Source organism: Vipera ursinii, assembly GCF_947247035.1.
Source record: "Vipera ursinii genome assembly, chromosome: 11".
In the NCBI taxonomy this organism is placed as follows: Eukaryota; Metazoa; Chordata; class Lepidosauria; order Squamata; family Viperidae; genus Vipera; species Vipera ursinii.
The window spans coordinates 19,309,204-19,416,997 of record NC_139524.1 but is presented as its reverse complement, the minus strand read 5'-3'; the positions used below and the strand labels follow the sequence as shown (position 1 = coordinate 19,416,997).

Here is a 107,794-nt window from a genome sequence, read left to right as displayed (position 1 = left end):
GAGAGGGAGAGAGGAAGGGGAGGGGAGGGGAGGGGAGGGGAGGGGAGGGGAAGAGAAGAGAAGAGAAGAGAAGAGAAGAGAAGAGAAGAGAAGAGAAGAGAAGAGAAGAGAAGAGAAGAGAAGGGCACATGGGGGGTTGTTTGTAAGTTAGAAAGATGCCTGTTGCCAATTCTTGGTTAAAATCCTGCTTGGTGTGACAGTTTCTGCCTTTGTTCTAAAAAGACAACACAGAAGGAAAAACCATGATGATTTGGGATGTTGGGAAAGCCCTCTTCCCAATGTAGAAGGAGAACATTTTTCACATGTCCATCCTATCCCTGTACTCAAATACAAAGGGTTCAAGAAAGTAAACAACCTATGGTCAAGCCTTTAAAAAAGGGTCCCCTTTGTGTCCAGCTTGACTTTGAGTGATTTATGGACACATTATCCATGTTCATGCAAAATCTGTTCACCTCTGCCTTTCACTACCTTCCTTCAAATTAGAACACAGCACTCAATTCAAGCAAACTTTGGCCAAATTCAGGCCAACTTTTAGTCAACTGCGATGCTAGGGCAAAGACACTTGGATCTTTGCAGACACTTGGAAGATGGACTTCACACTCCATCCAGGCAAGGTTTTTCAATTAGGAGACCTTACTCAGCCCTGGTTTACACCTGACTGCTCGGGCAACTGGATTAGAGACATCCTCCGCCACCCTTGGCCACCCATTGGAGGATGACTTCTTAAGACCAAGCTTGGGCAGTGGGTGAATGACAGCATCAACAAAAATGTTCTGAAAATAGAGGCTGCTATATAGTACAACCAGGAAGAAAATTGGCTGGCTTCTTACTCCAGTGTTTTATTGAAGCAATTCACTCTACGTTCCATTTCAGCTTGGGCGAATTACACCCATTGCAATAAGTAATTATTTTTCCACATCAGATGTCCAACCTCATCTTTGCCCACTCCTTCTCTTCCTCTGCCCTTTTTAAATGCTCCTTTTTTCCACCTTCCGGTAGAGAAAGAACCAGGAACTCCAGCTTCCAAATGCCAACACAGAAGAGGTGGATTTGAAGAAGATGTCAAAACGTGGCAAAAGGCAGCTGGTGGGCTTGGGGTTGGGGGTGGTTTTTGGTCCGTGCAAACTTTGGGGATGGGCCAGGGACCCACATTCTTCTTTGATTAGGCCTCCCACCCACACACCCAGGATAAGGAATGTGTGTGGGAAGCCTATTGACTTAAGCTGCCGCTAGAACCCTCCGGTGAAGGAAAGGTCAGGAGAAGAGAAAGGAAAGCTGACTAACCAACAGAAGACTGGAAAGGAGATATGCAAGCAACATGCAAGGCTTCCCAGGAAGGGTTCAAGTCCTCCCTTTCCTTCAGCAGGAGGAGATGGTTTGCTGCTGCGGGCAGTTGCTCCCAGCTGTGCTGCTCCACAACCACCAGCAAAACCAGATTCACATTCTACCTTCGCCCCCTCCCTAAAGTGGACCATAGGTTGTGCACCGATGAACTGAATAAACACAACCCTGGTCTTTGTGGGCTGAAGCGGGTCTTTTTCTAAAAGAGGCAATGGGGCAGATGTGGGAAAAGCCACAGCTGTTGTCCTGCTCAAGCAACACGCATCTAAGCCAAGAGGACTAATCAAAAAGAGGGAAATTAGCTCCCCTTTCACCCTGCCGCCCTCTGAGCTGCGACTATCTAGATCAGGGCGAGGCAACCATGGCTCTTTTGTGACTGGTGGACTTCAACTCCCAGAATTCCTGAGCCAGCCGTGCTGAGGGGAAAGGGAGAGGTTTCCAAGCTGAGCCATGCTGGCTGAGGAATTCTGGGAGTTGAAGTCCACCAGTCATAAAAGAGCCAAGGTTGCCTACCCCTGGTCTAGAAAGAGGCTTTTGGGATTGAACCGGATCTGGGTGTCCTGCAGTGGCCGATTCCATGCATCTGAGAAGCTTCCAAGCTGAGAAAGAGAACTGTTACCGGTTTCAGGTCCTGGTCTATTCGCAGGTACGGAGATTTGGTATAAATAGTAACTCCCTGGTTTAGCCCCTTTTGTGCATTTGTCTAGTTCTCTATTGAAGCAACGGAATGCAGAAACCAATACACCCTCTGGGCAAGCAGCAATCCTGAGCTCTTAGCTTTTATTCAAGACAAAGGCAACTTGGCATGTATCTTCTCAGATTAAGTCCTCGGACAGAAGCCCCTGCAGCCATTCCTGCCCTGATCTTTCAGAGCTAAGATCCTTTTCTCCACTTCTGAGTTTCTCTTTTCCATAGGAAGAGCAGCAGATTCAGGGCTGCTTGTCCAGTCCTGGTGCATCCAAAAATCCAGTGACTTCACTGTCCAGGCTGCTTTCTTAACCTGAACCCAATGGAAATATATTGATAATTTGCCTAGCCCTTGTTCTACGTTACGTTCTTTAAAAAAACCCAAAAATCACGATTGATGCTCCCAATTCATAAGATGACCGGAGAAATCGACAAACAAGATACTTTGCAGATACTTTGGGCAAATTCTCTGACAAAATAGACATTCTAGATAGGGGAACAGAAATGCACATTCCTCATAAACAGACTCAGTTACAAAATCGGAGGCCATGCAAATGTTTTGAATAAAGTAAATAAAAATAAATACCAAGCACCAGTTGCCACACCGGGAACTTGATCAGAGCTGATTTAGAGTTGGGGTGGATAGCAAAAAATTGCCACACCGGGAACTTGATCAGAGCTGATTTAGAGTTGGGGTGGATAGCAAAAAATTGCCACACCGGGAACTTGATCAGAGCTGATTTAGAGTTGGGGTGGATAGCAAAAAAATGGCCAAACTTGTATTTCTTTTGTATTCACGAGCTAGGAACATCAGACTTAGGTCTGCACTCCCAACAAAAAATTATATATATTTACAGCAATACTAATTTTAAAGCCTGATCACTGAAGATAACCAGTTTCTCAACCCATAGGCAAGCGAAGCAGAAAAACCAAAAGCCTGCACTCAATTCTAGACAGGAAAAGACAGTCCATGGCTGTAAAATTGTACTGGGATGGTGGACAATGGAAGTGAAAAGCCACAGGTATAGAACCCTTCAGGCGAGGTGATGAGACAGCAGAGCTAACCAGGTGGCAGGGACCCATGTGAGCAGCAAGGCTTCAGGACCCTGGAGAGCTCCAGAGGTGCAACAGAGTTGCTCTAACCCAGGGGTAGGGAACCTTGGCTCTTTTATGACGTGTGGACTTCAATGCCCAGAATTCCTGAACCAGACCCAGAGTTGAAGTCCACACGTCATAAAAGAGCCAAGGTTCCCTACCCCTGCTCTAACCCCTCCTTTTTATAGCAGCATCTTTCCAGATGTTTTGGACCACAATTCTCAATATGTTTCTAAATACTGGCCAGTCTGGCAGTGGATTGATTGACTGATGTCATTTATACATCTGTCCAACTCACAAGATTAAGAACAAGCTTAACTCCCTGTAATGGTAGGTGGGAATGACCTTGTGAGATGGGGGGGGAATGCCACAAAAGCGAAACGCTGGGATAAGAGGCAGCTGAGCCCACAGAAGGAATGTGGGCATGGCAACAAGGGACCCTGTCTAGTTTCCTTGACTGTATAGGCGAGGGGGGGGGACAAATTCTTTCAAGCTTGCAAGATTCGGTTAATCTAAGCTTATCTAAGCTTACACTAAACTAGAATTAGTTCATCTCAACCTGCTTATTATCTGGATTACCTTGAGGCTGACACCCCCTACGTCTAGCCCTCCCCAATGAAAGACAGAGCATCAAATCTGTCTGTTCCATCCATCTTGGGAGAACAATGGCCATTTGTCCGCCTGGCTCCCCTGACAGATGGGTGGTGTGTGTCATCCCAGCCTTCTATTGTTTTAAGAATGACTCATTTTCTAAGAGAGATTTTATTCCGGCCATCCTCCCCTCCCCTCGCTCATCTCTCTTTTTCCTGAGGACTCATCAGATTCCCTGAGACAGTGCTTAAGGCTAACCTTTTCAGGATGTTTTACATTGTTCTTTGTTGTGCAACACACACACACACACACAGAGAGAGACAAGTGCCTCATTTATTTCTGCATCTTTTTAAGCCTGCCTGTTTTTGTCAAAACCAAAACAGCTATTTTCAGACCACCCCACTTAGCTGCTAGCAAAGCCGTGGGCCGGTCCTAGTGGGCCTTGCGGGTGAGGGGGGACGTGTCTGGGCTACTATGGCAGGTCCTTTTGAGTCCCTTCAGAGCTGGAGGAGGGCAGGGGGGAGAATGCAAACAAACCCAGAAAGGGCCCCCAAGGGATCCTGCATGATTTACCCCCTCTGGCCTCTGGGTAAAAGAGCTTGTGTCCCACCCTAATTTGCTGGGCAGCGTGTTTTAGATCTCTGCAGGAGCTTTGCGGAAGTCAGAACTTGCTTCCCCTCTTCCTGGCCTGGATCTCAACCTGACATACTTCTTCCTGCAACAGCGCCCGAAGCAGGAACAGCCCTGGGCTCTGGATTGAAGGACTGACTCTCGGGTGCCAACAGCCCCAGCCTACAATTCCTATCCCCCACCCCAATTCCATACACTAGCGAAGGGTGACACTCTCCCTTGCAGCAGCCAAAGAGCCAGCTTTTCCCCGCCCCCAAGAAAGCAGATCAAGATTAATGGGGTGTCAACCTCAAGGAAGATGCTATATGTTAGCAAACACACTGCGGTGTCAGCATAATCCGTGATTTATTACACCTTGCATCTCTAGGAGTTTGGGGTTTTGCAAAATATCAGCTTGGATATGGTGGTGTGCGTTTGTGTGTGAGTGAGTGAGTGTAGGGGAAAATGTTGCACCACACAATAAAAGTATTGGTCAACTTATGACCACGGCTGAGCCCAAAATTGTCATCGTTAAGTCATGCCAGTTGCTAAGATGGGTCACCACGGGATCCTGCCTGATTGTATGCCCTTTTTTCTGGCAGACGTTAAGTGAAAGTTGCAGTCATTAAGTGAACCGACTGAAGCAAGCAAGAGGACTAAATCCTAGGAGGGGTGGCTGGGGGGGAGGACAGTTTCTCCTGAAGGATCTTTGCTTCGTCTTCTAATTACCCAAAGCACTGCCAATCTAATTATTTCCTTCTTGCAACGACGCCTCCCTTCCCAGCAAGAGACAGGATGCCGATACATCTTCATCCAAGGCAGCATTTTAAGAAGCAATTTAAAAACGGGCTTTGCTCATCAAGCTCCAGGCCACCCCGAGTCAGTGGGCAGGGCAGGACTGAGCAGGACCACTTGGGAGAAGAAGCCCACCAGAGGACCGAGGGTGAAGGGAAAGCCGGACGGAGCCTGTGGCACCCACCGTCCTGCAGACAGGATGTGTTGGAGTCCTTCCTCTCTGCCCTCCTGCCCCGGGTTCGATTCTTGACTCCCACCCGAGGCATTCCGGAGAGGCTTTGCAAAGGAACAATATTCAGGAAGCTGTTTTGGGCTACTATTGTTTGGCTGCAGTTGACCAAAGGCAAGAGGAAGGAAGTCCCTGCTTTTTGAAAAAAATGAGACCCAGGCAAATGTCCAGCTACAGACAGCTGCATGGCTTGGCTTTGTGGGGGAGCCTACATTGGCCTCCTAAATCCCTCCCTTCCTTGGCCCTCCAACTTCTCTTTACAAACTGCACAACTAAAGTATTATTATTATTATTATTATTATTATTATTATTATTATTATTATTATTATTATTATTATTATTATTATCGCAAAGAATTGCAAAGAGAGCCATTTTGGCCTAGCGGTTAAGACATCAGACTAGAAAGAAGAAGGCTGTGAGTTCTAGTCCCATGAAAGCCAGCTGAGTGACTTTGGGCCAATCACCAGGAGAATGTGAGTTCTAGTCCCACCTTGGGCATGAAAGCCATTTGGGTATTTTGGGCCAGTCCCTCTCTCTCAATCCAACCCACCTCACAGGGTTGTTGTTGTGGGGAAAAGAAGGTGAGGAAGGAGTCTTGTGTGTATTCACTGCCTCGAGTTATTTGTAAAAATAATTTAAGGCGGGATACTAAATAATAAATACATAATAAATACAAATTATCACTTGCTCTCTCTTCTTCCACTTTGCTCCCTAACCCACCGTCTCTGTTGGGAAGCTCCCTCCTGGCTAAATGGCGCCGGAGCTATTCTTTATTTTCACCTCTTTCTCTTTTTTAATAAGAGTTTTTATTAAATTTTATAGGGTTAGGAAGAGGATATAACCAGGGTAAGGATCAGGATTTGGGATTTTCTCTTAATGCCTCTGGGGAACCCGAGAACAGGAGCCAGCAATGCCCCATCACTCTCCTGATCGGAGGAGGAAACTTCACACCTGGGGTAACTTTCAGCCACGTTTCCTCCTCGCTTGGGAGGAACGGATGCTCTGCTTTGCAACCCCCTCCCCATAAAACGCCAGGCTGTTTCTTTTCTTCGTGTTGCCTGATGCTTCCTTGAAGCCAATGGACTACCACTAGTTTACGCATTGCAAAACAACAACAGCAACAACAACAACCACCCCTTATTCTATTGAGCAGCTACCACACTGAGCAAACAGAATTTGCTTTCTCTTGGGTTTTGCATCGCTCGCTTGTTTCCTATCCGGAGCAGACCAAGCCAGAGTCCGAAGCGTCTTGCTGCCCCCAGGCGTACCGAGATGGCAACTCTACAACTCCTGCGCCAGGTCCTGCAGCAGTGTGCCTCTGTGCGTGTGTGTGTGTGTGTGTGTGTGTGTGTGTGTGTGTGTGTGTGTGTGCAGGCACGGCAAGCATCCGCTCTGCAATGGGGGTTTCCCTGATGGGGGAGGATGCCAATCACCCCACATTCACCCCAAATTTAACAATTTGGAGGTGCAACGGAAGGAGAGGAATCCCTATCACCTTTGTGGTTCAGCTCACCGCAAGCAAAATGAATAATCAGATGGGGGGGAGGGGGAAGGATCTTGGGAAATTAAGAAAGGGCTACAACTCCTAGTGAATGCAAAGATTCTCCTGAGTTTTCCCTTTGTTGGAGAGTTCCTGTTTTCTGTGGGGCAGGGCAGGGGGTAACCTGACTTTCCCAGGGCTGTGACTACTAACACACACACTCATCCCACAGTAGATAATTTGGCTGAAAACAGACAGGATCTCTTGTCAGCTGCTAAAAGTACAAAGAATGCTTAAGCACATGAGCTTAAGGGGGGGGGGGAAACAACACAAAAAACGTATGACTTAATCAAAACCGGTGCCCTGGAATGAGAGAGAGAGAGAGAGAGAGAGAGAGAGAGAGAGAGAAGGAGGAGGAGGAGGAGGAGGAGGAGGAGGAGGAGGAGGAGGAGGAGGAGGAAGGGGATCTTTCTGGATATCCACATATTTCACCCAAAAGCAAGCAATAAGCAGCATTCATATTTACTATAACCTGATGTTTGCTGCAGTGTTAAGAGTCAGTTTTCTAGTGCGCTTGACTTCAGGGAGGAGATGACACCTGGCAGCTATTGAAATCAAGCACGGGCCTATTTTATTTTCTTGCAAGCTGATTTTCCTTTAATATCGGAAGCACTACGGGTTATGCTCTTGAATTCAGAGGAAGAGAGAGTTATGACAGAAACCTTGTTGCTCCAGAAAGAGAGCCAGGTGCAAGAGCTGTTGGGTTACTGAACTTGAGGGAAGTTGAAGCCCTTCTCAACCGCAACATCTCCCTTGGTTGAGCTTGGACCGGTCACCCAATTTCAGCCCAGCTGTTTCTGGCTGGGATAACCTGAAGGAGGAACCTCCCTCTTCAGGAAAAGACAGTCGACGAATTTTAAAAATACCAAAACCCAGAGCTTCTAAGAAGGAAGTGCACCCAGATGGATATAAGGTGGGCGAAGATTTATATACTTCTCACGAGGTGTTGATTCTAAACCGAAAATTCTGCGAGCTTTATGGGTGCTGCTTCCTTGCAACCTTGTGTCTTTGTAGACCCAATTGACTGCAGTGCACATCTTGTACAATTCCAGCCCATTGTGGCTTATTCAATAAGCCAGAGTTAAGCAGATTGTGGCTTAACTCCAGAGGGGAAGCCAGCGATTAGGGACGAATGGATAACTACTACCTTATGCTTATCCTGCAGGTTTTCCTTAAGACTCCTGTGGATTAAGTCACCGGTTTGCTCTTGGTGGCCAAGATCTTGGTTAGAATTTAAATGCAATAAACACAAACAATGTTGGCATCCTAGGCTGCTAGCGAAAGAGGCCCATTTCAGTGCTGGCGAAAGGAAGCATAAGAGATTCGGAGAAAAAGCCTGCAAGCCTTGGCTTCCTCCCCCTGTGGCTCCCCTGTGCAAACAGTCTTGTGCTGGAAGTATCTCAAAGTTACCTTCACGAGGCTGTCCCACCCAGAACTTAGCAGCAGGTCTGGAATGTTTTCCTGGCCAACTGGCAGGGTGCTAAAACACACACACACACACACGGCTGTATTTCCCAGCACTGATCTGGCCCGCCTCCCGTTCTCCAACTTTCTAAATATTTGTCCAATGCTTGCATGTGCATATATGTGTGTGTATGCATGTTGTATGTGTGTGTTTCAAAAACACAAACTTTCTCTCTCTTTTTTTTCCCAGTGGGGAGGACTGTACAAACAAGCCACCCTTATTTTTTCCCCCAGCACAGTTTGGAAATAGAACCAACCAGTATTAAAATCCCTCACAACAGAACTTAGCTACTTACAGAGGTTTTTAGACACTCCAGACCAGGCTCTAACCCATGTACAAAGGAAGCCTGAAACCCAACAGTTGTTGAGAAAGACCTTCCATTTAGTCCACCATGATAGGAAGCTATATCTCAATTATATATTTTTTGGTCTGGCAACCTTTTTTCAGTTCACTCCCTTTGCTGTGCAGTTGGTCCGGCCAACACTGCCTACTAACTGGTTGCACAACGTGTGTGTGAGTGTGTGTGTGTGTGTGTGTGTGTGTGTGTGAGAGAGAGAGAGAGAGAGAGAGAGAGAGAGAGAGAGAGAGAGAGAGAGAAAAGATCCACTCCACCCCTCCAAATTCACATATAGACATATAATAGGATGGAGATTTGGGAATGTTCCTAAGAAAACTGTAAGAGCAGGAAATCTAAGGCCTGTGCATGTTCATGTCCCCATGAAATGGAAGAAGGATCTCAAAAGGATTGAACAGCCACAGGTAGCAAGATCTTCCTACCAATCGGGAAGGAATCCCAGAGCTCCCTCTGCAGGTGCAACGTGTTGGAAGACAGATCTGCGCCAGACCTAGGACCTCTCCTTCCAACGTTGAAGAAGCCATAACAAAATATCTTGGAAGAGGACAATGGCCTCTTTGAGGTCAGTGCCAGGAACGCTGCACAGATGCGGCACCTGGGAAGTGCATTCATCTCGAGGTCTTTAGCTTTGAGTACCAAATGAGTGCAGAAACAGAAACCAAGGTGAAAGGGAGAGGAGCTTCCATCTCCTTGTTGAGATGTTCACAGTGGGCACAAAACCAAGAGGAAACAATGATGGGAACCATTTTGCACCCCAGCCAAAGAAGTCACGGGTCGAAGCCACAAACCACACCCAGGTCAAGGAACTATCAACTCAGACAACCAAACAGTAAACAACAGCCTAATCAAGGAACGACTAAGAGCACTTCCACCAACATTGACAGGGCAAGCTACTTGTATATCAACAGAGGGCAAACCCCACTTCCTTCTAGCACTGATGATGTCACCTAGTTGGGTAATGAAACGTCTGCAAAAAACAAACAAACAAGCAAGCTCAGAGAGCACCAAGGACTCTGAAGTCCAAAATTGCTGGCCTTAGGGGTACATCTGTCAGGCACAAAGAATCAGGACCACATTAAGTTCCAGTTAAGATGGTTCATTGAACATGCCTATTCACAAGAATCTAGTCAACTAATGCTCAGCACTAAGTTGGTGCTAGAGAAGAGTCAATGGAATTCAAAAGGGGTTGGACAGACCATGTGTGGGAACGTGATGACTCTAGGCTGATAACTCTCTTGGCTCCACCCTCAGGCTCTGCCTGCTCTTCTCCTACAACATGTATGTAATATGGGCCCTCCTCAGTTAAAAAGCTGAAAGCTGAAACCATAGGTTCTGGATTCAGATGTCGCTACCCAACCTAGAAGTCCTGATTAGTGCAAAATGCTTCTTTCTTTTCCGTCACAGAATCATTTTTCCTTCGTCTGATCCCTGGACACCCTTTGGCAACCAGGAACGTTCCTGGCCCAGCCTCTGCCTGCTTGTCATTTTTGATGTAATGCTTTTTAAACCCAGGTGATTATTTCACAGTTAGAAGAAAGGATGTTACAGTTTAGGATTTAACACACACCTTTTAATTAACACACAGGGTGTTCTGAAGATACCCCTGGGATCTTCTCGCAGGGCCAAGATCACGGAAGACCTCCGTACTTAGAGCGAACGTGAACGTGAAAAGCTCCACAGTCCTCTTTTTAAACGGCCTCAATGGATCGAAGGAGAAGAGGTGGGAAAAAACAGCTCCAGTCCCGCTGAACGAGGCACTCTGTTATTTTCAAACAAGCTCAGCGATTCACAGATGTGATGTCCTCATTAATACCAGGGTTAGCATTTTTGAGCCCTGTTAAAATACAGGGAGGAATTGTCTGGTTCCACACAGCTCACTAAGAGATGTGGCTTAAGTGCAGGTGGTTCTCGATTTACGAACACAATTGAGCCCAAAATTTCTGATGCTAAGCAGGACATTTTTGGGGTGAGTTTTGCCCCATTTTACAACCTTTCTTGCCACAAGTCGTTAAGCGGATCGCTGCATGTGTTGTTACATGTGTTGCATGTCTGACGGGATGGGGTTGGGTTTTTAAAATTAGTTTTTAACTTAATATGTATTGATTTTATGGGCATGATGTTTAATGGTTTTTTAATGGTTTTTTAATTTTTGTATCTGATTTTTATTGTGTATTGCCCTGTTCACCGCCCTGAGTCCTTCGGGAGAAGGGCGGTATAGAAATCAAATTATTAAATTAAATTAAATTAAATTACTTCTCCACTGACTCTGCTTATCAGAAGGTCTCAAGTGGCGAATCACTTGACCAGGGGACGCTGCAACCGTCATAAATCAGAGCCGGTTGCCAAGCATCCGAAATTTGAACACGTGATCGTGGGATACTGCAACGGCTGTAAGTGTGAAAAACAGCCTTAAGTCACATTTTCCAGTGCTGTTGTAACCTCAAACAGTCACAAAATGAACTGTTAAGATTCGAGGACTATCTGTACTTTGTGTCCTTTTGAAGCCCACCACAGCTGCTACTGAAGAGACGGTGGCTACAATATTGGGATGGACAACCCTAGCAGTGACAGGAATTTCCCTCCCCCTCTTGATTCGGTCTTCTGAATTCATTTGAAGAAGCAAAGCATCCCCCCCCCCCACCACCACCATGGGATGTTCCCTTGTTGAAGTTGTTTCTTCTACAACAAAGATATGCACATTGTACCTTCTGGCTGTTTCAAGACAATGTCTTTTGGGATCCCCATCATTGGTGCAAGTTCTTTCAGTATGTCTGAAAGAACTTCAGGTTCAGGCCAACTGGTGTTCCTTGGTCTATGTCACCTTCACCTATGGAGAGGGTGAGTTGATTTTAGATTTCACACTGGACCTGATTCTCCATTCCAAAAATATGACCAATTAAGGCAGAATCTGTCTTCATGGGTAGATAATTCTATCCAGAGCAGGCTTAAATGTGTTCTTCAAACCTTCCTTGAGCAAAAAAAGTTTCTGGTCAGCTCCATCAGAAAATGCATTACTAACTTCTACAACTATTGCAGAAATATCAGTAGGCCCCTTCTCAGCTGGATAATCTCAAAATCCATTAAGCTTTGGCTGTTAACAGAAAGCTCAGCCAAAGGTTGAAGATGATGGACGTTCAAGCAAGTTTTGGAAGGTCATGCTGCAAAATGACTTTATCAGGGCCAAAAAATAGGACCCCTCCTCCCGAAACCCCCAAACCAGAATTTCATTTCCTCCGTTACATTCAGATGGCCAACCTAAAAACAACATATTTTCTTTTTTTTTTTTGAAAAAAAAATCTGCATGATTTCTGGTTAATAATGGACGTTAAATGCTTCTGACATTCCTTAAATTTCTGCCCATCTATATTTCATGTTCCTTCACGTACTCTGTCACCCTTTGAGTCTACTTCCTAGACTTGCATAACAGACCGGCATTGTGCCATCTTTGCCTGACTGAACAATGGAAATGGCAGGTTGGAGAATTGAGCGGTGCAGGATTTTCTGCAAGATGCAGAAAAGGCACCCAAGTTTTAAAACCACTCTTGCAAATTTAAGCAACAACGGCCCGCCACAATCAAGGGCCTTGAATAGGCTCAAGCAGCTTGCCAACAGCCATGTGCTTCCCATTAAGTTACGTTTCCAATTTTTAATCAGGTGTTCTTCCTCCTTTGTCAGGAATTTAGGTCCTGCCTGTCTCTGGCTGATGAAGACATGACTCAACGTATTGCTAGAAGAGGCGAAGAATATAAATACAGATAAAAGCAGAGGTAGAGATGACCAGCGTCTAACATCCTAGGTAGACTTTTCTGCTTGATTGCTTAGAAAGAAGTCTTGTTGGAATAAAAATTAATGCCTGTATGTTTATGTAGGTGCTACAACCAAAGGAAATCTTCCCAAAACTCTATTTTAGAATAAGAATTTCCTCAATTCCTCAGCTAGCTAATGGGACCTGGCTCCAAAAATCAAGGGACGCCTGTTTCATTGTCACCATCTTTTCAAGCGCTGAGCATGTCGTTCAGCCTTAGAACCTGGTTGTATTGTCACCAACATACTGATGTTTAAAGGAATCTGATGCAGAGGTTAGACAATGTCTGGTTCTCCTAACTCAGAAACAAATTCCAGAAGTGTTTTTAACCCGAAAAGACAATTGTGGTTTCATGAACCGATAGATTCAGTCATGATGTTTACTGCTTGGCAAGAGATTGCCTAACAGTCCAGGAATAGCAAAAGAAGCTTGTCGAGTCCTTCTGCCCCTCCAGGTATCACCGGTGGATATTCCTCTTGGTTTTTCCCCCCAGAATTCATCCAGGCCTTTTATAGAGATGAGAGATCCAGGCTGTTCTCATTGCCTGCCTTGATGACTAATTTGAGATGTTTATGATCGCAGAGCCAAAGTTCAGAAGAGAACATGGCGGCCTTGTAGGCATCACATCAGCTACTGGGCTTCCGGCTACGAGGGCCAGCAGCGAGCCTGAAGAAGGCAAAACACTACAGTAGATGGACTCGAGGGACGGGACTTGCCCAGCAGAAGAGGAGACGGACAGGGTTGCTGTGTTGTTGATTTGTTCAAGTCAGTGAATTTCATCACAGTTGACAGCATGGCAAAGTTTGAGAGGCATCTCTCTTCCGAAGGACAACAATCAGGAAGCATCAACATCAACGTTTTTAGAAAAGAGGACAAGAACTGCATGCGTCACATGGAGGAGATCCTGGGGTTGGGGAAAGCAGAAGAGGCTGGAAGAGGATGATGGGCTGCTCTTCTCTCTCACCCCGATGCTGAGAAACTGCAAGAGCTGGTGGGATTCCTTGCAACGGTTGATGGATTCAATGTTCTCTATAGCTCCTCCCTCCCTCCCTCCTTCTTCTTTCTATTGCTCCTTCCTTCCTTCCTTCCTTCCTTCCTTCCTTCCTTCCTTCCTGCCTCCCTCCTTCCTTCTTCTTTCTATTGCTCCTTCCTTCCTTCCTTCCTTCCTTCCTTCCTTCCTTCCTTCCTTCCTTCCTTCCTTCCTTCCTTCTTCTTTCTTTCTTTCTATTGCTCCTTCCTTCCTTCCTTCCTTCCTTCCTTCCTTCCTTCCTTCCTTCCTTCCTTCCTTCCTGTTTCTATTGCTTCTTCCTTCCTTAGCCTTAGGAAGAAAGCTATAAAGTTGTCTTTTTAAAGAAGCCCAGAACCAATGACGTAACTACGGGTCCATCTCTTTGGGTTCAGCTCCTCCTGTTTTTGAAAGCCACGTCAAAAAGCAAGTTTTGTTGATGTGTCCAGTCTTCGTGTGACCAATACACACACCCATTCACATCCCTACAGAAACCTAGAATTGAGATGGGCTACATCTAAAGATCTTCCCCTAGTTTGAAGCACCTCAACGACCCTGGCTGATCTCAAAAACAAATTCACCACAGGAAAACCTAGCACCCAGGAAAAACCAGAGTTACAGCATAGACTGGGAGGCCGAGAGAACATATTCTTAAAAAAATGGGGTTGCAAATCCCTTTCGGGTTGATGTCAAGAAAACTACAAGGAGACATCCGTGAAATTGCTGGAACGGAGCTCAACAGAAACAATTCCTTTCTCAAGAGGGTAGAAACTAAGCCAACAGGTGCCCCGTTGAACCTGGCTTTTCTGCAACACGCTACCATCTAGCCAAGGTCATTCCAGGACAGACGAACGTATGCATACTTTCTGCACGCGTCTGGTAAAAATATGATCTGTCTCTCTTCTTCACTTGTAATCTTACTTACACCATCAGCCAGAAGGGACAGAAAAGGGCACAACAAGAAACTCAACCTTGGCTTAGTTGGTGTGTCACAATTTCACACTGGCCTCAGCTCCTGATTTGCAACGCGTCGCTTGGAGAGACCTGGAGGAGAGATTTCAATTGGGATGCTGGTGGATTCCTGTTGAAGTGAAGGCAACTGGCCAGGACCACTTCAGGAGGACAGGATGAGATCCTAAATAGGTCTCAGGGTAGGGTGGGGAGACCCAGATGACCAGCTGTTCAAGCAGCCAAGCCTAGCAGGTTTCCCTAGAAATGTTTGGTCACCCAAAATACAGAAATGAAGCCAAAACAACTAAATCCATGTGCTTTAGCAAACAGATCAGAAGCCAAGCCATTTGAAAAGCCTCAAGACAGTGTTCCTAAAACTCTCCAATCCTGGCACACGAGGTTGCATCCCCATTTTTAGTTCCTACTTTGGGACCGTTTTATTTCCCTAGAAGCCTCAGTGAGGTCTGGATGGTTTGCAGGCTCTTTTTTTTTTCTGGCAGAGGGAGAGAAATGGTTGGCTTTTTTGCTGGAATACCGAAAACAACGATGCCCAGATTTCAAATTCTGGAACGGGCTTGGTGGAAGATTTCCAAAAAACACAATTTGGCATCCTGCAGCCTAAAAGGAGAGCTTAGCTTTCATTTTCTTCTTCCTAGAATTATTCCAATGCAGATTTTTTTTGTTTTGTTTTAATTTCCTTGGAGGAGGTAGAAAATTCCACTGCTGGAAATTGCACAGGTATCCCATGTTGCATTGCTTCTTTTTTAAAGAGAAAAAAAGGATCCTATAGGGGTGCCCAACTACGACCTCTTTACGACCTTTGGACGTCAACTCCCAGAATTCTTGAGCCAGCCATGGCTGACTGGGGAATTCTGGGAGTTGAAGTCCACAAGTTGTAAATTCGCCGTAGTTGCTCCCCCCTGCAGCAGAGCATTCATTTCTGCACAGTTCAAAGAAACGGTGAAGATATTTATAGATAAATTTACAGAGGTTGTTCAGTTCACCAGTTTCTCCTTAAGTCTTGACACAAGGATCAGCTTACAGCATGCAGCTTTTAGATACCCACATTTCCTGGATCTCAAAAATGCTGTAGCTGCTATTTCTTAGTTCAGGAACCGCAAGAAAGAAATAGACATTTTAACCAGTGTGATGAATCTCTGGATTTGCACAACTTTGTGTCCATCGCCCAATGGCTTAATATAGATTCTATTAAAGCCTGAATGAGTTTTTATTTCAATAGCTCTTTGATCTCGAGGGACTCTGCTAGGGATACAAGCGACTTTTGAAGAAAAGGTGTTCTTTTGCAAGAAAACCAAAACATAGAAATCTGTAAAGACATAACTCAAAGCAGGAAGGAATTTATTACTGCACACATTTTCTGGCTCTCCTGCTGAATCCAAACATTTTGCCTAGGCAAGGAAGAGATAAAAGAGCATAAACCCCCGCCCACCCACCCCCCAAGAAAACAAGAAAAGCCATTTATGACGGGCACAACCCAGGACCACACGTAAGCACTTTCTCCGCGGTGCCAGGAAAGTCCCACAGCCTTCTCTTCTTTTAAATAACATTTGCTCTCTTTCTTAGTCAAGTAATGTCTGAACCAGCATTCCTGATCCACATAAAAGAGATTAAGTTGTATTTTTAGCCACTTGGTCATGAAAACTGAAATTTGATTTATTGATCTTTATACCTAAACTCCAGGGAGTGAGCAGAGAGAGAGAACAGATCCATCACTTAAACAAACAAGTGGGGATATTGCCACTCCATTAGGACAAATAAATACTTCTGCTTTTATAGACCACTTAATTTTAGAGCTCCCAAACAGCTTGCACACACAAAACTCTTCTTTTAAAAGACAACTGTGTCTTTTGATTCTTATTTCTTATTTTGTAGTTCTCTCTTGTTCTCAGACATGCAACTGTAGCCCGTTCTGCACGTTTCCTCTTCCCCAGCCCCACCCCCACCATCAACCTGCCAGGATGCATGAAAATAAATTCTAATTTGCTCTTTCTAATAAAACAGAGAAGCAGTGATTCACTTCCCATCCAGGGAAGGAGGCACGGGAGAAAAGGAGAGAAGTACAAGGAATACGGTGAGATTTCAAGGACTCAGCAGAGCCTCTTTCAGGAAATACTAACACAAGATGCTGTGAAGTCTGAATGAATTTTCTGCTCCATTTCCTCAGCTAAGACCCTCCTTGCCCTGTCGGTATTTCCTGCTTGGATCCCACATTCATTCAACCTTCTCCATCTGGGATCCTGGCTGTTCCAGCTTTTGGAGGGGAACGGGGGAGCTGTCCAGCAATGTCATCAGGACTAACATCTGGAAGGTCAACCCTTGGAAATACATCAGCAGTTTCCAAGAAGTAATTGAGGTTGTCAGCCTGTCTCTACCTCCAGCAGTTTAGCCTCGGATCCTTATCAACCTGGATCTTCTCCTGCCTAAGGATGGTGGAAGCTATGTGGCTTTGCCTCTGGAGGACATCAAACTGGACCAAACATACGTATGAATCACGATGTTTTCCTCCAAGAAAGAAGCTTTATCTCCTTCCCATTTCTCATCTTAATCTCCCCCCCCCAACTCTCTTTAGTTACTAACGGGTGGGACAGCAGTCTCAGAAGTCATGACTCTTGACAACTGGCTGCTTCATCATTCAGAACCAGGACGGAGTCAACAAGATTGAGTTTAATGGAGGAGAAAATGTAAAGAGCGAGCTGCCAGTTTCAAAGGAGCATCTCACGTCAGAAATTTACGAAGATGAGCATTATATAGTAAGCCACAAAGCTTAGGTGGATGCTGCAATGTTGACAAAGAAAAGCGAGGAGGAGGAGGAGGAGGAGGAGGAGGAGGAGGAGGAGGAGGAGGAGGAGGAGGAGGAATGAATGAACGAACAAACGAATGAATGCGAAGATTAAAAAAATCAGAGTTTTGTGCTGTTCCAACAAATTTTCCAGACTGGAAATGGCATAAAACTAGGATAGAAAAAGTTCGCCTTTTCCATTCCAGCAGTTGTGTGATTTTGCCCTATAGGACTTGTGACCCACTTTCAGAGCTAGGGGTGGTAAGCACCCCAAGACTTGGTTTGGTTTCCCCATAATTCAGTCTGCTCTAGGAAGGGTCATTATCTAGGGCCAGGTGAGACCTGATTGGCTGAGCAGCTGGTCCCAACTAGACTAAGGAAAATACCCATGAATTTCTGACACACTGATGTGCCCTTGTGGACTTCAACTCCCAGAATTCCCCAGCCAGCATTGGACACCTCTGATCTAAACCATCGTGTTTGCTTTTATTGTACATGACACAAAGCAATTGGAATCCCCTCTGCATTCATGCTGCAATTTGGGCCTTGCTTATTAATGCAAAGCTCCGACATTTTTTTCTTTGGAAAGGACCCCTGTTTGAAGAGTAATCAAGGGACTTAAAACAGCTGCTGTTCTTGGATTTTATTTTATTTTTACAAAAAGGCGCAATCTGGCTAGTAATGTCTAAAGAGAGTCCACCTTCAGGAAGTCACTGACCAAGGGGATTTAGAGGTCCTAGTTCCACTTTATGCCTAAGCCTCGAATTAAGACACCTCACTGAATTCTGGGTAGTCCATACTTCCTCACTTGGGCCTGTTCTGATGGCTTGACACCCTGCCCAGGTCTTCCAGGATGGCAGAGAACCATCAAAACAGACTGGTCCAGCCATCAGCTCTTGGCTAAGATAAGATTCATCCAGGACAGACATGTCAAACACAAGGCCTGGAGGGTGGATCCGGCCCGCGAAGTGGTTTCATGCGGCCTGCGAAGCCATCCTGGAAACAGTGAGGGAACGGCCCCCACTGCCTTGGCCCCGGCCCAGAGACCCTCCTTCTGCCAGAGACCCTCAGATCTGTCCCACTCCTGCCCAGGTCCCCCCACAGGCACCCTTGATGCCAACGATGTAGAGCTGGCCACGCCCACCCAGTAGGCCATATGCACTCTAGCCACGCCTACCCAGTAGGCCACGCCTACCCAGGCCACACCCACCCGGCCCCCTGAGGGCAACCGCAAATGCAATTGAGTTTGACACCCCTGATCCAGGACCTGCAACACAGAGAAAGTACCAGCTTTGCAATCCTTAGCCTGGTGCAATCAAACTACATTCTCCGGAACCTGAAATGGACCTATAACTTTAAGCAAAATTATTTGTTCATGGATTTCACCAATAACTAGCCAAATTAACTGTGAAGCCCCGAGAGTTTGCAATGGCAGAACCATCCTACAGGAAAAAAACAAAAAAACAAAACTCATTTCTGTCATTCCACGAGCGATAAAACAAACGGGGCCAGCAGGAGGCTACCGCCCTTCATTAAATCAGGTTCGTAAGTTTAATCAGAGGCAGGTGGAGCTGAAAATAAACTATCCAGGTTTATAATTCACAGTAACATATTTGTCCACGCAGTTGCCAAGGGGGGGGAAAAATCTCTCTCCCCCTTTCTAACAGCGAGATTGTATTTTTAGACTTTTAAAATGTGCCACTGAATTCTAATTAACGGCAAAGCACCAAATACCTGTAGTTAAAGCATGTGCTTATTTAAAACTTGAAGAATTAAAAAAAAGCGAGATTGCTTTGTCTGAATCTTTAAGGTCCTTTGAAATTTATTAACCCTTAACAATGTTTCCCTTGGTTTTCGGGAGGGGCCAATGTTTCCCACTGAAAGAAAGTCCAATTCATTAACCGTCACCTGCCAGATAACCTGTAAGCAGCAGAGATCAGGTAGGCGACTGGAGAAAATCTGATTAGTCTGGAAATCTAAAATCATCATCATCATCGCTCGCATCTCAGAAATGAGCAACATCCACACTTGTGCTGCTGCTGCGAAGACCAGCCGGAGGTGTCCACAGATTCCAGGAGTGGCATTTAATTCAAACAATCTGAGCGAGTGACGTGATTCGATATTCAACCTCTACATTAGCAGCCAAGTCTCAGCTGAAGTGACCCCCTCTGTTCCCCCAAAGTCCACCAGCCACCACTCCACCAAACAAGGCCACCCCGCAGTCTCCACCAGACCAGGAAGCCTTCAAAGACCAACTCAGAAGACAACACCCGGACGGCGGCAGCCCCAGTCCCGCCAGCTTGGACCACCCAACGGGCTCTGCTGACCTAAAGAAACCTTTCCAAAACAGGAGCTCGGCTGCCCAGTTCCACCACACCGACATGCCGAGGCACCAGTGCAGCTCACCAGAAACCCAACCGCAAAACTTGCAAGCAAAAACTCTCTCCCAAAATTGCTGCCGTTTGGGCCCATTTGGCAGGAACCGTCAGTCTTTCAAAAAAAAAACCGAGCCAGAGCATAAAAACATCCCCCGCACATCATCCAAAAACCGAGTGAGCTTTTCCTGAGAAGCCACTTTTGAACTCTGAGATCAGCATCACATTCTGGTTCACATTTCCCCAATTTTGTTTTATTTAAATGTACCCTTATGTGGGAAGGCGGGGGGGGGGGAGAGGAACCCCCAGGTACCGTTTCCTTTTGCCAATTTCCCAAAGAGTATAAACTCCGAGATTAAACTTCTTTGGATCCAAGCTCATTCTCACTTCCCAAATGAACTTGAAATGCAAAATCTTTCAGTTAAGGCCCTTCTCTGATCAAAAAATAAATGCGCATTGGGGAAATGTATCCGTTCCTTTGTTTTGTGTGTGTGTGTGTGGGGGGGGGTGTTGTATGGTTACCTGGTTTTTCAATGCTTCTAGCAATTTGTAAACCAGCCAGAGTCATCGGGAGTCGGCATATATTATTAGTAGGGTTGGTAGCAAAATCAGCCAGATGTTCAGGCTGGATGTGGCAGTTTTGTCCCCCTCCCAAGTCCTTCCTAAGGGCCTGAGAGAAGCAGATGTTGCTTCATAGGGTTAAAGATACTGTCGCAGGATAGAAGCTGCTGCAAGTCAAGCTGCCTTTTGCAACTGATTGATGGTGATTTTTTCCTCTTTTCACTGGACTTGATCTTAATAGCAAATCATTCAGGCTTTGTATATTTGCAATGGGTAAGTGACTTTTCATCCTGTCGTCCCGCAGCTGCTGGGCCCAGATGCTCTGTCAACCGTGGTCCTGTGGTCCACTACTCAGTCCAACACCTAGTCTGGTCCTTGTTGATGCAGGTGACAACCAACCCAGTGTGCGCTTCTGGAAGTTACGTCTCACCATATTGTTTGTGTGGGATAAATGCTCTTTCTCTTTCTCTTCAGAGTCACGCACCAGTATAGAAGAGCACACAAAGTCCCACAACCGCATCAAAGTAGTGCGTTATTATTATTGTGAGTTTGCAAAACGTATGTTTGGAGCTGGGTATGGTTTTCAGGCATGTGAACACAAAGAATGGCTAGATATATTTTAGGTGCTCCTTGAAAAAAAGGAAATGAAACAGAAACGTTTTGCCTATCCTGAAGCAACTATTTTATGATTTGGCAGAAGTTCTTTTAAAAGGCAACATAGAACTTGGTCATACAGTTATTACTGTATGTTTCATAAAGCAAAGCTCCTGACAATATTGCACCTTCCTAAGGATTTCAGATAATCGGTCAGCAGCAGTGATTCTGTAAGAAAAGAAGATTATTTCTATTTCACTAGTTATTATTTATTTATTAAATTTATTGGCCGTCCATCTTACCACAGGTTAACTCCGGATGGCTTACAATACTATTATGAGTCCACTAGAGCTAGGCAGCCAATAAATTGATAATAATAATAATAATAATAATAATAATAATAATAATAATAATAATAATAATAATAATAATAATAATAATATAATCCCAAAACATTCAGAGCATCGGCGTTGACAAACCATCAGTCAATTGCAAAAGGCAGCTTCACTTGCAAGAACTTACTTCCTACGACGAGGCTCTTTATCCCCATCAAACAACAATGTCTGCCTATCCCAGGACCTCAGGAAGGACTCAAGAGGTGCATAAAAATGCCAAATCCATTCTAAACATCAGGTGAGACTGTGCAATATACCATAATAATAATAATACATTTGGAGCACTGCCATCGGCATTGACAAAATCACCATTAGTCAATTGCAAAAGGCAGCTTGATTTGGAACAGTTCACACCCTGCAATGGTAGCTATAACACCATCAAGCCACAACATCTGCCTATCCCAGGTCCCTGCGAAGGACTAAACAGCTGGACAAAAAGGCCAAATCAGGTTTAAACATCTGTCTGATTGGGCGACCAACAACAACATGTTCAAATCAAAAGGGTCTGGAAATGTCTAAATGCTCAGGTTTGCACATAAAGACATACCAATTATCCTAGCCACCTCCTGCAAGTAGAAAAGTAAACCCTCAAGAAAGCCATGCTAATTTTCCATATGCAGTGATCACTTTTCCCTTCTTTCTCTCCCTAGCCCCGACTTTCTCTTCCTGCAAGCAGGAAGGATAATCCAGAAATAGCTTTCGCACCTCATTTGGAGGATGTCGCCTTGCCGGGTGTGCAGGCACATCAGGAACGCCAGGCTGCCCCCCCCCCCCCATTCAGCCGGGCTGCCCCAGGCACCTGTGCGGTTCCCCACCTCGCCCGACTGAGATCCAGCTGTTGCTCTGCACAAATCCGTCCCCGGAGGGGAGAAAGAAACAGAACTAACCAGATACTTACATTGAATTCACAGAAGTCAAGGCTATCCAAACTTCTGCTCCGATGGACCCGGCCTTTTATCCTTCTTAAGGAAGGCTTCCCCTGGCTGATGCTACAATTCGAACCAGTGGGGTTTTCGGAAGAGGGGCTGACCCTGGAAAGAGAGAAGGAGGGGGGGGGGGAAACTGCACTTTAGGCTTTCTTTCTTTCTTTCTTTCTTTCTTTCTTTCTTTCTTTCTTTCTTTCTTTCTTTCTTTCTTTCTTTCTTTCTTTCTTTTTTAAAAGCAGAAACCTCCATGCCCTGCGAGGACTGGAAAAGGACTAAAGGCTTTTGCATCTGGGCAGAAATTGAGCCCAAATCCCAGAAACAAATGAATTTATTTATGAATAAATAAATAAATTCACCACCACCCCGCCCCTTTATCCTGTTGGATTAGACCTGCCCTACCTCTTGTGCACTCACTTCTGCTGGGTTTTGGAGTAGGCCCCCAAATGACAATAGGATGAAATCGCTCACTCAATAATGTCAAGAAATATGGCAAGAACAACAAATAGTGCAAATATTGCCAATCTAACACATATAGAAACCAGCAGTCTGCCTCTTTTTTGGCTTTTTTTTGTGTGAAATGTAAGAAAAATGATACGATGATATATGGGTTTGATGCTTAGGAAAAATAATAATTAGACATAGAAAAATGGAAGATGTAACCTTAGAGTAAGAGATTAGTTTACATTTGCAAAGATTCTAACAGAAAATCGGAACTCTTCCTCTTCCTCTTCCTCTTCCCCTTTTCCTTCCTTCCTTCCTTCCTTCCTTCCTTCCTTCCTTCCTTCCTTCCTTCCTTCCTTTTTGCTTTGAGTACCACGCAATCCTGTTGGGTAGCTACCTTTTTTATACCGCATGCAAAACACATAGTCCACTGACTGATACCTCCAGTTAAGCTTATGATTCACACTCATCCATAATACATGTAATCTGTTCTGCATTATTGAGCTTTATTACGTACTAATCATTGTCTGCAATAAAGATTTTCCTCCTTATCACTTGCCTATTACAAAACTCTGCTGGATGCAAATCTCTTTCCTTACATAAAGGCAGGAGGTTTTTCCCTCTCTTCCCCACCCATGGATAGTCATCATATAATCATGTATAGAAATATATGGTTTAAAAGAAGTAAGTGAAAGCTTCAACAATGCATTCAGGGGGCTCATGAAAATATGGTGAGACAAGATAGAATAGAGCAAGTAGGACACGCAACCCTTGATGAAGATGCCATCTGTAGGAGAAATGGCAGAACCTGGGAATGGAGTCAAAAGAGGGTTCAGCCTAGAATCCCTACGTAGCCACAAGCAAACTAAATCCAGCCTCTCTTGAATTCCATTGACCATTAAATAACTCCAAGCAGCTGCTAACCATTCGTTGAGAAGATTCCTGTGCAGTGGCTTTTAGCAATAAATCAGTTTAATTGAACCTTCAACTGTAGATCTGATCTTTTGTGTCTGACACCATCAAAGCTTGTGAAGTTCCACCAGGCCCATTTTACACATCCATAAGCATAAACTGCTTGTACAAAGCCCAGATCTACAACCTCTCTGAAAGAAATTTATGCTGGGTCCCAACGGCCAAAGAATTCTAATGCCACCCTAGGGGGAAGTTAATAGGGTGATTGATATGCTTTACATACATTTCTTCCCTTCATAAAGAGTCTCGCATTATTTATGCCAACATTCTGGCAAGGAACAAGGGAAATAAAAAAAGGCCACACAAATTATAGGAGGATGGAGGGGGAGGACATAGCTAAGCTTCACTTGAACGTTCAGCATTCAGTTAAAAGAGGGAAACCCAATTCTTTCCTAGAAATCAAGATGCCTGGTTTCTAGTCTAGGTTGACAACAAAAGACTGGGGAAAACCTGAAGGCCATAGGGTATGCCTTCATTGCCCGTCACTTCTTGTTACATTCCCAGGATGGTAGATGGAAAGTTGTGTGCCCTGCTTTTTATCTTCTTAAAAGCCACCAGGGTGATGGAGAACCCGGTTTAGCAGATATGATTTTACAGTTCTACCTCCCAAAGCACCAAGAGAGAAGGAGGATGCTATCACTTTTGCACCTTCTGGCCCTCAATGCACTCTGAGAACTAAAAATGATGGACAGTTATTTGCAAGCAATGTTGGGTCTTTCAGAGCCAACAGAGGTCAAACCAGGTCATTGCAGCGAAAGGCATGATGCATTTGTCTCTGCTACAGAGCAAAGTCATCTTGAGTTGTCTCGGGAGACCTCTGGATCATAAAACCAAAGGAGAATCCTACTGGATCAGCCACAAGGTTGCTGATAGTCACAGTGTGTCATCCCAATATGGCTTTGGAAAGCCTACAGACAAGGCATGATGAATGACCATCTCGAACTCTCACTTGCCCTTTCAACTGGAGGCAGTCAATAGCCATCTTGACTAATGGCCTTCTTGACCAACAGTCTACTTCCTCTTGGAAAGCCAACTAAGCTAGGAGATGTTGAATCACTTTCTAGCAGAGAATTCCAGGTTTGTTTGGGGACACCAAGCAGCTTAGTCTCATAGAATCATAGAATCCTAGGGCTGGAAGGGACCTTTCAGGTCTTCTAGTCCAACCCTCTGCCCAAGCCAGGAGATCTTATTGCAACTCAGACAAATGACTGTCCAGTGATGATAATGATCCCACCAGCGCAAAGTCCTGCTCACAACTTCTGGCCAACCATCTGCACAGAACACAAAGCTGCTCCCCTCTTGATTTAAATGCAACACTCAATATATTTAAGAGCTTTCTTCCAAACCAACTATTGACAAAGCAGTTAACCTAACAACAAGACAAGGAAGTGAACACACATTAATTACACAAATCAGATGTCCCTCCCCTCTCCAAAACTCAAAGCAATTAAAAAAACCAATTTTTTTTTTAAAAAAGAGGGAATATTGACTGTTTACAGCAAAGTTTCCAATAACACCCAAGGGCTATTTCAGTAAGGAAAGGATAAAAACAAATGTTTCTTATAAAATCTTGCTTTTAAAATTAGATGGAAAAAGGAACAGTTTTGTTGGATTCACACTACATTGGAGATATATCATAGAGTCATAGAATTATAGGGCTGGAGGTCTTCTCGTTCAACCCTCTGCTCAAGGCAGGAGACTTTATACATCCTAGATGTCAAGGTGTAATCCTGTAGACCAGTGTTGGTCAATGTTAGCAACTTGAAGATGGATGGACTTCAACTCCCAGAATTCCCCAGCTGCTGTAGACCCTAGGAGGCTGTCCCAGGTTCAACAGAAACTACGTATTCCTCTCTCCTCAGAGAAAGGAAAGGTCCTCCACCAATGGTGGAAAGGTCCTCCACCTTCACCAATGGTGGAATGTTCTACCACGTGATGCTCCTACCTTGGAGCATCAATGCCTAGGAGAAGAGAAGGTGGATAGATTGGCCAAGCTTTTTTCAATCTATCTCTCTAAAATCTTGGGTTCCGCCAATGTACCCCAGACTAAGGGACCTCTAACACATTTTTCCCACATGTCACTCTTACCTCATTCAAGTGACATAAAGTGGGAATTTCAAAGATGTCAAAGGCAAGGAAGCAGCAGTTTTGGCACCATCTCAGGAGGCTTCAGAACTGTGGTGTCTTCCATCCCAGATATCCCCTCCCCAAATGGTTCTGTCTCTGGCACAATGCAGAATTCAGAATGTGGAAGTCTCATAGAGCTAAATTATAAAATGTATTAGTTGAAATAACACTTCGAATTCAGATGTCAGCAGGCTATTTGACAATTGTGGGATCCTTGATGCTCTCTGAGCTGGGTGGCTTTCTTGCAGACGTTTCATCACCAAACTAGGTAACATCATCAGTGCTGTTTGACAATTGGGTCTGACCATTAGAAGAGCAGAAGATGCAGTGCCAAACATCATCTCATTGATCAGAATTGATCCTTTTTCTCAACAAGAGAAACCAAGGCCCAGTTTCTTATCTTGCTTTATCTCCATTTCTCTGCAGGTCTAAAAAAAAGATAAATCTTGTCATCGGTGTCTGTGGGGGGATGAAACACATACATTGTGTTGTCATTCCACAATGGACCTGACATATATTTGCACAGGATGTCATGTCAGGGCCGTGGCAAATGATAAAAGCATGATAGTCACAAAATGACAACCTAGCACACGTGTTCTAATTGGGACAGCCTATCAGAGCTTGTAATAGCCTCCTATGGTGGGGTTGTGTTTTGTTTTTGTTTTTCGCACAAAAAACAATTGTACAACCCTACAAATTGTAACTGGACACAAAGTAGAAAATAATCAAATAAAGTTCATCCTCTCTGTGAGGTTTAAGAAGAGAACTTCTTGGAAAGGTCCAAAATTTGAAGAGGCAACCTTAATGAAGCCTCTTAGTAGGGAAATAATGCAATAAACGTTAGGGAAGTTTGGTTTTGGTCTTTGTTAGGAAAACTACAGATTACTTGTGCAGGTAATGTGTCTTCGTAAAACTGTGCTGCTTTCTGAGATGTTCTGAACAGCTCACAAAAAAGGGAATCTAGAGCTTTGTAGAGAGAAACATAAATGGTGAAGTTTGCAAGCCAGCTGACCTTGAAAACCTCATTTTGTGCTACTCCTGTCTACAATTTGGTTCCATGGCTGGATTCCAGCCGCTTCTTCACTGACTGTCTTTCCTGCGTCTCCCACTGAGATGTGGGACACTGGGACACCCAACGTCACCAGAGAACGGAGAGTTGTGCTTAAAGAACGTCAACTACAAAATGCCAGGAAGTGTCACAGCAAGGACATAGGCTGTGGGAATCTACCACTCCTCCCAATCCTTCAGCCACAGGACCAAGGAGATGACATCCAGCCTCCACTTCTGTTTCAGCTGCAGGCAGATGCTCACAGTCAGAAGTAAAAAAAAAATTTAGGTGCGGAGCCAACAAGGATAATTATGCCTCTCACATTACCCCAGCCTACTGCTGTTGTTATTCAGATCTGACCTCCACATCTGTTTAACCTTTTCTTTTTCTTTGTCTTCTTCTTCGCTCATCTTTATCCCCCAGCCATCCCCAACTCACAACACATCAAACATCAGATTTTTTTTCACTGATGGAGCCAAGAGGATCAAGTCAAGAAGACTCAGCCACGATTGGGGTCCTTCACTCTGATTCCCTCAAGAAAAAGATGATGGATTCTGGAGAAGGTTCCGTAATTGCTTTTCATTATCATGAGAACACGGTGGTGCTCATGTCACAAAGAAAAGGGACAACATTCTCATGCATTCCCATGGCAGATCTGGTAGATATTGACGTTCTGGCTATGTAGAAGCAGGACTTTTCTTCAGCATGGTGGAGATTGAGAAAGAGACAGTAGCCAGGATGATGTCCTGGGTGGTCATCTGTCTAAATGTCTCCAGTACAGTGTTTCTTTCAACCTTCACCATATGAAGCTGGGTGGACTTCAACTCCCAGAATTCCCCAGTCCACACTTCTTCAAACATGCTGGCTGAGGAATTCTGGGAGTTGGACTTCACCCATTTTCAAGTGTCCAAGAATGAGAAACACTGCTCTAGTGAATCCTTCAGTGTGTGTGTGTGTGTGTGTGTGTGTGTGTGTGTGTGTGTGTGTGTGTGTGGAATTAGATGACTTCTCAGTTTCCTTACAGCTGTCCTGTATGTTTCTATGATTTTCTGGCTAATCACACAGCTGCCTGGAGGGATTCCTCTACTCTAGCTAGCCTCTGCGGTCAACCAGGACACAATCTTTCCCCAGCAAGACGGGCTCGCTAAGGCCGGGAGAATTCTTATTGGATCACTTTGCCTGTCCAATAGTCTAATTTTAGTGTTTTGCTTCTATAATCCTCTCTGTTTAATCCCCTCTATTTCCACTGTACAGTCTGTAGAGGTGTCACTTCTACAGCTTGGAGCAAAAGAGAAGAGTCATCAGAGATTTGCACAAATCCTTAAAATCTTTGGAAAAACAATGTACCAGAGCAGGAAACCTCTGAAAGACATGCAGTGGACTGCTGCAGCCTGAGTACTGGGGAATAATATTGGGGAAATGGCTAGGAAAACTGAACGTCCCGTTCAGGAAAGAAAAATAGCTGGATGAAAAATAGCATCTTCCCACCTTTTCTTAGAGGTCAATCAATCGATCAGAATAGAGATGGAAGGGACCTTGGAGGTCTTCCAGTCTAACCCACTGCTCAAGCAGGAGACCCTAGACCATTTCAGAGGCTGCCCAGTCTCGTCTTAAAAACTTCCAGTGTTGGAGCACTCACAACTTCTGGAGGGAAACTGTTCCACTGGTTAATTCTTCTCACTGTTAGGAGGTTTCTGCTTAATTCCAGGTTGCTTCTTCCTTGATTAGTTTCCATCCGTTGTTTCTTGTCCTGCCTTCCGGTGCTTTGGAAAATAAGATGACCCCCTCTTCTTTGTGGCAGCCCCTCAAAAACTGGAAGACTGCTATCATGTCCTCCCTAGTCCTGTTCTGTAGACTAGCCATACACAATTCCTGCAACATTCTTCATAGGTTTTAGCCTCCAGGCCTTTAATCATCTTAGGTCCACCCTCTCTTTCTTACTGCAAAGTGGGGGGGGGGCTCAGAAGAAGAGTATCATTAACAAGTTTGTTCCCTCTGCCAAGAATTAATACTATCGTTCGGTCTCCAACCATTCAAGGTCGAACTGAAGAGGGAAGCCCAAATTAAAAGACTAATTGCTTGGTAAATAGAATGACTGAGCTGGGAGAAGCTTAAACTGCGTATCGCAGATGGCATTTATTGAAATCTCAAGCTGAACGTTCCATAATGGAGGTGCAATTAATGGAACGTGTGTGCCAAGCATATCACATTTCACTCAGAGATAACACACTTTCAGGGACATACGGACCGGTTTGGGGAAAGGTGGCAGAAGAACAATTAGACCAGCATCTCTCAACCTTGGCAAGTTGAAGATGTCTGGACTTCAACGCTTGCATTAGACCCATTTGGACAAAACTACCCCTCATCAATGGGCAGTGTGGTCTCCGAGCAAAGCCAGGTCAGCTGGAGTTGCCATTCAACCACAGCTGGAGGACACCAAGCTGGAGAACAAGATTTCTAAGGTTTGTATCGGTGTGATAGGAAATGTGGTCTAGCTTCTGCCTTGCACTCTTGAAGTCCACGTTATGGCCCAAGGTGTGCAGGAACCTGGGGTAAGATACAACCAAGAAAGCAGGGGTAGAGACGGGTCTGGAAGCCAAACCCCAGCGGGGAAAGGTTGGAGAAGACAAGGTGAAGAGGAGACAGGATTGTCATTTGTCAATCTGTGAAAGGCCACTGGGCAGGAGATGCAGCAGATGTGTTTGGGGTAGCAACAGCCCACCTGGCCTCTAGTGGGCTTTTCCCCCCATTGTCAGTGCATGGGGAGGGGGAGATTTAAGGAAGGACAGAAAATCATCTACCACGATTGCTTTTGCTGGGAGTTTGGGCTTCTAAGATTCTGTGACAAGGCCAGGAAAAATGAAGGGGTCTGGCACACTGCCCTGATTGCTCGGAGAGTGAGGTGGGCCGTATCTAAATTAGATGATGATAGCTAGTACTATTATGGGCTATAAGCACTCATTGAGGTAGATCTGTGTCTTTTGGGGTCCTTTAACATGCCAAGTGGAAGAACCTTTCCAAGATATGAAAATAGGATATTCGCCATGTGCAAATAGGCAGCAATATAAATCTTCTAAATAAATTTAAAAAAACTGTGCCCGAGACTCAATTTGAAGACCCACCCCTCCATTTTCTTCTTAAATACCTTTCCTTTTGCCCACAGTTTTGATGCTGGTAGCCCATATGAAAAACTGAGATTGTCCCATGGCACCTGAGAGTGATCCTCAAGATAAAAAAACCCTCACCATCCCTTGATGAATAAAACTTTAAATATCTCAGTGAAGAAGGTCTGCTTGGATTGGAGGAAAATAGACAGGCAGATGTTCCACAGTGGAGCCAAACCATAGCTGTTACCTTCATTCAACTGGCTTCAAAAGGATTATCTGCCCCAACAAAGCCTAAGTATTTTAAATCTTTATTTTTAATTTTACTGTGTGACTTATTTTATGAGTGCTAACATTTTAAGGAACTTCTCCTCCTGTATTTTCCTATCCCAATAATACCATGTTGCTCATAAAACTCAAAACAACCATCATAAACTGAATCTTCCATCAGAAGCTACAATTTTAATTTTAAAAGTTCACCATCTCTTTTCATAATGTAAGAGGGCGGGGGGAAGAACATTTTATCAGTGTGTTCCGAAGGGCATTTTGCCGATAAATAAAACTTGCACTGTCTATTTTTTTCGCTAAGCCCTGGAGATTTTACGTTGATCAATTCTTGCTGTTCCACAAAAATGCCACTTAAATTAGCTCTAATAAACATAAGACACCATGAAGCCTCTTATCCCCTGGGCAGTATCTGTTCCACTGGTTTTGAGGATAATTGGTCTTTTAAAAGAAAGAGTCTTGCAGAGAAAAATGACATGAAAAACCACAAAGGCAAGACTAGTGGGAAAAATGACCTAACCTGCCTAAAGAAACATGGGTGTGAAATAAACCCACGAAAACTGGAACGAACAGCAGTAATAATGAGTTTTGTTCAGAAAGATGTTCAGTTGAATTTAGGGAATATAACTTTCAGATTATCTTTCTCACTGCAGATGTAAGGCCATCTTGCATGCCTTCTGTGGATGGACTTTTAAAACACAGGCAGCAAATAGGATATAATTTAAACACATCCGGCCCTTCATAACAACAACAGATCAATTCCAACAAACCACATCAATGCGAAAACTGAGAGAGACGATTCTCTATTCTTTTGTAAATTCTCACTGTCCAGGAAATCACAACATAACGCTACAGCCTGACTCAAAAGTTCCTCCAAAGACGACAAACTTTGAAAAAGTCACCAAATCTGAAACAATTTAATGCTCTTTTTCCCCTCCCGCCCCTTAACTTTCAAACCTTTTCGTAAGCACAAGAGGTGGGAAGTCATTGACTGGGGCAAAATTATGTATCGTCTCAAGCAACAATGACAATGTTGTAACATTCCCTGCCAATCACTTTTCATGGGAAGAACCATCCCGATTCTTCTGTTGACAAAGGGCTACCCCAGGGGTATCCAACTTTAAGACCTGAGGACTTCAATTCCCAGAATTCTCCATGCTAGCTGGGGAATTCTGGGAGTTGAAGTCCACAAGTCTTAATGCTATCAAGGCTGGACATCCCTGATCTATACCATATAAACATCTTAAGGGGGATCTGATGAAAGATTCCTTACCTGCACAGCCCATTGGTTCCAATCCTTCTCAAATCATTTAACTGGGTTGCTAGAAGGTTAAAAAAAAATAAAGCCAGGCCTGGAGGAGTGGGGGGGGGGGCATTGCTTAGAAGAAGAGCAGAAGGTGGTTTGCATGTCCAGAGCCTTATTGGACCACATAGAAGGAGAGGGAAGTACTAGATATGTTCCCGGACTTTGAGTTAATAAATATAACAAAGGCAGGATATAAATTAATTAAATAAAGCAAGAGGGTCTCCGGGCGTTTCTCTTTTGCTCATCCTCTGTAGAAAGAAGAAAGGGGAGGCAATGTGACACTACTAGGCCTCTGAAGAAGGAGAAATAAAGAAGGTGCTACCTACTGGATTATAAGCATTTCTCTGGGTTTGTTTTTTTTAACTCCTTCTCAGTTGTCCTGGGCACCACCGCACCCATCCTGCACTGCTCGAGAGGTGGGGGTGGGGGGTGACTTCAGCTGCAACACCTTCTGCAAGGCTCAGGTCTAAACCACGGGTGGGAAATCTTTCTCCAAAGAGAGAAGGAAGCCACTCGCCCCGTCCTGAGCTGGCCTTGGCCTGCTAGAAAGTCCCCTGAAGTGAGCAAAGGAGGAAGCGGGCAGGAGGGCACCCGACCTGGGCCGCTGGGACCGCTGCTCCCATCATCCCCTGCTCCTTCCACTGATGCTAATCGGCAACGCCTTGGAGGTTGCCCTGGACTTTAAGCCAACCTCCGAGGACGAAGCTGGGGACAGCCACCCTTCCGGGGAGCCTTTGCCGTCCACGCCAGTCCAGGAGCCCCGCCGGGGCTCTGCTGCCCGGAGCAGAGCTGCGAAGAGAGGAGCCGAGGAGGCTCCAGCCAGGCTCCGGCAGGGAAGGGCCGCCTGGGCCTTCCCGGGCACCCAGCTCCGCAACCTCCCCGAGCCCCCGCGGCCGGAGCTCCGACGCAAGCCGCGCCGCCTCGGGGGAGAGGGACGGAGGGTCGGCGAGGGGGGCAGCCTCGGCGGGCTCCCTCCGGCCCAGAGCAAGCCCCGGGCGAGGACGCTCCCGAGCGCCGGCTGCGGGGAGGGGGCCGGGGGAGGGCGAGGCGCCGAGCCATCCTCTCCAAGCCCCCAGCCCCCCCTCCCGCGGGCTCCCCGGGGGCTTCTCCGGGACTGCCAGCAGCGAGCTCGGCGCCTGCCTCGCGGCGCTCCAGCCGGGATTGGCGGGGGAGGGGGGGGGAGGCAGGCCAGGCGAGGCGACGCCGGCGGGGAGGGCGGAGGTCAGCAGGCGGGCCCTCGGCCCCCGCGGGCGCCCCCCCCCGCCTGCCTGCCTGCCCGGGCCCCGCCGCAGCCCCGCCGCAGCCCCCGACTCACCAGAGCTTCCTCTTTAAGGGCAGGAGGCTGCCCCGGTTGGAGGCGGTCACCCCGATGGCCATCTGCAGCACCGTCAGGTACTTCTGGTACTTCATCGTGCCGCCGCCGCCCCCCCGCTCCCCGCCGCGTCCCCGCCGCCGCCAGAGCCGCTCCAGCCGCTGCATGCAACCATCAGGGGGGGGGATTTCCAGGCATCCGCCGCCGCCCGCCCTGCGTCGCGCGCCTCCCTCCCTCCCTCCCTCCCGCGCCCCGCCCGCCCGGAGCCCCCCCCTCCTCCTCCTCCTCCTCCCCGGGCTCCGCTCGCCCGCGCCCCCACCTTGCCCGCCCGCCCCGGCTGGGATTCCGCTTCCTGCTGGGCCGTTCACACGTGCCCTGCGCGTGGCAGGTGGGAAGGGGACGGCCCGGATGCGCCCGGGCTCGCTTGCTCCCGGCTGGGACGCCTTCGGGGCTCCGGGGCCTCTTCCGGCGATGGGGGTGCGTGCGTGCTCCGATGTCCTGGCTGGTCTTACACGGGGGTGGGGATGGGGGGAGAGGAATGGCCTCGGGGGTCCAGAAGGAGCCCCGGGAAAGCCGTTCCGGGTGCCCACCCTGCAGGATGCGGTGGCTGCAGGCAAAACGGTCGGGTGGGTTCTAAGTCTTGTAGGCTTTAATGCCCGTCTCCGGGGTAGAGCTGGGCGTTAAATCGGCACTAGACAACAGCCTCATCAAAGAGTCACCAAGGAGAAAACCACACTCCCCTGGGCACTGACAAGACAAGCCACTGTGTATCAATAGAGACCGGTCCCCTCCCCCCTTTCTGGCATTGATGGTGTTCCCTGGTTGGGTCGTGAAACCCAGCTGGAGAGCACCAACACAGAGTAGAAGATTCTCTTCTACTACTTTTTACCCTTTTCAGAACCACGGACAGATCTGGGAATCTGGACTCTTTAAGTCTTTTCAAGTGACAAGGAATCTGGGGCTCCACCTCATTGGAAGATCTTCCAGAAATGAGAACTCGGATGCCATCAGCAACCCAACTGTCAAGGACATCCATGGACCATCTGAACAAGGCCCATCTAACTCCTCTCGCTTCACCGTGTGCTCTTCTCAACGAGAGGCTGAGCAGAGCCAGCCAGGAGGTCTTTGACATGGGTAGTTGGCAGCTGGTTTGGGCCTAGAAGCAGGTGCATAAAAAATTAGGTGATTTTAGATGTCAAGTTGGGTGGACTTCAGCTCCCAGAATTCCCCAAACATCTTCAAGCTGCCACCGTTGAGAAGCACTGCACCAAAGATGGTTGAACTTGGCTTCTACCATCAAAGGTGGCACCCAGATATTCTTTCTACCTGTAGTACGCAACAGAAATCAGCCACATGACGGCTGATGTACTGCTTGACTTGGTTTCCTTATGGCTATCTGGGCTGAACCTCCTTGTCCTACCTGGAACTAGCGGGGGGGGGGAGAACTGAAGTCACAGGTACACAGCATAATAGAGATGACAGTTCTAGAGCCTCGGACCAGGTCACAAAAACCTGAGCGCAGGTCCACACTCAAATTCCTGGAGGTTTCCTGAAATGTTTTCGCATCACCCCCTCCCTGGTTGTGGCAGTGAGAAAAGGTTGAGGGGCTTTTATGCAGGACCTTCAGTTCCACGGGTGAAAGCAGATTCTCAAGATGTTACTCAACTGAAATTTCACATCCTTCGTTGCATTCAAACCAAGAAACAGATGTCAGAAGCAGGGGGTTTTTTTGTCCAGCTCGGCATAATTCAGAGGCGCTGAGCCTTGTGATGCTCTGATATTATGAAGACTCTAATCGGTGCAGTCAGCATGGCTAATAGCCAGGGAGGATGAAAACCATAGTGCAAAACACATCTGGCAAGACAACCTGACCATGTTGGGTGGACACAGCACTTTTCAAATTCTCCTCTTTGCTCATCTTCACAGCTGCGTGCTCCCCCCTCCCCCCACAATGAAGGACCTCATCCCTCTCCCACATCTACAGTATCTTGGGTACCCCACACCCTCATCATTCTCCTTGCACATCTCTCCTCCTCCTGGATGCCGGGATGACCTTCCTTGGACAAGATGCCCAGAGGAGACACACAAAATGGCATTTCACAACCGTTCCTCAGACCCCAAAGTGTTTTTTCAAGAGGCAACTGGACTTTCTCGAGTTTTTCTTGGAAGACCTTTCAATCCTCATCCAAGAAGCTTCTTCACCTCTGACGGGATGGTGGGGAATGGAAGGATTTATATTCCTTGCGGACAGCTGGTCATTTGCCTTCTTTTACAGATTCTTGAGGGTTTGTCTGTGTCCTCAGGGTCACCTGAGTAGTGCAAATGGGTGTGGAGCCTTCTGGGAACTGCTGAAACGGCTGTGTAGTGGAGCTGTGCTTTCTGCAGGATGTTTTCTGCCTTGGGTCCCTTCACTGCTGAAGACAGGCGCAGGCTGTTGAGGATGGGTCCGAGTTGTCTGCACCTCCAACTGAAGGGCAAATGGTTCCTGTATTCTGCAATTTTCCTGGAAATCCGTTCATATCATTTGAAGGGTGTTCATCCCAAAGTGCAGAGCTAAATGTCTGGAGATTCTCAGCCATCCAGGTCATCTGGGACCCTCTCCTCTTGCGGGACCTGGTGAATATTTGCCTGGTCGCTTTTTGCATGCTTGCACTGTCTCACTGCCTCCTTAGAAATAGTGATCTTCCGCAACACTCTGGTCACAGGGATGGACTCTTTCCCGCATGATGTCCATCTCCGTCACACTGGACCAGCTCCAGCAATCTGCCCTGTTTTCCATGAGCTTTTAGCAAGAGCAAGAGCAAGAGCGCTTAAACTTATAGACTGCTTCACAGTCCTCTTTAAGCGGTTTACAGAGTCAGCATGTTTTCCCCAGCCATCTGGGTCCTCATTATGTTGACCTCGGAAAGCGGGGGAAGGCTGAGCCAACCTTGAGCCACTGGGAATCGAACTGCTGGCAGTGAGCAGAATTAGCCTGCAATACTGCATTCTAACCACTGAGCCCGTCGGCCACTGCCCTTCCTGTCCTGCTCTCCCCACCAGATTTCCCCATGGGGTTGGGGCTATTTTTCCCCAGGCTGGAGCACTCTGCTGCTACCACAGGATCCTGCGACGGTAGCCGGAAGCTGGAGGCCGTGCCCTTCCCCCCCCCTTTCCAGCCTTGTCCTCATTAATCTCATTAGGCAGGGCCCAGAATAGCCCCCTCTTATTCTAATCTGACCATCACCCTTCACTGCTGTGAATCTATTGGATGGCGGTTTGGAGAGACTCTTGAGGGACCCAAGAACATCTCGGGTCACATTCTACCATAAATGGGGGAGCTGGGATCCCAGCCAGGACTCTACCAGGCTCTTGACAATACAAACAGGAGCACAGAATGACAGAGTTGGAAGGGATCTAGTCCAACCCCTGTCCCATTTCAGACAAATGGCTGCATTTTACTGCGAGATACCTTGAGTCTTACAGTATTAGGCAGGAACCAGCTAAACAAGGCAACCAACACAGCCATCCTATGGAATGGGAGGATCGTTGAGATACCTTTTTATGAGCGGCACCTGAATGCAATTCTGGCCTTTCTTCGGTTCCAACCCACCATCTCTAAGACGCAGGGCCTCGGGACGTTCTCTTTCTCAATCTTACTGGCAAATTTTATTCTAGGAATCAGAATCGCTACCCCTGGAGCTGGGGTGTGTGTGGGGGGGAAAAACCCCTCTGCATTTGAATTCAGGTGACCTGTTCCTCTCTCTTCCGGCCGCCAGCCTGGAGAGGAAAAGAGAGCACTGACACGTGGTTTTCGAAGAAACCTTGAATGCTCCCAGCAGCTGTTGGGCGCTGTTGCCTTTAAAGAAAGCATCTTTTGCAGCTGGGCTGCAATCCAGCTAAGAGCTGTGAGTCTCGATTTCTCAGGGAATCAAAGGGTCTCAGGCAGACATTTGCTGGAGTCTGTGGAAAGAGACATCCAAAGTGTCAAGGTGAGGCAGAAAACACAGCAGGGCCAACGGCGCTGAATGGGACAGAACAAACCTGCGGGGAATTTTGGTCCCCAAACGGTTGATGGGGGTTCTTAGCTTGGGGGACCCCTGGCTGGGACCCCACATCCTGCATTGACGGATGGTTAGAGGCCTCTTGGACACCCATCCTTGAAACAAGGGTAAGAGGTACAGAAGAAAACCCCGGAAGGTCGGAAGTGTGCTGGATTAGGTGTGCGGGTGGCTTCATAGAAGACAGAATCCTAGGGCTGCAAGGGACCTTGGAGGTCTTCTAGTCCAACCCCCTGCTCAAGCAGGAAACTCTACACCAGGGCCTTTCTCTGAACATGCACATTTTTTGTTTCCAAACTCACCAATGTTTAGGGCTTTCAAAAGAGAACGGTGCAATTCTTTTTATAAATATCAATCATTTTATGCAGCTTTCCCTGACATAAAACACTGCGGGATTGCATTGGCCGCCAACAAAAGAGAATATCTGTAGCTCAGATTTGGAACGAGGGGTCCTTACTGTTCTCGGAAAACAAGCAAGCTCAGAGAGCACTAAGGTCCCCTCAAAATGTGGCCCTTTTGAAGGAGGACTGCATTTCTATACATCGACTCATCCAAAAATGCACAACTGAATTACATGCCCCTTCAAGACTAGGTGACTTTCTCCTACGTTTAGAAAAAGGTCTACTCCTCAATGAGAATTAGTACCTTGAAGCAATTGTCCTCCAAAGCTGTTACAAGATTTGTTTTTCGTATGGTGTGAGTCACAGGGCTGGGCTTTCTGTTGATAAAAGGAGCATAAGCAGGAGGGGCTTATGGACGACAGAACCAATGACGGACTTTGACTGTAAGAAGCAAAAACAGACTTGCCGAAAGGAAGAACAAAAATAGATCTGTAGATTTCTCTCCTATCACTCCAACCGCAGGTGGATTGAAGTAGCAGCCAGCACAGAAGCAGCAGCTACTGCCAGCTGTTTAATGCAATGACAGAGGTTTGTTACAATGACAAATATCCCCCGTTTGGCTTTGTACAGCTTTGGCCTTCCAGTAAATGCATCTGACACAACTTGGGGTCTAGATGTTAGGGACCATCTCTTTTTCCATGATCAAAACACAGAAATGCCTGTTTTTGTTTCTTATCACCAAAATTGCAGGAATTTGGATAGATTTGGATAGCACAGGAGCTGGCTAAAATCCTTGAGGGGCAAAGCCAGATGCAACATTTTTTGCTATGGACTTTGCTAACACACACACACACACAAAAACCCCGCACACTCAAAAGGCCCCTTGCAGAGGTAATAGCATCTTTAAAAAAAAATCTCAGTTGTTGGGCATCACAGTTCTTGATGTTTGGGAAAGAGCGGTGGACAATGTTTGAATGTCAACTTCTCTGCCAAGCTGTCATTAACTGAGGATAACGCTAGTAGATGATTTGACAGGATTGTTGCCATGACTCAAAAAATAAAAGTTTAAAAACTCAAGAATTATTATTATTTTTTCTTTAGTGGAATTGGCCAAGCAGGGGAAGACACCGAAGTTCTGTTTTGGGTGAGAGAACCTGAAACAGCAAAGCTGGCATGCTTCAGGTCTTCTGGCACCTTCTCTGTCATTGTGCCTGCCCTACAGGCGAGCATCATGTTTTATAGCACATGCGTGTTGAGGTTACTAAACTGGATGTGTCCTGCTGAGTTTGAGCTGTACGAACAGTGGATCCCAGCAGAACAACGTGCAAACTCTGGCTGGAAGCTTTGCTCAACCAACCAACCGATTCTAGCTTATTTAACAGACCATGGTAAAACAAAACTCTGCTTAGCTTGAGCCTGGAGGAATGTCGTACCCAGCGAGATTTCTGCAAATCAAAAATCAAAACTGTTCAAAATCAAAACTGCCCATCGGAGAGAAAAAAAAGATGTCATGAATGGCAGCCAGTGACAGCAGACCCTGCCACTCAGAAAAGTCTCTGTCTCCCCTGAGTTTGGTGCCTTCCTGATGTTTTCCGATCTCCTTTTCACTCCCAATTCATTCTTAATCTTGACAACTGAATAACAAAGTTGGAAGGGTCCCTAGAGGTCTTCTAGTCCAACCCCCCACCCAAGAAGGAGACCCTATACCATTTCAGACAAATGGCCGTCCAACCTCTTCTCAAAGACCTCCAGTGATGGAGCCTCCATAATTTCTGCTGCTCTTCCTTGTTCTGACTGATCGAGTGATACTCTCAGCCCGTTTTCTGAGCTCCTGGATCAGCTCTGCCCTTAGTTGGGTCTTCAGAGAAAATGAGGCCAGCATTGTAGAGATTCTTAGGAGGACCAAGTTGGGTGTGGTGTGCGGTTCATATTTCCTGACTTGCTTGCTCCTGGTGCTATGGACGAGAGTATTTAATTCACAGGGTTTTAGGAAAATTTGGGACCGTGGTGGGATTGGAAGAGGAATTGTCTTCTCCTGTCCCTCAAGCACCCAGGTCTTTGGGGCTGGGCCTGTTCAGCGCCCTCCCACTCCTCTCCTGGAGCGATGCTGTAGCATGAACTAAGGGAATGCTCCATCTTGTTGGAAGAAGCACCTTCCTGCTGGAGAAATAAATTGCTGTTGGTGGAGGCGATAGATATGAAGAGAGCCACTGAGTTCCCAGACACTGTCAGCCAACTCCTGTTCCTGTGATCTGGGCAGGGGAGAGGAAGGAAGTGCTAAGACAGAAAGGCAGGGAGTTGTGAGTTGTCCTTCTCGATTTTCATTCCTTGTTCTGCTGTCTCCTGATGGCCTCCCAAAAAAGGTTATTTGAGTTGCTGATATGTGAGATAGGTCACTTCCACCATGCTGGACAAAGAGCCGTCTGATGATATTTTGCAAAGGTTTACTCCTCCCGAGGTAATCGTTGAAGTGATTTAAGGGTCCCTAGTCCCACTTAAGATATTTGGCAGCATTTAAATCATCATAAAGTCAGGACGCTAACCAGCTTTGGCTTGAAGCTGGGTTGTTTGGAAACTAATCGTATTTCTAAACACACATCAGCACAAGCGAATATATCTGTCATCCAAACCTTTGTGTTAGCTTACAAGAATCCTGAATATTCTGCAGATGATCTAACAGAGGCAATCAGTTTTATTTTTTAATTTAAGCTATTCTCACCTCGGCTTACTGAATGGAGCTGATGGGCTTTGTAGTACAAGATATCCCAAACCCAAAATGTTACATGATAGCCCAAAGCAGCCGGCAAAAGTCTCTACCTTTTAATAAAAATTCTCAGTCAGAAAAGATGCCACAGCTGTCTCTTGACTTATGAACATAACTGGGCTTGCACAGAAGCAATGGGGTCATTGAGTGGTGCCTGAATTTTGATACTGTGATGATTTTAAGTTTCAGCACCAGCCAGAGGTCACGTTTTTCAGCACTGTCATAGCTTTGAACAAGGGCTGAAAATCAAGGGCTACCTGCATTGTACATTGTGATTTAATCGAGCTCAACGTGATTTGAGCGAGTATCTTTTTGAGAGGAAATAGATTTCAGAATATTGCAAATCACCTGAAGCCTACTGGGGCTCTTTTGAGTTTTTCTATCCCTTGGAAAAGCAATCCCTTAGAATGGGTGGAAGTCCAACGGGCGCGCCTCAAGGAGAAGAAGAGGAGTAAGGTTTCACAACTCATCTTCAGACGAGTTAGTTAATTACATTAATACAGTACCACCTAGTGGCCAGACCCAACCAGATCCAGACAGGTGGGGCTCCTGCTTGACTGATCAGCCTCTTTAGAGAAGAAGTCAATGGCCAACGCAAGACAAACTGCAGGTAAGTGATCTCATCTCTTGCTGGAGAAGAAGCCGACGCAGGACCTCCGACCTCCTCAGAAAAAAACCTGGGGCTCGGGACGCAGAGCCAAGGCTGCTCTCCCCCATCATCCAGGGGACCCCCGAGAAGTTGTAGCCTTTGCTTTTCCCAGAAGGACATCATGGCTGGGGGAGAAGAGCCATCTCAGCCTCTGCTGTGACTTTGACCGGTTCTGTTCTGTACCAGCCTGCTACCGGCCCTGCAGAAAAGGCAGGGACAACCCCTTTTACAAGAAGGCAAGAGGCTAGAACTAAGCCTGCCAAATTTATTAACATAAAAACATAAACAGAGCAAAGAGAGCAAAGAGAGCAAACACGAACCATGAAACAGGAGCTACTCAAACGGTTGCCTTCAGCAAACCAGCCCTCCCACGCATTCCCCTTTTAAACAATTCAGGGCGTGGCTTCTCTCTGCCTCCTTCCGAGGTGCCCCATTGCCTTCCTCTGTTTACTGCTGATTGACTGCCTCCTGCATTGGGCGTCCTTGAACAGGGCCAGCTGTGGGTCATCTTCATCCACGCTGTCAGGCTCACACAGCTGGGTCTGCGTCGTGACCAGATGGGAGGGGCCTGGCTGAGGGCTCTGTGAAGCCTCAATATTATTCTCAGCAAGCTCTCCAACACCCCCCTCCTCCTCCTCTGAATCGTCCGACCCAACTGCCGAACCCACAGGCTGACCCTGAATCACAACAGGTTCCCTGCTCCAGCCTTTGCTGTTCTGGTCCGTTTCTCATTTTCCATTTTGCATATGGAGCTGTGGGCCAGCAGAAATCTTTCAGCATTAGCACCGTGTGTAGAAAAAAAAGGTTATAAATAATAACGGGAACAATAACACACAGTCCATTGTGTTGACTCAGCTCCCAATGACGCATCTGTGGTGTTTTCTTGGCAATGATGTGGAAATCGTTTGTCATTGTCTTGCCAGAGGTATTTTTTGAGCTCCTGGTGTAGATTGCAGCCATTAGATCCCTTGGTTGTCACCCATCCAAGCTCTAACCAAGTTCAACCCTGCTTAGCTCTTTGGAATCAACCAATGATACTCGGCTGGCGTTGGCTAGAGAGATGACGCCTGCTGGCTACAGGAGAAATAGGGCAATGCCTAGTGGTGCAATCCCTTTGTTGGGCTGGGAATAATGGGAGTTGTAGTATAGGATATTTGGAGGGCAGCTGGTTAGGTGGGAAAAACCCCAGTGAGAAGTAGTATTCCTGTTCCCGTTTTAATCCAGACACTTCAAACCACAATTCTAGACAAAGTAAGTTCATAGACTTGCAAGTCTTAATTACTTTCACCATGGCTGGTTGAATAAGACATAATGGCTGAACGTTAGACAGAACTGTAAGCCATGATTTACGTTTCAAAAAAGCTTGTTTTACACAGTTAAAATCAAATACAATATATTTAGCTTAAGGTAGTAGTGGAACCTGGTTGATATAGCAAGCAGCCAAAAAAGGCAACCTTAAACTAGGTAAATAGATTTTTTTTTTCAGAGACAGTTGTAATAAGTAAAAAAATGTTATTTGGTAAACACAGTAGCTGTACGATTAATATTTGCTTTGCATGTTCTTTTTTTGTTTGAGGTTTCTTAAGTATTTCTTCCTACTGATCCTTGTCGTGGCATAGTTATATTTATAGACCAAATTGGTTGCTTTTAATTGGCCACCCAGTTGATAAGAGAAACTGTTACCGTGGTTTTCGGTATGGCATGAATTTATGCAGACAGCATATTTGCCCAGCTTCGGGTTATATTTTGACATTATAACAAAGTATACAAATCCCTTTCATTTTGCACATTTCCTTGGAGGAAATTCTTCTTCGTTATCAGGAGTCGTAACCCAGCTGACAAATATCTGAATATTCGGAATTTTCTCTCTTGTCGTTGTGGAAAATGGGAGTCTCCCCAATGACCTGATAGGTTAGTGTTTGTCAACCGTGGCCACTTTAAGACGTGTGGACTTCAACTCCCAGAATTCCCCAGCCAGAATTCTCCAGAGAGGACCACCAAATATCTATGGAGATTCTCAGTCATCCTTATCTGGGACCACCACATATTCAGTAGTTTAAAAAGTGCTTGCCTTTCGTAGCTTTGATGGCGCCACAACTTTCTGAAGCAGCACTCACTCTCTTTCTGTATTCCCACCCGCCATTCTGCGAAGCAACTTGCTGGCTCAAAGCTCATCCCTTCCCTATCTTCTATTTAGGCTGCAGGGATTAGGGGCAGGGGTAGGCAACCTTGGCTCTTTTATGACTTGTGGACTTCAACTCCCAGAATTCCTGAGTCAGCCTGGCTGGTTCAGGAATTCTGGGTATCGAAGTCCACAAGTCATAAAAAAGCCAAGGTTGCCTACCCCTGGATTAGGGGCAAGGATGGGGATAAATGCCTTCTGTCTACTGAACATTCATAGCGTGATAATAATAATAATAAAAAGCATCTTTTACAATTGTGCAAAATGGAAAAATGTGGGTGGACGGGGGGGGATAATCTGGTTTTTAACCTGTGTTTGTTGAAGGGATGATTTAGCGGGTCCTCCGATAAAGAGTTTCCTTCCATATCACTCGTTTCTCTGGGATCGTGGCTGTCCATTTCCGAAGTTCTCCTCATTTTGCGTTTCTTGGGGGTCTCCTCCAAGGAAGTCTGGGAAAGCCCACCTGGATGGGGAGAAATTAAATTATAATTATACCTCTAGAGCAGCGGTCCTCAACCTTGGCAACTTTAAGACTTGTGGACTTCAACTCCCAGAATTCCTCAGCCAGCAAAGGACCCCTGCGCTAGAGGCCTCCACCTTTAGGGGCCCACAGTAAAAAAATAATACAGTGCTGGGTGACCTTGGGCCAGCCACTTTCTTTCAGCCCTAGGAAGGAGGCAATGGCAAACCATTTATGAAAAACCTTGCCGAGAAAACTTTTCCATGCAGTCTCTGAGAATCGGACATGATGGCGCAGAATAAAATTAAAAGTCTGAAAACCAAATTCTGTTCTAGAAAGACTGCAGTTTGCCACAGGGAAAAAGAAGGGAAGTGCAGTGTGACATCCCCAATTGTGTGCTTGCATAGTGTGACGTAACACACTAAGTTGGTAAATGCCGGAATCCCCTTGAGGGACTTTATGATCCCTCCTGCTTGTCAATATCATGAGCAGGCCTGGTAAATTACCTGAGACGGTGATGGGGAGAGTCACACGGCCTTCCCTTCTGAAGTAAATGAAAAGGAAATCCTGTATAATTGGATTGTGACTGTCAATTTTATACGGAATGAAGAGGGTAAATTGGAAATCATGAAATAGTAAGCGATGTCTCTCTCTTAAGGCCATAAATACATGCTTGGTGGGCAAGTAGCTCTTAGAATTAAAACAGATTGCCATAGAAACCCCACTTTTTTTCCTGGGTTTTATTTGATGTGTGCAGCTAAGATCACCAAACTCCATCGCACAACCTTTAAATAAACCAGTGTCTCCCGCTTAGTCTACATCCTAGTAATATCAACGCTTGTGAATGAAAAAGAGCTTGGCTATCGAGCCACTGGAGCCAGGTAAAGTTCCCAAAATAGGGCTGGATTTCCCAATGTTTACTAAGGAGTAAACCCACTGAATGCAATGCACGGGAGTGTAATATTAAGGTGGCCGAGATTCTGTGAGATAAAGTTACAGCTATTGTCTTCTGAAGGTCACCAGCTAAAATCAAATATTTTAATCTGGGTGGTGAGGACTGACCTATCTGCCATCATGCATGAGATACGGCCGTCCTGGGGGCTCAGCTACACATTACCCTTCTCTGACAGAGGTTTCCTTTAGCAGCTGTGGGCCATTCCTTTCTTTCATCTTCCTGATTTAGCCTGCCATAGTTGCACAGAGTCACACACCTCCCGACTTAGCAGAATTGACTTTTTCCTCTTGGTTAGACTTTCATACTCCTCCTTAACCAGACGCTTCCTGACGTTTGGACTTCTGTTTCCCCTAATGCCTTTGGGGATGTTGGAAGCGGCTGCCCAAATAATCTTGGAGAAGCATGCCATTGATCTGTCACCATGGCAATGTAGCTGCAATTGACAACTGATAATTTATTTGAAATATTAAGAACTGGCTAATGTATTAGAACCAGACAACTCTTTCCTTGTCTTCCAGAAAGGCTGAGAAATAAATGGATGGATGGAGGATGGGTGGATAGATAAAAAATACGGTAGATAGATAGATCAAAATAGATAGAGATTGATAGATCAAGATAGAAAGATCGACAGATAATTGATAATCAAGATAGATAGATCAAAATAGATAAGATACACATAGATCAAGATAGAAAGTTAGATCAAGAGATAAGATATTGATAGATCAATATAGATACATAGATACATAGATAGATATTAATACTTGTATGGAAGGATAGATAGATGGATAGTTAGAAGATAGATAGATACTGTAAGATAGATAGAGATTGATAGATCAAGATAGATAGATATAGATAGAGATTGATAGATAGATATAGTTTGATAGATCAAAAGATAGATCAAGATAGATATTGATAGATCAAGATAGATAGATAGATAGATAGATAGATAGATAGATAGATAGATAGATAGATAGATAGAGATAGATAGATAGACAGATAGATCAAGACAGATCAAGACAGATCAAGACAGATAAGAGAGATTGATAGATAAATCAAGACCGACAGACAGACAGGCCCCTTGACGGAGCTTGCGCCTCTTCAGGGCTTCGTGCTTCTTTCGAAGAGGCTCCATCCCAAGAGCCAGTCCTGCCTGGCAGAGAGAAAGTAATTCCTAATTATAGACTGGAGGGGTGTGAAAAGGCAGCGCTGCTGATCAGCCTCCTGGCATGTTTCCGAGAGGGAGCCGAGCGAGCGGGGAACTTACCTTGAGCGTCAAGGAGAAGGGAAAGGAGCCAGTGAGGGCAGACCTCCTCCAGGACAGAGCAGAAGGCCGCCACGGCCCCAGGACCTTTGCCGGTCAGCTTCTCCAGCAAGGAGGCTGCTTGCTCCTGGCAGGACACCACCTCTCGGTATTCCTCCCAGGAAAAGACCTTCTTGTAAAGCAGAGGGGACAGCACTTTCTCCACATCCAGCTCCTTCACAATCCTCTCCCGCTGGTTGCTTAGGATATTGTCGAGCCAGCGACTGCAATCCCGCCTCTCCTTCCTCGCTGGCTGTGTGGAGTTATAAAACCAAGGCCGGGCCGGCAAACCGAACATGTTTGTGCTAAAAATAAGGAGGAGAAAAAGGGAGATTCTTAGGTCTGTCTCGTCGGCTGAGCTGCCTTCAGCGATTCACAAGTCAGCAGAAGGTGAGCAGAAGCACCTGGCCGACCGTCTCCCGGCCCCGTTTACGCTCATGCAAAGGGACGACATCGGCACATGCCCTACGGCGGACCCCTAAGAGGATTACTGGCGCTCATTAACCCTCTGGAAGCGTTAATAGGCATCGCCACTGGCCTCACCGGGAGACACAAGGCAGGCACCGAGTGAGTGGCCCTTTTATGGGCGGCACTCCAGCCGAGGCACCTTTGCCTGAAACTCAGATTCCTTGCAAAGCCCAGAAGGTTACCTGAACAGGTACGGAACCGAGAGAGAAGGACGCAGCATCTGTGGACGACCCCCCATTTGCCCAGAATCCAAATTGCAGACAGCCCTCGACTTCCCAAAGTTCGTTTCGTGACCGTTCAAAGTCGCAACGGGGCTGAAAAATGTGACTTGTGGCCGTTTCTCACAGTTATGACCGCCGCAGCATCCCCGTCCGTGATCGGGTGATCAAAATTCAGACACTTGGCGACTGACTCACATTTATGTCGAGGGGTGTGTGTCACGTGATCCCCTTTTGGCGACCTTCTGACAAGCAAAGTCAGTGGGGAAGGCAGATTGGCTTAACGACCGGGTTGCTCACTTATCGGCTGCAGGGGTTCACTTAACAACCGAGGCGAGAAAGGTGATAAAACAGGGGCGAGGGGCAAAACTCACTTAACAAATGTCTCACTTAACAACATAAATTTTGGGCTCAGTTGTGGTTGTAAGCCAAGGAATAACGGTATAATTCAATTTGCAGTTCAGGACTGTTATATGGTCCTTCAGGGTTTGTTTTGTTTTGTTTATTTATTTATTTAAGGCGTTGTATTTTGCACATTTACAGCACATACACAGAAAAATGGATGGGTCTCTTGGGCTGCTGTTGGTGGCTATTTTCCTCTTCCAAAGGCAGAAATTTGGAGAGGAAACTTCACGTTTCTAACAATAAGCGCTCATCACCGTTAACATTAAGGGTGTTTTCCGCCCCAGGTGGAATTAAGGGGTGCTTGTTAAAGAAGACTTTATAAATACTGCCTACTTAAGGAATTAGGATTAAGGGGAGAGAATCGCACAATTCCTGTCAGGGGTAATTATGCACCGAGCAGACACACTTGGGAAACCTGCCCTCCAGAGGTGTCAGTCTACAAAAACAAAGGCTTTTTTTCCCTCCTCTGCGGTTGGCTTTAGTTTTTACAAAACGACATCCCCGTCCCCAGGAAGAGGGGCTATCTTTGGCCTGGGCCAGCTTCTTATTGAATAGAATAGAGGTGGAAGGGACCTTGGAGGTCTTCTAGTCCAGCCCCCTGCTCAAGCAGGAGAACCTACGCCATCTCAGACAAGGGACTGTCCACTCTCTTCTTAAAAGCCTCCAGTGATGGAGCGCCCACGATTTCTGTAGGCAAGCTGTTCCACTGGCTAATTGTCCTCACTGTCAGGAAGTTTCTCCTTGCACTAAGCTTCTGATCTTCCTCACACATAAAACACACATAAATGTACACAAACACACACACACACACACACACACACACACGTTGCAGCATCAGCATCTTTTCAAAAGCATCTCTGCATTCTCCTTTGCAAAGGCCTACCAGTTAATGCAGTGTGGGGAGGACTTCAACTCCCAGAATCCCCTAGCCCTTAGGCTAGGGAATTCTGGGAGTTGAAGTCCACCCATCTGAAAGTTGCCAAGATTGAGAAATTGAGGTAATGGATGCCGAAATGGCTCTGTCCTTTAAGTTTGGAGGGGAGGACGAGTGTGTGTGTGTGTGTGTGTGTGTGTGTGTGTGTGTCTGTGTGTGTGTGTGTCCCAAAGAGGCTTTTATTTGCCATTGTCTTTGGTGTTTTAGCTTTTTTTCAGTTTTTGTGCCATTTTGCACCCCACGAGCGTGCCTCATCCAGCAATACACTTTTTCCCCGATTTATTATTATTTTTCCTCCCTTTAATATATCCCACTTTGAAAACATGCTCGCCTTGCAGGGGTGGCGAATCCTTAATCTCAGGAGAAAAGAAACACTGAAGGGATAAAAAGAAATTCTCCCACCTAGGGAGCTTTAGAAATCTGCCACCTTGTAATTACAGTATCCTTATCCGCAGTGATTTATTAATTGTGGTTTAAGTCCTTGTATGTTGTCGCTTTGACGTCACTTTTGATTTTGTGGGGCCACCCAGACTCGGCTGCGGTTGGGTGGCATCAGGATGGGATGAGTAATAAATTTGAGGCTGTGGTCATAAACCCTTCCTCTTTCCTTGTCTGCAGCCCACACAAATCTTCTCCAGCTGAGAATGCGAAAAAAGGGACATGCTCACCACCTTCCCCGCTACTTGGAAAGGAAGAACAGAATAACAAGAGTTGGAAGGGACCTTGGAGGTCTTCTAGTCCAACCCGCTGTTCTGGCAGAAGACCCCATACCATTTCAGACAAAGGGCTGTCCAGTCTCTTCTTAAAAACCTCCAGTGTTGGAGCAGCCACAACTTCCGGTGGCAAGCAGTTCCACTGATTAATTGGTCTCAACTGTCAGGAAATGTCTCCTTAGTTCCGGGTTGCTTCTCTCCTTGATTAGTTTCCATCCGTTGCTTCTTGTCCTGCCTTCGGGTGCTTTGGAGAAGAGCTTGAGCCCCCCTCTCCTTTGGGGCAGCCCCTCAAATATTGGAACACTGCTATTACGTCACCCGTAATCCTTCTTTTCAATAAACTAGACATATCCAATTCCTGCAAGCGTTCTTCATGTTTTAGCCTCCAGTCCCCTAGGAGAAAGAGGAGAAATGGAAAGTGAAAAGATGGGGAGAGGGAGGGGGGGAGGAAGGAGAGAGAGAGAGACTGAGAGATGTGGCAGACATGGGACGGGCAGATGCCCCCGTATCCCCTCCGGGCTCCCACTCAAGAGGCCTGGTGGCCCCACTAGTGTCCACTCATGTTGAAGTGGCGGGTGCTCCATCACCGGAGGTTTTCAAGAAGAGACTGGACAGCCGTTTGTCTGAAAGGGCATGGGGTCTCCTGCCTGAGCAGGGGGTGGACTAGAAGACCTCCAGGATCCCTTCCGACTCGCTCTTTCTGTTAATTCTTCTCGGCCATTCCAGGGCTTTTCTTTCTCCTAGAACGCCCAGAACGGAGTCCCGGCACCTTTTTTGGATGGCACCTTGTAGGGTTGTATGACAGGTGTGAGTTCCAGCACCTTTTTCTCTTACAAAAAAGCACCCCTTCATTCCTTTCCTCTTGAGAGGGGGGAAACCAGAGAAATAACCTCCGCAGGGTCACCTGAGGCCCCCCAATTTCCCACAGGAACCCTACCCTGGCACGGTTTTTTCCTTCACATCTCTGGGGAGGGAGGGGGGGTCCAAAAAGTCAAGATGGCTGCCAGGGACGCCCCCCCTTCTGCCGAGGGAGGCCCAAGCAAAGGGGCGGGGCTCCGGGGACACGCCCCCCTCGTGGCCTTGGGAGGGCCCGCCGGCGTCCCGCCCACTTTTCCCGCCGAGCGACACATTGTTGCCCTGCCTGCCTTCCTTCCTTTGCCTCCCTCGCTTGCTTGCTTTCTCTCCTTCCTCCCTTCCTCCCTTATCAGCCCGGCCGGGCGCTCCTCCTTCCCCGCCGGGGCGATGGCGGCGGCGGCGGCGGCGGCGCGGCTGGCCCGGCAGGAGCGCGAGGTGCGGGGCTTGGCGGCCGAGGTGGCGCGGCTGAAGGAGGCCTCGGACCGGGCGTCTCCCGAGCGGCCGGGCCCGGAGCTGCGGGCGCTGCGGGAGGAGAACGAGAAGCTGCGCTACCGCCTCCGCCACCTCCGCCGCAGCCTCGCCGCCGAGCAGGGCCGCCAGGTGGGCGAGGCGCAGCTCCCCCCTTTCCCCGGGCTAGAGGGGGCAGAGATGGCAGGTCCCATCGTCCCCAGCCCCTCGGTGGAATGGACAATGCGTCTCCCACCGTCCCCGGCCTAGAAACGGGCAGACTGCAACTCCCGTCATCCTCAGCCCCGAAGGGAAAGGGACGAGCAGCTCGCACCATTTCCAGGCCTAGAAGTGGACTGCAGTTCCCATCATCCCCAGCCCCTTGGGAGAATGAACAACACGTCTCCCACCGTCTCCCGGCCCAGAGGGGGGCACAGACTGCACCTTCCATCATCCCCAGCCCCTCAGGGCAATGGGGACCGCAGCTGCCGTTGACCTCCTTCCCACCCTCCATTCCCACAAACTCCAAAATCCCGGCCTGTTCATTTCCTTTTGCAAAGTAATGGCCCTCTCTTTAACCAGGACCTTCTGGAGACAAAGACACAGGAGACCCCGAGCAAGCAGGAAAAGGAGCAGAAAACGGATCCCCAAACTGCAGAGGGGGGCCCAGAGGAAGTAGGTGGTCTTTTTTGAGGGGGGGGGGCTCGGATTGATGAGCTTGAAGAAGCCTCGATCTGACATTTTCCCTGCTGGAACAGGTGAAACACCTCTTGCCGGATGCTGGTTCAAAAAAAAAAAGCAGCCAATTCCCTTCTTTTAATTGGGGGAGGGGTCTTTCAATAGCCCCCTAATCTCTATGGTGGGAGCAGCCCAGCCCTCTCCAAGTTGGTGGGTGGCCCAGATTGTGCCAAGCTTCTTTGGAAGGACAAGTCCTTGGCATCATGGCACAAGTGTAACACAGGTGCTCCCTTCAGATTGTACCTGGCTGCAGGTAAACTCTGCCAGGTGCCCTTTTGCTGTTCTTGCAGGATCCAACTTTCATCCGGAGCAGACTGGAGCTCTACAAAGAGCTGAAAAAAGAGAGCGATGCGCTTTTGCACTCCAGAGCATCTGGCCAGAGCCAGGCAATCCAAATCACGCTTTCCGATGGGAAGGTGACGGGCGGACAGGCCTGGAAGACAACGCCACACCAGGTGGCTGTCGACCTCAGGTAAACTTTGACCGTGTTCGCAGACATTTCTGAGAAGGCAATCCAGGTTCCGCTTTTATAGGTAAACCAGGAGGGCTGTAATGATAAATCTCTTGAAATAAACGTGACAACTTTGGTCTTTTCTAACTGTGACTTATAACTGGCTAGTAATTTTAGGATGGTGGTGAGCAGAGCTTGACCACAAGTTAAAAAAAAGAAGGACCACAAATGAATCTTGAACACCTTAAATACCACAAATGTATAACTGAAAAGGTAATCTGGAAGCAGGGTTTCTCAGCCTTGAGCACTTGGAAGACGGGTGGACATGGTTGGCTGGGGAACTCTGGGAGTTGGTATCCACCTCTCTTCAAGTTCTCAAGGTTGAGAAACACTGCAGGGCATGGGTGTTGTTATACATCTATATTTTAATGCTTCTTGTTTTGTCCCTTTCTCTGCGACCACAGAATTAAAACATTAAAACACAGAATTAAGCTAGAGGGGACCGTTGGGTTATTTGAACTATGCAGCAGCAAAACCTTTGTCCTATATTGTCTGTCCGTAGCCAGGGAGTTGCTGACAGTGTCGTCATTGCCAGAGTGAACGGGGAATTGTGGGACCTTGACCGGCCGATGGAAGGAGATTCCACCTTGGAGCTGCTGACATTTGAGAATGAAGATGCCCAGGCGGTAAGTCGATGTTTCCCCTTTTTCCCTGCAAAGCATTTTTGAAGGCAGAAGCTCTGATGAAAGAGGACAAACCACGTTGAAAAGGCTGCTCCATCTTGGCTATGCAAAAGAGGCTAGTTTTCCCCATGGATGTAAGGAACTTCCTTATCTAGGTTAGATGCTGGTGATACAGGATTTGTGCTGATGTGTTTAATTTTAGCAGCCCAAATAACAACCGCTCAACACTGGAAAACTTTAGGTAACAACATGTGAATTAACAAGGCCTCTTCAGTTGCCCCATTAGGAAAAGAATCGCAGAGTTAAAATAATTTGACATCAGAGGCAGGAAACAGTTTATCTAATTTGGGTGGGTTTTATGGTTTACCTCAAAAGTAATAAACTACAATATGGTATATGTTAGATAAATGGTAAATTTGTATATATAGAGTACCCACCTATTTATATATATTTCGTACTTTCTATCATTTTCCTCTATGCAACTCGGATTAACGTTAAGGTTAATCCAATATTGTTAATCGTAGTTCAATAAAAACAACAGAAGCAACTAACTTCCCTGGCAGCTGGATTTATACCAACTCACCACCCCAATGTTGACTTTCATAACTGTGGGTGCAGATTCCTTTCTCTCTCTTTTTTCTAGGTTTATTGGCATTCCAGTGCCCACATTCTGGGTGAAGCCATGGAAAATTATTACGGGGGATACTTATGTTATGGACCCCCTATTGAGAATGGCTTCTATTATGACATGCACATGGAAAACAGGTATGTTCTGCCAGCTAGAATTTATATGTGGCTTTTTCATCCATGGTGGCCAAAGCGCCTTGCAATAATCAAGGATTCTTCGGTTAAATTAAAAATAAGTCCTTGTAATAGTTACAGGTAGTTCTCGATTTATGGCCATAATGGAGCCTGCCCATTCCAGTCATAAGTTGTGATGATCAGAAAGTAGGTCACCCATGTGACAGGCCCAATTTTTATGACAGGCAGTGTTTGGGAAGGGAAATGCTGCAGTTGTAAACGAAATGCATTTTTGCGTTTTTGCTGAAAACCAGAAATAAACACATGTTTTTTGAAGAAAAAAAAGTCATAATAAAGGGCAGTCTTGTGACTGCAGGATGCCGCAAAGTTTTTTTTTTTGACAATGTCTTTGTACATTAATTACCTTTGTACACATGTTGTACTTTGACAATAAAGGTTTATTTATTTTTATTTAATACCCAGGAATAATTTAAGAACTTTTTAGCAGTTAGGATGACCTCACCTGGGGGAAAGGGGTGTAGGACTCACCTGCTGTCTGTAGGTGAGCAGAGTTTCGTTCTGCCAAGGGTGCAGCAGGCACCACTGATTTAAAATTTCTCCTCCAGAGGGGTTTCCAGCACAGAGTTGCTCGCTCTGGAGAACATTTGCAAAAGCATCATCAAGGAGAAACAGCCCTTTGAAAGGCTCGAAGTCCGAAAAGAAGATTTGCTGGAAATGTTTAAAGTAAGTGCTCCATTTCTGACCTCGTGAAGTTCACAAAGGAGAGAGGACAAGGTCTGAGAAATCAGCTTCAGATTTTTCTGAGTTGTTTTGGAGCTTATAATATTGTATTATAGTGTTGTAAGCTGCCCCGAGTTAACCCTGCAATAAGATAGGCAGCCAATACATTTGATAGATAAAATAAATAAACCTCTAGTCTAGTCCCATCCTTGGCTTTTTGGGATTCAGGGATGATGTGACGAGGTTCAGCCCAGTTGAAAAACCAGGACAGACAACCCCCAAAGGCTAAGTCTCGATGTATTTATTTTGCCAATTTCTTTTATGTTTCTGCACAGTATAACAAGTTTAAATGTCGGATCCTGAATGAGAAAATTCACACACCGACCACAACTGTATACAGGTAACCAGATGGATTTGATTTTTTGTATTAATAGTCTCTCTAACTAGAGAGGGGCAGCATGTAAAATAAATGTTGGTTAGGGTTAACAAATTACAATGTTGCTGTGGAGGTTTAGAGCTGTTTCAGACAATCATGTTTATTCCTGGCTAATAACAATGTAATTTAACTGTTTCACTGATCATCTAATAGGTGTGGTCCCTTGATTGATTTATGCAAAGGTCCCCATGTGAGACACACTGGAAAAATAAAAGCCTTAAAGATAATTAAGGTAAGGGCTTTTTTTCCTTTTGTAGAAATTGAACAGTTGGGATAAAATTCCAGACCCAATTCAAAACATTGGTTTTAACCAATAGAGCAATTTTTCTCAGCCTTGGCAACTTGAAGAGATGTGGACTTCAACTCCCAGAATTCCCCAGCTGGCTTCAGGAATAATATAAATCTATAAATATAAACAGGGTATATAAAGAACGAAGAGTATTGTGTTGAGTTTTATGAAGAAACACCAGGCAGATTCTTTTGTTCCTGGGAAGGGTTCAGATGAATATTTCTTAATCTGGGCAATTTTAAAATGTGTGGACTTTAATTCAGCTGGCTGGGGGATTCTGGGACTTGAAGTCCATACATCTTAAAGCCGCTAAGTTTTTAGAAGCACTGATTCAGATGATCTGACAGCATAGGGGAGCGCTTATCAAACACTTAATTCATCACTTTCCCTCACTTTTTCGTGTGTTTTTGTTTTGTTTTGGGCCAATGTTTTGCGTTATTAGAATTCGTCGACCTATTGGGAGGGGAAGTCCAACATGGAAACCTTGCAACGGATCTACGGAATCTCTTTCCCAGAGGCCAAAATGATGAAAGAGTGGGAAAAATTCCAGGAGGAAGCCAAAAAACGGGATCACAGGAAAATCGGCAAGGTGGGCTTGGACTTTGAGGGATAAATTGAAAAGTGAAGCTTCTGATGGGGACTGAAAAACATCACAATTTATGGTGGTCTTTGAGGAATGGCCTAGAGGCCCCTGTCAGAAATCTGGGGTGTAAGTTTGAAGCCTGTGCAAGAAAATTCAGGAGGCTCTTGTGCATCCATTGTTGCATTTGAGAATTGCACAACTTTAGCCCAAGAAGGTTGACTGTGGTGCTTTCTGAGCTGGGTTGTTTGCTTGCAGGTGTTTCATGACCCAACTAGGTAACATCTTCATTTCTAGAAGGGTTTGCAAGAAATCGTCAACCCTGAGCTTTAAATATTTCTTCTCTTGGTAAGGCTGACTCTTCTTTTAACTTTGGCTGACTGTACAGGAACAAGAACTCTTCTTTTTCCATGATCTGAGCCCTGGAAGTTGTTTCTTTCTTCCCCGAGGAGCTTTTATTTACAACACCCTCGTGGAATTCATCAAAGTAAGTGCATCTATAGAGCAGCGTTTCTCGGGAACTTTTAAGACGTGTGGACTTCAGCTCTCAGAATTCCTCATAATCTTACACTACTTACAAGAAGCTCAGTGTGTCTTTCTTGGTTTTTGGAGACCAACGATGGTTATGTACAAAAATGAAGTGCGTATAAATGAGATGTACCTTTTTTCTGACGAAGTATCTCTTGGTCTGATTTGGTCCGTCTGATCAGCAAGTCTAGCACAAAACAGACGAACCTTTAAGGACCTCAGATCAAATGTGGTCAGCACGCGCGAAGGGTATATTTTGTCCATCACTTATTCACTACCTGGGATGGGATGGAGTCTGGAGTGCCAGGAGGGGGGGCTGCTTTCCAGAGGGCAAAGAGGCAACCAAGCTTGGAATATCTGGTAGGCAGGAAGAAGGCGAAGAGGGTCTCTCCCTAGCAGTTCACAGAGTGTGCCTAATAGTTCTGCAGACAGCTGCTTAAGTCTGGCAAGAGTCTGTCTGTAGGAACGATAAAGAGACTCCTCGCCGGTATCTCCGTGTGTCAAACTTGGTTCTTGGGGCCTGATACCATCTTCTCTTATACAGGAAGAGTATCAGCGGCGGAACTTCATGGAAGTCGTTTCGCCCAATATCTACAACAGTAAACTTTGGGAAACTTCTGGCCACTGGCACCATTACAGCGAAAACATGTTCTCATTTGAGGCGGAAAAAGAAGTCTTTGCCCTGAAGCCCATGAACTGTCCTGGACATTGGTGAGGGTTCCTGTCTTTCTTCTCCCCAGCAGGTTGAGGAATTTTGGGAGTTGGAAGTCCACAAGTCATAAAAGGGCCCTGAGTTAAGCCCTTGGGGGTTTCTGAACCCAAGGGGTTCCTACCACTGAGGACATGTTCAAATCCCACAGGGAAATTGAGTCACGGGATCTGCACAGCTTGAGATGAATGTTGTTTTTTGATCTAGCAAACTTCTCCCCATCTCTCCCAGCCTGATGTTTGCTCATCGTCCTCGATCTTGGAGGGAGATGCCTCTGAGACTGGCTGATTTTGGGGTGCTTCACCGTAACGAACTTTCAGGGACCCTCAGTGGTCTGACGCGGGTCCGACGCTTCCAACAAGACGATGCCCACCTCTTCTGCACAATGGAGCAGGTAGGACACCTCAGCTGGGCTTGCCGCAGTGCAGGGAAGTGAGGAAGGGAGGTTTCCTTTAGGAAAATACTAGTTCCTTTCACCTTTGAAGTTCCTCTTTAACTTTCAGATCGAGGAGGAGATGAAAGGATGCCTCCATTTCCTGCAGTCCGTGTATGCCGTCTTTGGTTTCACCTTCCAGCTACATCTTTCCACCAGACCCAGCAACTTCCTAGGGGAGAAGGAGATCTGGGATCAGGCGGAGAAGGTGATCGTGGCAGGGCGTGGAGACAGTGGCGGAGCATGGGTGGGATTTTAAACATGATTCTTCTCGTTTGCAACTTCAGCAACTTCAGAACAGCTTGGATGACTTTGGGGAACCTTGGAAACTCAATCCAGGTGATGGAGCCTTTTACGGGCCCAAGGTGAGTGAGTGAGTGGCTCCGGGTTTGAACCGAAACCTTACCCGTGAATGCAAACTCCATCCTGCGGAGGCAGTCCTCCATTTATAATTGGTACCAGAATTTCCATTGCTAAGCAATGTAGTCAGTGAATTGTGCCTAATTTTATGACCTTTTCCACTGTGGTTTTTTAAGCAGATCCAACCCCCACCCCGGTTCACAGCTTGTCTGAGGCCTGCTGGGAAGGTCACAGATTTATTTATTATATTTGTTTACTTAGAGGATTTTTTTTCCCCAGTGGCTCTGGGCAGCTTACAAAAAACGAAAACCCAATATGCAAACAGTCAAAATGACAACCATTAATCCACTCTGGGGTCTCTGGGCCCCTTGGCCAAGCCAGGTCTCGAGGGCTGTGCGAATGGCGATCGCGTGTCCCTGAGATGCAGCAACAGTCGTATATAGATGCTCGTTGCCAAGTGCCCGAATTTTGATCGCAGGGATGCTGTGACGGTTGTAACTGTGAGGAGCAGCGCGAGTCGCTTTCTTTGTAGCTTTGAATGGTGGTTAAAATGAATGGTCAGAACTGAGGGGCTGCCTGTAAATTTGTCCTTTGCAGATCGACATTACAATCAAGGACGCTATCGGCCGATACCACCAGTGTGCTACAATCCAGCTGGACTTCCAACTACCCCTCCGGTTTAATCTGACTTATGCTGGGTAAGTGTCAACAACGCAAGAACCGAATCCCTTCCTCTCCAGGGAAGAGCTGAGGAATCGGAGGAGCTCTGGATGGGTTTGCAATTCCAGAAAGAGACCAAAAGAAGGCTAAAACAGGAACCAACGGAGCAAAGGTGACGGAGCAAAGGAGGCAGCAACGAGGCGAGGTGGAATTAAACCAGTTCGGATACAGAGTCCCTTGATCTGCACTTACTCAGGTGGTTCCTGACTATCCTTCAATCCAACTGTGTTGCTACAAGGATTAGAGAACCTTGATATCTGATGTTTGAGCATCCCGGGTGCTCTCTGAGCTCGGTTCTTTTCTTGCAGGCCCAAAGGTGTTTTTTCACGAGGCAACTGGACACTCTTGTTTTTTCTTGGAAGATGTTTCGCTTCTCATCCAAGAAGCCTCTTCAATTCTGAAGGGAAACCAAGAAAGTCCAGTTGCCTCTTGAAAAAACACCTTTGGGACAACCTTGACCTGGATGACTGAGAATCTGCGTAGACGTTTTCTTGCAGACATTTCATTACCCAACGATGTGACGTCATCAGCGCCAGCTGAAAAACTGGAGGAAGGAACTTTGCGTTGGGCAAAGGAGGAGGAGGGAGACGAGCAGTAGAAACTTCAGTCCTTAGATAGACATTCGATGACAACTTCCTTGAAAGCTCCCTAAGTGGCAGGGAATGGCCGGAACCTCAGCCTTATTGGGCTGTGTTGCGTGACAGATCGAACCCAAATGAAAAGGGCAGCAAGAACGAAGTTGAAATGCGCTCATTTGTTTCGCTTTTCAGAAAAGACGGCAATGACAGGACGAGGCCCGTGATCATCCACCGAGCAATTCTGGGCTCAGTGGAACGGATGATGGCTATCCTGGCAGAAAACTACAGTGGAAAATGGTGGGCAGCTGATCTTGGGTGGAGAAAAGGCTTCTTGTAGGTTGTCACAGCGATGTTTAAAAACGGTTAACCTCGGCCCTTCCTTTTCTCGTCCAGGCCTTTTTGGCTGTCCCCTCGGCAAGTCATGGTGGTTCCCGTTGGCCCTACCTGCGAAGAATACGCCCGCCAGGTAAGAGCGGAGATGTCCATAGAAAGGAAGAGCAGGGAAGAGGAACTTGTGGGTTTCCAGTTGGCCACAAGTGAAAAAAAAAGCCACATCTTGATGCTTCGAAATGTAGTTGTGGACATTTCAATTGTGGGTACTGCAGCACTGGAGGTTTTTAAGAAGAGACTGAGCAACCTTTTGTGTGAAATAGTATAGGGTTTCCTACCTGAGCAGGGGGTTGGACTAGATGACCTCCAAGGCCCTTTCCAACTCCGTTGTCCTGTTAAGATGCCCGAGTTGCTTTCTTAATCTCTATTTGACACACTTTGTTCTGCAAAGCGGTTGAGCTAAAAATAACAGTATTTCTTCATGTTTAGGTCTGCAATGCAGCTTCTGAAGTTGGACTTATGGCTGATGTCGATTTGGATCAGAGCTCCACATTGAATAAGAAAATAAGAAATGCACAGCTGGCTCAGTATAATTTCATTTTTGGTATCTATGCTATCCGCTTTTAACTTTAACCCGGCTCTCCCTTTGTTCAAGTGCGAATGCTCCTTCAGCCTTGGGCCACCTCCTGTGTCTGCTGGTCGGGAGGGGTAGAACTCTTGGCTCATTTGAGGGCCAAGAATAACCTTATACAATCACCTGCCTCCAGAAGCTGTGAATGCTCCAACACTAGAAGTTTTTAAGAAGAGACTGGACAACCATTTGTCTGAAATGGTATAGATTTTCCTGCCTGAGCAGGGGGTTGGACTAGAAGATCTCCAGGGTCCCTTCCAACTCTATTATTGTTGTTGTTGTTATTGGATTAGGAAGAGTTATGAGAATAAATCTTATCCCCACTATGTAAGAGCCTCGTCAAATTAGACAAAGAAATGCCATTAATATTTCTTGCAACCACTTATGCCGTAACTTAAGTGATGCCGTTCGTGACCAAACTGGATCACAAATCCGGGTCGTACCTTTCTTGAAGTCTGTAATTTTGGTCACTAAGTGACCAGTCTTAAGTCAAGGTCTATGTGTAAATGAGAACTCTAGATTTGTAGGACTTAAAAGTTCCTTAAAGGACAATTCTTTGAAATAACTCTGACGGTGTTGTCTTTGAAATGCTACTCAGTGATACCCGGGTTTCTTAAAATAGCCCTCCCTAAAAATTAACCATCCTGGGAGGCATCGTCACACTAACCTTGTTTCCTTGCAGTGGTCGGGGAGAAGGAGAGAGCAGGCAGCGCCGTGAACGTGCGAACCCGGGACAACAAGATTCACGGAGAAGTTTTGCTTTCTTCTGCCCTTGAGAAGCTAAAGAGGTTGAAAACTTCCCGTACTTTACACGCAGAAGAAGAATTCTAGTCGTCACCATCAAAGAACGAAGAAAAGTGGCCATGTCCTGATTGTGGTTTACTTGGAGCTACGTTTCATTCAGTTGATTGAGCCTTATACTTTCTGGAAACCCAGAAAGGTGGAATTGTAGCCCTGGATGATTTGCCCTTGTCTGGCCTTGCAACATTTCTAGTCACCGAAAGATGGTGGGTGGCAGTTTTCTTGAAACACAGTGCAAAGTTGAAACCACTTTTAGATTCTTTTGGCTGTTTGCATGCATGTTTTTTTTAAAGGAAAACAGAGTTCCAAAGAAAATGGCTTGAGCCTCATATAGCAGGGATCTCCAAACTTGTTTAAGACTTGTGGACTTCAATGCCCAGCATGGCTGGCTGGGGAGTTCTGGGAGTTGAAGTCCACAAACTGGCCAAATTTGGGGACCCCTGTCATATAGCAGAAGAGTTTCCCTATGCTATGGATATTTATTTATAAGTGTAGTTGCTGCTATTGATTAGTGGGGGAGCAGAGTACCCTCCCTTCCCATGAACAGAAGTATTTAAGACACTGAGCTGCCTTTTTTTATAGGCAACTTTGAAAATGTTAGTTTATCTCATGATATAGGATAAGCAGATATACGGTAATAAGGTCACAGAAAGGCAGGCAAGAGTGGTTCAGCAGGAGACCATGAGTTCTAGTCCTGCCTTAGGCATGGAGCCAAGTGGGTGACTTAGGGCTGGTCACTTTCAGCCCTAGGAAGGAAGGAAAGGCAAACCCCTCACATCTTCCTGCATTGGTTATGTCACTGGAGAGTATCTAAGAAAGCTGCAGAAAACTCTCCAAAGCTGGAGCTTTTAAATTGAGGGAGGGCATAAGGAGTGTGCTTTGCTTCTTGGGCTGAATAAAACGAGAACATTCATCTTGGGACCGTCTCAATCTGCTTCTTTCTTTCTGAAGTTACAATTTATCGTACTGCACATTCACATCACTTTTTGATAAAAAAAAACGCCAAGAGATAAAAATATACATTTCTAGGTTACACACACACACACACACCATGGAAATCAGCAAAGCCTCCATTATAGGCTCTGCTTTGACACTCTTGTCACTATATGCTGGATGGTTTGTAATAATTTCAAATAGCCAGCTCCATCCTTAACACTTGTAGGGAGGATTATGAAATAACACCAATGCTTTGTGCTAACATAAATTTGTTTGATGTAGCAAGGAAATAGCACTGTAAGCTTTTTTTTCATAAAAAATAAAGGATCTCCAAAACAGAAAGAAATCTACAACCAGCCAAGCATCCACAACTCATTTATTTTACCTTAAAAATAAAGGCAGGCCAAGTACAGATACTGTACATTAAACAGACATGCAAGCGATTCCAGATAGATCATTCAAGTCTGATCTGTGAATTTCTCCGGGTGATCCACTGGATTGTGTCGATGGTTAGATGTAGAGCGAACCGTCTGTGGGACCCACGTACCCAACTCCAATCAGGAGCACGTCTATCAGCGTCCAGATCCCCAGACCGCCAAAACTGAAGAGTTTGCCCAGCCCCTCCCGCCACTGTCCCAGGTAGAAGCGGTCTGCACCAAAACCACCAAGCGTGATGCTGAAAGACGACACAAGAATGGGTTAGAAACTAGCCAGGCTTATTGAGCTTTACAACAAAGAGAATAAATGTATTGCAAAAAAAGGGCTGCAAACACCGATTGTATTGCTCTGTAACACAATGCAATGCAATGAAAGGAGTAATCCTGCCAGTTTGGCGAGTTAAAAATTGTGAGACATTTTGCTTATTCAACATGTAGATTACTGTTTCTTTCCAGCAGCCTAAATTTTAAAGATTTTTGTTTTAAAGCACTATCCAAATACTATCCCCAGAGGTTGGAGCTGCTTTTCCTACCTTAAGGCCAAGGCTGTTGACCATTTGTAGCCTCCAGTCCAGTTGCAATAGAGCATCTTGGGAAAAGTACGGTTTCCTTTAAAAAGACAGATGTTCAAATCTTTTAAGGTGCAACTGCAAAGATTTGTGCAGACAGTGTAAAAACAAAAAACCAGGTGCAGCCTGATCATTATTATCACATGCAAATTTGTCACTGCAACAAGAGTGATACCCTATGCCCAGTATTTGGGGCACAGAGGAAAGAAAACATCAGTTGCAGCTTTTCAAAACGTAAGTTCATTATTTCTTTCAGAATACGAAGCTTAAGATGTACAAGGCAGCTTCCAGGTCCTGCAGGAAAAGAGGGCAGGTTAGCCAAGCTTGTGAGTTGTCCAGCTTACCTAGACAATGAATGTGGTCTTTCACAGTGCAATTGGCCGTGTAGCGTTCTCGTGGGCACGAGACTGTCTTGCAGTTGGTCGGATTGGAACAAAGGTAGCTTGAGGGGGGCAGCTGCCAGCAAAATTGGCAAGTCATGTTAATCAAGAAAGTCTTCTGAGGATTGTTATTTTGATCCTGTAAAGGAAGCAATGAGGGTCACCCTCAATCTCCAACTCCCAGAATTAACCAGCCAGCATGGCTGGCTAGGGAATTCTGGACACTGAAGTCCACATTTCTTTAAAGTTTCCACAGTTGAAAAATTTAGATTAAAAGTAATCATATGTTTTTGCTCAGTCGGTGTTTCATCTCTGTAGCTGATCAACCACACAGTTCAGTCCTAACAGAGGACTGAAGGCTATTTAAAAAATCATTTAAATCATTGTGATGTTTTTGCTAGTTGAGAGTTCTGTAATGGTATCGACTAATTATGTATTCCGATTTGAAGTAAACACCATCTTCATGTCATGTCTGTTTATTTATAAAGAAAGGTTGTTGTTTTTTACTTACAACACAATGGACCTGGGGTTTGACTTCACATTCAAACGCAACTGGCTTGCCATAGATACAAGAGTAGTTTGTTCTACAGATCACACATTCCGGAGGTAGTCGGCTACAAATCCCATTACTGGGACATTGGGTCACATAAGTTGGAACTGAGGTGCCCTCTGGAGAAATAAAATCCAGTTGTTAAAAAAAGGCTTCAGTGTCTTCCATAAAACATGTATGAAACTTTTTTTAGAGTACTTGGAACTCCATTACCATTCCCTAATGAATATGTATTTATTGCTCTTATTTTAGCAAAATACCTCTCAATTCTACAAGTAGCCACTCATAGGACTACACCCTCCAAGGGAAACGGGTGGTTAAGAAATATGAAATATAAATAGTTAACTGAGATAGCGCGGCCCTGAATGAGTTTTCCTTAGAGGACAATAACTCGCCTAGGAAAAAGAACCCAGACAAGTTCTGCTTCCCTGCAATTAAACTTAACCGAATTTTAGACATTTGTACAATGCTGTTTACAATCCCCCCCCAGGAAATGATAGGTGCCTTTCATCTGGACAACACAAGTGACCGAGAAAAGCTGACTATGACTTTCAAAATTAAAAGCAGCAGATTGGATTAAGCTGAGCCTCGTGAACTGTGTAGCACCCATGGAGGTTAAAAAAATGTTGCTGGAATGTTTCAGAAAGCAGAACTAATTCGAAAACGAAGCGACGGGATTTTAAACATGGCGTACCTGGCACTTTGGATGCTGGGATGTGGGTGCTGGAAGGGACCCCGGCAATCTTTGAGAGCGAAGCCTGTGGGTGAGAATGCTCCAAGCTCAGCGACCCTGGAAAGGCAGAGAGAAGAAATGAGACACCTGGACGCTAAGCACGCTTCGGGGTGCAGGACTGTCCTTCACCTTTGAATGGGAGATACAGGCTGGAATCCCTGAGAGAAGGTAGTCTTTGGCTGAGGAGTGCCATTGAGCCTGAAGTTTCTGTCGTTAAGTGGGAGAGTTGTTAAGTGAGCTTTGGCCCATTTTGCGATCTTTCTTGCCACAGTTGTTAAGCGAATCACTGCAGCTGTCAGGTTAGTCACATGGTTGTTAAGTGAATCTGGCTTCCCCATGGACTTTGCTTGCCAGAAGGTCCCAAAAGGGGATCCCGTCACCCCCGGGGACACTGCGACCGTCATAAACACGAGTCAGCTGCCAAGCGTCCGAGTTTTGATCACGTGACCACAGGGAAGCTGCAAAGGTCGTTAAGTGTGAAAAACAGCCACAAGTCATTTTTTTTCAATGCTGCTGTAGCTTCGAACTGTTGTAAGGCGAGGACTGCCTGCCCAGGTTGACAACTTTACGACTTCTCTGCTGCTCCTAAACACCAGCACTGGCGCGCTGCTGGCCTTGGTCCTGCATTTGTATTCACGGTTCTTTTCCGCCACGCTCGCAACCCATTCTGCCCCTCCTTCGCTGGTCTCCTCCAACCCGGAGCCCTTTCCCAAAACCGAGGCCCCCGCAGGCTGGGGAGGAAGCCCGCCCCTCCCTCCGGAGAAGACCCCCGTGGGGGTGGGGGCTCCAACAGCTCCCCCAGGGCTGAAGCCCACTTACTCAACTGAAGGCCGGGGAGGGGCAAGGCTTCCCTGAGCATGTGCAGAGTGCACCTCCACCCTTGCACACTCGTGCTGGGAGCCCCTCCCCCATTAGCGGCTCATTCGCCCACCCCACCCCCCCAGGCTGCACAGATTAGCCCAATTAATTAACGGGCCTTTTCATTAAGGCGGGGGAAAGTTCTCCCCCTCCCCGTCCCTCACCCAGGCCGGAGAGGACGTAGAGCTGCGAGAGGAAAACGGCCACGCAGCAGAGCCGCTTCAGCGCCCGCAGCGCAGCCGACCCCGCCGCCGCCATCTTGCCCTCATCCGGGGACTGCGGCCGGCTCCGCCCCTCCTCCTCCTCCTCCTCCTCTCCCCCGGAAACGGGCCAGAAGGAGGCGGAGCAGCAGCGAGCCGCGGCTCTGCGCCTGCGCGGGAAAGAAAGCGTTCGGGTTGTTGGGAGTTCTTTTCTGGTCCTGGACGGTCGCTCTGTCGCCCCCGCGAGGGCCGGCGGCGCATTGACGCCTTTGAGGGTCTTGGCAGGAGTAGAACACGCGGGTCTTAACTGCGGCGGCGGTGCAAGAAGCCAACTTGGCTACTTCAACCTTGTTTGGGAGCTTTGCACCTTGTGCAAAAGGAGCTTGCTTGAATACGGTTCAATGCCTCCCCAAAAGGGAATTACAGGGATTCCCCAAGTAGGCGAGGGTCGTGTGAATCCGGCAGCCTCAACACCCAGCCTTGCCCGGTTACCCGTCGAGGCTCCCTTGCTTGCGGGTGGGGAGGCGCCCCCTGCAAGCCTTCCCTTCACCCTCCAGCGGCGTTGCACGGCGAGTCCCATCCTCCCCAGCCGGGGAGTTGCAATCCAAGGCAGGCGCAGAGCGGGGAGGCGGATGGCTCCCGGGGCGGCTGCTGCTGCAGAAGCGGCGCCCGCCCTCCGCCCACGAGAGGCGGGCAGCGTCTCCGTCCCGCCCCGGGAGCAGCTGCTGCGGGCGATGGCGGAGGCGGCTGCAACCGGGCGGGCGCCCCGCTTCTTCCAGCGGCTGCCCAAAGTGGTGAGAGCCGGCCGGGCGAGGCTCCTGCTCGGCTGCCGCTCCGGAGCTGAAGCGGGTCTCTCCAGCGGGTCGGGGGTCTCCGGGGAAGGAACTGGGGGAGAACTCAGGCGAAGCTCCCTTGCCCGGGCTGGTCTGCTAAGCCTTGAGCTCCTGGCAGTGTGCGGGGAACCCAGTGGCCATCGGGAGGGTCCTGTGGTTTTGACCGGTGAAGAGCCTCGCAGGTCCGACTTAAGCCAGCCTTTTAACCTCGATGCCCAAGAAGAAATTGAAACGCATGATCGCTGCAGCTGTTCTGCTAGCACGGTGTATTCAAGCTTGCCCACCTTAGGATGGGTGGACTTAAGCTGGCTGGGGCAATTCTGAGTGTTTTAAGTCCCTGTTAAAGCACGCAGGCTGGGGAATTCTGGGAACTGAAGTCCATGCATCTTAAAAACGTGGCCGAGGAATTTGGGGAGCTGAAGTCCACCTGCCTTACATTGGCCACGGTTGGAAAGCCCTGGGCTAAAACAGGGTTTCTGAACCTTGGCAGCTTTAAGATGTATGGCTGGGGGATTCTGGGAGCTGCGGTCCATCCATCTTAAAGTTGCCAAGGTTGAGAAACACCATGCTAGAAAATTCACTGGGATTTTTCACCAATTCTTCAGAGTGTTTTAGGATGTAGAGACTCTTTGGCCCCAATTCTGGGCATCCGAGTAGAATTAAATTCCAAGGGAGGCATTTTTAAAATCTCAGCCAAGGGAGAGGGGACTCGGAGAGGACAAATTCTCTTCCCAAGATGCTTCCAGCGAGACGAATCCCTTTCTCTTTCCGATTTAGGAGCTCCACGCACACTTAAATGGCTCCATCAGCGATGCCACCATGAAGAAGCTGATGGCGCAGAAACCTGACCTTGGGATTCAAAAGGAAATGGTTGTGATTGACAAGGGGACGAAAAGGACTCTGGAAGAGTAAGTCCAGCTTCAGTAAGTGCAGCTTGGAAAGCATGCAGATAGTCCTCAATTTATGACCGCATTTGGCATCAGAATTTCCATCGCTAATCAAGGCTGGCAGTTAAGTCAGTCGTGCCCATGTTTACGCCCTTTTTTGCCACTGTTGTAAAGTCATTAAGCGAATCAAACAGCCATTAAGCAAATCCAGCTTCCCCCACTGACTGCTTGCTTGTGGGGGGCCAGCTGGGATGGTCACAAAAAAGTGATCACATGATCCCAGGATGCCGCAACCATCATAAATGGAGGTTGGCTGATGTGTTTACAATTTTCCAGCTTGTACTGTGGTTCTTATTACCACCATAATTACACGCTTGTCCATGTAGATGTTTTCAGATGTTCCAGTTCATACACCAGATGACCAGCAGACCTGAAGATATATTAATGGTAAGTTATGGTAAGCTGCCAAGGTGTGAAACCAATGGGATGTGACCGAATGGAGACCTTTCTCTAGCTTTGCCTCAACTCTGGCCTGGTGGCCTTCTTAGAATCCATCCCTGGCATTTTTATTTATTTATTTATTTTAGGTAACCAAAGATGTTGTTCGGGAATTTGCTGCCGATGGAGTCAAATACCTCGAATTAAGAAGCACTCCCAGAGAGGAGAGAAGCACAGGTAACTTTCGTCTCGGCTTCTCCAAGTCTCCACTTCTAGAAATGTCGTCCTCAGCAAAGTTGGGCTGGTTCTGAAGGAAACCACCTCAGGTGGTAGCCCAACTATACCTCAAAACAAGCTGGCCAAGAAAAAGGTCTTGAGTGCATCTCTCGTTGGCACCTGGAAATAAGCTCTCTTCTCCCCCATTTGCAGGGATGACCAAACGAACGTACCTGGAAGCTGTCCTTGAAGGCATCAAGCAATGTAAGGAAGAAGGATTGGATATAGATGTGAGGTAAGTTAGGTGCTCAGGAAGCCAGATTCATAGTGCAAAATTGCCTGTTTGGGGCGTGGACTGAACCCAGGACATGTTTTCAGTGACTATGGCTGAATCACAGCTTACCACATGACGCCAAGTCTACCAGTTTTATCACACCAAATTCCCAGCAGAGACTGGACCCCAAGTGAGATCTCTCTCACATTTTTTTTCCAGCAGGGAAATCCTTGTACTGCTTTTTGTCTTTGTTTGCTTAAGAAACCCCATTTAACTATTCCACCATCTCTCCAAAATGCATTCAAAGGCCCTAGCCCTCTGCAATATTCAGAAATCAATTCAACTTTTAAGTTTCAGCTTCCTTGGTGCTATTCCTGGCTTCCCAAGTTCCCAGGGGCTTTTGTAACGTTCCAGATTTCTCGTATCTGTGGACAGAAGCAAGGGGGCAGCTGCCGCCAAGGAAACGGTGAAGTTGGCAGAAGATTTTTTGCTCTCCACCGATGGCCTGGTCCTCGGTCTGGACTTCAGTGGGAATCCAAAAGTAAGCTTTCTCGAAAAGTAACAGCTGAAGCTATTGGCTATTTTTTTTTGATGGGTCTGTCAGATAATTATTTTATGGGTCTCACTTGATGTCCTTTTCTATCTTGAAGGCAGGGCGTGGCCAGGACTTCTTGGAGCCACTTCTAGAAGCCAAGAAGGCTGGTTTGAAGCTGACGTTGCATCTTTCAGAGGTAACGCTTGGATGCCGGCTAAGCGCTCTTCTGGGTTTGTGGCGAGAAGGTTAATTAAATGGGTTTGATCACCGATCAACCTTGATTGGTCTCCCCGAGGAAGCTCTGCCCTTGATAGGATCACATCTGTGCTTGGAGAGAGGTCACCAGGGCATCTTCTAGTTGGTGGATGGACTAGATTGAGAGGTAGGAGATCTCGAAGAAGGCAGGAGTAAGTCACACAGTGCCTAGCACTGATGATGCTACCTAGCTGGATCATGAAACGTCTGCAAGAAAGCAACAAGCTCAGAGAGCATCAAGAACCCCATAGTCAACCTCCTTCTTCTCCTCCTCTCCTCTGATGATGTTACCTAGTTGGATCACGAAACCCCACCAAACATCTTTATTTTCAGATTCCAAAGCAGGAGGACGAATCCCGGCTGCTTCTGGGTCTTTCCCCGGACCGAATCGGGCACGGGACGTTTCTTCAAACATCAGAATTGGCCACACAGGACCTGGTGGAGCTCGTGAGGCGAAACAGAACACCTCTAGGCAAGGGAGGACTTGGGACGGAAGCTGGGCGATGGGTGATGGGTCGGCCGGGGATGATGGAACTGCAACCCACCCCTTCTGCTGGGTAGACTGATCTCCTGTGCTAAGAAAAGCACTATTAGGAATTAGTGGTTGCTTTAGGTAAGTGGATCCTTTTAGCTAGAAATGATGGCTGGGGAATTCTGGGAGTTGAAGTCCACCCATCTGAAAGTTGGCAGCAGCTGAGAAGCGCTGGACTACATTGATTTTTTTACCCCACTTTTTTTTCTGCAGTTTGGCTTCATACTATTCCTTTTTTGCCCCCCCCCCCCCCCAGAACTCTGTCTGACGTCCAACCTGAAAGCCGAGACTGTGGCCTCCAAGGCTGAACACCATTTCGGATTCTGGTATCGCCTGGGTCATCCTGTGGTCCTTTGTGTAAGGGGCTTTGGAATCTCCCGGGAAGAAGGCAGGGACCCCTTCTCAAAAAATGCCGTATGGTGTCTAAACCCACTCAGCCCTAAATGAATAAATAGCAGTTTGCTGGAGGGGTCCTTGGGGCACTCTGAGCTTGGTTGTTTTCTTGCAGACGTTTCGTGACCCAAACTAGGTGACATTATGACTAATACCGACTAGCACTGGTGATGTTACCTCTTTGGGGTCATGAAAGGTCTGCAAGGAAAACAAGCTCAGAGAGCACCAAGGACCCCACAGTCCTCCTTCTAGCACTGATGATGTTACCTAGTTGGGTAACGAAACGTCTGCAAGGAAACCACCCAGCTCAGAGACACCAAGGCCCCCACAGTCCTCCTCCTCCTCCTCCTCCTCCTCTCCACAAACCTCCTCCCTTATAGCACTGATGATGCTCCCTAGTAGGGTCATGAAACGTCTTCAAGGAAACCACCCAGCTCAGAGACACCAAGGCCCCCACAGTCCTCCTCCTCTCCACAAACCTCCTCCCTTCTAGCACTGATGATGCTCCCTAGTAACGTCTGCAAGGTAACCACCCAGCTCAGAGGGCCCCAAGGACCCCTCATTCCAACCCTGAGCTGCAAAGATTCTCCTTTGCTGCACCCCAAGCAGCCCCTCGCTTCTCCTCTCGTTTCCTTCCTAGACGGACGACAAGGGCGTTTTTGCCACCGAGCTGTCTCGGGAGTACCAGATGGTGGCTGAGACCTTCCAGTTGTCTGACGAGCAAACCTGGGCGCTCTCCTCCCACGCCATTGACCACATCTTCGCGTCCAGCCACACGAAGACGAGGCTGAAGGAGCAGTGGCGGGCGCTGAAGCCAACCCTGCTGGAGGAACTTCGCCCAGGAGCCCAGGAGGCCGGTGGGGGGATTTCTTGAGGGTTTGTCAGTGGGATATACACAGGTGGTCCTCAACAACCATTCGTTTAGCGACCGTTCCCAGTCACAACAGCCCTGGGAAAAGTACGAGTAGTCCTCAAGTTAAACGACCACCCTTGTGCCCAAAATCTGTGTGGCTAAATGAGACATCTGCTGAGTTTTGCCCCATTTTACAACCTTTTTTGCCACAGTTGTTAAGTGAATCACTGCAGTTGGTAAATTAGTACCAGGGTTGTTAAGCGAATCTGGCTTCCCCCACTGACACTGCTTGTCAGAAGTGGATCACATGCCCTGAGGACACGGCGACCGTCGTAAATGTGAGCCAGTTGCCAAATATGCGAATTTTGATCACTGACTGGGGGAGGGGGGAAATGCTGCAATGGTCGCAAGTGTGAAAAAAGGTCACAAGTCACTTTTTTCAGTGCTGTTGTAACTTTGAACAGTTCTAAGTTGAGGACGATCTGTACTTAAGACCGTTCCTCGCACGTATGACCGTCACAGCATTCCCCACGGTCATGAGATCCAAATTGGGGTGCTTGGCCCAAATATCACCTTGGTTTCCTCTCTTATTCTCTGGTGCAAAGACGACCGGTTGAAGGAGGCTCACGGCTGTCTTAAACCTTAAGACGGGGCGGGGTCTCAGTGGAAGCGCTAAGAAAGACCACAGTATCCATAAAACGAGACTTTACACACACACACAATCACACCCCGCCAAGAAGCTTGATCCGCTTCTGTGCTTTATATCTGAGCAGCAACTGGATCCCGAAGGAAAGCTGGAGAGACGGATCTTTAATGGTCCCCCATTCTGAATGTCCCCCCGACACACACACTTTAAAAGTTGTTTTCCTCCAATACCTTCCAGGTTTTGCCCCCCACCCCCTTTTAATGTTTTCAAAGAGAAAAGCTGGAGTCCGTTTCTCCCAGCCAGCTGTTCTAACCTGGGAAGTGGCAAATTTAATAAAGTCTCAAAAGGTTACAGGTGATTCGCGTGGATTTTCCCGTCGGTTTTTTTCCTTCCTTCCTTCCTTCCTTCCTTCCTCGCTTTTCAGGAAGTCCAGAGCCAGAGACGGTCGCACACTGCAGAGGGCAGAGAGAATTACATAGCAGGCGAGGGCCAGGATGCTAGAGTAGGTGGCAAGTAGAGGAAGTCCTTGTTTTATGACCATAATAATTGGGACCGGAACTGCTGCCACTAAGCAGTGCGATCCTCAAGTGAGATTATATGAACCATGCCCAATTTCATGAGCTTTTTTCACCACCGTCCTTAAATGAATCACATGGTCATTAAATGAAATCGGCTTCCCCCACTGACTCTGCTCGTCTCAGCCGCCTGGGAAGGTGGAAGAGGGTGATCCCGTGAGCCGGGCCACTGCAATTCTTGCCAAGTACTCAAATTGAGATCGTGGGATGGATGCTGGGATGGTTGTAAGTGTGAGGACCAGTCGTAAGTTTTTTTTTCCCCTGTTGTAATTTTGAACAGTGGCTAAATGAACGATCGTAAGCTGAGGACTTCTTGTATCCCCAAATGCCGGGATTCGTACAAAATAAGACCTGGATTCCTAACAGCAATGAGGAATTATTATTATCATATTTATGTCTCTGAACGGTACGCAATAAGGCTGCTTTGCGGATTTCTTTCCTCTTCCCCAATGATATTTTCTGGGGAAAGGGGTGTAACAAAAATGTGTCCATTTGGGTAGGTGGGCAATATGTAGATCCACCCAAAGCTGAGACTAAACTAGAGCTGCCTTTCTGGATGCCTAACCATGGTTCAGTTAACCATGGGTATCCTTTGCAAGCAGTCTTTGAGCGGGGTGGTCAGCTTAATCCTAAACACTGGCAGAAACAAGAAAAGCAAGGCATAAATTCATCAGTTAATAAAAATATGAAAGATGAGAGAACAGCCGGCCTTATACCTGGTCCATAGCCATAAAATGAACTTCACCACAAGTGAAGATAGCTATGGTGGTTTAGAGCAGGGGTCCCCAAGGTCGGCAACTTTAAGACTTGTGGACTTCAGGAATTCTGGGAATTGAAGCCCACCAGTGGCTGGCTGAGGAATTCTGGGAGTTGAAGCCCACAAGTCTTAAAGGTGCCAAGTTTGGAGACTTGGAGCTTAGATCTTAGCCATGACTGGGCGCTTTTCATCAAGCTGTGATGAAGCCAAAGTTTATCAAGGTGCAATTCCACCCATGAGCGATGAAGGACCCACAACAGACGGAAGGCAGAGAGGAAGAAGAGCTATGACTGACCAAATGGTTTCCCAGCGGCTCTCCAAGGCTTGATGGAGTTGACAACGTTGACGTAATTAATCCACTTTTGTTCCCAAGCAGGGCCAGGTCCTGAAAGGGAGAATCCAAAACTTTTCTACGGATCCTCGTGGGGAACATAGTGGTAGTCCTCGCGTTACGGCCATAATGGATCCTGCACGTTACAACCTCCCGCCGTGGTTTTACCTGTCTCCCGAGTCCTCTCAAGGATCATTGCTCCCCGTTGTTTAATTGCTTCTCTCATGTAACCGTAGTTGTCTACAATCTCAAGAAGAAAATAAATTAAACTCCCTTGTCTCCGGGAAGAGCTGGGGTGCTTTGTTTTTTTTAGAAGTAGTTGCTTAAATAAGAGAAACAGGAACCAAGGTGAACATTTTGGATGTTTCCTCATTCAATAGTTCTGGTGGAAAGAGGACAGCCCAAGCCTTGGAGAAGTTCTTCAAAGATCCTTCTACTTCTGCTTGAATCCACCCATCAAGGAGAGGGGTGGGGGAAGTATTTCCTTTAGCAATGCTGGGTCCGTGTCTGGATCCTCCATCCCACAATTAGGCCAAGAAAATTATGCCATAGGCTGGAGAGCCAGTAGTAGTTACACTGTGGCACAACATTTGGACTGTTGAAGATCATTCTATGTCCAACCTTCTGCTCGAGGCAGACCCCTTGGACCTAGAGCAGGGGTAGGCAACCTTGGCTCTTTTATGACTCGTGGACTTCAGCTCCCAGAATTCCTGAGCCAGCTGGCTCAGGAATTCTGGGAGTTGAAGTCCACGAGTCATAAAAGAGCCAAGGTTGCCTACCCTTGACCTAGAGCCGTGGTGGAGAATCTATGGCACGGGTGCCACAGGTGGCACGCAGAGCCCTCTTTGGGCATGTGTGCCGTTGCCCCAGTCCTAGGCCTTCAGCTGGGTTTTATAAAACCTTTTCGCTTTAGGCCTCCACCGCCGTGTACAAAACAATCAATTTCAACTTCTCGTGGGATAAAAAAAGTTCTCACAAAGTTGGAATTGATAGAACTTTTTGGTCCCACCCAGTCTGCCTTTACCACTGCAGCCACGCCCACCCAAAGGGCCATGACCACCCGGCACCCGATGATACATAAGTGGATTTTGGGTTGCAGTTTGGGCATTTGGTCTCTAAAAGGTTTGCCATCACTGACCTAGAGCATCCTAGAAAGATGGCCTTCCAACCTCTCCAGACGCAGCCTTGTTCTCCAACTCAGCCATGTTTGTCTTCTAATGCAATGTTTCTCAACCTTGGCCTCTTGGAAGATGTCAACACATCTTGGAGTCATGGCTGGCTGGGGAATTCTGGCAGTTGACGTCCAGACATCTTCAAGCGGCCTCAAGGTTGGGAAACACTGTTCTCATATTTAGCCCAATACAGCTGAAGCTTCCCAGTGTTGTGCAGTCATCCAGACTTGGAACAGTCTTCTCCAATCTGAAGCTGCAGAGTTGTGGAACTCCATTTCCCATCACCCTCAACCAAGATGACTGGGAATCCTGGGAGTTAGTTCAAGGGTCTAGAGTTGAGGAAGACTGCTTAGCTGCTTCTACAGGTCCAAGATATTAACACCCTAGGAGAGGGAAAGGCCAGACTTACAGGACTGGGAATAAAGAGATACGGAGGCCTGTCAGAGGTGTAGTCAGGCGCAATGGCGTAAGGAGGGAGAAGTGGTCTGCAAGACAAAACGACAAAACCCCGAAGGTTCCTGCAATGTTAAATTCCCACTCTTTTTCAGCAAAATCAATAGATACAGACTGTCCCACCAAACCAGAGTCTAACAAGAAATACAAATCCTGATTCAACTCAGCCCACACAAAGATTGAATTCAGCAAGGCACGGAACCTGGTTACTAAATCAACTCATTTCCTGCATTCCTACAACAGATGGAACCATCGGCTAAACCCAACGGATTCGCCGGACATGTGCAGGGGGCGGGTCTCCACACTTGGCACCTTTAAGACTTGTGGGCTGAGGAGTTTAATATTGGGGAATTCTGGGACTTGAAGTCCACAAGTCTTAAAAGCTGCCAAGGTTGGAGGCCCCTGTGCTAAGCCCCCCTGCCCGCCCCCCCGTGGTCTATAGGGGCAACTCTAACCTGTAGCACAAAGCCATCCTGCATCCAACCCAGCCCTTGGCTGGCCCTATAAGCGAGTTGGGATGCTGTGTGGGTGTGTTTGTGTATGTCTACCTCATAGCTATGAGCAATGATCTCACAATGGATTGTACCTAGGGCTGCCCAACCATGAGGTGGCGTGAGATATTTACCACCGTAGGATGGTGGAAATCTCTCTACTAAAGCACACTTTTTTCTTAAATGATTGAAGAACCTGAATTTTTCCGTTCTCTTTTCCCTTTCATTTCCTCCCTCCTCTCCTGCTCTCCCTCCCTCCCTCCCTCCGGCTCACATAGAAGTAGACTTTCCTGTAATAAAAGCATTAATCAGGTGCAGATTGGGGATGTTTTTCCCACCTTGGCCAACCCTCCCTGGCAATTTTATCTCTTTTTAAAGAAAGCTAATATGGACCTCTCAGCTCCATCAACGGAACATGAGAATCTTCATCCAACTTGAGAGACGGTTTTAAGCGCAGGTGTCGTTTATTTCATGTCACCAAAACCAGCCTTCCTGCTGGAGTTCTAGATCTGGAAGCTTCTTCCCGACATGAGACAAAATGCTAAGAACTTCACCGGTTCGGCAAAAGTTACAAGAGAACAAGAGCAAAGGGCGTCAACCACGGAACGAAGACAACTCAGGTAACTTGTCCTTGCTAAATATACTTGCACATAGATGTTTCCCCCCCCTTCAAAACAGACATTGATAAAATAAAACCTCAAACGATACAGATAAGAGAAGTGGGGTGTACTGTGAATTACCAATAAAGGAGAACATTTGTAGCTCAGGGTTGCACTGTGGGGTCCTTGGTGCTCTCTGAGCTTGGTGGTTTTCTTGCAGACGTTTCATGACCAAGCTAGGTAACATCATCAGTGCTACCAGCACAACCAGACTCAGAGAGCACCAAGGACGGCTCCAAAACAGAGTTTATTCATCCTTGGCGACTTTGTTCCTTTCGTTATGAAAGCCCTTCGTTCCGTCCGGCCCCCTGGGCAAACGCAAAACCCCAACAGGCAGTCCAGCCATGGTGGCCATTTTGACGCTGAGCTCTGGGCTAACCACAGGAGTCTTCTCCCGGGCCAGAGTCCGAGCTTGCCGCCGGCGTTGAACCCAGGGGCTACTTGAGGGAGTGATGCTACTGTCTGAAGAGTAATCAGATCGTTTGGCCATCTCAGGACTGGTGCTCAGGAAGCCTCTTCCGTCCTCTGCCAGCGGAGACATCCTGGATGTTTTCCGTAGGGAGGAAGGACTGTTCCAGGGACTCGACCTGGGGGACACGTTTGGGCTCAGGTGGTGGTTTGGATAGGCCGAAGGGCTTAACCGGTTGGAGGAGCTGCTTCTCCTCGGCATGGGAGACGTAGGGTCGCTCTCTTGATCTGAGGAGCTGTTGGCTGACAAGTCTTCACCCACGTCTTGAAGCTGCTCAACTCTCCTATTCATCGAACGGCTCTTGGCTGGATCCTTGGCGGAGTTTTTGTCCTGGTTTTTCTCCTTGAGGACCTTCTTCTTTGGAGGCTTCGTGCCAATGAGTATGACCTTCATGGCGGCTTCGTCCGTGATGCAGAACGACTCATGAGCTTTGACGGCAGCCTCCACCTCTTCGAACTCAATGATGGCGCATTCTTGAGTTCCCACCGGGCTGTAACGGCCACTGAGCTTCTTGATATCCGGTGGAAGGTCCCTTCCGGGCTTGAGAATCCGGACAGACATGATGACACCAAAGTGGATGAAGGCCTTGAGGAGATGCTCCATGACCTTCTCTCGGACTTGCCCGTTCTCCTGTCCTTCATCCACAGGGTGCGGGTCTTGAGTTGGGGAGATGTCGTAGACAAGAAGCATCCGGCTAGGGAGGTTTTCACCTGGGAACACCGGAACGGCAGTGCTTCGGCGAACTTTTCGGCCATCTTCGTTCATCTCCAGAAGGTTGGAATATTTCAGAGCATAAGCTGTGGCCCTCCAGTCCCGAGTCAGCTGTTTGATCTGGTAAGAAAGAGGAGAATATCTGAGCAAAGGCCGGAATCATTCAAGGATGCTATGGATTTGCATCAGAAAAGAGCAGTTACTTATTTACATCAACCAGTTACTTATTTACATTTATGATATTTCAGCCTTCCCTCTGTGGCACCACCCATATATACAGGGGACCATGAATTCCAGAATTCCCAGAGAGAAAAGAATGTTTGGTTCTGGGCAATGCAGGATCCTAGCCACTGTAATCTGGGAATCGTGGCTTCCAGCTTGTAAGGCAACTGTGCCTTACTCAACAATGCTTTAAAAAAAATGTAACTCAGTAAAACTTTTAATCAATCAAGCTGAGGACACGTACTCTTGATTTATGATCACAATTGGGACCAGAACTTCCATTGCTAAGCAAGGCAGTCATTAAGTGAGTTTTGCCCAATTTTACGACCTTCCCCCCCCCATGGTGGTTAAATGAATCACACAGCCGTTAAAAGAAATATGGTTGTCCCCATTGACTTGGCTTGTCAGAAGTCACTTCTGTCTCTGCTGTCACAACTTCAGTTGCTAAATGCACGGTTATAAGTCAAGGACTATCCATATGGCTTACATTAACCCATAAAATCCAGTGGTGGGTCTACCTGAGTTTATTTAACAGAATAAGGGAGTTGGAAGGGACCTTGGAGGTCTTCTACTCCAACCCTCTGCTAAGACAGGAAACCCTGTACCATTTCAGTCTCTTCTTAAAAAAAAAAACTCCCAGTGTTGGAGCACCCACAACCTCTGGTGGCAAGTCGTTCCACTGATTTCATAAAGTTGGCATGATAACAGGAATGTTCGGTGGGTCACCTTGGGTCTCCTGGACCTAAATTGAATAAATATATTTTGGGGTCCCTGTCAGCCTCCCTGGAAACTAGGAGAATCAGGTAGTTCAAATGAGTATAAAGATTTACAACAAGTTTAAGCTCTCTATAAGAATCTAACTACTAATGGTCAAGGGAAATGAGCGGGAGATAAGAAAGGCATGTCTTGTGAACACGCAGGGGCTCAGGACTGATGACACCTTTGAACCCTCCCTTCCCAAAAGCTCAGCCTGGTCATCTCCTACAGTCCCTTTCTCTCCAAACCAGGGGCCGCAGAGCTGTCTTGGATGATCAGCCCACGTCTCCCCCCTCTCCAGTGCTTGCCTTTTTGAACGAGGTCAGCAGCTTCACACTGACGTACCCCATCTTGTTCCGCCGGATGTGCTTCAGGAGGAAAGCGTCTTTCTCAAGATTGTCATCGGAGAAATAATATTCTACCTGAGCCACCAGCTTCAGGATCAGATCGTGCTCGGGGGCCTTCCAAGCGGGGGACGAGTCATCCCCGTCATTCTCACTGCGAAGAGAGAGAAAGAGAAACAGAGGATGAGGTTTGCCCAGGAAAAGGAACAACTGTAGAGAAGATTACATAAAGCTGGCTGAAAAATAAATAAATAAATAAAAGCACATGTGCGACTTTCATTTCCAAGAATCTGCTCCTTTGTGCATTCCTCCAACGTTGCTCACTGTGCTCAGGGTTTGGGGGCTGCGCTCACAGGCGTGAAAACAGTCTGCACAATTCCGTTGGGCTTCCAGCAGTGAGCTGGAAAACGTGTGTGTGTGTGTGTGTGTGTGTATGTATGTATGTATGTATGTATGTATGTATGTATGTATGTATATATAAAATCCAAATATCTTTGCTCTAGTCTCTTGGCATCCTGAGCTCCCTATATTTTGGAAAAGTCACAGTATTTCGCAATTCATCTAAACAAAAAAATGTGTGGGAAGTTTGCAAAGGAACATCTTGACCTGGGAAGGAAAAGAAATTAAGGAAAATAAACAACTGAAGGGACTCTCCCTATGGGGATAGTTCTCAACTTACAGCCATTGGTTTAGTCCAGGGGTAGGCAACCTTGGCTCTTTTATGACTCGTGGACTTCAACTCCCAGCTATGCTGGCTCAGGAATTCTGGGAGTTGAAGTCCACGAGTTATAAAAGAGCCAAGGTTGCTTAACTTTGGTTTAGTCAAACTTTGAACAGCACTGGGGAAAAAAGAGACTTATGACCAGTTCTCTCACTTATGACTGTTGCCACATCCCCAGGGTCACATGATCAAAATTCAGACGCTTGGCAACTGACTCGTATTTATGACGGTCGCAGTGCCCCAGGGTCATGGGATTCCCCTTTTGTGACCTTCAAAGTCAACGGGTAAGCCAGATTCACTTAACAACCGTGTTACCAGCTTCAACGATCCACTTAACAACTGCTGCAACAAAGGTCGTAACGTGGGGCAAATTTCACTTAACAACCGTCTTGCTTGGCAATGGAAACTTTGGGATCCGTTGTCCTCATAAGTCGTGAACTACCTGTACGGTGGTTATAACCCGCCCCCATGCTGGCTGGGGGTTATAGCTGTTGTAGTCCAGCAACATCCCTGGAGGCTAATGGGTCAGCACATTGCTACCTTCTCCAAAGTCAGAGAAGTTGGTATTTCTCACACTTAGCCCCTTTTAAGAAGGGTGGACTTCAACTCCCAGAATTCCCCGGCCCTTAAAGTGTCCAAGAGTGAGAAATGCTGGCTAGGGAATTCTGGGGGAAACTGAATAGAAATAAAAATAATAGAAATATAGGGTCTTTATTGTCACTTTATATGTAAACTAATCAGCCTGCATTAAATGGTTCTGCTTAAAGGAGGGACATGTTCATCTTTGGAGGACTCCGTTCTCCCCTCCCCAGAATAAAATTCCAGAGCAGCAACTGACAGACAGACAGACAGTTGTTGACCCAGGGAAGCTTTGCCGGGAACCAGATGTGGGGCAGGGCAGCTGTGCTGCTCTCCAGCATCAGATTACAGATGTTCCTCTGCACTGAAGCACCTCCCACCCACCAGCGCCAAGTCAGCAGACGAGCCCTTTCCTGGCACGGCTCCCCCCACTCTCTCGGACCAGGGGGTGGGTGGGAATGGGACCCTCCCTGCCCAGCCTGGCCCAGGAGGGGGAGGAGGGTTGCCAAAATGGTTGTTGCAACATCCGGCCGTCTTTGCAGCAGCCGAGCAACGCGGGCCCCTCAGGCCCGGCCTTGGCAGAGGCTGCCCACGTGGGCTTCGCTTGGGGATATGAGAGGGGGGAGCCTGGCCGGGGGTGGGGGAAGGCCACCCGCCCTGGCCCCTTCTTCCTCCGCCCCAGAGCTCAGGCTGAAAAGATGCTCCCCTTTCCCCCGTCCACCAAGGACAGCTTTTAAACAAAAAGAGAGATGAAAATGGCAAAAATGAGGATTTCCCAGGAGGGCAGGCAGACAGGTCGGCTGGCTGTAATGCAAATCTTTTCCCGTCCTTGCAAAGAGGGGGTGAAGAATCAGCCGGCTGGTCTTTGTTTTTCTGCCAACGACAGGGAGACGCTCAGTGCCCCATCCTCCTCGGCCTCCCCGCCCGGAAGAAAATACCCCCCCCCCGCCCCAATATCCTAGAAATGGGTGTAGCTGGAAGAAAAGCAGCAGGCAGACATCCTTCCTGCCTGGAGGGGCTTTGATTTCCTAGCAGCACGGAAAGCGCCCCACCTGGTCCCGCCTTTCTCGCCCATGGCAAGTGCCATTTTGGTGCCAATAAGATACATACATACATACATACATACATACATGTAGTCCTTGACTCACCACCACAATTTGGACCAGAATCCCCACTGCTCAGCAAGGCAGTTGTTAAGCGAGTTACGCTCGATGTTACAGTGTTTTTAGCCACGGCTGTTAAGCAAATGAAATCACTGCAGTTGATCAGCCAATCTGGCTTCCCTCGTTGCCTTTGCGTGTGGGAGTCTGGCTGGAAAGGCGGCAAAAGAGGATCACGCGATCCCGGGAGAGGGCAAGCGTCATAAATACATGCTGGTTGCCAAACGCCCAAATTTTGATCCTGCGATGGGGACGCCGTGATGTCTGTGTCAGTCTTTCCTTCCAAAGCCTTTCTAACTAAATGAATGCTTGTAATTAGAGGACTACCACTACATCACGGCCAGGTTCACATAGAGAGCTTACACAGAGCTTCTCCGGGTCGTCTGCTGAATCTCTTTGGGTCACAGGTTGGGAGTGCCTTTTTTTTCTTTAAAGTACCCTCCATCTAATCTCTGGGTGGTCTCTTTTCAAACACTAATCCGGTCTTGACACAGTCAAGCTTTTCAAAATCAGCCAGGATGAAGCTGGAGGGACCACCAGCTGGGAAGCCTTCAGCAAGCTCCTTCACAGTATCACGAAAAGGCAGTTTGATAACAAACTGGGTTAACCCAACTCGGTCTGTTGGGTCTCTTGCTCCAGGACAGGCGGGGACCCCCGGCTAAGACAATTCCCTGTGATGGAGGTCTTCTCCCTCTTGCTAGGCAAAGCCCCAGAAGGGACCTCCCTGGAAAAAACCCCAGACCCAGTGCCAGGAGGGGCCTCAAAGCAGGTGGAGAGGGGGCCACAAGGTGAGCAATCCCCCCTCCCCGACCTTTTTATTGGCAGGCGGTCCCTCTGGACTTTCTCCAGCAAAACCCAGCAGGAGAGAGCAGGGGCGCGCCCACCCTGGCAAACTCAGGACGACCCTCGTCCTGTAGCCCTCGGGGGGGTGGTGGTGGTGGTGGCAAGTGGGCATCAAAGCAGACCCCTCCCCACGGATGCAGGAGCCCCCTTTCCCTCCTGACAGCCACGCAGCCCACGCTCGACCCTCGCTTTCGGGGCAGCATCTTCTCTCCACTTTTCAGCACCTTCCCCTCCCATCTCCCCCATCCTCCACTGCAGTGGGGGTGGGTGGGCTTTCCGGGGTCTCCCCTTATTCCAAGCCTGCCCTGGCGGAGCAAGAGGGGATACCCGCCTCCCGGGACAACCCCCCCGGCTCCCCTTCCGTCCCTCCCTGCCGGGCACCCCCGGGCCAAAACGAGGCCAAGGCGCTAGTCCCGGGGGTCCCGCCCTACCTGGATTTGCCCCCTCCAAAACTGCTGCCGCCCCGCCCGAAATCGTCTTCGCTGCAGCTGCCGCCCGGTGGGCTCGGACACCGCGGCTCGTCCTCCTCCGCTTCGGCCACCCGGATTTGCACCGGTCCCGCCGCTCGCTCCAGCTCCGCCATCCTCCAGCCAGCCCGTCCCTGGCGCTGCGGCTCTCCGGTCAGCCCGCTCGCCCGCCTCCGCCTCCGCCTCCACGCTCCGCCTCCGAGGCTGGGCCGGCGGGGACCCCCCTCCCCTCCCTGCACGTGGGAACGCACCAGCCCAGCCTGCCAGTGCAAGGCGGAAGGTCGGCTCCGGTTTGCCTCTTGGGCAGCAAGCGGAGGCCAGCCTCGCCTCGCAGGGCGCGGGAACCCGGCCTTGCAGAATAGAATAGAATGGAGCTGGAAGGGGCCTTGGAGGTCTTCTAGTCCAGCCCCCTGCTCAAGCAGGAGAAGCTATACCATTTCAGACAGGTGGCTGACCAGTCTCTTCTTGAAAACCTCCAGTGATGGAGCGCCCACGATTTCTGGTGGCAAGTCGTCCCACTGGTTAATTGTCCTCATTGTTAGGAATTTTCTCCTTAATTCCAGGCTGCTTCTCTCTTTGGTCAGTTTCCTCCATCCATTGTTTCTTGTCCTCGGGTGCTCTGGAGAATAATGTGACCCCCTCTTCCTTGCGGCAGCCCCTAAGATACTGAAACACTGCCAATATGTCTCCCCTATTTCTTCTTTTCTTTAGACTGGCCATCCCCAAATCCTGCAGCCGTTCTTCATATGTTTTAGTCTCCAAGCCTTTGATCATCTTAGTTGCTTTTCTCTGAATTTTTTTTCCAAACTCTCAACATCTTTTTTTTTGTAGTACGGCGACCAAAATTGGTTGCGGTATTCCAGGTGTGGCCTCACTAGGTTTTATAAGGCAAACCCATGGCAAATTCAGATGTGAGCTGGCGTGGCTTTGTGTGAGCTAACTCTCAACCCGTGCTTAGCCTTTCTTGAGAACTCAGCTGTGCACAAGGGAAACTGGCTTTGCGTCTTCTGCAGCAAGCAGAGGCCAGCCTTGCTTAGCAGGTCGTGGGAACTCCAGCCTTGCGGAAGGCAAAGCCACGGGAGACTGAGTTTTAACTGGCATGGCTTCATTAGAGCAAACACTCAATCCAAGGCGCTTAGCCTTCCTTGCGAACTCGGCTTTGCACAAGGCAAACCCATGGATTCAGACCTTTGGGTGTCACCGGACCCCATAAAGCAATGGGTGTTTCATTAGACGAGGATGCTAAGCTAACCACGGTCTGCCCATCGTGGCTTCTGCAGGCAACCCGACCCTTAGGAGCACCCAAAGCAGGATCAGGCTATTCTCCCTGGCCTAGGAGGGCCTCGTCTCAGACCAGGCTGGCGGGGCCGTGCGTGGGCGCATTCGCTGCCCCCGCCGCCCTCCCACTCGAGGGGCAGCCTGTGCCCACGCAGCGGCTCCACCCAAGGCCTCCTCTCTCTCTCTCCCCGCCCCAATTGCAACGGTAACGTCCGGTTCATTTAGGACGGCGTGTTCGTTTTTCCCCCCTTGCTGGAAACCCGAAGTGCTTATTGATGCCTCGAGCCCACATCCCCTTTGCGCTCCCTGGCGTGGCGGCTCTCGAAAGCGTACCCGGAAGCGGGTGTTGCCACGGCAACTGCCGGGCGGCTTCCGGGCGGAGCGCGAGAGAGGAGAAGGCGGCGGCAGCGGCCACTTCCGCGCTTTGTTGCGGCGGCGGCGGCGGCGGCGGGAGTGGTTGCCATGGTGCCCAGCAAATGCCGGCCCGCCGGGGTAGGGAGGCCGGGCCACACCGTTTCGGTAAGCCAGGGGCCCCCTTGAGGGCCGGGGACTACAGGTCCCGTGGGGCGCAGCCGGGGATGTGGAGCATGGGGGCTGTAGTCCTTCCCCAGTTGGGGAAGACCATTGTGAGCAGCTCACCCTCCCCCACTTCCTCCTCCTCCTGGTCTTTAAAAATAAATAATCAAAGAATAATTTTGCTTTCCACGTGTCAAATGTTAATTAATTTTTATTTTAATTATTTTGTATTGTCATATTAAATTATTTTTTGTTTTAATCCTTTTTTTTTACTTTAAAATGATTTTTTAAAATCATTTAATGTTTAATTAGTTTTTATTTTTTTATTTTTTTTTTTACTTTAATTGTTTTGACACTTTTATTTTAATTATTTTTCTGTTTTTAATGTTTTCAGTTTTGGTAGTTATTTGATTTTTTTAATTTGGTTTTTTTTTGTTAAAAAATTAGTGCTTTGTAGTAGATTTCTGCTCTCTTTTGTTCGTTTCATGGTATTGCTTTGTGTTTTCAGCCCCTTCAGTGTCACCCATGTGAGATGGACAACGATATAAATTTACCAAATAAATGTATTTGAAAAATTGGTTTTTTCCCCCCTGAAACGCCGCCAGAATGAAATATTCCCTATTTTATGCATGCCTGATTTTAGCGACCCTTTTTGCCCCATTTACCTAAAGCAACTCTCAGTTGAAATGCTCTTCTCCCTGTTCCTCTTTTAAATGTGAGATTCTTGGAGGTGGTTAATTCTCCTTTTTTTGTTCACAGGCCAACAATTACGGAGTTCAGCTGGTTCTCCAAAGTACGTCGGCGGCAGAAAGAACCAGAACTGTGAGACTTGAATTTTTATTCTAAACATTTTAGAGAACTCCGAGGTCCCGACTTGAAGTTGTGTAGTGAATTTGGTGTTTTGTGATGTCTTCTGATGTGGGTGCGTAGATGTGCTGCCTTTTTGCTCTTTTTATGGTTAGGCTTCTTGCATGCTTGATGTTGTGGAGAGCACGTTTTACAACTCCCAGGCACGTTCACCCCTGTGCTGGAATTAATAAAGCTATCCTAAATAAAGAAGCGGTAACAAGATTCAGTCCTATTGAATGGGAAGGGGTTTGCAAAAAAAGCCTTGTCCTATTTTAGCCTTCACATGACATAATTTGGGACACGTCACTGCAACCGACCACTCCTCTTAAAACCTTCTGTGTTTCATAATCTCAGTGTTTCTTGGGCGAATCTGTTTTCTTTTGGTTTCCATAAGGCGCATAATGCCTTTTCCTTCTCACATTTTGTATTGCAGCTGGAGCTGAGGTTGCACAAAGAACAGCCCTATCTCCACAACCGGTTCTTGCAGCATGACCTTGAAAAAAACCACCCCGGAAAACTAGGTATTCTTGGGAAGTTCGCTGTCAAAAATCAAGATTGCTAACAAGGGACATGAGAAACGTGTCTGTAATTCTTGCATTTTGCTGTGAGATGTAATCTCAGGGTTTTTTTTAAAAACACAGCAGAAAGCTTTTGTGGCATAGCAAAGATCATATTCTGATACTGAGAAAGGGGATCACTTTTAAATTATTTTCGCTTTATATATTTTGCTTGATTTTTATACTTCAGCTTACGACCACAATTGGGCCCAAAATTGATGTTGCTAAGTGAGATATTTGTTAAGTGAGTTTTGTCCCATTTTTACGACCTTTCTTGCCACAGTTGTTAAGTGAATCTGGCTTCCCCATTGACTTTGCTTGTCAGAAGGTCGCGAAAGGTAATCACACGATCCCAGGACAATGCAGAGGTCATAAATAGGAGTCAGTTGCCAAGTTTCTGAATTTTGATCACATGACCATGGGGGGGGGATGGATGCTGCAATGATTATAAGTGTGAAAAGTCTCAACTGGTGATCATGTGGCCCTGGGACGTAAAGGCATCCCGGTTGCCATGCTGTTAAATTTTGATCACATGACTGGGGATGCTGGGACGGTCATAAGTGTGAGGACTGATTGCAAGTCTCTTTTTCAATACCATTGTAAATTCAAATGGTTGTGAAATGAATTGTTATAAGTTGAGAGCTACCCGTAAGCTGTTGTGAACCACAGACAATTCAACAGCATAGAGCAGGAGTCTCCAACCTTGGCAACTTGAAGACTTGTGGACCATCTTCCAGAATTCCCCAGCCAGCCATGATGGCTGGGGAATTCTGGGAGTTGAAGTCCACATGTCTTCAAGCTGCCAAGTTTGGAGACCTCTGGCATAGAGGACTGCAGAATAGTAATTGAATAGCGACATAGTCAGCCCTGCTATTTTCAGAGGCTCATATATGCCCAGGAGTCTGAAAGGCCGTAGAATTTAATTAGTCTTTTCGGGCCTGATGACAAATAATCCTCCTTTTTCTCCTCTCCTTTGAGCAGATGGAAGATTAAGTCCTTTGTCACGCAGTAAAAAAGTCTGCAATTTTGCTGATATCCCTAGTTTGGAAGTGAAATATGGCCCGGGTTCTCTCACAGTCTGTGGAGACGGCTCTTTTCCGAACCCTTTGAAGTACCGAATTCAACAGGATTGCCACAATGTCAGTGCAAATAGCCCAGGTAATTCTGCAGATCGACAGGGCTTAATGCAGCTATGGTCCAAGCCGGCCAGGGGATTCTGGGAATTGAAGCCCACACATTTGAAAGTGTCCAAGTTGGAGAAGCTCTGCTCTAAACAGTTACTAGATCTTTGCCCTTGCCCGCTTCCTAGGGCTGAGAGAAAGTGACTGGCCCAAGGTCACCCAGCCGGCTTTGTGCTTAAGGAGAGACTAGAGCTCGTGGTCCCCCGGTTTCTGAGAGAGCAGGGCCTTGGGCAGGGGGATGGACTAGAAGACCTCCAAGGTCCCTTCCAGCTCTGTGATTCTAGCCTGGTGCCTTTAACCACAATGGTCCCTTCCTTTGTGAGAAAACCAGGATGCTCCATCGGAGACCGGAAAGGCTGCCGTGGCTTAAAAAATGGCCTGAATGTTAGTAGTTGAAGACATGTTTTCATTCCCCCCCCCCCCCCCCCCGGTTAGATATTTATAGGGACACAGGATTTCCTTTGGTGTACCGCTCGGCAGAAGAGAAAATCCAGCTTTCGGACCGGATGACCCTCGAAAGGTAAAAATGAGGGAGGGGAGGGCAACTGTCTTTGCTGCAGATGTTTGCAGCTGGACATTGGCTGCAAACCTCTGGAGCATTTGGAGGGAGAATCCCTGTTGGCCAGGTTGGGAACTAACAAACAGTTGCCATTTATATTCTGCTTTAACAGATGGATTTAGGGAGCTAGGAAGATTTTCATTTTAGGAGGCTTGCTCTTGTTTTCCTTCTCCAGTCTGCCACCTTCCCTTCTTCCTCTCCTCTTCTTCTTCTTCCTTAGCTTTTACAGTTTTTTAAAAGATAGGGTACTGTTTCAAAATCTTGAAAATGTATGCGGATATGCTTCGTTGGGTTGGAGGCTCACTTTAGTCTTAGGTTGCTCTCCGAGGCCGTGTTTCTCAACCTTGGCAAACTTTAACCGGCGCGGATTCCAGCTCCCAGAATTCCCCAGCCAGCTCCGAAGTCCACGCAGCTGAAAGCTGCTAAGGTTGAGAAGCACTGCGCTAGGGCCGCGATTAGAGCGATCCCCGGGCTGCTAGCTGCCCCTTTACTTCTTAGCGCTGTAGCTGGAACTTCCTTCCCAGGCAGAAGCTGACCGTTTGCCCCATCATTGACGGGGAAGAGCACCTTCGCCTCCTGAGCTTGCAGCACAACTTCATCACTCGAATCCAGAACATCTCCAACTTGCAGCACCTGATTTTCTTAGACTTGTACGATAACCAGATCGAAGAAATCGGCGGCCTTTCTACCCTGAGGTGTCTCCGGGTCCTGTCGCTGGGAAATAACAGGTAAAGAAGCAAAAGTTGCGTTTGGAAAAGCAGGGCAGGTTTTATTTCGTGGCTGGCCGGGGCTGAATTCTGCTGCTTTGGGTAGAATTCTGCTTTTGCGGCAGGCCTCCAGTCGAGATTTAACCAGAACTGGCTTACTTTCTGAGCCCAGGCCGGATGGTTATATCTACTTCGGTCTGGTGAGAGTCCCAAAGATGCTTTTTCAAGAGACAACTGGACTTTCTTTGCTTTTCCTTGAAGACATTTCGCTTCTCCTCCAAGAAGCTTCTTCAGTTCTGGATGAGAAGTGGGGCGTCTTCAAGGAAAAACAGAAAGGCCAGTTGCCCCCTGAAAAAAAGCCTTTGGGGCAGCCATGACCTGGAGGACTGAGAATCTCCACAGACACACGGCTGGTGAGAGTGTGAAAAGTTGTTTGGTGTGAAAAGTCCTTGCTTCTTGCCGAGCTGAGGCCCTGCTCCTCTCTGCACCCCCGCCGCCATCTCTGGACATCTCTCCATCTTTCATATGGAGCCGTGTTTCCAGGGGGGGAATATCAGGGCCCCCCACCATATTACCGCTGCTTCTGAAAGCCGCCTTCAAACTCAGCCCAGAAGTCCAGATACAACAATGGGACAAGCCACCTGCAAACAAATAAAGATCACCTGTGTTCCTTCAGCCTAAAAATGTCAAGATTGGAGTAGAATGGTGGATTTCCTCTGTGATAGCTTTCCATGCTCATATTTCTCCATTGGAGCAAACAGGGTGGGAAGGGGACTTGGAAGCCGCCATCTGCCACCAGTCTGTGCTTCCGGGTCATCGGGATTCACTTCCTCTGCCTTTCCCCCCTTCCCCAAAGCTTCCAGACCAGAATTAACCACCCAGCTCAGAGAGCACCAAGGACCCCACAGTTCAACCCTGAGCCACAAAGTATCTCTTCAATTGAAATCAGAATTACCCTGTTTTTCCCCCTTTTTCTATTTTTCTGCCTCTGACGTACGGACATTCCCATTTCACCCAAATGAGCTCTTACACTTCTGCTGTTCCAGCTTTCAAATGCTGCGTCCAGACAGCCTGGGATTCCTGTCCTAGGGCAAAGATCCGTTTGCTCTTCTTGACTGATACCCTAATGTATTTTTCTTTCCCCCCTCCTTCCATCCCCTTCAAATGCCTCTTCACCGTTGCAGAATAAGGAGGATTTCAAACCTGGATAATCTTGTAAACCTTGATGTCTTGGATCTTCATGGCAATCAGGTAGGACTCAGCATTTGCAGTTGGGGTGGGAAATAACTATCAGCTGGCAGTTAGTAGGGACTACTCCTTCCCTGCACCCTGACTAAAGAGTATCCAAGGATTAGGGGCAGTGGGAGAGGATACATCAGAGAGAATCTTGGCCTGAGCAATTCCTTGCTTTGCCTACTCTGGCTAGCAGGGGCATTCTGGGGCTTGAAGTCCCCAAGTCTTAAAGTTGCCAAGGTCAGGTGCTGAACTGGTGGGTGATTTAAACTGGGTTGAACTGGAGAGCTGGGAAGCCAGGTTAGATATTACTGTTCTTTATGGGCCATTTAGAGACATGGAGGGAATAAGCACACAGACGTTCTAATGAAACAATGCACATTGCACAGTTTCATTGCTACAACATCCTGGCATGTAATTTCAATCTCCGGAGATAAATTTCGCAGAATCCTTCTCGGATGGTGGCTGTCGGGTGGGAAACGGGCGGGTCCGATAGTAAGTGTCACTCTCCCCCCTCCCAGATTTCCCTCATAGAAAACCTCAGTCACTTACGAGATCTCCGGATGTTGAACCTGGCCCGTAATTGCTTGGCCCACGTCGGAAACCTCAGCGGCCTGGATTCCTTGCTGGAGCTCAACCTCCGCTACAATAAGATCCGATCGGTGGTGAGCCCCCCCTTGAGCCCAACCCTGCTTGCCCCTTGAAGGGGCTTTCCTCGGCAGGGAAAAAGATGCCTTTTGCTTGGGGGGGGGCTGATCTGCAGCTGGCAGGATGCTTCTGCCCCGTCCCCGGAGACTGGGCAGCCCTTGGTCTGAAACGGTGGAGGGTCTGCCGCTTGGGCAGGGGGGTTGGACTAGAAGACCTCCGAGGTCCCTCCCAACTCCCTTACAGGTGGACCTCGAGTTACGAGGTCTACAGCTGAGCCCACAACTTCTCTTGTTCAGCGAGACATTTGTTACGTTTTGAGTTTTGCCCCCTTGTATGACTTTTCCTGCCTCGGTTGTTAAGTGAATCACTGCAGTTGTTAGTAACGCGGGCTGTTAAGTGAATCTGGCTTCACCGTTGGCTTGTCAGCAGGCCGCCAAAGGGGATCACCTGACCCCGGGCCACTGCGACCGTCATAAATGCGCGTCAGTTGCCAAGCATCCGAATTTTGATCACCTGACTGTGGGTTACGCTGCGACGGTCGTTAAGTGTGAAAAATGATCCTAAGCCCCTTTATTCAGGGCCGTTGTAAGTTCGAATGGTCACTAAACGAATTGTTGTAAATTGAGGACCACTTGTATTCTTGTTCCCTCTCCCCCCTCCCCCCCACAACACACACTTCTTCAAGCGTTCCCGAGACGACAGACAAGCTGTTCCTTTGCAAAAGTGGGAAATTATCCCATTTCTCCCTTCTTCTTCTCTCCCCCCTCCCCCCCCGCCCACCTGACTTTATTCTGGCAAACAGCCGCAGGTGGGGAGACCCACTTCTCAAAGGCCCCGCCTGCCTGCCTGCCGCTGAAACAGCCCCTGCATGACTTAGCAGTTTGATGCAGGAAGAGCCACATGGCTCTCCAGCAACCCTGTTTTATTTTGCCTGCTGTTCATTGCGGCACATTTCCCCTCCCACCCCTCCTCCTTGCGCACCGGTGCCATCTCCGCCCCCCCCCCCAAATGCTGAGACAGCACAAGAGAGAGGGAGAGGGAGAGAGAAGGAAAGAGGAGAGAGAGAGAGAGAGAGAGAAAGAGAAAGAAAGAAAGAAGAGAGAGAGAGAGAGAGACCGGCTGGCCGGCTTTCAGACAGACCGGGAGCAGCTGGTACGTCTGGCACCCCGCTCTGCCTCCCCGCCTCTCTCTTCTCCGCCTTCCCCCTCTTCCCATCGCAAGCCGCACCGCGTGGTTTTCCACCCCCTCCCCACCCCCTGAAGAGGGCTCTGCCTTCATTCTGACCTGCGCCACGGAAGTCGCCTTCCTCCCGTCAGGGCTGCGGGAAGGGTGGCAGGCAAGCAGGCATGGTTTCCTGCCCGGCAGTTCTGCCTTTGCAGCCGGCTTCGCCTTGGCCTCTGACTCTCCCTGCCGTCTCCTTTTAGAAAGATGTGGACACCCTGCCCAGCCTGCAGCGTCTCTTCCTCAGCTTCAACAACGTCTCTTGGTAAGCCGGAGCTCCGTTTTCTCCTCTCTCCCTCTCTCGGCGCTCGCTCGAGCTGCTCTCCTCCCTTGGGGATCGACCCCAGATCTTTTGCAAAGGGGCTTTTGGTCTAACTGGTAGGAAAAAACAGTCAGAGTGTGTGGAACTTGTCCCAAAGCTGCTTTTTTCCCCCAAAGGCAAGTGGACTTTTTTCTTCTTCTTCTTGTTAAAGAAAGTCCAGTTGCATTTTGGGGGGAAAAAAGCAGCTTTGGGACAGCCCTGACCTGGATGACTGAGAATCTCCATTGAAAATGTGGAACTTGATAAAGATCATGAAACAAACGTGTTTCCGAACAAACCTGTTTTAGGCTTTTTAAAGCGACAGACGGGAACTTCTCTGCTTCTCTTTCACCGGCTCAAGTTTGTTCGGAGTTCTGGCTCCTTAAAGGGGAGATGGAAAAATATAGGGCCCCACGGGATCCAAAGAGAAAAAAGCCCGCTCCCTGATTCTTCAGATTCAGGAAGATCTGCTGTGAGTCAGTGTGATGCTCCTTGTGTGAAACAGTGCCAAGAAGGGATTTAGGATACGCAGCCCATTCTCCTTCCTACAGGTTGAAAACAAACGGAGTTTTCTTATAATTGAAGTTCCTGGGTTCCCACTGTGCGGTTTCCAGGCACAGTCTTTGTTAACTGTCAGGCATGCTGCTCCTTGCTGAGCTATTGTAGACTTCAGGGCTAATGCTTTGCTTAGCTGCCGTCCCTTCAACTGAAAGGGGTGTCAGTTCTTCTCTCTCTTTCTGCAGTGCCTTATTTGTGTGGGCGTGTAAATGTAATTCTGTACTGCAACACCTCTTGATGACTGCAAGTTTCCCCCCTTGGCGTTGCAGACTTAATATGTTTTGCTCAGTCTTCATTGAATCTTCCGGTCTCTTTTTATAATCCTCAAGAGACGTTGGGGAAGCGTTGATTCTCACCCTCTCAAAACTAGTTGGGCACTTGGGGGTGGGCGGGTTTCCTGCCATTCTTTAGACGCGGAGCTGACTGACTTCTAACAATGATCCATGCCAGTTACGCTTCAAATTGAGTCCCTCTGGGACTATTTTGTGACTTTAATGTTCTTGAGATTTAGTAGTACTAAGAGACATACCCTAGAACAGAAGGGATGTTGAAGATCATCTAGTCCAACCCCCTGTTCCAGTGCAGGAATTCATTATCACAGCATCCCCAAACAGAGACACATCCAGCCTCTGCTTAAAGCATTCTCAACCACAGGAACTTCTTTAAGAGGGGTGGACTTCAACTCCCAGAATTCCCCAGCCAGCCCAGAATTCTGGGAGTTGAAGTCCACTCCTCTTAAAGTTCTTATGGTTGAGGAGCACTGTTTCCAATTCTTCCAGCAGAGAAGCCACCACCTCCTCGGGTGATCTGTTCTATTATCACACTGCAGAAAAATGGGAAAGAAAACTTAATGTTCAGGATTTAACGTACTCCCTGCTTGAAACCTGGCCGTTTCGCTTAGACATGAGTACAGCAGCCTCCAGTGCCGAATCCAAAGAAGCTGCGTCTGATGCTACCACCCTTACACGGCTTACGTGGTTTTGAGGGCTAGGATGCTTCAGTCGTAAGAGACCCACACAGCCTTGCGATGGTTGAAGGACTGCAGCCTTTCCCTGGTTTGCTTGCAGTGGGAGGCAAGCTCTGCAGAAGATCATTTTCTGTTTTAGCGTGGCTGACATCATCCTTCCCGCCTCGCACTTGCAAAGTTGCATCTGGGCACTTTGGTGAGGATTCCTCTAGCCATGCTGGGCTTCGCTTGTCTAGCCAAGCAAAGCTGCTGTCGGAAAAGAGTTGGGGCGGGACCCCAGTTTCTCTGGGAGGGAGGGGGAACCCTCAAATGGCTAAGGGAGAGGAATGTTTCTCTAAGCCCCTGAAATACCTGGAGGGCAGGAAGCTGAAAGAAGCTGTAATAGCCATGTGAGTCTTTTGTTTTCTTAAAAAAGTACCGTTTACTTAAAAAACGCCGAAGCAGAGTAATCTGTCTGGGAGCAGAGATGTAAAGATTTCATTCCATTCACTCAAAGCAAGGTTAATCTTGCCTCTCATGGGTATTTCTTTTTTTTAATGGCAAAAATATATGTATTTGGAAAAGCTTATAGTGGAAAAATTCCCCGGGTGCTGAAACATAGGAGCAAAATGGTCCAGACTTGAAAAAAGGCCAGCTGCATTGGAAATGGAAAGTCGAGAAAAAGGAAAATTAAATGAAATTGCCCTTGATTTTTTTTTTGCTCATCTCTGCTCTCATGTGTTGTATCTTAGAGAGCTTTCCAAGATCCTGCAACCCCACCCTGAGGCTACTCTCTGAGACTGGGTCTCCTACTCCTGAGTAGGACCTGCCCCAAGGAATTTGGGGGGATGCATCGCTGGAGGAGGCACTCTTATGGACCCGGAAAACTCCTTGGCATAGGTTGCCTCCTAGCTGCATTCTGGCAGTCGGCCATCATGCAGATTTCCCAGAGGTTGGCTGTGGTGCTGACGGGAAACGAGCAATCCCTTCCTTGCCAACCCGATTCCAGGCTCTGTTAGGTGGTCTTGAGGATGGCCCAGGGCAGAACGTGGCTTGAAGGTCACCTCCCAAAGGAATAGTTTGGACTTTTCATCCTATCCTACTTTAGCCTGGAAATCATGCTTAGGTCAGCCTTATTTGAATTACCTGCTTCTCACTAAGGGAGAGGTATATTTCCTTGAGTGAATGGTTGATGGATGTCAGCCTTGCGACTTAATCCAGACAAGAAGCACCCCCCAGAAAGCTTCAACTCCTAGAGTTCCCCTGCCAGCAGGTATGGTAGACATCAATTCTCAAAATTCCCCAGCTAGCAGGCTGTGGATTTCGGCTCTCAGGATTCCCTAGCCAGCACGAAAGTTGAAGTCCACACATTTTAAAAGTTTCCCGAAAGTTCCTTAAAAGCCTCCCTACCTTTTTTTTTCCTGATCACTTCCTTGCTTCAACGTCCATCTCCTTAGCCGCCTTCTTTTAGCAGAATACACTGTTCAGAGATCCCACTGTCTCAAATAGTACATTATAGCTGGGTAGATAAATAGGTAAATAAAGAACACAGGTAAGCACCAAGTAACATTGACAACCTGTTACTAAAATGCACATTCATGTAACATGGGTCCAGTTGCTGTGGGGTTCTTTTAAGACAAGTCAGGGCCGAGCAGCTGCAGCTGTCTGAGTTTTTGTGGGCTTCATTTCTTCCTTTTTTCCCCCCTTTATGTTCAGCGTGGAAGACATCCTGTGCCTGGCAGACTCGGCCTCTATTTCAGAACTCACCCTAGATGGCAACCCCATAGCGCAGGAGGCATGTTACAAGCCGACCATCCTCCACCATATGATGCAGCTCCGACAGCTGGATATGAAAAAAATCACGGTAAGCAAGGACATTTGAGAAGGGTTTCTGGCAGTTGAGCACTTTTTCCGGTCTCCATTCAGCACTAGAATATCCTTATTCTGGATCAAGCTGATGTATTGTGATTAGTCCCCTTGTTAAGACCTCTGCGCTTGGTCTCTATAAACAGATGCTATCACTGTCAACAGCCCTTTTCCAGATAGCAGAACTCGTGGAAACACCTTTTATCATCTAGAAATACCTTTATTTGCATGCAGAGTAGATTACAGCAGATGAGGTGCGTTTAGATGATATTTGGACGGTACTCCCAAGGTCAAAAGGCGGTAATGACTCACAGTGTCTGCACGTGAAATGAAAGAGCATGTGAATCTGCCGGTTATGGAAGAGATCAGGCCCAGAGCCAAGAAGAAGGAGGAAGTTAGCTCAGAAAGAAGGAAATACATCACAAAGAGGGAGGGATTGACTGGCCCATTAACATAATGTATAATTTCCCAAACAGCCACGTGGTGGCAGCACAATCCTTATTCTTAAAAGAAGACCAGGATGAAAATTCTCTCTTCTCTCTCTCCCTCTCTCTCTCTCTCTCTTTCAAAATTTCAATGCAATTCTCAACAAGCACTGATGATATTACCTAGTTTGGTCATGAAATGTCTGCAAGAAAACCACCAAGCTCAGAGAGCATGAAGGAACCCACAATTACGTTGAATTTTAAACGAAATGAAACACTTGGGACAGCTGCAAAGTTTGGGGGAAAATGCCAAGCGGCCTTTGAATCTGGGGAGACAAGCCGTTGCTTAAATTTAGGGCAGGCAAGGATTGCTCTTAGGCCATGTAAAATCAGGGTGAGCCTTCAGCAAGAGTCCTTGAGTTGACTGCCACTGTTTGAGCTTTTAAATAAGCAAGATTTTTTTTAATAAGATCTTTTCACGGTTTAATTAGCCATTGTATTCTGGCTATTAATTTGCACAGCATTTTTCAGAGCAAAGAGCGTACAGCGTTCCTCGACCTCAGCAACTTTGTGGACTTCAACTCCCAGAATTCCCCAGCCAGCTTGCCAAGATATACATATATTTTTAACCCAAGGTCCTGATTTTTTATGCTTTTGACTTGAAACTTCTTTTGAGTCAAACTAAGATTTGGTGCATAGTGCCCATTAGGGGGCGCCCCTAACCCAAGAGAAGAGTGGATTCCTGTTTTAAGCTTATAAGGATTTGCACAAGGCTTGAAGATGTCCTAGTCTTCCCTTGATCTTCAGTGTATAAATGATGATCCACGCCCCGAGAATCTTGCAGATGAAACAGGGGAGATGAGGAAGAGAGACAGCGAGTGAAAAGAAATTAGCAAATACGTATTTGGAGTTATTTTCCAATTATTCCTGCTTAGAATCTTCCAATACCATCGGGTAGGAGATATAGGAGTATAGCCAGCCGCACCAACAGGCTGAAAAACAGCTTTTATCCGTGGGCTGTTAGGCTTTTGAATGAGAAATAACTTTTGTGAATTTTATGCAGAATTGACTTGGGAGGCCGGTGTGTGGTGTGGTGTTGGTTCACATGGTGTAGTAAGATGGAGGGTTTGTTGTCACTGTGTGTTGGGGGGTGGGAGCACAAAGGGAGGCTCAGCTAATCTCAGTGTACACATAGTTGTACTTTGACAATAAAGGTTCATTTCATTTCCTTTCATTTCATTTCAATATCTTCCAATATTCCAGCCTTCCAGCCAGTTGAGGCCACAGACCCCTTATTTGGAAGTAAATCTGGGATCAGAGCTGTTCAGAGGGATTGCAGTTATTTAAAAAGACCGTCTGTTTAGGAGATAACCCGTATAGGACTGAAACATTAGAAAAACCCTAATTAATATTTTGTTTGAGAAGCATTCCCCCAAGTGTTATAAAAATTGCAGTGGAAAATTCAAAACAAGTGCATTTTGAGGATTTCTTACTGGGAGACACAGAAAAAATCATTTTGGATGCTGAGAGGGATTGACATGTAACGGTATAAAAATGATTGTCGTCCGGTAACTGTTATTCTCAAAACTTTGCCCTTTTAGCAACTGCTGTTCTTTCCTTTTGTTTGGTTTAAGAGCCAGCTGGGGGGAAAAAAAAGCCAAAAGCTTGCTTGTATTTTGCAGCGTTTTGCAGCATGTATATTAAGGGACTATAATATTTGTTTCCCCCCCCCCCCCAGGAAAACGAAAGGATCGTCCATCTTGCTAGCATAGACTAATGGAGGCAGATGAGTCCTTTCCTTGGTGGGGGGAATCATACTAGGGAGTCCTACTCTTGATAAGAAAAAAAAAAGACATTAATGGGTGATTTTAACGGACCCCTGACTTCTTTTCTGAGCCTTGGGGAAAAGTGGGTGCTTGTCTTTGGTTTGTGTTTGAATCCAGGAAGAAGAACGGCGCCTGGCATCCGTTGCCCTACGCAAAGAGGAAGAGAAGAGGCGTGAGAATCACAGGCAGACTTTGTTAAAGGTATCTTTACGAGGATGCAAGCTAACAAACCTCGATTCCTGGTTACCTCCCATCCCAACAACCCTTTCTTTCTTACGGTGACAGAGACAGGTTCGGGTGGTCCACCACTGTCTCCTTCTGACACGATGGCTTCACCGCCTGCTTCCTTCTCCCATAACAGTCCTACAATGGCCAGGTTTCCACCAGACTCAAAACTCTGGGATCCTTGGTGCTGCCCTACCTTGGTGATGTTCCTGCAGACATTTCATCACCGTACTAGGTAACATCGTCAGTGCCAGGGTGATGATACTAGTTACCTAATGAAACATCTGCAAGAAAACCACCGGGCTCAGAGAGCAGCAAGGACCCCCCCCCCCACAGCTCAACCCTGAGCTGCAGATACTCTCTTCAGTCGAAATTGCTCAGGGATTCCCGGGACGAGGAGCTTTTCCCCTTGAAAAGCTGCTCAGCTGCCAAGATCATCACGAAGACTAAATCGGGTTTTTTTTTTCTTCCCCCCAAACTGGGTAACTTTACCTGCTCCAAAGTGTCGGTCTAGACTCAGTTATCTCTCCATCCCTTTTCAGGAGAAGAAACGGTTAACCATCTGCAACATCGCCCATCACTGGGAAATCCAGCAGAACCGTCTCGTCTTGAAGGTTTCGAACCAGGAGCCGGTCCAAGGCGAGGAGCCCTGTCAGAACAACAGGAATGCGGCCTGTGAATTTCCTGAGGAGGGCAGGTAGGGAATTGCCAAGGTTGCTCCAGGACCAGCAATCCAAGGTCTCTCTCTTCCAGCGGCACCTATTCAGAGGCCTGGACTTCAACTCCCAGAATTCCTTAGCCAGCCATGCTCACTCACCTAACCTCTAGCACACAGGTCCCCAACCTGTTGGGCACCAGGGACCTCTCTCACCAAGGAGAGAGGTTTCTCTGTGGACCGTAGAGTGTGTGGTTTTGTGTGCTGCCTGCATCTCACGGATGGGGCTTTGCTTGTTTGTGCGGCCCGCTTGCTGGCATGCCGTGGCCCGGTACCGGTCCACGGACCGGGGGTTGGGGACCCCTTCTCTGGCAGATACCAGGTACTTACAACCACAATTGAGCCCAAGTTTTTCATACTTAAACAGCCACTGCAGCATTCCCACGTGATCCAAATTCGAAGACCTGGCGACTGGCTCATACTTAGGAGGATCTTAGTCTCCCGGGGTCGTGTGATCCATATTTGCGACTTTATGACAAGCAAAGCCAAGCGAGGAGCCAGATTCACTTAACAGCCTGTGTTACCAACTTACCAATTGTAATGTTTCACTTAACAACCATGGCGAGAAAGGTCGTCAAATGGGGCAAAACGCATTTAACAAATGTCTCGCTTAGCCACAGAAATGTTGGACTCCCTTGTGCTCGTAAGTCGAGGACTGCGTGTCATTTCAAAACTCTTATTTTTTTCATCCGTTTTTAAATCCTACTATTCCTCCCCTGCTTTGCTACCCTCCCCCTCCCCTCCCTACCCAAACTGGCCACATTGTACAAAAATATACAACCAGTTGTGCGCTTTCCAACAAACAAGCATGTTTCCTGCCAGATCCAACGGCGTGAAGCTGCTAATTCTTTGCGCATGAACGGCTCCCGTCAACACGGCCCCTCGGAGCAGCTTCCCCCTTGTTGGGCCATCTCTCTCTCTCTCTGGCACCTGTGTTGTTTTAAGGAGAAACTCTTCCTTAACACTGACTCGTCGGTGATTCATAGGATAATTTCTGGAATTATTGGGGTGTGTTTGTGTATGTCTCTCATTGCTTTGAATCAGTTTGCCAAAGCCAATAATAATAATTTATTCAACTTTATTTAAAAAAAAACAAACCCAGAGGGTTTTTTTTTAAAAAAAAACTTCCTCCGCAGTAAAGGCATCAATACTTCTTTCAGGATTTAAAAGTGGAAGCTGTGCGTTTTGTGTGTGTGAGGAGGAAAGGCCAACATGGCTTTCTTTGTGACCTTAACACTTCTTAAGACAGGGGTCTTCAGACTTGGCCCTTTTATGACTTGTGGCCTTTAACTCCCAGAATTCCTCAGCCAGCGTGCCTGGCTGAGGAATTCTGGGAGTTGAAGTCCACAAGTCATAAAAGGGCCATGGGGGTCCCCACCCTTGGCATAGAATCATGTAGGACATCAAGGGTGACCAGTACATCTTGAATGGCATCCAGAAGATGTCTGGTGAGCTTGACTCTGAATGTTGGTTCCTTCCAGGTGCCATAATGCCGCTTGGGGTGTGTGTGAAAGCCCTAACAAGCAGGCATATGCATAGAATGAAGGCTACTGCTAAGCTTGTAAGCCGCCCTGAGTCTTCAGAGAAGGGCGGGATATAAATGGAATTAAAATAAAAATAAAAACAAATTAATTTATCTGCCTCCTTTAAAGGCCAAGAAAGCAGGACTTATTCGGGTTTGTCCCTAGGCTGCCTCCAGCTTTATACCAGAACCAGGCAAAAACTGAAGAAGGAGGCCAGCTTAGGCTTCTGGTATTTCCTCCTCCATCCAGTCAAAGGAACATTTTATGAGCAATGTTATTATTATTATTATTATTATTTTACCCAATTGGGGAAAGCCTCCCAAGCTAGTTTATTCTTAGTAGTTTCTCCATCATGAATGCCATTTTTTTTTGACTCTCTCTCTCTCTCTCTCTTTCCCCCCCCCCTGTCTCGTAAAATATGAAGTGTAAAGTAAATTTCCACATTCCTTCTGGAAACCGTAATTCACTTTCGCACAGAGGAAAATGTTGGAAGAATTAGCTGTCTTCATTCCTCTCGAAGGAAAGCGGGTGTGCACGCACATAGAAAGCACGCGCTGAAATAAAACCGCCCCAGCTAACGTCCTCTGCTCCAGTTTGATAGACTCTGTTCCAGACAGGAAAACTTAGGCCTCCAGCTTCTCCTGTGTTTCGGAAGGGTGCTATTCAAGAAAGCGTCCTAGAACGAGGGGATTTGGAATGGCCGACAAAGCTTTCGCTTCTCCCCGGCTCAAGCAGGGCGTTGCCAGCAGTTTCTCCAGACTGCAGATATTTGAGCTTCTGTTACATTTCTATAAATCAAAATCGCAGGAGCCATCAAGCCATTTAAAAGAAGAAGGGAAAAAAGCCTTTTCTTTGCCTTGACACGAGGCAGGAGAGCACAAGCCGTAGCTGTTGCCTTTAGGAAATGAGCCCCCGGTGGACCAGCTAAGGGATCCTTTGTCCTCCCTGGTTGGCTGGCTGAAGGAACGGGGTGGCTCCAGCCAGTCCCGAAGGCTGGGAATTGGAAGCAGGCCAGCAGCCGACACTTTTGCCCTAACCCTCCATAAAGCGTTGACATTCCTGATTGTGAGGAGGTTGGAATCATATTCTGAACTTCCACAAGAGCAGGGGTCCCCAAGCCCTGAGCCACAAACCCACTACTGCTCCGTGTCCCGTTAGGAACCGGGCCACGCAAGCAAGCGAAGCTTGACATGCGCGTGGGCAGGATCTAGGTAGCATGCGAAGTCACACACACACACACACACACACACACACACACACACACACACACAGACACCATGGGAAAAATGTTTCCTACAGAATCAGTCCCTGGTGCCTGAAAAATTGGGGGCCACTGCACAAGAGTGATTGATTGTTCACCCTTTGCAATAAGCTACTGTCCTTTTCCCCAGAGAGTGTTGAATCTGAGGGTGAAGCAGTGTTGTAAGTCTGGGGGGGGGCAGGGGGAGGTGGGATCCTGTTTCCCCATCTCTGATGTGCCCTACGCCTCAAGAGTCTTCTTGGGGCCTTGCGGGGAAAGAGTTTTCCCTGCACTGATGGCGGGTGGTTTGAACCCAGCCTGGAGCCTTCTCTAGTCTGATCTCCTAAAGGATGCACAATTCTTCAAGTTTACACCAGTATCCTGATGCGGGGGAACTTCGTCCTTTGTGGGACAGCGTCTGTCTGTCCATTCCAGAGTCTTGGCTGCCATCCTTTAGGGGCCCAGAGAGTCCATGAGTGCAACATAGGTCAGGTATTTTGCAAGGAGAAAGTCCCAGATTAAGAACATGTCTACTGGCAATTAGGAATGGATCTTTGATGGATGGATTTCCTGTTTATTTCTTTAATTTTTGCGAGGAAGCAGATGGTTCATACACCCAATCATTATCTTGCTCCTGTATTGTGCCGGCTGTGGCATGAAGGGCCCTGGAGGGACCCCGTGCCCGTAAAGACAACCAGTGCAATGAAATTAATTTTCAATTCTTCCTGGTTTTGCTAAGGCTTTTTAAGATTTCATTTCTGCTCGAGAAATCTGCACGGTGGGATTCAGAGAAGGAACAAATTTAACCCACATTAAATCTTTTCGGGGTGGTGACTAGGTAATATTTCCAGGAATAGATTCCAATCAGTGAAGTGGTTCCCCCCCTTTTTTTTAAAAATTGCTTTGGCACAAAGGTTGGATTCCTCCATAAATTACTTGGGGAAAGTGCTTAGAAATCAAAAGGAAGCTGGGCACCTCGCATACATATTTTTGATACCAAAAAATGAGATAAAAATTAGTGCTGAAGAAGGAAGGAGTTCAAAACCAGGCAGTGGGCCCAGCCGCCTTCTTAAAGCAGAAGATTTCCAAGGCACCTCAGCAACGCCGGCTGAGGAATTCTGGGAGTTGAAGTCCACAAGTCATAAAAGGGCCCAGTTTGAAGACCCCTGTTATAGTACAAGTAGTCCTTGACTTACGGCTGTAATTGAGCCCCAACATTTCTATTGCTAAGTGAGACATTTGTTAAGTGAGTTTTGCCCCATTTTGTCACCCTTTCTTGCCACAGCTGTTAAGCAAATTGCTGCAGTTGTGAAGTTAGCAACACGTTTGTTTGGCGAATCTAGTTTTCCCATTGACTTTGCTTGTCAGGAGGTCACCAAAGGGGAACACGTGAACCCAGGACGCTGCGACCGTCATAAATACGAGTCACTTGCCAAATTTTGAGCACGTGACCACGGGGGCTGTTGCAAATGGTCATAAGTGTGAAACACGGTCCTAAGTTGCTTTTTTTCGGTGCCATTGTAACTTTGAACTAAACGAACTGTTATAATTTGAGGACTGCCTGTGTATTCCTAGCCTTGGATGGGAATTTTCCGCCTGGCCGGGGAATGTTGATGACACAATGGGCTCTCTTCCCTTCCGCTCTGCTCCTGCATAAGAATTCTTCTCTCTCTTTCTCTCCAGGACTCTGGAGACCCTTTTAGGCAAAGTGGTGCCAGGTCTGGAGTCTCACCTGGTGGAAATAGATGGCGACACCCTCTGCCTGTACGGTTCCGGAGCTCTGGAATCCCTGGACCGGAATTGGAGCGTTCAGACGGCTGGAAACATCGCTACCATCTCTTTTATTTTCATAGACTTCGATGAAATTATCCCAGTGCTGTCGAAACTGAAGATCAAGTTCCCCAATTTTCTGGCAAGTTGCCTCTCTCCTCTTTGAACCCTCTGGGCAAGGCTTAGAAAGCCTTTGCGCCTCGATTGGTTCACGTAGAAGCAGAGTAAGAAAACTGCAATCCAGGAAGAATGACCGACCACAAAATCCCTCCAGGAAACCCAAGGATACCACCAAAATAAATACATACATACGTACAGACATGCATACATTTTTCCTTCCTTAACTGGTGCTCCATACCAGACGGAACTTCAAACGTGGAACTCCACTTAGCCTCTTGACCGCTCGTAGGCCTCCGGCTCCCCTCCATCCATTGGCCTGAGTCCTTTTTAAAAACCAAGTAAAATGTGGCCAGTGTGACATCCTGCAGGAAGCAAGGGCCACAGGTTACCTGTTTTGAAATCACAGAGGTGAGGCTAGATCAGATTAAGGGCCCTTTTAAGGCAACCTCTCGTGCCCCCTGGGGACGTCAGCAGATCGCTTCCAGATGTACTCAAATGAAAATAGATAATCGGCCTCTTTTGGAGTTTTTTCTCTCCATCAACTATTATTTCAAGCTTGTTTCCTGTGATTAAGGAGCTGTAAATAGCCCTCAGGATTCACGGCTATTGATTAGGAGGTTCTCCCTGCCATTTTAAGGTCTGAATTGTTAACTGTCCCCACTTCTTGTTGCAGTGAGTATGTTGGGAGGAAAAATTTGTATAATTTATTAGCTGGCCAAGACAATGAAACTATCCATTTTTGGCTGTGCTCATCTCAAACCTCTTTGACCATGGTAATCATAAATAGAAGTGAATCTCTCTAGGTCAGGGCTGAACTGTGGGGTCCTTGGTGCTCTCTGAGCTTGGTTTTTTTCTTGCAGACATTTCATGACCCAACCAGGGAGCATCATTAGAGCTAGAAGGGAGGGGGGACTTGCACAGAGGAGGAGGAGGATTGTGGGGACCATGGTGCTCTCTGAGCTTGGTGGTTTTCCTGCAGACGTTTCATTACCCAACTAGGCAACATCATCAGAACTAGAAGGAAGTGAGGGGAGGAGGAGGAGGACTGTGGGGACCATGGTGCTCTCTGACCTTGGTTAGTTCCTTGCAGATGTTCCATGGCCCAGCTGGGTCACATCCTCAGGCTTCTCATGTCTTCCTTTGCTTGCCTTTTTCAGCACCTGAAGTTCAAGGAGACCAACCTGACGATGTTGCAGCAGTTCAACGCCTTAGCTCACCTGCGTCGGCTCGAGCAGTTAACAGTGGAGGCTCAGGGAAACCCAGTGGTTACCTTCACCTTGTGGAAGTTTTACGTCCTGTTCAGGCTGAACCATTTCAACCTGCAAAAGATCAACGGATTAGAGGTAAGAAAATCAACATTTCCTCACTGCGTTTCTGTCTCAAGGCCAGGTTCTTTTTCCTGGCTTAAGGAAGATTTCAGACGCAGTTTCTTGGATGTTGTCTGGCACGATAAACCGTGGCTAAGGCTAACGGTGGTTCACTTCAAATCAAGCGTCATGATGGTTTAGTCTTGGGAACTAATGCATTTCCTGAACAAGTTAGGTGGGTTTAGATCAGGGTTCTCCAACCTTGGCAACTTCTAAGACTTGTGGACTTCAGCTTCCAGAATTCCCCAGCCAGAAATCCCTAGTTGGGTCATGAAACATCTGCTGGCTGGGCAATTCTGGGAGTTGAAGTCCACAAGTCTTAAAGTTGCCAAGGTTGGAGACCCCTGGTTAAGGGGTCTGGAACTTTTTGCTGTCAATAAAATAGAAGTTTTTCCTGCAAGGAAATGTATACACGGCATGCAGCAATCTAAGAACCACTTTTGAGAATTTCACTGCCTTTTTCTGAGGTTTGAATCACGGTCGACTCGTATGAGTTTTCATACTGTACTTGCACTGCTGACATGTGCAAATTCTTTGTAAGGTGTGCGTGCATGTGTGTCTGTGTGTTTGTTTGCCAAATAAGCCCACAAATGTGTTGAGTGAACGGAGCAAAAATTCCAACAGGAAAAAACATGAGAAAATTGGAATCAGGAGTAAAGCAAAGTGCAGTCGGGAAATGAGGGGAGGGAGAGATCACACACACCTCTTTCTTTCTTTCTTTCTTTCTTTCTTTCTTTCTTTCTTTCTTTCTTTCTTTCTTTCTTCCTTCCTTCCTTCCTTCCTTCCTTCCTTCCTTCCTTCCTTCCTTCCTTCCTCCCTCCCTCCCTCCCTCCCTCCCTCCCTCCCTCCCTCCCTCTCTCTCTCTCTCTCTGTTATTTCTTTAAATATTTATTTGGAACTGGCGTTCTGTCTTTTGTAACTGGGGCGTTTTTCAAAAAAGGGCGATTCTGGACAGGCAGCAGATCTTTTAAAAAGGCTTGGAAAACGTTTATAATCGATTACAAACTTGTCCTTGCATCGCAATCGCTCATTAAACGTAAGAAATATATTCAGCAGCGCAATTCGCAAAGCTTTCCTTTGCAGTTCTTCCTTGGCGGTTCAGCATGGAGCGGAGGGCGAAGGAGGCCAAAATCCTAAACCTCCCAGAAGGAGCAAAGAAGGAACTCTCTCTTTTTTTTTCCTTCACCAAGCAGGAACTGTTCCATTTAAAGGGCTTCAGGATGCTATAAAACAAACAGGCCATTATATTTCTAAGACTAAATACTAGAACATTCTTGATGTTTTTCCTTAGTTCCACATAAATTACTTCTTGAGACCTTGTCGGATTGTGCTTGTACCCCTGAGACAGTGTGTGTATGTATATATTTATTTTGTCTCTCCCTCCCTTCCCCCCCCCTCCCTCTCTCACACACTGTGTGAAATTGATTATTTGTGAACCACTGGGATTGTGATACCGTTTGCAAGTTTGGAAGTCTGAGAGGATCCACTGCCTGCCTCCTTGAATATGTGTGGATATCATGCCTCCGCATATAACAGAATAACAGAGTCGGGAGGGCCCTTGAGGTCTTCTAGTTCAACCTCCCGCTCCTGTAGGAAACCTTACACCAGGGGTCTGCAGCCTTGACCACTGTAAGACTTGTGGACCTCAGCTCACAGAATTCCTCAGCTAGCAGAGCTGGCGGAGGAATTCTGGGAACTGAAGTCCACAAGTCTTGCAGACCCCTGCTCTATACCATTCCAAACAAATGGCTTAGTCTCTTCCAAAAAGCCTCCAGTGATGCAACTTCCCTGCCACACAATAATTATTAATTCCACTGGTGAATGGGCTCTCACACAAGAGCTGTTGCGCCTCTGAAAGTCCCTGCTTGACCCTATGCTAAATCTCGGGTCGAAGCCGCTTCACTTTGGTCCGTCTGAACTTCCCCCCCTCCCTCTCTTTTTTTTTTTCTCTTCCTCCTCTGCAGGTTACCCAGAACGACGTGATCATGGCTGAAAGACTGTTTGGGATCTTGGCCTACGTGGCAACTTCCGACATGCCCCACTACCGGCTGATCTCTCTGCTGGGAGATTGCAGGTAAAGGACTGGGATTAAGTGGAGGGGGGTGGGTGGGGCTTTCGTCTACGCGAAGGGATGCGCTGGCCTTAAGGGGGAAGGGGAGATCTGTGGTTACGACGGCCTTGGCGGAGACCCCTCCTGCTGTAAGCATGAATACAGGTAGTCCTCTGGTTAAGTGATTTACGACCTTTTTGGCCACGGCCGTTAAGTGACTCACACGGCCGTTAAGCGAATCCGGCTTCCCACACTGACTTTGCTCATCAGAAGCCAGCCAGGAAGGTCGCAAGAGATGGTCACGTGACCCTCGGGATGCTGCAAACGTCGTAAGTGGGAGGACCCGGTTGTAAGTCACTTTTTTCAGCATTCTTGCAACTTGGAATGGTCGCTAAACGAATGGTTCTAAGCCGAGGACCATCCGTAGGCATTCAGCGTCTCTGGATAGGCGGTGCAGCTCCTCTCCTCTGTCAGACCTGAACAAGATGCTTCGAAAGGTTGATTGTCTGGTTCTTATTTTTTTCATTTTTCACTCATGTTTGAGCTTTTTTTTCTTCCCCCCCTTCCTTGGTTTTAAGATGTCACCCCTCCTTTCCTCCTCACTGTTGTGGAGATGGCTTCACAAGCCGCATTTGTCAAACACAGGGGACAGGTGACTGTCTCTCCGTACCCTAAATATTTGCACTTCTTGAAATTCTGGCAGAAAAGAGAAAGAACAAGGAAATCTCAAGAGACAGGGAGCAACTAAATCCGATTCCCCCCCCAGCAAATGGGTGAACGAAAGGAAAAGTGTCTCAGTGCGTGATAAGACTCGGCGGGATTTGATAGACTTGTAAATCTGTTTTTTTTTCTCTTGCCTGTCCCCAGGAAGAAACAGTTGTGTTTTCTTTTGGAGGCCAAAGGAAAGAAATTCGGGACCGCAGGCGACAATGGCAACAACCGCCGGAAGCTTGAAGGAGAAAACAGCACCCGATCCACACTGACTTATGTTTCAGGGGCTTTACAGACAGAAAAGCAGGAGGTATAAGCGGTCTGGACGGAGGGAGGTCGATCGGGGTTGTTTTGCTTAATTGCGATTGTTTCTCAGCTTCTTATATGGTTCTCTTTACCTAAAATGAAACAATCCATTTTAAGCTCCAACAGGAAAATTCACAATGTCTGAGCATTAGCTGATTCCCCTTCCTTCCTTCCTTCCTTCCTTCCTTCCTTCCTTCCTTCCTTCCTTCCTTCCTTCCTTCCTTCCTTCCTTCCCACTCTCCTCCCTCCCTCCCTCTCCTTCCTATGGGGATCAGAGACATTCCACGTCTGCTTCCTCCTGAAAGAGAGGCCACCTTATCATTTTGGTAATTCGGATTCTCTGGAGACCACCACGCCAGCTGCCCATTCCCTGTTCACTCTCTGATTTTATTTTTTTTCTAAATTGCAATTTGCATTTCCAGCAAGGTTGTCTTTCCCACTTGTTGCCCTCCACCCCGGCTTTTTCCATGCAGGAACTGAAGGAGAAGAAGAACTTCTGCCAAAGCTACATCCAAGAGTTGGTGAAGGACGCCGCCGACATCCATATGAAATATGAGTCCTTGCAGAAGTTCTGGCCTCAGATGTTCATCGAGCTGGTCCGGGATGCCGTGATCGAGATGCACCACAAGGATTCCTACCGGAGGCACTGCTTGCAAGGCCTGGCTGAGCAAAAACTCTGACTTCACCTCTCAGTATTCCCCGGGCGGGTTTTTCCTGATCCCACCAAGGCCCCCAGCGGTCTCTGTCGTGACCATCCCCCTGAGACACTTTTGAACGCCTTCTCTTGAAAAAGCCTCGTTTTCCTAGCAAAGGACTCTCTCTTCCTACTTTCACACGAGATGGCTTTTATTTATTTATTTTCTTGTTTTCCCACGTTCTAATGTACACGAGCATTGGCTCAATACGGAGATAGGCAGACCACGCAATTTTATTTTTATTTTTTTCCTGAGGCCAAAGGATCCTCATTTTCTTGCACTTCCCCCCACTTTTTTTTGCTGGTGCTGCAACTCTTTGCATGTTCTTCAAGCATTACTTGGAATGAAATAAGACCTGGAGCTCCCTCGTTCAATCCTGTTTCTTATTTTTATTCTTATTTTTATTTTTTTATTTCCCTGGTGCTATTGCTGCTGCAGGTGGCGGCGATAGCGGCAGAAACGTTGCAGATGAAAACACTGGATCTTTGAGGCTTGGAAGTTAATAAATTATTCTGTGGAAAACTCCCAAAGGAACCATTCTTTCGGTAGTAAATAGTGCAAGAATAAAATGCAAAGCTCAAATGAAATATTTTGAAGGCTACGGTATCCGGAGGTTAATTGTGAAGCACAAAAGAAACCTCAGAGAATAGAAAGGTTTTCAACTCATGCCAAAAGACATCAGAGATGATGTCATGAGGTTGCTCCAAAGTTGGATTGCTCTACCCCAAATTCTTCTGCCCTGTTTAGCAACTTGCCTTCTTCTGAAATTGGGTGATGGACGTCAGGATGCTCTTTAATGTTTGGGCGGTCTTCTGTAAAGGATGGCGATCCCCCCAAAAAAATATTGGTGCAAATATTAGTCCGTTTTCTCCAGTGTGTCTTCCTGGTTGGTCTCCTCCCTTCTTCTGCTTTTGTTCAAACGTGTGTATTTCCTTTAATGGCAGGGACGTTTGTTCAGCTCCGTCATGGGGCTGGTGTTCCATTATGGAGGATAATCCGCTGGCATGCCTTGGGCAAAGCAGAATTCTTCTGACCAAAGCAGATTGAAGGACCCAATTAATTCCTGACTTAATCAGGTTCGAGTTCCTTGGATAATTTGTCATCCCTGGCAGGTTTCCTCACCCAGTTTGCCAAGAAATTAACGCAGGTCCTCGAACGGTAAACACAGGAGATGTTTGCGTTGGCTCTTGGTCCCTTCTGAGAACAAAACTGCCAGGATGGTGAACTTTGCGCTTGAACTGTAAGATGGCATTTTTCAAGCTGGGTTTCTAAGGAGTGCTTCCTTTTCTCCTGGCTTTCCTTGACCGTGAAGATCAAGGTCTACCCATCGGGGAGGCGGAAAGATGATTGTACAGATACTGGCAGCTCCTTTCTTGGTCTTCTGCTTTCCTTTCAGGATCACCTTAATTCCAAGTTCTAGCCAATTAAAACGCTATCTACTGTCCAATTCTAAAGAAGCCAGAGGACAGTGGTCATAATTCAAAGTCCTTCTGAGTTCCCTGCAGAAGAAGACAATCCAAAGGAAGGCTTCTTTACGAGACGAGGCTAAAATGTTTGAGATTCATTAGCTCAGAATCAATTTGGCGGAAGGGCAACGTGCTTGACGGCTATAAAATCAAGGATGGAATGGAGAAAGTGGGCTGAGGGGAGTTTCTTTTGACCAGGGTCACCTTGTGAAACTGATTGGAGATGTAGAACATACAGAAAGAAACAGTTCTTCAGAATTAACCAGTGGGATTCATTAAAAATAGGATGTGATGGCCACTAACTTGGATGGCTTTCAGAAAGAGTTGAATACATTTGTAAGTGGGTGGTCTCCTCAAGGGCAAGGTCTCCTCCTCCTGATTGCAAACACCTTGAGATACCTCGGTTGTTCATGGTGTGGAGAAAATTCCTGGACTAAGATAGACCTTGGCTTGATCCAGCAGGGCTGTTCTTACAAGGTGTAATGCTGGTTGCCTGGGTCTGGCT

General features: G+C 47.3%; 5 protein-coding genes across 7 annotated transcripts; 3 read left to right on the top strand and 2 right to left on the bottom strand.

Annotated features, from left to right (window-relative positions):
• The first annotated feature begins 49,358 nt into the window (after window positions 1-49,358).
• TARS3 (threonyl-tRNA synthetase 3) lies at window positions 49,359-60,113 on the top strand. Its single transcript, XM_083371173.1, has 19 exons — window positions 49,359-49,599; window positions 50,029-50,121; window positions 50,475-50,656; window positions 51,198-51,321; window positions 51,962-52,083; window positions 52,686-52,803; window positions 53,136-53,200; window positions 53,390-53,468; window positions 53,968-54,114; window positions 54,494-54,592; window positions 55,178-55,344; window positions 55,574-55,736; window positions 55,846-55,983; window positions 56,063-56,140; window positions 56,733-56,833; window positions 57,626-57,730; window positions 57,827-57,899; window positions 58,253-58,367; window positions 59,077-60,113. Exons 1-19 carry the CDS (start codon window positions 49,387-49,389, stop codon window positions 59,223-59,225), a joined length of 2,331 nt encoding a protein of 776 aa, XP_083227299.1. The 5' UTR covers window positions 49,359-49,386; the 3' UTR covers window positions 59,226-60,113.
• A 377-nt stretch (window positions 60,114-60,490) lies between these two features.
• Window positions 60,491-63,969, bottom strand: TM2D3 (TM2 domain containing 3). The gene is made up of 6 exons (XM_083371207.1): window positions 63,823-63,969; window positions 62,762-62,857; window positions 62,029-62,186; window positions 61,482-61,656; window positions 61,102-61,177; window positions 60,491-60,807 (listed from the first exon to the last, which is right to left on the bottom strand). The coding sequence occupies exons 1-6, from the start codon at window positions 63,914-63,916 to the stop codon at window positions 60,642-60,644; spliced, it is 765 nt and encodes a 254-aa protein (XP_083227333.1). The 5' UTR covers window positions 63,917-63,969; the 3' UTR covers window positions 60,491-60,641.
• Window positions 63,970-64,103: 134 nt separating this feature from the next.
• Window positions 64,104-68,203, top strand: MAPDA (N6-Methyl-AMP deaminase). Its single transcript, XM_083371206.1, has 8 exons — window positions 64,104-64,652; window positions 65,469-65,599; window positions 65,965-66,025; window positions 66,166-66,253; window positions 66,446-66,527; window positions 66,921-67,047; window positions 67,157-67,237; window positions 67,630-68,203. The coding sequence occupies exons 1-8, from the start codon at window positions 64,260-64,262 to the stop codon at window positions 67,855-67,857; spliced, it is 1,191 nt and encodes a 396-aa protein (XP_083227332.1). The 5' UTR covers window positions 64,104-64,259; the 3' UTR covers window positions 67,858-68,203.
• Window positions 68,204-74,405: 6,202 nt separating this feature from the next.
• Window positions 74,406-89,434, bottom strand: LARP6 (La ribonucleoprotein 6, translational regulator; the record flags this gene model as incomplete). 2 transcript variants are annotated; one of them, XM_083371454.1, is made up of 3 exons in its annotated part: window positions 74,406-75,458; window positions 76,625-76,814; window positions 89,243-89,434. In XM_083371454.1, 2 exons carry the CDS (start codon window positions 76,664-76,666, stop codon window positions 74,406-74,408), a joined length of 1,095 nt encoding a protein of 364 aa, XP_083227580.1. The 2 variants fall into 2 exon arrangements, with proteins under 2 accessions (XP_083227580.1, XP_083227579.1); XM_083371453.1 differs by lacking the exon at window positions 89,243-89,434 and adding an exon at window positions 80,395-80,546.
• On the top strand, window positions 81,816-106,343 carry LRRC49 (leucine rich repeat containing 49). Of its 2 annotated transcripts, none has more exons than XM_083371451.1 (17): window positions 81,816-82,227; window positions 82,984-83,046; window positions 83,507-83,594; window positions 84,612-84,788; window positions 85,247-85,331; window positions 85,895-86,098; window positions 87,262-87,328; window positions 87,832-87,975; window positions 89,383-89,444; window positions 92,701-92,848; window positions 95,219-95,302; window positions 95,869-96,023; window positions 100,488-100,716; window positions 101,852-102,037; window positions 104,026-104,135; window positions 104,979-105,132; window positions 105,602-106,343. In XM_083371451.1, exons 1-17 carry the CDS (start codon window positions 82,171-82,173, stop codon window positions 105,806-105,808), a joined length of 2,220 nt encoding a protein of 739 aa, XP_083227577.1. In that variant the 5' UTR covers window positions 81,816-82,170; the 3' UTR covers window positions 105,809-106,343. The 2 variants fall into 2 exon arrangements, with proteins under 2 accessions (XP_083227577.1, XP_083227578.1); XM_083371452.1 differs by having other exon boundaries at window positions 82,165-82,227; window positions 82,984-83,146.
• Window positions 106,344-107,794: the final 1,451 nt, after the last annotated feature.

Excerpts from the sequence above, each read along its gene's own strand:
- TM2D3 (XM_083371207.1), bottom strand. The coding sequence starts at position 63,916 with ATGGCGGCGGCGGGGTCGGCTGCGCTGCGGGCGCTGAAGCGGCTCTGC. Across the intron at positions 62,187-62,761 it reads CCCAGCATCCAAAGTGCCAG|AGGGCACCTCAGTTCCAACT; the intron begins GTACGCCATGTT and ends TTATTTCTCCAG. Across the intron at positions 61,178-61,481 it reads AGACCACATTCATTGTCTAG|GAAACCGTACTTTTCCCAAG; the intron begins GTAAGCTGGACA and ends GTCTTTTTAAAG.
- MAPDA (XM_083371206.1), top strand. The coding sequence starts at position 64,260 with ATGCCTCCCCAAAAGGGAATTACAGGGATTCCCCAAGTAGGCGAGGGT. Across the intron at positions 67,048-67,156 it reads ACTTCAGTGGGAATCCAAAA|GCAGGGCGTGGCCAGGACTT; the intron begins GTAAGCTTTCTC and ends TCTATCTTGAAG. Across the intron at positions 67,238-67,629 it reads TGACGTTGCATCTTTCAGAG|ATTCCAAAGCAGGAGGACGA; the intron begins GTAACGCTTGGA and ends CTTTATTTTCAG.
- LRRC49 (XM_083371451.1), top strand. The coding sequence starts at position 82,171 with ATGGTGCCCAGCAAATGCCGGCCCGCCGGGGTAGGGAGGCCGGGCCAC. Across the intron at positions 82,228-82,983 it reads GGCCGGGCCACACCGTTTCG|GCCAACAATTACGGAGTTCA; the intron begins GTAAGCCAGGGG and ends TTTTGTTCACAG. Across the intron at positions 86,099-87,261 it reads CTGTCGCTGGGAAATAACAG|AATAAGGAGGATTTCAAACC; the intron begins GTAAAGAAGCAA and ends TCACCGTTGCAG.
- TARS3 (XM_083371173.1), top strand. The coding sequence starts at position 49,387 with ATGGCGGCGGCGGCGGCGGCGGCGCGGCTGGCCCGGCAGGAGCGCGAG. Across the intron at positions 55,984-56,062 it reads TCTGGGATCAGGCGGAGAAG|CAACTTCAGAACAGCTTGGA; the intron begins GTGATCGTGGCA and ends TTGCAACTTCAG. Across the intron at positions 57,900-58,252 it reads GCGAAGAATACGCCCGCCAG|GTCTGCAATGCAGCTTCTGA; the intron begins GTAAGAGCGGAG and ends CTTCATGTTTAG.